The sequence below is a fragment of the Podarcis muralis genome, chromosome 4 (genome assembly GCF_964188315.1).
Source record: "Podarcis muralis chromosome 4, rPodMur119.hap1.1, whole genome shotgun sequence".
Classification (NCBI taxonomy): Eukaryota; Metazoa; Chordata; class Lepidosauria; order Squamata; family Lacertidae; genus Podarcis; species Podarcis muralis.
The window spans coordinates 47,565,199-47,669,139 of NC_135658.1; the positions used below are offsets into that span (position 1 = coordinate 47,565,199).

The 103,941-nt window shown below is 41.2% G+C and overlaps 4 protein-coding genes and 1 long non-coding RNA gene across 8 annotated transcripts; 3 read left to right on the top strand and 2 right to left on the bottom strand.

The window, feature by feature from the left end:
• Positions 1-19,808: 19,808 nt before the first annotated feature.
• Positions 19,809-39,458, bottom strand: LIPI (lipase I). The gene is given in 12 exon segments (XM_028726931.2): positions 19,809-21,209; positions 24,365-24,538; positions 25,194-25,305; positions 26,719-26,814; positions 27,540-27,707; positions 30,487-30,576; positions 31,620-31,721; positions 32,772-32,880; positions 34,123-34,499; positions 36,388-36,469; positions 36,472-36,819; positions 39,351-39,458. Coding segments are annotated over 11 exon segments (1,422 nt in total). The 5' UTR covers positions 36,508-36,819; positions 39,351-39,458; the 3' UTR covers positions 19,809-21,133.
• RBM11 (RNA binding motif protein 11) lies at positions 38,850-48,441 on the top strand. Its single transcript, XM_028726933.2, has 5 exons — positions 38,850-39,247; positions 42,853-43,015; positions 45,009-45,081; positions 46,114-46,207; positions 47,102-48,441. Exons 1-5 carry the CDS (start codon positions 39,146-39,148, stop codon positions 47,387-47,389), a joined length of 720 nt encoding a protein of 239 aa, XP_028582766.2. The 5' UTR covers positions 38,850-39,145; the 3' UTR covers positions 47,390-48,441.
• LOC144327502 (uncharacterized) lies at positions 39,369-40,933 on the top strand. Its single transcript, XR_013392569.1, has 2 exons — positions 39,369-39,507; positions 40,608-40,933. It is a non-coding gene; the product is annotated as an uncharacterized LOC144327502 (long non-coding RNA).
• Positions 48,442-49,921: 1,480 nt separating the features above from the next.
• On the top strand, positions 49,922-78,346 carry LOC114595992 (multidrug resistance-associated protein 1-like). 4 transcript variants are annotated; one of them, XM_077927280.1, is made up of 28 exons: positions 49,935-50,169; positions 51,712-51,773; positions 53,518-53,659; positions 54,281-54,435; positions 56,285-56,462; positions 57,682-57,936; positions 58,960-59,025; positions 60,207-60,344; positions 61,191-61,337; positions 63,214-63,298; positions 63,400-63,466; positions 64,755-64,881; positions 65,244-65,420; positions 65,891-66,058; positions 66,165-66,351; positions 68,001-68,061; positions 69,533-69,575; positions 69,829-70,048; positions 70,641-70,795; positions 71,613-71,768; positions 72,169-72,368; positions 72,927-73,053; positions 73,543-73,644; positions 74,501-74,644; positions 75,561-75,719; positions 76,468-76,634; positions 77,145-77,339; positions 78,083-78,346. In XM_077927280.1, exons 1-28 carry the CDS (start codon positions 49,999-50,001, stop codon positions 78,216-78,218), a joined length of 3,990 nt encoding a protein of 1,329 aa, XP_077783406.1. In that variant the 5' UTR covers positions 49,935-49,998; the 3' UTR covers positions 78,219-78,346. The 4 variants fall into 4 exon arrangements, 2 of the variants coding, with proteins under 2 accessions (XP_077783406.1, XP_077783408.1); XR_013392567.1 differs by lacking the exon at positions 78,083-78,346 and having other exon boundaries at positions 49,922-50,169; positions 76,454-76,634; positions 77,145-77,283; XR_013392568.1 differs by lacking the exon at positions 78,083-78,346 and having other exon boundaries at positions 49,922-50,169; positions 76,487-76,634; positions 77,145-77,283.
• Positions 78,347-79,754: 1,408 nt separating this feature from the next.
• Positions 79,755-88,445, bottom strand: HSPA13 (heat shock protein family A (Hsp70) member 13). The gene is made up of 5 exons (XM_028726935.2): positions 88,290-88,445; positions 86,044-86,384; positions 85,270-85,483; positions 84,749-84,916; positions 79,755-83,968 (listed from the first exon to the last, which is right to left on the bottom strand). Exons 1-5 carry the CDS (start codon positions 88,312-88,314, stop codon positions 83,301-83,303), a joined length of 1,416 nt encoding a protein of 471 aa, XP_028582768.2. The 5' UTR covers positions 88,315-88,445; the 3' UTR covers positions 79,755-83,300.
• Positions 88,446-103,941: the final 15,496 nt, after the last annotated feature.

Sequence of the window (103,941 nt, forward strand, 5' to 3'; positions counted from 1 at the left end):
CATTTCTTGAATGTATGCTGCAAATAAAATGTGTAGTGGGAGCTGATGGGTGCGTGCTATGTATTTTAAATGTTAAGCAGTCTAGTAAAAACTACTATATAGTTTTGACAGTTGTTTGTTTGCTTGCTTGCTATGCATTTGGGTACCTCTCAAGAGATGTCCAAATTTTGCATGATATTTCCTGAGATCAAAGAGCAGGTGTGACATTTTGAAACAGGATAACAGACTAAACCTTTCAAAACTGTGCTAATTTTAACCAAATTTTGCATGATGATTCTTGACATCAATTTTTGGTCTATGTTTAGATTTTCATCACAGATTTCAAAACTGCACTGATTGTTTTGGTTGCTTAAAATTCCCAAGCAGTGCAACTACAAGGCACCTAGTTTTAAATAAATAAATAAAAATACAATTTGCTTCTTGGGCATTTAGGCAGATTGTATTTAACCTCTCAATGTCCACTACCAGGCTGTGTACCTGACTGACAACTTTTACACCTAGCCCCACCCACTTGTGCAAATAAATGTCCCTATATTTATCCATGAAATGTTAGAGGGTATGTAACCAAGGAAGTACAGACCAGTCTCAGTCAGGAAAGCAGTCATTCTCTCAAGCTTCTTTGCTGTATCCTTCACATCACAATTAAGGTCACTTTCTTCTTGACCATAAAACGGACACTTCTCTGTTGCAATTAGTTAATGGGCACTTTTCTTTCTGCTGCTGTTCCCTCATTCTGCTTCTTCATCCTTGACCCTTGTGCATCTCTGAAGTGCTGCAATTAGATTAGACAGACTCACGTGACTCCGAGCTAAACAAAAGTCTGCAGTGTATTTTTGACATTTGATGCATACGTTAATTTTATTTCTCATGTAAAAAAGAAATCTGGGGTCTAATGAGATTGGATGGCCTTGTGTATGAAAGAAATATGCAACCAGCAACAATACTGTGTATGAAAAACACACCACTATATTATCCTATCCAACAGTCACATGTATAAGTTGAACAAAGAGGAAATCTCATTACAATTCACTAATAACTGGTATAACATAGTGGTTAAGCACTTGACTCATCAGTTGGGAAGGCCTTGGATCAAATCTCAGTTTTAGTTTGTTCTGTAGTGTTTCCACGTCCTTGTTTTCCAGAGTGGCTATAGCAAAACAAAGAAGGGCAAAAATAAACTGGAACATTTGTGGTTTAAAAGTTTATAGGATTTCAGTGGGCAGATATGCACTGATTGGAAACTAAGCAATGTGACGAGCCCAAAACTTCATGCAGTGCATAGTTAAACTACGGAACTTGCTTGCACAGGAGGCAGTGATGGTCATCAACTTCAATGGCTTTAAAAGAGAATTAGACAAATTCATGGAGGACATGGCTATCTATGGCTAGTAGCCACAATGGAGATGCTCTGCCTTCATGGTCAGACACAGAAATGCTTCTGAATACCCATTGCTGGAAACCACAAGAAGGGAAAATGCTCTTGTGTTTCAGTCCTGCTTTGCATCTGATTGGGCCAGGATGCTGGACTAGATGGGCCATCAGCCTGATCCAGCAGGTCTCCCTTACATTCTTCTGTTCTTAACTTTGCTGGTGCAAACAGCATGAACATCCCAATAGCATAATGAGCACAAATAATCATGAATGTGCAATAAAAAAGACATCTGGAGCGGTCCCAACTATGGGCGTAGCCCCCCCCCCCCCATCAAGTAAATAAATGAAAATACTTAACTGACCAATTACATCACAGATAACTCAGTTCTTTCCCCCACAACATAAAGCCTGCTCCTCCTAGAATAAATCCTTGCTATGCCCATGGTCCCAACCTATTTTTGTAATAAAGCCACACTTTCTGTCCTTACTGTTTCATGACTAAGGAGGGACTGGAGCTCAGTGAGAGAGAGAGTGCATGCTTTTAGTGCAGAAGGTCCAACGTTCAGTTCTTGGCATCTTCACTTCTTCTTTTTTAAGTATCTGGTAGCAGATGATGAAAAGACTTCTGCCGGAGACCCTGGAGAGCTGCTGCCTATCAGAGTGGATCACAACAGGTGAATTACTGGTATAAGGCAGCTTCCTGTGATTAATGTGTGGAATGAAACATAAATTTGCTTAAGAGAACTATAATCCAGTGCACAGAATTGTATGTGATGGAACTGACGACAGACGTCAGTGAGTGTGGTGTTCCATGATGGATGGACTAATGGCACAGTTTCTCCATGTGGTGCATGCTATGTTTGCAATTTTCTGCTACCTTTGGTGTGACATGGCATGTCTGAGCTGATTATCTGAAAGAAGAATGGTTGGCAGCTGGCTCTCATGGATGATACCCAAGAGAGAGAAGATATTATTTACATCCTGGGCACAGTATATCCTTGTCATCTGTCATGGAAGTGCTAGACCATAGAATGGATCATGCCCTGGGAAGCTTAACTCCCACCTGAATGCTTTGTTTTCTTCCAAAGCTATTTCAGGAATTTGAGAAGAGAAAGAGGTTATTGTTCAGGGTAGAAGGAAGACAGAATAGGATAGTGATGACAATTGGTTTTTTTTAAGGAAAACGTTCACTTTTCAGATGGTACAGATAGCAGGAAAATTGAAATATGAGGTTTTTCTGCTAAATCGGGAGTGGTAAACTCCCACACTGGATGTGAACTAGAGCCAGGTTTCATCTGGCCTTCTGGAGGCCCTCCCAACCATCAGCTGTTCAGTGGGACATGTGCAGTTGCAGATCCTTCCTCTGCAAAAAAAACAACAAAAAACTGTGCTAGGTGATAAAAGACAAGGGTGTTGGGAAATATTTAAGTGAATTTTTGTTCCTTGCAAATATATAAAAAGTAGTCCATGCATTTTGCAATTGTATGCATGCAATTTTTGGTATGCAATTGCCTTTTGAAATTTGAGGTTTTTAAATAGCTATAAGGCGGGTCTGCAGTTCAACTGTGCATTGACCTTATTTGTTTTCTTTTGCTGGAATTATTGTTATTATTATTATTTCAATTTATATACTGCCCTTTATCAAAAGAACTCAGGGCAATGCACAACATTAGAAACACATTACTAAACATCAGTGATGAAAACAAAATAAAAATATAGTAAAAGCTATACTGACAGACAGCCAAATTGTAAAATAATCACAATATTACAGTGGTACCTCGGATTAAGAACTTAATTCGTTCCGGAGGTCTGTTCTTAACCTGAAACTGTTCTTAACCTGAAGCACCACTTTAGCTAATGGGGCCTCCCGCTGCTGCCACGCTGCCGCTACATGATTTCTGTTCTTATCCTGAAGCAAAGTTCTTAACCCGAGGTACTATTTCTGGGTTAGCAGAGTCTGTAACCCGAAGCGTATGTAACCTGATACGTATGTAACCCGAGGTACCACTGTAATAACAGTCCTCCCCCCCCCTTCACAGGCCACAGATTACTTAATAGCCATAGGCCTGGGTAAAGAGGAGTGTTTTTGCCTGGTGTCTAAATATCTGTAACGATGCTGCCAGGCGAGCCTATCTGGGGAGAGCATTCCACAAAATATCCTATTGCCAGTAGGAAAGAAAATAAAAAGGCCTACCTTTAGTTCCCACACCATTAAAATTATAGTATTTCCCAGGTTAAAGGGCTTCACTATTCAGCAAATTTTAACCCCACCACTGCTGTCTTTTAGAAATTGTCTCTCAACCAGTCAATAATTGTATTAAATTATGTGGTAAGAACACTGAAACACTGAAGTTTATCAGTTTGTTCCAAAGCCTGTTGAAGCTATTGGAATTATTGCCACACTGAGTTCAATAAGCTTTGAAATAGGAAGATGTGACAAACTAAAATAAATCTTAGTAAATTCACAACAATGAAAATGACCTTGAAACAGGCTGCTTTTTTGCTTATACTGTACTTGTACAGTAGTTGTGCTGTAACAAAGCTCCAGGGAAATTTACATACCCATCTGGATAAAAAATATAATTCATTTACACCTCGCCACGTGGGTGAAACATGCAAATTAAAAACCCTTTTTTCTTGTGACAAATAGTGGTCGTCTTTCTATTTTTGCCTGTAGTGTGAATTATTGTTTCCCGTTCTTTGCTCTAATTGTTTAGGGGAAAACATACAATTTACACTTCAAAGAGTTGCTGTAAATGAGTTGGGCATTGTGCAATTGTGTGAAAGTTTTAATATTATATTGCTGAAACTCTGAAGACCTTCTGCTCATTAAAGTGCAAGATTTTGCCTAGTTTTAATTTGGAAACTGGCAAGTTTGTATTTGCTTCATCTAGTAGAAATGTGTCAAGTTTGACTGGAGAACTTCCCCTCACGATGGCCAATCTGATCAACCCCAGTGTACACAACTGGAGCATTGCAGTATCTGAGTGGGAAGATTGCCAATAGGTATCTTTAAAATTGCAGCTGTTATAGCCGTAAGACACCATACCACCTTGTCACTTACTGTTTTGTTCCTTAGCTACCTTCCTATTTACTATCAGCAGCTGATGATTTGTTAGCAGCAGCTTTCCATTTGCCGCTAAATACCTCCACAGGGTTAGCCTGCTTCGATGTTACCTGGTATCTGCAGGCTGTCTTTACCACAACAGGAATAGGCTATATAGCAGTGTCTTAGCTTTGAGGTGCTTGAGGATATGAATCAGGGTTGCCACAGGGACATTTTGTATAAGCAAATGTAGCCTTCTTATCAGGTGGTGTGAATGAAAAGAACCTGAAGATGCCAAGAACAGTTGTAGACCCATGATTGCACCCTAATAAGTGGGGTGGTGGTCCTATTTACAGCAGGGGTTTTTCCCATAGATCCCAGTCTGCTATGCATTGCAGTTAGCTTGGATAGCTCAGTTGGTTAGAGTGTGGTGCTGATAATTCAAGATGCAAGGGAGAAATGTGCTAAGAGGAAGGCACGCTTGGCAAATCCACACCTTGATCAACTCCTGCCCGGAAACCAATGTCCCCGCTGTGGTAGGATGTGTGGTTCCAGAATTGGCCTCCACAGTCACTTACAGACTCATTGTTAAAATGGTGTTTATGGAAGACAATCTTACTTGGCTACAAGTGATCGCCAAAGAAGAAGGAGGTGCTGATAATGCCAAGGTTGCAGGTTCAATCCCTGTATGGGACAGCTGCATATTCCTGCATTGCAGTGAGTTGGACTAGAATAGATGATCCTCAGGGTCCCTTCCAATGCTACAATTCTATGAAACGAGTATCTGGATTGGCCACCTATTAGCTTCCCACACCCAATTACGTTGGTTTTTATAAGCAGATATAGTTTCCCATCATATCTTCTATTTTTCCTGCAGCTTGTTGCATTTTTTCTGATTTTAACATCTGCCTGTATTGTATATTATTTATATTTATGCTATGTTGAAATTTTAAGTATTTATTGATTAATCGTATATGGAATTGATATCCACAATGCAGAGTGGCATAGAAATCTTTTAAACAAACAAGCAAACATTTTATATGCATCCTGTGCAAGTAGGAACACCCTATCACCCTCATACAATCTCTATAATTTTCACATTTTGCCAGATCAACTTCTGAAGAAAAGGACTGTGATGCTTTGAATCAACAAAGAAAGGACCAAAGAAGAAAAAACACATCTTTAATTAAAAGCAGTTCAAGTGCTAATGTTTCCTGCAAAAATAAATAAATAAATAAATCACACTGCAGCAGAATTGATTGTTTGTTTTCCAATATTTAAATCTTTGTCAGAGCTCAAAGGCAGGGGTGCTACTTGCAGTTAAACCTTGTGATAAACTACCCTTGGCAACACTGTGTTGATTCATTATGTTAACAGCTAAGCATTTCTTATAATTTATGGTTACGATGCATTAACTGAAGTTTATAGTGCTATGTACAGAACAACAGTAGTAATTGTTCAATTCCACTTCCAGTAGTTTCATGGAAAAGTTGCAGGAGCTAAAGAAACTTCCTCATGGGTGAACCTTCCAGTCTCGCAGCTGGATTGTCCCCATTCTCCACCTTGCTGCAGCCATTTCTGCCCTTTCTTGTCACCATTCCAGAGAGTTCTTCAACCCATTGGAGCACCTTGGGTGGGGGCAGAGAGATGGATTGGAGGGAGGAGCCAAGAGAACCCCACTGCGGAAGCAGATTATGCTCAGTTATCTTTGGATGTAACCATTTGCCTTTTCCACTTAAATGAAAGGGGATAGCAAAACCCTTCACAGAACCTTGAGGAAGAGACCACCCTGTCTACAACCCTATGCATGTTTACTCAAAATTAAGTCCATAGGATTGCCATTTCCCATTTACCTGGGGGTCAGCCCTTTGGACTTGCTGGAACTTATTCCTGTGAAGAATTGCACTGCTTGTTCTTGTTCAACTTGGGTCTTGAATGACCTTTTGTTTCAGGAAAAACTGAACCTATTAACATTAGAGTCAGATTTATTTTTAATCTGAATACTGTAGTTGTGTAAATAGGACCAGATTAGCCATGCAGTGATGATGTTTCTCTTCTGCTTGTGCACTGCGTACCAATAAGCTTCCAGCTCAATTTAAAATGATGGTTCTTACATTTATCCTCACTTTATGACCTGGGACCAATGTATCTTAAAGAGTATCTCCCCCAATATGGACCAAATTTAGGATCACTATTTAGGTTCTTTCCACCCAGAAAGTTAGATTGTGCTGCTTCTAATATGTGACATCCTTAGTGGTTGCCAAGTTGTGTGAAATGATCTCCTGCTTATGTCTTCTTTGGAATGTATGTAAGAGTCAATGTGTCATTAAATATATGACTTAATATCACATGTATACAGTGGTACCTCGGTTTAAGTACTTAATTCGTTCCGGAAGTCCGTTCTTAACCTGAAACTGTTCTTAACCTGAAGCACCACTTTAGCTAATGGGGCTTCCCGTTGCCGCTGCACCACCAGAGCACGATTTCTGTTCTCATCTTGAAGCAAAGTTCTTAACCCGAGGTACTATTTCTGGGTTAGCGGAGTCTGTAACCTGAAGCGTATGTAACCTGAGGTACCATTGTATTTTAAAAACTGCAGTTAACATAGCTAGAGACACTGATCAAGACCTGGACTACTGCACGTGTCAAGGGAGAATTTAACCAATCTTGCCAATGAGATCTTCATTCCTGATGCAAATAGCAGCTGGGGTGAGAATAATTTTCATCAAGACCATGAGGGGAGAGACCTTCAGCAAGACTGTGATGGGCTAAAGGGTTAAATTCCCCTTCTCTGCCCACTGCTGCCTTAATGCTGATCTGCCCCCTATCCCAGCTTCTATCTGCATTTTTTAAAATGCATGCACTGCAACATTAAATCATGTGTTTGAGAGCCAGTGTAGTGAATAGAACATTGGACTAGGACCTGGCAGACCAGAGTTCAAATCCCCACTAAGGCATGACTCACTGGGTGACCTTTAGCCATTTACCCTCTTTCAGCCTAACCTACTTCACAGCGTTGTTCTGTTAAAATGGTAAGGGGGAAATCATGTATGCCGCCTTGAATTCCTTGAAGGAAATTTGGGGTATAGATACAACAACAACAACAGCAGCAGCAGCAGCAGCAGCAACATGGCCCTTGTCTTATATTTTTATGAAACTAATAGACAGAAAATGATTAAATATGATTTAGATTTCTGGCTAGCTTAGCATGCTCCTGTATTTTTTTTTTTAAATAGCAGTGCTCCACCTGTCATAGGAATTTAGGAGTAACACCTTATAATCTCAAGCAGCAGGGTTTCTTTGTTCTTCAATTTGAGACCTATGCTTCTGATTTTCTCTCTCCTTCTGTTCTTTGATATAAACATTCTTTTGATTTTTCTATTAATTTTTTTTTACCTGGCTTAGAAAGACTAAAGAAACTAACCAAATCAGATGTAATTTACGATTTATTTGATATTGCCTATTTAATTCAGCCATGTTTATTAAAAAGGACTCCTTATGAATTCTTAATGGAAGTGTCTGCAATCACTTGCCCTGGCAATTTTAACACTTGAGTGCAAGGGGAAATGATTATAATGATTAGACTCCTGGCTCTTGCTTGATATTTTGTAAATCTTTCACTTTTTATAAGGCACCAACTTTTAATAACCAAATTTAATAACAATTCACTTCAAAGAGTAGAAGTAAAAAACCAAGCTTTTTTTAAAAAAAGAAACTTCAATGCACCATGAGCAAGTGATTAAAATTACTGTTTTAGCTTGAGAAATCTGAAAGATAAACGTGGCTGACTACTGTACTGATTGGTTTTCTATTAAGGCTTATTTTAACTGTAGCTGATTGCTAGTCAGGGAACTCTTATGCATGTCTACTCAGAAGTAAGCCTCATTAAGTCCTGTGGGACTTACTCCCAAGCAGGTGAGTGCAGGATTGCAGCCAGTTGCCCACCATCGGAAAGGACATACCTTACTGCAGCACACTTGAACTTTCCATTCTTTGGGAGGTTTCATTGAATAATATAGCCAGATAACAGGACTGGTCTTGATCACTGTTAGCTCTACCATGAAAATATATGAACTGGCCACTCCAGGCCACAGATTTTGAACAGAATAGAAGACAAAAGTGTGGAAGGACATGGAACTATGCCACCACCCCTCAACATAAGCATCTCTGACCTCTTCGACTCCTGAAGGGTTAGTCTGAAAGGGGATTTTTTTGTGAATTCAACAGAACACCCTTCAAATCTACAATCAGGAATTCTGATATTTCAAGGTTTCCAGCAATGGGGAGGTCTCTAACTCAATGTTCAAAGTATCACTTTTCATACCTTCCACCTCTGTATAAGATCAGGGTAGAGCTGGTTTGGGTAAGGAAGTTGGGTACAGGCAGCCCCTTGGCTTCTCCACAGCTTCCAAGTATACATGAACAGGGCTAAATAGATATCCCAGTGATGTACGATCAGTACAAGCCCCAGGAAATGAACAGGTGAAATAATGTGACGTTAAGAAAGCCAAGAAATAGGGCAGGTGCTGCAAGAGCTGTTACAGGTCAAAGAACTGAAACATCATTGGACCCATGTGAATATTTGTGACATCGCAAAGATCTCCAATTTGCTCAATTCTTCCCTGCCACTCACCGGTGAATGTCTACATAGGGAGGAGGAGAAATTCAATTCAGTTCACATTTAAAGTCAAACCCAACTAGTTTGCACTTTCCAAAATAATACACAGATTGAAACAACCACCCTTCAAAACTGATATTCCGCTGATTTTTGCAAAGCAGTTCTCCATCCAAGTAGTTAGCTCAAAAATGCAAATACTAGCGTAAACTGTGCATAAAATTCCTATATTTGTGAAAATAGCTTTAGAAATTAGTGGAAATTGCTTTGCATTAAAATGTGTATTTGGGGCCTAATTGCATACAGACATGCATGTTGTGAGAAGTTACTGATGAATTTTCATCAGGAATTTTTAAAAAACACAAACAAATGCAGAAATGTGAAGAACTGAACTTGTGACTGGGAAAGTTAAAAACTGAGGGAAACTGAAATTGATAGATTAGGCCATCCCTGTGTTTACCTAAAAGTATGTTCCATTGAATTCAGTAAGATTTACTCTTCGGTGAATATGTTTAGGATTGCAGCCTTAATATTATGCCATTTTTATTCCAAGTTGAAAATGTGTTTGGAAAAGTATGTTTTTGTGCCATTTTTTAAAAAAACTAAAAGATTCCATCAGTAATCTTAAGGAAAGTCTCCAGAGTGATTATTCGGTTAAAGCATATTGCAAAAATTAATGAAGAGCTGTAGAACAGACACATAGCAGACACTGGAAATATAAACTTGGCAATTATACAAGCATTTAAATTAGTAGGAAAGTATAGAACAAACACCAATTAAGTCATAACAATTACAGAGGGAATAGCAGAATGAACACTAGAAGGTGAAATGCTAAAGAAATGCTGAAACATTTACATTCTGAACATTTCATGAATTTATACTGATGTGCATAGCTACAGGGCTCAATGTTTATTTATGCCAAATTGAAAAACTAGAAGGATGGTTTGGCCGTAAAGAAATTCAATGTGGAAGTACTTTTTCATTTTTTTTAATTCCATTTCTATCCCATTTTCCTCCATGCAGCTCAAGGTGGTGTACATGGTTCTCCCCATTTTATCCCCTCAAGAACTCAGCCTAACCTACAAGAGGTAGGTTAGGGCGAGAGACCGTGACTGACTCATGGTCAACCAGAGAGCTTCATGGCTGAGGGGGTAATTGAACCCTGGTCTCCCAGATCCTTGTCTTACACTTTAACCACTATGCCACACTGACTTACAGTCAAAGCACACTAATGCTGCATCTCTATACTCACTTACCTATGAGTAAGTCCCATTAAGCTAAGATTCAGTGGAACTGACTTCTGAGTAGACAGGGATAGGTGTGTGCTGTTATTTGATAGCACACTGTATTGATTTCATAGTTGTTTCTGAGGAAACGTGCACAGCCTGTATCACAATACAGGCTGTGTCACAATATAGCACTTTTTCATCCCTTTCTTCACAAGAAAATAGTGGTGTAGGCAAAGTGACAATTTCCTATGAGATGTACCCTTTCTCACAGTGCACATTGAAGGGTTATATCATAAGCAATGATGTGCCTGTGTTCCAGTACACCTTCAATTTCTGCATGAGGAAGGGAAGGTGTGCAAGCAGATGAATATATGCAAGCTCAATGCCTCTGACAACAAACTATCACCATATCACAAACTTTAAAAAAAACAACACTTGAACATCATGAATGTTGTCACTGGATAGTCATATTAAATTCAGCTTCTTAAAATTCAGTGTGCTGAAGTGTCTTGCAGAAACTCAAAGGACTGTTGATCATCTATTTATCTAGAATTACTAGATCTAGACTATACAACTTGTCTGTAGAAGCGTTGGATTGAACAAAAGGAGAGTGTGGTTACAGATGGACGTCTGCTGAACCTTATTTGCATACCACTTAGTTATATTGTACTTCACACGAACCAGCTTTTTAGTAAGGCCACATGTGGTGTGCAACACAACTGTTTAAGATAGGGGTGTGAAACCTCTGGCCTGTGGACCAAACTTGGCTTGCCTGGCTTTCCCATTTGTACTTCAAGGACATTTTTGGAAGCCACACGCACCTGCCATACATCTGGCATAATACATGACATCAGGTGTGCTGCGGGGCTTCAAAGGAACAGTTTGGAGCTTCAAGGCTGATGGGTGGTAGCAACATGCCTTCCTCAAGGAGGTGGAAGCGGTTTCTATTCAACAGAAACTGCCTCTCCATCCTAGCACTGCAGAGCTGTTTGAAAGCCCATTCCCAAACAGCCCTCTCTGCAGTTTAAGGAGCAGCATGAGTCTGCCAGGAAAAGGGCTTACAATAAGCCCTTTGTTGCTCTTTAAGTCTTTAAGCCAGGTGCGAGGAGACTACAGGGCTGTGGAATCTACTCTGATTTTTACTTGAACTCCAAGGTCCGTTGACTGGTGCCAGATACAAAATGGTGGCTCAGATGATGAAGCCAATTACCTACTGTATCCTACACAGGCATGACTTGTATATCCAAGCACAAATCGACATCTGAGTTATTGTAGAGCAGAGAATATAATAGCCTAAGTTAGGGGGGAAGAGACTTTCTGTTGGTCAGAAACTCTTGCCCAACTGTTGCATATTATCCAGCATTCTACTAGTAGAGTTTGAGGGACCTTCTACCGCCCCACTGACAAATAAACATTCCCTGTTTAAATTACTGGTGATAATTTTGTGAAGACAGTTATATTCCAGTGCACAGAGTACACACGAGCCAAGGACAAACCCTTTAGATAATGTCTTTAGTATACATTATGCATATTTCTTTTATATATGTATAGAAGCTATTGTGAGAGGGACGCGGGTGGCACTGTGGGTAAAACCTCAGCGCCTAGGACTTGCCGATCGCATGGTCGGTGGTTCGAATCCCTGCGGCGGGGTGAGCTCCCGTCGTTCGGTCCCAGCTCCTGCCCACCTAGCAGTTTGAAAGCACCCTTAAGTGCAAGTAGATAAATAGGTACCGCTTTATAGCGGGAAGGTAAACGGCGTTTCCGTGTGCTGCGCTGGTGCTGGCTCGCCAGAGCAGCTTCGTCACGCTGGCCACCTGACCCGGAAGTGTCTTCGGACAGTGCTGGCTCCCGGCCTCTTAAGTGAGATGAGCGCACAACCCTAGAGTCTGTCAAGACTGGCCCGTACAGGCAGGGGTACCTTTACCTTTACCTTAGAAGCTATTGTTGTCTTACTGCTGTGGGAAATCCATGAATTATAGCATTAAGAGCCAACATTGTGAGGTTAAAAAATTGACATGCAAACCTGAATATGTGGGTTAATGAAATGTCTAATGAAAAAAGTCATATTAATTAGTGGATTCACAGAATTCATCACAGCTATATTTTAGAAATGCCAAAGTGTAATGCATTAGCATGGTGGGTGGGGGGATTGTGCCTTCATCTAGAGAGAATCACTCCAAGTGTCTTTGTCTTCAATCTCCTGTCCTTTTCTGTCATAATCTGTATGCTGAAAAGCACTGCCTCTTTTTGAAAATCTCTTGTGAAACAGAAATTGCAAGTAATGTTTATGGCCTTAGATATAATTAGGAGGGCTACAGACAGAGCTTTGTTTTTACTTTTATTTAAAAGATGGATTGAGTTTTCAAAGTTTCATTAGCATTGTCGTCTATGCTGGTAAGTGATTATGGATTTTTCCCCTTCATTGGTTTCGGATTGGTATTTGGTGTCAGCATAATCTCTCTCTGAATCTCCAGAAGCCAAACTTGTTGACTGCCACACTGCAACTTGAATACCAGCATGAGTGTAGGTATCTAATCTCTTATCACAACACTTATCAATACTAAACTATTAACAGTCTTCTTTTAGGAGATGGGCTAATTATCTGAACATTCACAATCTCTACACCCTTTGGAAACATCCTCTTGTTATCCAGCCTGGATATCAGAACATGTGTAGGGTCAGCTCCAGATACCAGATTTTGGGGGACCTAATCCTTTAAAGCCAGTCCTTCTGCCTGTTGCTAGATATGGGATTACCAGAATAGCACATGATACACAGTGTGCAAGAACCATTGCTATTTATTAGGTTGCAAGTTGTTAAAATGTTAAAAAGTTGTTAAAAATGTTCAGTAATATACTGGAAATGTAACAAGGCTGAAGGGAATTTTGCTCATATATTGTGGAATTGTACTCGAATTTAACAATATTTGTGGGGCTGTGTCAGATTATTAGAAAAATTACAGGATCCAGTTTACCAGTGAATCCTGTCACAATGCTTTCAGGTTATATTTAAAAGCCAGAGAAAGGATCAGACTGTTTTGGTAATGCAAATATTGAAAGTTGCTTGGGTCTTGGTCATAAAAAACCCCCTGAAGAACAAATATGGTTCCATCAAATGATCCATGGCTGAAGCAAAGTTATGATATCATGGTGATGAATAATTTTTTTACATACAATTATGGGAAGGAAGAATTCAGCATTGGTCAATCCCAGCTGTCAGCTGACAGCATATCAAGTAGCAGGCAGGCTGATTGATCAATGGATATATGCCCAATGTTTATGTCAAACCTATTCTTCTGTAATCAAAAAAGTTGTGGCTGAATTAAATTCAGCACTGGACTCCTTGTCTTTATTTGAAACTTGCTTCCCTACCCATGGCTTCACAGTGCCTGGGTCCTCAAGAGGATAACAAAATGCATGATCAAAACTTGTTTAAAGAAACCTGCAATTTTGACTCAGAACTCATCCTCCCTTTAACAAGTGTCTCCTAGTCTTGGCTATACCAAGGAAATTGGCTATTATTTTCTTAGTCTAAGGATTGGTGCCTGCTGTTAAAATGGAACACAAAGTTCACCTCAATTCCCTAAGTGTAAAGAATATACTGTGGAGATAAATCGGGCTCTTATATCCCTATAAAAATTACAATATAGAAGGGCATGGGCTTTCAGCTGAGCCACTTTTGCAAGGACAAACTCTCAAATGTCAAGGTAAATCGACCTTCTTTGATTGCCAATGGCAAAGCACTAAATGTAGCCATTGTAAATGGACACAACATTCAGCATGGACATGCTCTTGAGAATCCAGCCATTTAGGACTGACTCATGCTTAAAAATCAGGGTATGGTAAGGTCCTGACACAGAACTCCCTGCTGGTGGGAATAGGGCAGTTTCTATTTCCTGCACTGCTATATATGCATCATTGATGGATCATTACCTTTTCTAAGCCACAGCAATGTTTCTTCTTCTTCTTCTCCTCAACTTAAGGATGTTCAGCCAGCACAGAGGTAGTTTCTGAACATTCTGTGCTGACAGATGGGTCTTAACTGTCTCCTTACTGGTTAAACCTTATACATATGCTGCTGAGACATTTTCAAAACAAGTGGAAGAGAAATTCCTAAAACATACGGTACATTTCCTTTTCATTCTAATTTTAGTTTGCTGTTTTCTCTGTGAAGTAAATTAGTTGCTATAGAAACCACTAGGGCCTAAGGGTGGGTGTGGTTTTAAGTATGAAGGTCAATACCTGAGTAATGGATCCCAAATAATGGTGCAAAATTATTGTAAAATGTTTTTGTTTGATATGAAATACTATGGGTGATATCCAGTGTTGGGGAAATGGACCTCTGCTTGTACTATGAGAATTTCCTTTCCTTTCCCCTTTCCCCTTTCCCCTTTCCCCTTTCCCCTTTCCCCTTTCCCCTTTCCCCTTTCCCCTTTCCCCTTTCCCCTTTCCCCTTTCCCCTCCCTTCATGCTGCAGCCCTTGTCTCACCTCCCAAGTCTGATCCAGAGGGGAGGCCTTTGAAGCAGTCTTAGGAGGTGATGAGGGCTTCAGTAACTCCTTTTGTGTGAGCGGAAGTCTGTTCCTTTCACAGATGGATATAACTGGGTGATACGCTATATAACTGTATGCTGAAGCAAGCAAATAGGCAATAAACTGATGAATAAATAGACATGTGGACACACACAAATATACTCAGCCTAACCTACCTCAGAGACCAACTAAGTTTGTTCTTGGTATGAGCTTTTGTGTGCATGCACACTTCTTCAGATACACTGAAGCAGAAGTCACCAGACCTTTATATATAGTGAGAGGGTGGGGAGGGGTATTACTCAGAAGGGTGGTGGGAATGGGTGATTGACTGATAGGTGTGGTAAACCTGTTGACGACTGTTAATGACTGCAATTGGCCTTACAGGAAAAAGCAAGGGATGAGATGGCCAAAAATAGCTTTATCGTGTATAATGAGATAATAATCCAATGTCTCTAATCAGAACAGGTCTCTCCATGGTTTAAAGTTTGGTAATAAGTTGTAATTCAGCAACTTCTCTTTCCAGTCTATTTCTGAAATTCTTTTGTAATATGACAGCTACTTTGAGATCTTGTATAGAATGTCCTGGGAGACTGAAGTGTTCTCCTACTGGTTTCTCTGTCTTGTGATTCCTGATGTCAGATTTTTGTCTATTTATCCTTTGGTGTAGGGTTTGGTCTGTTTGTCCAATATAGAGACCTGAAGGGCACTGTTGGCATTTGATAGCATACCCATTCCCACCACCCTTCTGAGTAATACCCCTCCCCACCCTTTCACTATATATAAAGGTCTAGTGACTTCTGTTTCAGTGTATCTGAAGAAGTGTGCATGCACACGAAAGCTCATACCAAGAACAAACTTAGTTGGTCTCTAAGGTGCTACTGGACAGTTTATTTTATTTTTTTATATATTTATATTTATTTTATTTTTATATATATTTCTACTGTGTCAGACCTACCTGAATCTACCTCAGAGAGCTCTTGTGAAGCTAGAATGGGAGGGGCCATGCAAACTATTTTGAACTTATAAAGATGACATATAAATGTAATAAATAAGATAATAAAAAGTAAATTAAATAAATAAATTGTCACTCTTTCACACACACTCACCCTTATGTACATATTCCTGTAATGTTATGGTGGTGAGGCTTCTCTGATCTCCCACTTTTGGCTGTGTGACTAGGCTCATCTGCTTTGCCACACCAAGCCTTTGCTGCAATAAGATCATTCCTTCACGACATGTCAGCTTTTATTTATTTATACTTCTGATTTTTGAAAATGGCTTTGTCTCTTAAGTTTAGCTTTAGGGGGGAAGAAGTCTGTTATGACATGAACAAAGCAAAAAGATGCACTCACCTTGCCGAATAGTTATAATCATGTGTTCTGCTGAGAACAAAAAGAATTAACAAGAATGCAATCTGTTAACAATCAGGTAGATTGGGTTTAATGTTTCTAATCATCTCCTTTCCACAATTGTTTGTGGCATATTGAATCTGAATGAAGGGAATAATTTAAGGGGATGTTTTCTGTTTTGTTTTGTTTACAATATATGTGAAAAGGCTGCCCTCTTCTGACAGAAGAGCTTTAATTTGTTAAAAAGGAATCATTCTCTTTCATTGTATAATTTGTACTTTGGGGTCCATGTTTTATTATCCATATGATTTTGTATGGAATAAAACATTTTAAAATAAATGGGTATATTTTGGGGCAGGGACCTTCTCTCCCCTGTGCATTGTGAGAACTTTCTTATTGTCTTCTTTTAACTGTTCTCTGAGGCGTTTGGTACTAAATGCACAGAAAAAAACACATGTATATTTTGTTCCTAAGAATATCCTTCCCTGGGTTAAAAGACCAATGCCATATAAGCCGCTTTGGATCAGACCACAGGCCTCTCTAGCCCAGCATTCTGCTCTCACTGGCCATCTAAACACCCTTCAAATCCTACACACAATAGTACCTGCTATTCAGAGGTATAATATGACCATTATGACAAGTAGCTTCGATAGCCTTATCCTCCACGGATCTGTCCCCTCTCAAAGCCATTTAATCTGGTGGCCATTGCCACATCTCGTGGTAGTGAATCCCTTCACTGTGTGAAGAAATACTTCCTAAGAAGAGGAGGAGTCCTGCTGAAGTGGAGGTCAACAGGGTTTCAGGAAAAGGAGAGGCATAGGAAGGGGGGCAGGGGGCGGACTGCCCCTGGTGTCATCACTGAGGGGGGTGACATTTGGCATGCCACCCACCCACGACTCCCAAGCCTACCCCGAGCCGTTGGTGTGTGTGTGTGTGTGTGTGACAAAAAATTCTGCACCAGGTACCACCTGACCTTGCTACGCCTCTGAGGGAAAGAAGTCCTTTTGTGTGAGTGGAAGTCTATTTCCCTTGCAGACAGATGCAGTTGGATGTCACTTGATATAATCTTGTTCTCACAGTGGTCAACTAGATGTGAATGGGAAACCCACAGGTAGAATGTGAGGGTGACAGCACTGTCTCCACTTGTGCTTTTCAGCAACTGCTATACAAAGGTATCTTTCCTTCAACAGTGAATGTAGAACTCCCTCTTGCTTTTGCTGAATCTTCCATCATTCAGCTTCATTAGCTACTGGTACTAGTATTATGAGAGATGAAGAAGATCTTCTATTGAATTTTGCCACACCCTGCATAATTTTGTGGACCTTTATTATGTCCCCTCCCTCCTTTCATGTTCATTTTGATCATTATTCCTTCTGTTTCCAACGGTGGCAATCCAGAAGTGTCTGGGAGCTCATGAATATAGCACAGAGGCAGCGATCACCCCCCAGTTATCCATCTCCTTAAATATCAAATTCTATTTTTAAAGTATATTAAAAAGGTGCAATCATGTCTCAAATAAGTGAGGAGGCCATTGCTCCAACTTCTTGTAACCAAAGACAGAATAGATCAAACCACTCAGACATTAAGTGTTTTTTTTAAAGAACCCATTAAAGTTTACAAGTATTGCTTTAGAGCAGGCATAGGCAAACTCAGCCCTTCAGATGTTTTGAGATTACAATTCCCATCATCCATGACCACTGATCATGTTAGCTAGGGATGATGGGAGTTGTAGTCCCAAAACATCTGGAGGGCTGAGTTTGCCTTTGTCTTAGAGAATGCTCATAATGAAAGTCATGTTTGAGCAGAATTTCCAATGTTATATTTTAAACAGCTCTGTGACTGTTTTGAGTGGTATTACCTTATCAGGTAAGACTTCTCCCATGACTGTGAAGCTTACACAGGAATCTTTCTAAAGGGTTAAAAGGACAGTGACAGTCCTGAAAGGCACCAGCTACCTGCTCCCTGGCTCACATCCCCTATATATACTGAGGATTGAATCCAGAAGGTAGATCTCTATTAGTGGGAGTGGTGAAAATAAAGCAGCAGCCAGAGTCTAGTTGATAGTGATCCACCTATTAAGGTGCCTGATCATACTAACTGTTGATGTTAGGCATAGGGTGTGTGGGGTTTTTTTTTTTTTAATCCCCTAAAGCCTTTTTATGAACACAGACAGTGTGAATCCTAATTTCCCACATGGCTGTCTCACCTTCCTTTCTGGACTCAATGCTGGCACATGTTTTGACTCTTTGGGAAATAAATTCTGGTTCATGTGCTGTGTGCAGCAAAATGAGCTATGACCTGGTGTGATACAATCATGCCAGACAGTTTACTATGCACCACTCCTTGAAATGAAGAGCGTGGGAGCATAATTATCCTAATATATTTCATGTTATGCTTAATTCCCTTTCAATGCCAGTTAGAACTCATCAACCAAAGAATGAGCTTCATTCATAACTCTTGTGAAACTTTTTGTTCTCTTTTCGCTGTAACAAAACATAGATTTGTCTAAGACTATATTTTGACTCTTTATTAAAAATTGCGGGTGAGGGGGGAGATTTTGGCATAATAAATTTACTTGCAATAATATTGTCATATATGTCCCTTTCCACTTCCCTTGTAAAATGTTAAATATAAATCACTGCCACAATCTTCCCAAGCCCTTTAGCATATGGAAGCAGAACAGGTTTAAGTACTTTTCTGCAAATAAGTGCTAATGAGGTCTCTTTGTTATTGCTGCAACAAACTAGCTACAGATTCTACATTTACTCCTGGGATATACTGTCTTCAGATGAGCAAACACCTTCCATTATGGCTAAAATGGAACTAAACTTCATTTTTTGAAAAAATCAATTAAAAATTAGGGCTGCTGCCAAATTCCAGTTGTGCTACAGATAGGGTTGAGGTTTTTGCTCCTAAGCTTTGTGGTCTGGAATTTCAGCAAATATGGGACAAATTCTGAGTACTGGTCACACTTCCATTTGGCTCTGCTCCTGGGCTATGCATTGTGATTCTACCTGCCTCTGAAGAGATAAGAAAGCCAAATCTTCATCGTTCAAAACCCACACCATATTCTGTAGATGAGGGCTGCATACAATATTGCAACAGCAACAAAAGGTTGCCCATAGGAAGCCTGTTGCCACAGCAACACGCTAATATATAAGCACACTTCCCACATTATCATAGCTAAGTAGCATTAAGATGACACAAGACTAAAGTGAGCATATGTAAGACACAGCCCAACATTCAAATTTGTTGCTCATATCATTGCCCTCCTCCTGATCACACCCACCAACCATTACAGAGGCTCTGGTCACATCAACACCATATGTTTAATGGTCATATCAATGCCATGTCTTTAAAGCATTTTTCTACCACTTTAAACAGTCATGGCTTCCCCCAAACTGATTTGTTTAGGGTGCTGAGAGTTGTTTGGGATGCCTCTATTCCCCTTACAGAGCTACGATTTCCAGAGTTCCCTGTGAAGAGGAATTCATTATTAAACCACTCTGGGAATGGTAGCTTGGGGGGGGGGGGGCAGATGGACATACTTAACAACTTTCAACACCTTAAACAAACGACAACTCCCCAAATTCCACATTCCTGAAAAAATGTACTTCATGTGTGCTCCATTAAATGTATCACATTTTAAGTAGCAACTTGCACACCGCTTGAAATAAACAAATCTTTATTAAATGTACATTAAAATCATAATGTTCACATGCTGAAGAATATATGAGTACCTGTTAGATGCCTGTTTAGGAACTGCAGACATGGTGGGCTAACTGGAACATACAGGCTGGTCTAGGGGACAGAAACTTCAGGCCTCTCTCTCCCTGGCCATTAGGACTCCCTGCGGGACATATTCCCTCTTCCCAGACCACACTTTTTACTGGCCTTGTGCTGCACCCTCCTCATGCCTGTGGCCCTCAGGCTGGAAAAGGTTTCCTATCCTTGAACAGTGGACATCTCCTCCAGCTGGGTGAACAGCCAGAGTCTATGGCTGGCATATGCACTGGCACCTAGGGGAGAGGATTAGCTCATGCATTCCGCATAGCACCTTTATGCATTCCGCATCTATGGGTTTCAAACACCTGAAAGGGGCTAAACTTTTGCTTCTTTGTCTAGTTTTCATCATTTCTAATATCCCAAAGTAGCAACTTGATCCATTTTATAGTCTCAGTTTAGCTGGCTTTTGTGAGGCTGTGAGCTACAATGTGGTCTTCTCCACCAACAAGGCCTTTTCCAATAATGCACAGACCCAAAGAATGATTCCCATAATCCCTGACCACTGGTCTTGCTAGCTAGGGATGATGGGAGTTGTAGTCCAAAAACAGCTGGAGGCCCATGGTTGGGAAACACTGGTCTAACATACAGTCACAGAATCATAGAATTGTAGAGCTGGAAGTGAACACGAGGGGCATATAGTCCAACCCCTTGCAATGCAGGAATCTTTTGCTCAACGTGAGACTTGAACCCACAACCTGAGATTAAAAGTCTCATCCTCTACCGACATGAAATTTATTGTGGGGAAAAGGGGGAATCCATTCAATGTTAGCCATACTCAGAAAAGACCCACTGAAATTCCTGGAAAGGTACATTAATTTCAGTGGATCCACTCTGAGCAGAACTTAGCTGGATACAACCCAATATTTTCATGTGCTTTGCTAAGCACATAGGGATGAAATTATAATTTCAATGGGACATCAGCAGCATTGTGTGCAAGGCAGTAGTCTAAGTCTACACAGAATATGATTCACAGTATCGATTTTCCTCTTGTTAATTAGAAATTGATTGCTGGTAGCATACACATCTTTATGCATCAAAATTATTTGATTTTCTTGTAGCAGTTCGCTGATCCTTAATCTGAGCCATAATCTTTGAAAGTTCAACCTTCTTGAAGGGAGCAAGTTTAGCTCTATGCCACTTCTCGGTGCTGTCTGTGCTTTATGCACGCAGGCGGGTTTGAAAGATGCTATTGTTTCACACTTCAATATCAATGGCATGGAATAGGTCTGAAGGTCATTTCAATATTTTCCAGCAGAACAAAATCATACCTACATAGCTGAATCCTGTAGAGAGAAAAGTGAGGTAATATATTATCAATAGAAAGACTACCTAATCTATTTTGTTTTGAAGATGCTTTTGAAAAATGCACTGCTCTTCACCCATACAACCATAACTAAATTGGAAGATGTCTTCATTCCAGCCTCAGAAAGGCAAGAAAACTCCCTATTCCATATATTTGGGGATGACACATAACAGCTAGGCACTGTGTTTGACCTCTGAAAAAGTTTTTTTCTGCCATCTTCAGGTCTTCCTCTTTGTTCAGTCTCACACTTGGTACCACTGTACTCCATTTTGAACTGCACTACAGATTTCAACCTCTTTCTTAATTGCAACCTTCCCTCAGACTGCTTTCCTATCTTTAGCAGTTGTCCACCTTTTGCACCACAGGCCCCCTATTTGCAAAATTGCCACCTTCAAATCCTCTAATAGGATGCAGCTCCTATCCATTCCCCTTCTGCTTCCCCTTTCCATACTAGGGAACACACAGACCTGCCAGAGAAGATTATATAGTGCATGCTCACTTGCCTATTTAAAGCACTTTTACATATAATGTATGTGGTATTAGGAGGCTCTTAGTCCTGCAAACTACTTAGAAGCCATCTGGGCTTCGAAAATCTTCATCTGAGCCTTCTTTTATTCTTCTAATTAAAGGTGTCAGTTCTCAGGGATACCTGTTGGTTCAAAGTCTCAAATGATCCCCCCATGTGTTCAAACTGAGCTTCTGAGTGGTCACTGGAAGGTCAACCAGCATGCACAATGACAGTGCAATTCCATGTATCCAACCCCCCCCCCCCGGGTTCTATCATGATTTTTAAGATCACCTGGGAATGTTCTCCTAAATACACCACAAACGGGCCAAATCAATATGACAAGGATGTACAGGGAGGAGTCGTTTTATATATCATTTTTTCCCATAATGCTGCACCTGCACTGTACAATTGGAGAGCTGATCCACACTACTATTTTTTGAGGTGTTGATAGTCAGCTCAAACATTTCCCACCAATATTTGCATAGTGAAGTGTTCTTGGGGAAACGCCTCTTCCACAAAGCACACACAAGAAGGAGTCATGTGACCTGACGGTCCTTTCCTCAAGGCTATTTTTCCAAGTACATTGTGGTGAGAGAGGGAGGTTGTGTTAGCTCTTCCTCCAGTGCCTTTCCGCTTTGTACTTGATACTGTTGGCAGATCACAAATTAATATAATTTTTGGAGCATTATTCTTTCATGCCTGTGCAATTCCTTATCTATTTTTGTTCTAATTTAATTAACATTTAGAGCTTGGTTAAGTACTGTTGTTTTTAACATATCTCTGAGTGTTTATGCAATTACAGTAATGATGAATAACTACAGAAGCCATATGTGTGTGTTCACATCAATTTCACATATTTTACCCAACTGCAAGATGCAATTATGCAATTACAGCCTATGATTGTGTAATAAAGAACTTTGTGCAATGTAATAATTCAGTTGTCATTCCAGCCAGACTTGCATAATTGTATATGAGCAACAACAACAAAACACACACACAATACAAAGCACGTAATATACTGATAAATAAGTTCACCTGCTGTCCATATGAAGTATATATAGAACTAAAACCATAGTGGTCACAATCCAATGCATTGACTATGCACACTTAAGTGTCACTGAAATGAATGGCATTTAGGTATGTCTAATTCTCTGCTGGATTGTGGCCAATGAATTCATGCCTGAAGCAAGTAATAGTTAGGACTAAAGAAAGTCTAGTGGAGTATACAAAATGCTGCGCAGAATGCAAAGGTAATTGGCTAAGGAAGTTATTTTCCGAGCAGTCACAGCTCCCCCTACCATTACCTGAGCCTGGTTGTCAGGATTAGAACGAAATCCTGGCCCAAGACAGCATTAACAAATATATACAATCTTCCTTTTTTGTATTATTTATCCCATCATTCTGTAAAAGGATTTGTGGTTGGTTTGGATGTTGCCGGTAGGTCTCAAACAAGCCTGTTATGCAGTATCTGTGAGATGGGGGTCGCAGTAGACTGGGGACCTGCTGAACTGGTCAAACCAGACTCTTTGTAAGCTAATGACCCCAGCTAGGGCCAGCTAAGCACTCTGATTAGAATCTAAAAGAGCAGGCCATGTTGCTATGAAGACAACTGAGAGGTGATGTTCTTCAGGAGGGAGTAGGCATCTTTCCCCAACCCCCCACTTAGTCTTAGTTCTAGCGACATCATATTGTAAGTAGGAGAGCAATAGCAGAATTAGTGTGCAAGTTTGGCTGGAAACTGGAGAGAAGGACTTGATTTCCTTGCTGTGCTGAATGAGCCCTTCCATCCTGTATTCCACTCAAATATATGTGCAAATAAAACCAGATAGCCACTAACCTTCATTCAAAGGAAGTGGAACCCCAGGTGAGTGCTGGAACCTCTAGAGTCCCTCATTATTCAGAGATGGGGGTGCATGCAGCAATACTCTCACTGACCACTTGCACAGTCTTTAGCTTGGTGTTGCAGCTCAGCTGCCTGTTATGCATGTGCATGCATGTGCACATACTACTCTGGTGGCATGGGGGCTATTCATTTCAATACAATTCTCATACTACCTAACCACCCTCTACTGCAGGGCTTAAGAACCTGTGGCTCTCAGAGTACTGCTGGACTACAACTCCCATCATCCCTGACCATAGGCCATCCTGGCTGGGGCTCATGGGATTTGGAGTCCAATAACATCTGGATGATTGCAGGTTCCCTGCCATTGTTCTACAGCACCCCATGGTCCATGCTGTTATTGAGCAGAAGACCTTGATAGCTCAGCTATCTTTTTTGAAATTTCTGCTCCAGGTCCAATCAGGTTAAAGTCATGTTCTCCTATTGCCATTGTGCAACATGCTCCCAATAACTTGTTCCCTGGCCCATTTGTATATAATTTCTCCATCTTTCAGTCGTCTCCTGATCCTCGTAAGAACTATGTGCTAAAGAGCATTATAAAAGGAAGAATTCTGCAGCTGAAATCAAAGTTAGATCTCATACAAACTGCTATGGTCCTCTGCTTATAAGGTTGGCATTATTAATAGTCATTTTAAGGACTATACATAAAAAGATGTCCACACAGAGGCTTGCAAATAAGGCAATCAATGCAGGTTTTGTTAGGTTGCAAGAAAAACTATATGCTTACCTTTGGGGATCTGAAAGAGATTTTAATCTCATTTGGAGGACCCTAAGCTTGTACTTGGGGCCTATTGCATTCCTTGTAGAAAATGTCAAGGCTATTTTGGATACATTGTCGAAATCCACGTCAAATCCAGCAAGCAAATGGGCTTGTCTATATTGGTGAAATGCAGCTGCACCGCTAAGGAGATATCAGGACACATTATTAGTTCAACACCTATTCTACGTCTTTACAACTTGTGGCTCTGCAAACCAAACACAGCCTGCCACCCATGTCTGCCGGTTGATAACCCTTGCTTGTTCTTGCAATCCCAGGCAGGCAGCAAAAATAGCCAGTCTTCAAAACAGGAAGTGAGCCTGGCCTGAGTGGTGGTGAAGAAAGATATCTAAAATAGAGGGGCATCAGCAGAAGGGGAAAATGTCAAGCATCCTGTATATTCATTCTCAACTACGCATGCTTTCTCATCCACACATAATCAATAAGAGAAAAACACCAGTTATGTTCTTGGCGTTCCTTATATGCCTGGTATTATTTCCTAGCTTTGAACCTGCCATATTTATTGGAACAAAGCCAGGTTGCAAACTCATCAACACTGATGAGACATGCTTATTTTTCTTTAGGCCAGCACCTTTGCCATTGCATCACACTGATTAAAAGACAAAACAGACACAACTATTTGTATTTTGCAGTGTTTCTGTATATTTATCTTCAAACTGCCACTTCATTCCAAATGCAATTTACTGGGAAATAAGTATCACTTATCTCAATGGGACTTAGGTATACTTATGGCTGAAGTGACTTCTATAAAGAAAAGATTGACTAAAATAAGACCCACCTATTGATTTTGGATTCTGTTGTATTTCCAGCATTATCTGTTATTTTGATGTTTATGAAACCTCTCCTACTATTTCTGTTCCAGGTAATAATATCCACAGAGTAATGATACACTGAAGGGAGAGGAGGAAAGAATGGTAAATTAATGCAATAAAATATTGTGCTCAGCAAAAAATAACCTCAGCTGCCCTTCCCCAAGTGGTGCTATGGCCAGGGATTTCAGTTTGAGAGCACTCTTGAGACTTGTGATCTCTTTGCATACAGTGATAACTCGGGTTAAGTACTTAATTCGTTCTGGAGGTCCGGAAACTGTTCTTAACCTGAAGCACCACTTTAATGGGGCCTCCTGCTGCTGCCGTGCCACTGGAGCACGATTTCTGTTCTCATCCTGAAGCAAAGTTCTTAACCCGAGGTACTATTTCTGGGTTAGCGGAGTCTGTAACCTGAAGCGTATGTAACCCGAGGTACCACTGTATTTGTAAAGGAAACATACACTGCAAACATAGCATAGTAGAAGCAAATAGTGTCCGGTGGGAGGCATCAAAACCACTGATCTTGCCTTCAATTCCCAGAGAGCAACTTCTACAACCCCCAGGCTGCATCCAGTTCAGCCAGAATTCAAAACCATCTGTTCTGTACCTAGCTCCCCATCTCCAAACTGTCCCTCCCTCAGATTCTGCTGGGTGAAAAAAATTCAGACTATTAAGTGTCATTAAAATCCTTTTGTTGTGTAGACACCAATCATGTTTGCCAAGAGAAAAAAAAGATAACGATAGATCCATCTTAACTGAGAAAGCAAAACTAAATGTTTGAAGCATTGTATTGTTGTAATATTGTATTACAGAATGTAGGTCTAATATCTGTGAATTTAATACTATCAAAGGTACTTAATACTAAGTTAGATGGTTTTAAAATGCTAGTATTCATCTCATGATGTGGTGGTGCTTTATGCTTACTATGCATATTGTAAATGAGTGCCATTGCCATTCTAAGAGAACAAGGGAGAAGTTCGTGGTGAGCTTTGGCACCTCTTTTTCTAGAAAAATAGCACTGGTCATATGTACAAGTAAAACTGGTGATGATACTGTAATCCCCCTATTCCCATGCAGCATGCAAGGATTGGCTGACACACATCAAATTTTCAAACCCACAGAAATGTGAGCATCTGAAAATCACATTGACATACAAATCATGATGCAATGCATTGGAGCAAGCACCTAGTTAACTTGCTTCTCTTTCTTTGCAATTCTTAAATTAATATTTTTTTCTGATTATCCAATGCAAATCCAGCTGAATCTCATTTCCAGCTCATTTGTCATCTTTTACCAGGTGCCCAGATAATTTCCTGTTTTCAGCATTTTCCCCTTCCTACACATAGATCTTCTGAGCATAAACAATACAGCAACAGAGAACGAAGTTTAATCAAGAGTGTGCCATGCTATCTGTACAGCAAAAAGCAGTTTGTTCATAATGTTATTAGATAATGAAAACTGGAGAAAGGGTAGAGAGAATGGTTAATCACTTACTGCAGAATGGGTCTTTGTCTGAAGTATCAAAGTAAGCTCTTGTCACAGGAGGGTTCTTTTCAATTAAACGGTCCTTCCACTTATCAGCATAATAACCTGAAATTTAAATTGGAATGTGTTCAGCAGAAAATTAACAAACAAAGGAAAGATAAAAATCATGAAGATTGGTTTTTGTTATATAACGTTCTGGGAAATGAAAACTAACATCAGCTCATAAGAACTTAGACTCAAGTAATGCATGCTGAGTTCTATTAGTCAGTGGGTTTATGCACAGGAAAATGGATTACACTTTGGCTCCTTTGTCACTCCAGCTATAATATAATATATATGTTCATTCCTTTCTGTCTTATGTCACTATTAGTCATCTTGCTTTACTGATTTACTAAGCTTGTGGCCCCATGCAGACGATGGTGTGGTGAAGAAGAGATACTCAGAGAGTAGCCACAATTGCCCTCAGTTCAGTTGGATTAGTTGGCTTAACTGCTTTTCTTTTGTCTTGTGCAAACCATAAGGACAAGAACACCCCCAAAACAAGTCAGATTCAGAAGATAACTTAGAACCTATTTGGAAGACATCAACAGTAATTCCTGGTTCATGTGTAACAGGAAGTGCAGTTACTTCCTGGTTTGATTCCTTGGTTTGCACCAGCAGCAAAGCAGAAGCAAAGGGGTGATGTGCAGGTGTATGAAATACATGCATATAACTGGTCTATTAAGCTAATGTTTAATTATCTGTGCACAGCCAGTTTCTTCATTATTGCACAACCAAGAAATTATCCATAGCATGCTGTTTCCACTTGCAGGATAATTAATAGCTCTTACCCAAAACTGGACATGGGAGTGGCTGAAAAGCTTCACAGTGCACGCATTTTCCATTCCTATAATTTACGTACGAGTCACAAGGGTATCCAGTTACATTACAATTCTGTTTCAAGGATGCCATGTACAAGAAAACAGATCTCTGATGATCACATTTTAAATACTGAGTGCCTTAAAGTAGAGAAAGTGTTACAAAAGAAACAATGAAGCAATACAATGTTAGTTTTATAAAAGCAATACTAATATTATTAAGCAACAACATTTTAAGTCCAACCAATATTTTCCTTTTATAGATTATCAGCAGTGATTTTTCCCCTGGGGGGACACAGGGGTACACATACCCCTAAACATTTTGTGAATCTTTGTACTTTTGTCCATTTACTGTATTTATTTTCCCCAATTTGAACTATAAAATGGTGATGTTCTTGAGTCAAAATGAGAGTATCCCTAAACATTTTGTTAGGGGGGAAAGCATTGATTATCAGTGTAAGACTAGGTTGTCATCTAAGCATATATAAAAGCTTGCCAAATTAATGTGAATCTTACAAAAAAAAGGCTGCATGTCAAATAGTGGTGGCCCATGTGCTAAACAGTATTATGTTTTAAAGTGGCAAATTTGACTTTTGCATCATTTTATGTTTTCCTACAATCAGTTCTTGCACAGATTCCCATCATGGGACACAATAGCCAACTCACAAGAAGCTGTGTTTTCTATAGCAAGTCTCATCCCTAGTCTATATTCTGATCTATAGGGATAACCACCACTGAGAATATGTGATAGCTGATGCAAGGAGGAGGCCAGTGGTCCCAGGGTTCCATACAGAAAGGCAAGGATCAGCACCTTGGAGAGAGACCAAGGTTTGGGATTTCAAGACCACAAATAGTGACCTTGCTGCTGAGGCAAAACATACAAGTTGCCTCAGCAGTGTCCTGAAGAAAGTGGAGGATTCCTTAGGCTGCATATCCAGTAACTAGAGACTCAACTAGTTCATCAGAGCCAGAGAAGCCGCTGTCTTCACAAACAAGGCAGGTTTTGGGGCACAGGGAGAAGTGGGAGGTATGACTTTGGAGGCCGAGGCAGGCCAGGGACCACAGCCCAGGTGCGGCTCATTAGCTCTGGGAGGAGGTGTGTGATTCCTCAGCTGGAGTAGCCTCAGAACAGGTGAGGGTCACATGTCCTGACAAGCCCAGATGCTGCAACTAACATGCAAGGAATAAAAGGGAAGGCAAAGCTGACTGTGTCTGCTCAGCTGTCTATGTTGATGGAGCTTGCTTTGGGTGCTGCAGGACTTCTACAGGACTGCTTTGGGTTTGACTCTGGATTGTGTTTCTGGACTGATGGACTTTGCTTATGTGGATTGCCCTCCAGACCATGTTTCCTGACAGCTGAACTTTGGATTTGACATACTGCATATGCTGCCAGGTAGGCTGGGGATCCAGGACATCTAGGTCCTGTGGCTTCAGGCTGTAAGGACATCTCCTCAAGGCTCTCCTCTAAGGTATGTGTGGACCAGTCATTGGAGTCTGGTGGCAGAGGTGCCTTTTGGTGGTTCAGGGGTGATGTGAGCTATGGTGCCCATGGCTTCATATGGGCCCATGGCTCCTTCTTGGGACTGCCATCACTAGAAGACTCTTTCTCTGGAGATTCCTAGTTTGGTGCCATCCATCTCTATTCTTTCTCCCCTTCAGTTATGGACAGTTTTCATAGCAGATATCTGCACTTGTAAAAGAACATGCAATAATGTTGTGAACATGACATCCCACTCTCATGCTTTCAGCTATAAGCAGCTATTCCATCTGTATTGCTTGTGCAGGCGTTCTTATCATGTCTTTGCTGAAGCCCTGGCAGATGTTAAGGAAACTTCTGATTCCCTGTATAAGTGCAATGCAGGTATTTCTTCAGTTAGAACTGACTGCTGCTCTCTTGTAACTAGACTCATTGTGACTGAGCCTACTTCAGCCACACTGGCATTCTGGAATATAATTTTAGCAATGCACAATGTTGTAAACATATGGTGTTCATATGGTAATGTGACATTTCTGAGGTTGTATCAGATCCTTCTGCTTGAGAAAGGCATCTGCTTGTGCAATGGAACTTCGTCCTCCACTCCTCTCCACCCCCCCTGTGCACCCTCATAATCTGCTCCAGAGGCTTGGGGAGATTCTCTGTAACCAATTGGGGGGGAGGTATGCTGAAATGGGAGCAAAGGAAGGGGAACTGTCATTGTGTGAGTGGAATGCTCTTCACCCAAGCATTCCACAAACACACAACAACCCTGAGTGTTCAAAGCACTTCACATCCATTATCTCAGTAACCCTTGCAACAATAGTTAACTTGGAGAGGCAGTTATGCTACAAATTTATTTAGAACAGGATAACCCATGAAAGCTTTGAGATAAATTTAAGCAAAATCATTTGTAGAACCATAGAATTGGAAGGGACCCCAAGGGCCATCTAGTTCAAACCCTAGCAATGAAGGAATCCTGACCACAGCCATCCCTGGGTGGGCTCAAACCACCAGCTTTCTGGTTAACAGCCAGACGCACTGGCCCATTGCACCACAGAAATCACACGCTTTAACTCAGCTTCAAAACCCAACCAATTTCATTTCCTAGTATTGCACAGTACATAAAGTACAATGCATAGAAAAGACTGTAAAGTTTCTTTTCCTTCCATAGGAGAAAACCTTAATTAGAAGCAGCAGTCCCACCTCAAGGTGAAACCTATGTATTAAAATTGGTGCAGTCTTTTCGCTTCAAAAGGGAGAATGACACTATAAAGGGTGCATGTAAAGAATATCAGTCAGGAGGACCATTCCACCATCCTGCCAGGAAATATTTATTTAATGATGCTAATATATTTGCCAGTTGATTTGTGAAAACCCAGTTGATTCCAGAGCATAACCCTTCCTGATGTTTTTATCTATTAGAATTAATTTATCTGTATTTACCACTGAATATTGTTTTTGGGCATCCAGGTTGATCTGTTCCTCCATTTGGGTAGAAATCGATGTTTCCCAAAGGCTCCCTGTAGCCCAAAGCTAAGAAAAATAAAACACATAGTGAAGAAAAATGCAGATGTCATTTCACAATAAATGATAACACTTTTCTCATGCATTTGTCAGAATGTTCAAAATGACAAATAAAAACTATTATTCATATTTACAAAGATAACAACAACCAATGAGATTGTATTATGGAAATGTAACTAATGGATGCACAGAAGTTGAGGGTGAGGAGGGATGTTGCTGCAGGCTCAGAAAAACTGGAACCAAGACACTCCCCAGGCTCCAGGGACACATAACTAAGTGACAAGTGTGTGACAACTATGTGAACGATGCTTTGGCTAGAACATCCTACAGGTATCTTGCATGGGGTGAGTAGGCGGGTTATAAATTGGCCAAGGTTGGTCATGTTTTCCCTGGAATAGCAGATGGCATTTTCCTCAGGCAAACATAATGACCTGCCAGATGCCATTATTGGGCCAGCCCTGATAAATTCTAAGATTGTTCAGGGAACCAAACATAAAAAACGGAAGGCTCTCCTCATGGAGCCAAACTTGGCAGTGAGTCTGATTCCTTTTCAGCACCAGGTGAAGCCCTTTTTATTTCCCAGGCTTTTAAAAAGCTGTGTTTCATACAATTTTTTAGACTGTAATCCTGTGCAGACACACACTTGGAACTATCAGCCATTCTTGAGAGTTTTTATCTGAATAATCTAGCAAGATAAACATTACATTTTCCCCCTTTATTTAAGAAAAGGCACGACTTCCTGTGAATTCAAAGCAGTTGGTTTTTTCACCAAAACCCACTGGGGATACTTACAGAAACTGGTTAATTGCACTGGCCAGGAACAAATGAACAGTGCAAGTAATTCTGCCTGAATGAATTGAGTTTGAACTAGTGTGTATTCAAGACCAGCCAGTAGTATTGCTTCAAAAGAATAAAAAACTGTTTTTGTTTTTTGGTTATGTATAAGCCTTTCAGAACACTTGAAATAGTTATTTTTCTCCCAGCAAACCAGATTAGGGGTGTGGGGAATCATTCTCCATTAGGATAATGGAAATCCAAAATGGTATAATTACCATCAATATCAGTATGAATAACATCAACAAATTGAGCATCAGTGTGATCCAATCTTTCACTGGGCAGCTTTCCTGTAAATGATGGCCCTGCTGGGTCAAGACCTGGTATGAAAAATGAAAAAATTAGCTTATTATAATAAAAATTGTACACACACACATGTATGTACATACGAATCTGTAAATAGTATTTGAGTGGAAGCAGACCACAGCAGGATAAAACACACAAGTATATAGTCAACAAGGTTCCTCCCAACTGTTAAGCTTCATCAGCACAAAAGTAATTTAACAGTAATATAAAACACACCCGCTATTTAAATAAATGAGCTTTCTCTCCAATTTGCCCGTTCTCCTCCCTAAGGAAAGAAGGATGCAGGTCAGGATTATCAGAGAGAATGTAAGCCCACTGATTGCAGCAATCACTTTCACTGAACAGTTGAATTCAAGGTAACTAAAAAATACTTAATGCTTTGTAAATTCTGACCCAAGTATTTGGGATTAAAGTGGTAAACTCTTGTTTCATATTCCTGAACATCTTTGCATTCATGGTGTGTTTGCTGAAGGTCAGTGTTGACTGAGATTTCTTTAAACAACAGCTGACCTCCACTGGTTCTACTTTAAAAACTGAGGAAGGGCGTCACCAGAAGCTGCCTTTTCATTGTTTAAGTCAGAAGTTGCCAACTTGGTACATTAATAATAATAATAATAATAATAATCTGACTGTTTAGTTGCTTGTTAGCCAAAGATCTCCAAGCAGCTTTCACAAAACATTTATAAACACAAACATACATTATAAGTTTAGAAAATAATGCAGAACACCACAAGAGCCAATGTTGTAGATTATATGTCCACAACATCCCTGACCATTGGCTATGCTGGCTGGACCAGGTGGGAATTGCACTGCAAAACATATGAAGGGCACCATGTTGGCTGTCCCTGGTTTAAACTGTATCTTTTAGAAGGTGGTCAAATTTCAACTATGTGCATGACTATGGCCAACTCACTTAAACCCACCTCAGGCACTGTACCTTATGTTGGGTGACTAAGCCAGCTTGACTTTGTTTGCTTTCTATGACAAACTGAATCATTCAGCATAGGGAAACAAGAATGAGAATAGAGAATAAAACACCAGAATGTCCAGTTTTTAACACTTACCTGTAATTCTGCGAATTTTGCCATTGTATGCCTTCCCAACAAATCCAGCTATATGAGCCCCAAGGCTTACTCCGATCATATATACAGAGTCAAGAGACGCTCCATTTGCCTGTCAGTAAATATGTATGGATAGAAGGTTATAGGAATGTGAACCACAGAGGGCAAACCAGCTTTTATTCTTCTTTCTTAAATAGCCATGTTCCAGCTTTGGAAGTCCAAAGGCTTTTCAAGAGAAGATGAGACATGAAACAATTTCTTAGCAACTTCAAAAGGAAGTTCTTTGTAGCAGAAAATTAATGCCTTTGTTGCCTCTTTAACGGTACCAAAAATGCCATATATTTATTACTAGGCAATACATACCCACATTGACTATATTTCTGGTTATTTCTATGTAGCATGAGCAACCACTTTCTTCAGTGCAGTAAAGCAAGGGAAACAAGGAGACTATGACCACATTCACATCATATATTTAAAGCACTTTGATACCACTTTAAACAGCCATGGCTTCCGCCAATTCATTATGGGAACTGTAGCTTGTTAAGGAAGCTGAGAGTTGTTAGGAAACAGAGCAACAATTTTCAGAGTGATTTAACAATCAATCCCTTTTCCTGGGAACTAGCTCTGTACTGTTTACAATTTCCCTTAACAAGCAGTGGATTTCTGGGATTTTGGGCAGAAGTCTTTCCTTGCCCTAGCTGGACATGCTAAAGATTGAACCTGAGGCCCTTTGTATGTCAAGCTCTTCCAATGAGCTACAGGCTGTCCAGGTTTGATTATTTCTTGCCATTGTAGACCCATCAAAATGTGGGAGAGTACAAGACAGTTCAGTATTGCACACGGCAGCAAGTTCAGCAGCATGCTTCAGGAGGAGTTTGGAGCCAATGCATCATCAAACATGAAAGCAGCCGCTGCTAGTTTGCTGTGGCTGATGTGCCTCAGCTCCAAGGGCTACTTCACACATTTTTATTTTTCCTAGAGGGCAAGAAATTTCATGTTATAAAAAAGTGTGAGAGCTATGCAGATCATGTGCAGACCTTTTTTTTTTTTTTTTACTGTGTTTACAAATCCTGGGCAAGTATGATTCGCCATGGATCTGTGGCACATTTACAACCGTGCAATTATTGCAGTGTTAGTCTGCATGTGAGTTCACACATTTTTCTGCACAAAAATATTTTCCATATACGCAAAAGCATAATGTGAAGGGCAAAGCAAACAGTGAAAGGTCATACATCTCATTACACCCTTATACGAGGTACATTTACCAAGAACTAACCAAGGTCCTGTCACCCTTATAAGACAGTATACTGGATTAGAGAGAGGTAAGAAGGCTGTTGTGTCATGGCTTCCTTACCAGCATTTGGTCAATAAGATTGTTCAAAATTCCTACTACTGTCTTGGCATTTTTAACAGCACTAGGATAATACACAGTCGTGGCACCCCGATTCCAATCTACCATTATAACATTGCTGTCTTCCTTTTTAAGCAGAAGCGCTTGAATTTCATCAATCCATACTGGTGGGGAACCTGTAAATCTGTAACCATGAATAATAATAATAGTTTGCTTGGTCAGATTTAGATGTGTAGAAGCCGTTAGATTGTTTTCACTGAGAATCTCTGCACAGTTTTGGTTTCTCCTTGTGTGCAAAAGCAGTTGCACTTTTACATCTGTACCAATCACGGCATTGCCTATGTTAAGATCAGTAAATTTAGGGCATTCTTGTTCTGTATCTGAAAGATAAAATAAGTGAGAAATAAAACACTTTATCAGTTAAGACAATTCTTTTTAAAACCACAATTTACCTCACCGACCTACAAAGTATACAAGGAAGCTTACTTCATTACTATCCTGTTTTAGCTTCCCAACAAACCTGTAAAGGAGCTTGGCCTCATAAAATTGTAGAATTGGAAGAGGCCTTGAGGGTCATGTAGTCCAACCCCCTGCAATACGTGGTCTCCCATCCAATTTGAAACCACACTGGACCCTGCTTAGCTTTGCAAATGTGCTAGTGGTTTATTGCTGCATCAGAATCAGGAATTTACCCAAGGTCACCCAGCAAGCATCTTGGCTCACATGAGAAAGGATTTGAACCTGGGCTGGCTGGTCCAAGTCTGCTCTGTTTAATACAACACTGCATCTGATTAAACAGGCCATATTTTGCAAATGTTTCATTGAGTTTTACCATTATGACAAGCTTACATCTTGAAATGCATTCAAATTACTGTCATTCAAACAAGCTCTATCACAAAGAATGAAAATTCCACCGTCCCTAACCTGTGTTAGTCCTTTTAATATAATGTGTGCATTTTTATGGTTAGAATGGTTGCTTTTAATACCTTTCTGTCACAAAACGTTCCTGTTGTGTCAAAGATAATGCCTGCAGGCTGAAAATACCTACAATGTAACTGCTACAATACAAAAATGCATTGGACACATACAACTTGAATATGTTAAATGTAACACAGCAAACATAAACTGTTCCACAGTGTCAGTCAACATCAGTGCAAAACCTCACATTGATCTTCTGTCATTTTGTGTGTCTGAGACACCCATATCTTTGTACAGATATAATTTATGATCCGTCTGAATGTGAGAAGTAAATAACTTTTTAAAATAATGACATGCTTAGGCTTCTGTTCTAGGTTTGTTTGTTTGTTTCCAGCCTTTTCCCCAGACTCAAGGCAGATAAAAAAACACAGTTAAAATAGAAAAAGCTAAAAATATATTAAGATAATCATTAAAAAGCAATTAAATGCTAATCAAAATAAAACAATATTTTAAAATGTATTAAAAATACAAAAGCAACAATGATAAAAACAGCACTAATTATTTCCTTCAAAACAGTCAGATCCTAAGGGCCTATTTGAATAAAAAGGTCTTCATCTGCCAGTGGAAGGCAGCCAGTCTAACTTCTCTGGAAAGGAAAGGGCAGCCAGTCTAACTTCTCTGGAAAGGGAGTTCCAAATCAGGGAGCAACCACTGAGAAGGCCCTCTCCAGTCCCCATCAAGCATGCCTGTGAGAGTGGCAGGACCGAGAGAAGGACTTCCCCTGAAGATCTCAGGGCCTGGGCAGGTTCATATGAGAGAATAGTTTATTGAGAGTAATTTTTGAATAAGCATGCTCTGAAGAATCAAGGTCTTAGATGTTTAAATTGTATGAATCTGCTTTATACTGAGTCAGACCACTGGTCCATCCAGCCTAGTGGTGTCTTTTCTGACCACAGCTTTCTAGTTTTCTAACTGTAGGTGCCAGGGATTGATTCTGGAAACATTTGCATGCGACACACATACTCTATCACTGAGCCAGTCCTCTATACTATACACTATATTCAGCGGTAGAGCTACACTATTACATCTCAGCAGCAAGGGATTACTATTTTTTCCTGCTCTCTTTCGCCACACAAGGTCAATCTAGCTGCATTTTTTTGTCCAGAGGTCAAAGGCACCTTTATTTGTTTTACAACGAAGGAATAACCTTTGTACTGTTTGTGAAGGAGTCAAGTTAATCTGACAGGCACTGAGAATCATGACTCACACAATACCGTCTGAAAGTCTGAAATGTATGCTTCGTTTCCTTTTAGCAAAAATACATGAGGAACTTGTAATTGGTTATCTTACCTGCTCTCACACACCAAGCCACGAAACAGGTGAAGACACATAATCCCAACACTGGTGATCTTTGAAAAGCAGCGTGTAACCACCACATTTCAGGAGGGTGTTGCTTTCTCCTTTTAACATGCTGCCGTTTGCTTCAGTATTCAATTAAGAGTCACTGATAAAATGGGTGTGGTGTTTAGAAGGAAGTACCTGGCAGAGTGAAACCCGGCCTTTATGCTTTTGCAATCTGGTGACTCCTCCTTTCCAACTAACTTATGTAGGCAGTTTCTGTTCCTTTTAAACTCTCTTGGACTTCTTGGAACCTTGTTTTACAGGACTCTGTATCTTGATAGCAGATACTTGATGTAGAATGCAAGAGGCAACATTGCAGGTTCGGTGGGATGTAGAAGGGATTACTTCCAGGTTACTTGCTTAAAGAGTGTTCAGCCTAACCTGTTTGCAGAAAGATTAGACAACACTGGCGATTTAATGTGTATTTACCCTGATTTGTTTGTGGGGAGATTAGACTAATAATAATAATAATAATTTATTTATACCCCACCCATCTGGCTGGGCTTCCCCAGCCACTCTGGGCAGCTTTCAACAAAATATTAAAATACCGTAATGCATCAAACATTAAAAGCTTCCCTAAGCAGGGCTACCTTCAGATTTCTTCTAAAAGTCTGGTAGTTATTTTTCTCTTTGACATCTGGTGGGAGGGCGTTCCACAGGGCGGGCGCCACTACCGAGAAGGCCCTCTGCCTGGTTCCCTGTAACTCAGCTTCGCAGTGAGGGAACCGCCAGAAGGCCCTCAGCCCTGGACCTCAGTGTCCAGGTAGAACGATGGGGATGGAAATACTCCTTCAGGTATACTGGACCGAGGCTGTTTAGGGCTTTAAAGGTCAGCACCAACACTTTGAATTGTGCTCGGGTGTTTTGTGGTCTCGGCGGTCTGTGTTAAGCAACAGTTCTCCCATGCTTTCCAGTACATTTTCCCACCATCTTCCTCACTGGAAGAAGTCCAGTCTTTTGAGGATGCAGGTTTCCTGTCCAAGAGGTTCAAATCAGTTTGCACAGCATATATTTGCCAAATTTGTGACCAAGTCCTCGCTGTGCCATACATTGAAAGCATCATCATGCCACTTTAAACAGCCATGGCTTCCCCTAAAGATCCCTGGGAACTATAGTTTGTTAAGGATGTTGAGAGTTGTTAGGAGGACACCCCCCCCCCCCAGCTACAATTCATACAGTTCCCTGGGATTGTTAGAGCACTATGAGAATTGTAGCTCTGTGGGGGGAATAGTGGTCTCCTAATAGCTTTCAGAACCCTTAACAAACTGCAGTTCCTGGGATGGTTGGGGGGGGGGGAGTCATCTAGAACTTTATAAAGATCAAAATTAAAAAGATGACAAGGCGGTCATTTTTAGCTGAAAGTCATTGTGACAATGCGTTTTATTTCTTCTGAAAAACATCAGTTAATTTTCTAAAAGCAATTTGTGCTAAACCGATTTAAATGCGAATATATTTTATCTTAAATTATTTACACGCAGCTAAAAACAGCTTTGCTGATACTGTACTCAATTAATCCGAGAACTCCATCTCATTGAAATGCTAGTGCAATATCAAGATGTGCCACAAGATGGCAGACAATGTTTAGGAAGCCTCCAGTTATTTCAAACTCACCACCCGCGTCTCTATTAGTGAAATATGTTTAATAATAGTTGCATGCCCAGAAAAAAATAATGAACATTAAACGCACGTACCAACACATTATACACCAAGCAATAACATATAGCGGATCATAAGGATTGTGACCGCAGGACAGCTGGTGGGAGGGACAGCCCAGCTGTAAGAGGAGCAGGCTTGTTCAACAGCCTCCCTCCCTTTCTCGGGATTTTTTTCCCCATAAGGAAGGGTAACAGAAGGAAAGAGAAATTAGACTGCAGATAGGTGACGAGTTAGGAGGGCGGGGAAAAGAAGAGCGAGGCGACCAAGCATGGTGACGAGAGAGCATCCTGGGCAGTACTATGACGCCCTCCAGATGTTTTGGACTACAACTCCCATCATTCCGAGCGAGCACGGCCAATCGTCAAGGAGGATGGGAGTTGCAGTTCACAACGTCGGAGGGAGGGGCACCTCGGGGCGCTGAAATAAAACCGTAAAAAGTTAAGAGAGAGTGTTTGCAAAAATAAAATAAAAGCACCGAGTTAAAAATAACCCTCGGGATTGATTCGAGTTGTGTAGCGCCAGTTTGTAGTGCCACAACGTTAATGCACATAAGACACGCTTTTCTCAGAGAAATGCCAAGGAAAGGTGTTGTGAATCACACTGTGTGTGTGTGTGTCACTGCGCTACTCTGGACCACGCAATCGCCGCAGGAGGCAAAAGAGCGCAGGGGTGACTTTGCCAATTCCGACGGCGGAGAGGGCGGGGCGGTCGCTTTGCAGCTGGGGAAACCCCGCCCCTCTCCACAGCCCCGTCACTCAGTTACTAGGATACCCGGCAGGGAGGGTGGCGGCTCCTTAACCCCCGTCTGCTTAACAAGGGTTCGGTGTGCCGTAAAGCGCGCTGACCCTCGGCCCCCCCTCTTTTGCCTGCCGTGCGCGTCCGCTGCTTTACGGCCTCTCTCGCTTAGCTTCGGCTCCGCGGCAGCCCCGCCCCCTTCCCCCCACCTGCCCCACCCACTTTCCAGCTGCTATCCCAGCGCGCAGATGGAGCTGCCGCCTTGACTGGCTCTTCCCTGCGTCTCTCGTGCACAGCTGGGCTGCTGGCCGCTGTCATGACAAGCCCAGGGAAGGCAGACGAGCCGGACCGGACGCTTTTCGTGGGGAACTTGGAGAGCCGCGTGCAAGAGGAGATTCTCTACGAGCTTTTCCTGCAGGTGCAAGGGGCGGGGGGCGGGGCCACCTTGGCAGGTGGGCGGGGAGATCTGGAAGTGGGCGGGGCTGGCAAGCCGTCGGCAGCGGGGAAGGAGGAATGCTTACAAGGAGCAGCAGGTGGAAGATTTTTGTCAGGAGTTTTAAATTCGCAGTATGAAGCAAGGCTTCAGTCCTTTTCCATTCCATCGAGGATGTGTGAAATGTACCAAGAGGTGCCTTAAACAAAATAAAATGGAAAGATAAAATAGTCATCAGAAGCTAGGTTTGCCTGAAACAGGGCTTTATTTATTTATGTGTTTTTTTTCTTGTAAATATTCAGGAAGCTTGATATTCAGGGTGGCTGGTCAGTTCTCAAGGTGACTGAAAATAAAGGCAATACAAAATGAAAACTATGACCATGTTCTTAAAACCCAAAAGGGTTGTCACCTTTTTCTCCATGTTAGGACTGTGGTGCTAACTGCCTTTTTTTGGTACACCAGGCAAAAATTTAAAAAGTGAAGTTTTTTGAAGTACAGACGTAAAATTAGGTGAAATGCTACATTAATTTCCATGTGGCCTGCAAGCCCTGTGGGGGTTGGACTAGATGACCCTTGGGATCCCTTCCAACTCGTAAGATTCTATTATTCTATGTTCTCCCCATCTTCTCAAAAATTCTCAGACAACCACTGAAAGCAATGGGAATGGAAGTAAAGGAAGGAAATGTGATTGATAAACATATTAAATGTTGGGAACTTCCCAGAGAATGGTTGCAATCTTAGGTGGAAAGGGCCTCTTTCTTTGTTTCCCAGGTGTCAGATAATTCATACATACTTGCTATCAATCATTGCCTTCCAGTTTTAACCACAATTTAATCATGGTTCTTGTTGTGTTTTGGCATGCCAAGCAACTGATAATAGCTTACCACACCCTTAACAATAAACACAAAATAAATGGGGGAAGGTTCGTGGTTTCCTTATGTTTCTTCGTCAGGCTAACTGCTAGCATCTTGTTTCGACTTATCCCCTCTTTCTACAGTGATATTGCTGGAAGACTTTTCCTTCATTCTCTGTGCTTCATAACCTTCCCATTTTGGTTTTCTTGCTTCGACATGGATACTTACATTTTATAAAGCAGAAATGCTTTCATCTCCAGTAGCACAGCACAAATAATCAATGACGGGAAAGTTCTGCTTGTTCCCACCTTCACTAAATTGGCACCTAATAGCTTTCTGATAACTTTGTTACATGCATATGATTCACCCATTCTCTGTACCTTAGAGCTGGTAAAACAGAAATAATGGTAAATTAGATGTTTTAAACCTTTAAAAACCTAGCTGTGCCCTGTAGCTTGCTTGAGCAGGTATTTTTATTTATTTATGAACAGGGAGATCTACACGTTAAAAAGAACAAGCACCAGAATACTTGATTTGCTACTTCCACTCCTTGAAGAACTCCATCATCTGCAGTAGGCAACCTTGAACACCAGACTGGAAAAATGTTGCTTCAGGGAAACTTGTCTTTTCTGGGGTGGGGCGGTGGGATAAAACAAACATTGATTCTCCTTGGAAAAGCTGAAGGCTTCAGTTATGACTCTGTCAGATGTGATGTTTATTTTTAAAACATTGGAAAATGTATAGAGCCATTATGTTGAGCAGCAACTGATATTTGACACTATTGAATACTGGCAAAATACAAAGACATCTAGCTTGTTTTCTGTGAGTTGTCACACATTCTTATCACATGTCCCCTTTCAGTTTCTTCATCAAGACAGAAGTGGGTTTTATTGATTAATTCAGCAAATCTCTGTTTTTACAAATTACTGCCTGAATCTGTTACAATGAAGAGATGCTGAAGATCCATATAATTTCATTTTTACTAGTTTTTAATATATACCGATCCCTCAATCATATTTCACCAGTATACACAGCAGTTAAAAGAAGGAACACTGTCTGTTTATAGTAATAACATAAGAACAGTCAGCTGTATCACACCAATGGCCAGTCGAGTCAAACATCCTGTTCTCACAGTGGCCAACCAGATGCTTGTGGGAAACCTGTTTTCACATGGGCATTCTGCTGGATTTCATATAAAGCCTGAGGAGTAAATGTGAACAGGATTACACATACACACACAAAGCCTGATTAATCATTCTGCTCTTTGGGCTGTAGACTCACCTCTGCCTGACAAGAGCTTCTGCTCATTTGAAGAGTGTCAGAATTTCTTCATCTTATTTCCCTTGCTAATCTAGCACAGAAAAAAAGATCAAGATACATACAGTCTATTAACCAACAATTGGTTCAATCTCTTCTTAGATAGCTCTTATATTTACCTGTAGATCCTTCTACAGTTTTACACTTCCTTGTTGTTTGTACTGTATAACTCATGTATAGCAATCAAATTTCAACTGCTCCAAAATGAACAGCCAGATGTGTAGAGTTCATGTAACTCCTGTTCTAAACCACATGTACTGGTTTCCAGTTCATTTCTGGGCCCGGTTCATTGTGCTCACATTAGTGTTTAAATCCCTGAATGATTTAATCCCCAGATATTTGAAAGACTGCTTCTTTCTCTACAGGTCTTCTTGGGTATTAAGATCAGCAGAGGGAGACCTCTTGGTATTTTCACCAGCCTCAGAAGTTAACGGAATGGCAGCCTTGAACAGGGCAGTCCCTGCGGCAGTCCCTATGCTGTGGGAATCCCGCCCCCCCCCCCCAAAGGAAAGGCACCTTCATTATGTAGTTATGCTGAAGACACACCTCTTTACCCTGGTCTTTCACACCTGAGATTTATATATAGAGGACCCACCTTATTCTCTTGACTGTAACAGGTTTAAAAGTAAAGGGACCCCTGACCATTAAAAGTCCACTTGTGGACAACTCTGGGGTTGCGGCGCTCATCTCGCTTTACTGGCCGAGGGAGCCGGTGTTTGTCCGCAGACAGCTTCCAGGTCATGAGGCCAGCATGACTAAGCCGCTTCTGGTGAACCAGAGTAGCGCATGGAAACGCCGTTTACCTTCCCGCTGGAGTGTTACCTATTTATCTACTTGCACTTTGACATGCTTTCGAACTGCTAGGTTGGCAGGAGCAGAGACTGAGCAACGGGAGCTCACCCCGTCGCGGGGATTCGAACTGCTGACCTTCCAATCGGCAAGCCCTAGGCTCTGTGGTTTAGACCACAGCGCCACCTGCGTCCCTGGTAACAGGTTTACAATAGTGTTAATATTGTATTTTAAAATTGCTGTAGGGCTCAGAGACCTTATGGTGAAAGGTGGGTAAGAAATAACACCAACAATTTATTATATTTTGGACTGCCTACATATATCCCCAAAAAATCCTTAAGTGCTTTGCTGGTTGCCACAGTCCATGTAAATTGGATTGATAAGCTAAATAGAATAAAATGTATGAATAAAATGTGAGGTATGCAGACTTTGAATATGTCATGAAAATCTTTGTAGATTAAAGTAAAATTACAGCATAATGGCATGTGTTTGTTGCAATGCTGAAATAGCTGGTACCCAATATTATATACCTTTTCCCCCACTTCTGGTCCAGCAAGCCTTAGAATCGGCAAACAAACAGCTCTTTCCTTCCTGGGATTTATGAGAAAGTAATGCTTAAGTTTCTTGCAGGCTGGACCGGTAACCAAAGTGACCATATGCAAGGACAAAGATGGAAAACCCAAGACTTTTGGATTTGTCTGCTTTAAACACACAGAGTCAGTGCCTTATGCCATAGCTTTGCTGAATGGGATTCGTTTATACGGAAGACCAATTAAAGTGCAATATCGGTTTGGTAGGTTTAGCTACCTGCCAACAATTTTTTTTTACAAAACCTGGGCATATAATGCACAATCCTGACGTGAAAAGTGATTGTTACTATGTTAGTGGATCCATATTTAATGCATTAAAAAAAAAACAATTCTGAGAGTATAAAAATTCTCAAACTAATTGGTATATTGCATTTTTAGCCTTTAAGGCATCCCACTTTCGCAAGAAGGTAGGAAAAAAATCCTGATATCACAGTAAAAATGTGATCAGGTAATAGATATATTCTTTTGGGAATCAATAATAAATGAGAGCTGAATATTACAATCTTATATTATATCTTATATAATATATACAATCTTATATTATTATTTTACAGTCTGTACTTTGTTACCCTCCTAGCAGAGCGCAACATTGTAAAATGTACACTTGAAACTGCTGGTCTTTTTCAAATTCCTTTAGTTCAGACTTTCAAAATGTCTTTATACAAAACTCCCCCCTCCCTCTATTATGTCCATGTAGCAGGTTGGATGCAGCATTGTTCTGTAATCTTTCTATCAAAACTATGCTGTATTTTTTCCATTTTTATCATTAGAAAACTTGAAATATGTAGTGGCTACCAATATTATAAATTAGTAATCTAGTTTTTCCTTGAAGAGTTGTCAGCCTGTTATGTTATAATCTGCAAATCCTTTTTTATCACTGCTAATCTCTAGTGAATCTTCATGACCACTTGCAAGTTGAAATATATCAATGAATCACAGTTATTCAGAAACTTACCTTGGCCAGGATCCATATAATGTCTTGGTTTCACACAAGGACCTTGTGCTTTAGCCTGGGAAAACTTGTAATATTTGTTCTTTGAACGTATCTGGGCAACATGATAAATCATTAACTGTTTTTGAACCTTTCAGTCATTTCAATAGCAGTCTGCCATATGCTATTAAAGACTGCCATTTGAGAAAAAAACTAGTCTAGAACCCACTTTTTAATTGTTTAGGGAAGTTTTTAATATTTGATATTTTATTCTGTTTTTAATCTTTTGGGAGCAGCCCAGAGTGGCTGGGGAAACCTAGCAGGATGGGTGGGGTATAGATAATAAATTATTATTATTATTATTATTATTATTATTATTATTATTATTATTATTACTATTACTATTACTATTACTATTAATTAATTAATTTATTTATTTCATGGGGATCCAACTAAAGCTGCAGTCCTAACCATGACTAAAAAGCAAGTCCCATCAAATTCAATGGGGCTTATTCCCCAGTAAGTGGAATTGGGTTTGCAGTCTCAGTCATAATCAGAGAACCACTGGAAGCAACAGAGATTTGTATACAGTGGTACCTCGGGTTGCAGATGCTTCAGGTTACAGACTCTGCTAACCCAGAAATAGTACCTTAGGTTAAGAACTTTGTTTCAGGATGAGAACAGAAATCGTGCGGCGACAGTAGGAGGCCCCATTAGCTAAAGTGGTACCTCAGTTTAAGAACAGTTTCAGGTTAAGAACAGACCTCCGGAATGAATTAAGTTCTTAACCCAAGGTACCACTGTATTCAGTGAGTCTGCTCTTGAGTATAGCCTGAATATTACCCCAATTCTTGGAGACCAGTAAAGAAATTACCATTAGGGCTTGCTATGATAAAAACGTTTCCCATATTAACTGCTGAACAATGTGCCCCTAAATGAAATCATTTTCCATTTAAAAAGTTTGCCCAAAAGTAGATTCGACTTTGTGAATGGAAGACTCCAGGAGAAGTTTGGCAGGATTGACTGGGTTTTTGGAGATGGGTGGAAATTGTAGCTTGGTATTGGATAGGTTATGCACTTGGTTTTAATTTTAATAGGTGTTTACAGTAAACTAATTATAGTAGTATGATTGCTGAATTTTGTTTCTATATTGGACTTCATTTCTATATTGTAAAGTATGTTAAGCATTCAGAAAAAAATGAAATCAACCCTTTTGACTAGACCAATTTTAATCATTTTAAAAATTATTATTATTCCATTCATAGGGAGTTCCCACTGTGTAGAGTTAATCAGTCATTGCCAGAATGTGGAACATGATATACAGTCATCAACATACAGGTAATGGCTTTTTTCCAGTATAAAAATATCATGGAGTTTAGTTTAGACAACCTCTGTTCTGATACCCAATATTATGTGGTATATGTGCGCTGAAAGTATAGACTAACTTTCCAAAATGTTCAGTTTCCCACCTCCTTCTAATGCCATATCAATTTTAGCTCCCCAAGAGCAATAATCCAATCACATTTGCATTCTGAATTAGTTCCTAAATTATGTATAATGTTCAGCCACAAAGTTTAAGCTGGGAGGGGCAAGAAAGAGTGGGAGCGTATGGGCAAGACAAAATGTTCCCAGGCTGTCACAGTGAAGAGGTCCATATCCCATTATGGCAGTGGGGTCCACACAGGATCCAGCAAATTCTGTGCTGGCCTGGCCCTGCCCTCATTGTAGCAGTTGCCATTTGGGCAGGTGCATTTGACCACTCCTTGCTGATGGGTAGAACTCCCTGACAGTGGAGACTGGCAGAGATGGGCAGGGCTGGGTTGCTCTGCTGGCTTCAAATCTGTACAAATTTATCTGGGAGTAAATCCTGCTGGGTGGGACGCAGGTGGTGCTGTGGGTAAAAGCCTCAGCACCTAGGGCTTGCCGATCGAAAGGTCGGCGGTTCAAATCCCCACGGCGGGGTGCACTCCCGTCGTTCGGTCCCAGCGCCTGCCAACCTAGCAGTTCGAAAGCACAATTAAGTGCAAGTAGATAAATAGGGACCGCTTACTAGCGGGAAGGTAAACGGCGTTTCCGTGTGCGGCTCTGGCTTGCCAGATGCAGCTTGTCACGCTGGCCACGTGACCCGGAAGTGTCTCCGGACAGCGCTGGCCCCCGGCCTCTTGAGTGAGATGAGCGCACAACCCTAGAGTCTGGCAAGACTGGCCCGTACGGGCAGGGGTACCTTTACCTTTACCTTTAAATCCTGCTGGACATGCAAAGGATTGTGTTGTAAAGAGCCCCAAATCACATCTATATATGTATGTACTGAAAAATGAGTAAATCTATTAGCATTCACTCACCATATCCTCCTACTTTCTCTTTTTATAGGAATTTAGAGCCTTATGGTGGTACTCCATTACCTCTAAGTCCTTTTCAGGTGAATAATAGCCCACCACAGGATTATTCTGCCTTTCAGAACATGGTAAGATTGAAATAGTGATCACAAATCTATCACAACAATAGATAGTGTAGAGACACTTTATAGGATGTGTAATGGAAGGGGGAACTGCCAAACACACAACTTGTGGAAACTCTTTCCCCCTTTCCCATGCTATGGCTTTAGTTATGAACCTGCACCCATATCTGAGCAGCCGCTTAGTGAAGCCAGATTATAGCTTGCAATCTGCCCCTCTGTGCCAGCTGTGCCAACATCCTTCCGGAAACAGAAATTGACTGGACTCTGCAACAAAACTCATTGTGCTAGGCTGTCTTTAGTATTGCCTAGCCATGTCTGGTAGATCCAGGCCAATGAGTTTGTAATCACTTTGCTGGTCATGCTGAGCTACAGCAAAATTTGCCTTTCTTCAAAACAAACGAACAAAACACCCCCCCCCCACACACACATTTATGTCCTCAGCACTTCCAATATGAAGCATTTTAGGCTAGGACAGTACTGTGACAAATTCCAACAATCTATCAGCCCATAGTTGTGAACATCAATGATATAAATGGGATGGAGGCATTCTTTCATTGCTTACATTGGCATGTCTGCCTCACATAATTTCTGTGTCTATTTCATGTTAAGACCCCCTTTAAAAACCTTATACATTAGTGTATCGTGCTTCAACTGGAAATGGTTTTAGGAGCAGACCACAGTCATGCCAAACTTCATATCTATAACCAACGTGTGTGTGTGTGTGTGTGTGTGTGTGTGTGTGTAAGAATTACTTGATTTTTACAGTCTACCTGATAAAGGACTAGTGTAAATCAAAGCTTGGATACTGACAGAAACATGTCCAGTACCTTTCATTCTCTAGAACTAATGCGGCAATTCTCTTCCAAACTTTAAAATATTAATTTACCTTCTATTTTCTAGATGACGTGTTTCTTAGCGCACCAATATACCCCTTATAATCCAATGGGACAGCAATTTCCTTGCTATCAGATGGCATCACCACCGTCGTTTCCAAGTTTTCCTGTTCCAGCCTATCTGAATCCAGGACAAACCTCTTTTGGATGTGTGTACCCAGAGCCAAAGAACCACACACAGTATCTGGTTAAGGAAGGTTCATCTAAAAGGAAAAGGTCTCAGGAAACTAGTGACAGTGATAGTAGTGTGGGAAATGATAGGAAAAAAACAAAAAGAAAGTCAACAAAACTATAAGGACATAAATATGTGTACAATGGGGTTGACTACATAGTGCCTATTTGCACCCTACTAAGAAATATGACATGGCTATTGTGGTATATAAGATTATTTATAATGGTTTAAGCTAAAGTATTATAGAAGTTACACTCTGATTAAAAGGGAGAAATAGCATTTTTTGATTTTTTTAAAATGACCTTACTACTTCACAGAAAAGAATATACAAAACATTTTAATCTCATCTAGTAACTTTGTCCACAGTAAAGAGTCTTTGGCCTAGCTTGCAGTTCTTCAAAACTGTTTATATAGTTTTTGGTCCTTGTGATTCCTTACATAGCTGCAGGAGTTTAGCCAACTGGAAATGCATAAATAGCATGTGGAGTTACCCTTTTCAGCTTTCCCACATCATGGTGGAGAGTGGGGCATTCAAACATGTAAATGAAACAAAATACCTGTGTACATGGAAATCTAACATGTTAGGCTTAGGCTTAAATTAAGCACTCCTCTCAACTATGCTAGCTTTCCTTGTGGAAGTTGTTTGTTTGTTATTAATGTGGAGAAACATGCATATATGTAACTGCTCAAAAGGGTCATATCACTTGTTATTTCTGCATGTTTGAGTTGGCTTTAAGGCTGCAGTTTGATTCAGCTTGAGGATCTAGTGCCACAAAATTCTGTGGGATTTACTCCCAAATAAGTGCAATATGATTGCAGTCTCACTTGGAAATCCAAGAACTGTATTGGAACCAGAAGGATTTCATTCTGAGTAAATATATTTATGAAAAGAATGCCAAATCCATATATACAAGGGACACAAATACTGTAAGAATATTACTGGCTGCTATTGAAGGAAACATGAGAATGAAGTAAATTTTCTCTGAAGATATGTTTTGCTTGCAAAGTTGTTTGTGAATTCAAGGGACTAGCCTTGCAATTCTGGATTGCAGAGTATATATAGGCACACATTATTGGTTAAGTTCTTTCCCACATGCAAATGTTGAAAGGCTTGAATTTTCATACGATGTCACAATGTGATGAAGGTAAACAATAAAGCTTATTGCTAAAACCTGCTTTTGATACTTGGCAATATATTTCTATTTCATGACCTATGCAGATATGTCTTATTCCTGTAAAACTGACAAGAGAGAACAATTGGTTACTTTTCTATTACTGACAGAAACTCAGTTATTCAGTTATTTTTAATATTTCAGTTACAATCTGGAGTCAGTCACCCATTTACATTCATACTTCTATCACGCTGCATACAGTGTTTTTCTATGATGTCAGTTCATACACCTGCTGGTTCCATGCAGTTATGTGTAGAAATCAAGTTGTGTACAGTACATGCAGCTTTCTGTGAATCACATCACAGGTTGTATTCAATTGCACTGTTACAAGGAAATGCCTTCTCTTGTAGAAATGACATACTGTATATTGGAAGTCCTGACCTTCCAAGTGCCATATACATATATCCAACAGAGCTTCATTACAGACGATGGGCAGAAACACTACAACTTTGGGAGAGCAACCCCTCCCACTTTATCCCCATGTGCCTGTTAAGTATTACTTGTGAGGGGAGGGGGGAACAATCCTTACCTGCCTCCTGGCTGATCAGTGCATTTCTAGTCATCGATAATATTTTTGATAGGAAGAATCCTGAAGTTCCTACACACCAATTCATAGAAACGTTAAAAATGTTGCTGCATTTAATATGCACAAGTTCAGTTTTTTTAAATGGTGATAAGTACCATTAAGGCCAAGCAGGATTGGAACTGTGGTGGGTGTAGGGGGAATTTAACCCTCCCACAATCCGAATTAAAATCTCACCTTCCTCCGTGCTTTTTGCATTGGGAGGGACTATTCCACTGACCAATGATGGTGATGTGCAACCACGTATTCATAAACAGGTTGTGCTGGTTTCTTGGCATCTGCCTGGGAAACTATGAAAAAGAAAAGCTAGATGAACTTACTTATTGCAGTAAGCTAGCCTGAAGGGAAGGATCCAGAAGCTTGCTGGCTATCTTTTGGAAGCATAGGTTCTAACATGTCCAGTTCTGTGGGAAACAGGGCAAGGCATGCATAGGTTCCTATGATGATTCTATTTGATTTCCATATTAAAATTTGGATTGCGGATACTCTTTAGGAAAATCAGCCCAGTCTTAAGCAAGGTAGTATAATTTCTGAGTCCTGGGCAAATCACAAATAATTACTAAACTCTGAAAGTGCTGGGGGATGAATAACCCCAGGTGGCAAAAGCAGATCTTAGTCTAGTCCGGTGTGAGGAACTCGTGGACCTCCTGGTGTTTGGTGACCTCGAACTTCCAGCAGCCACAGGTTTCTTTATCTCTGATCGCCGTCTCTCGCCCTTACTTCACTTCACGGCTGTGTCCTAACGCGTCGGAATCAAGGGAAAAGGCGTGTGCTGCTCCCCCGCCATCAGAAGCAAGTCACTACTAACGCGCGCGGGCGTCAGGACTTTTGCTTTGGAGATAAATCGCGCAGCTCCCCATTCACCTTTCTATTGAACGCTGTCTCCGGGCGGCTGAGTTCGGGAGCTCCGCCCCCGATTTGCCGGCGGCGGCTGGATTGGTTCCTTTCGCTTCCGATCGGAGGAGCCGAGCCTGTTGATGCAGTCGTCGTCCGGGGGGGCTGCTGCTGCTAAGCGGAAAACATCTGTTGCTGAAGCTGCGCTAGGGACGACGGGCGTTGAGCCTCCGGGATCAGCTGGAGATATGCCGGGGGACTCGTGGGCCAACAAGCGGGGCTCCTACGAGCGCCTTCGGCCCTTCAGCCAAAAGGTAATTGCAAGGCGACTCGCCCATAGATGGGTTTTGCATGGTGTTCGGGGGGAGCGCGCACGCGTAAAATCCGACTAGGTGATTCCAGGCGGTGTGGCTGTTTCAGGAAATCATTGCCCTCTAGCCTCCAAAAGCACTCTCCCCGCTCCAACACACACACACGCACGCACGCGGAAGGTTGGGCTGGGAAATCCTAAGAGACCCCCAGAATAATAATAAAAAAAAAGGTGGATGTGGTTTTTCTCCAGAAAGACATCCTGTGTCCTCCAGCTAGTTATGCTGAGTATGCTTTGTGTTCAGATAGGTGCTGGGAAGGACCCCTAGGGTGCTCTGGTTAAAATGCTAAGAGGCTCAAGGGGACAGGTTAGGATACATGCTGCGTCTGGGCAAACCATAAAGGGTGGGCGGGGGGGGGGGGTCAATGGCATTGGAAGAAAATGAGTGGCTCCTCTCAGCACTGGCTGGGCCTGGAGGCAGAAGCTTACACCTGTATGAATCAAGGTCTCAAGCGGCTTCCTAGCTTGATCGGGTCAGCCCTTTGCATTCTGAAAGTTTTGTTTTTCTGCTGACAGCTTGTAAGCATAAAGACCCAGAAGAGTTTATCAACAGATAACTTCTTATTTTGGAAGTGGTCTCACAAGTACATACCTGGAAGTTGTACGCACCCTCAGATCTGGAAGACCCCCTGTTCTCTCATGTTTGCTATCTGGGCAGTGAGAGTACTGGATGGAAAGGATAACGCGCTCTGAATGCCCTTAAATGAGTCACTTTGACTCTTGACACAAAGGGCTGAAATAGAAGTGAAGCAGATTAGTTGTGATCAGATTTCCTATCTGGAAAGCCACCTGAAAGGAGGAAGGGTTGGCATTGAATTGGGGTCGAGGTGCTGCTTCTGCTGCTGGGGATGCTTAATTAATCCTTTTGCCCCATTCCATTGTCCTGATCAAAACCACACACATCTGTACACACATCCCAAACTGTTACTAACTCTGCTGATTCAAGTAATGGGGCTCTGAGAAGCTGAGATTTAAGGAAAGAATGTGCAAAGGAGGCAGGTTTCCAAATAGAAACAGAAGCAGAGAGTTTGAAAAAAAGGAAGAATTGAGAATAAGTCTTACCCATTTTTTGGCAAAAAAAAAAAAAATGTATGTCATAGACAGACTGGATTTCCCCTAAGCCCTTTAACTTTTGCCTGCCCTAAACCTCTTTACAGAACCAGCCATTGTGATTTTGGTTGGAACTACAATACTTGATTCAGCCATAGTTCCTTCAGTCCCTATTGTTTAAGTATGTCTATATGTATGTCTTTTGGCATGCATACGAAAAATAAAAGATGTAGAAATGTATCTTCTGTGAAGTGCCCCACAGTTTGATGACATTACAGATATAATAATATGCATATTAGAATCATGGGTGTAATTCTCATTTCATATAAATCTGATAGCAAAGTTGTAGACTTCTTCTGAATTTCACTTTTTTATATATAGACTGGACACAGAGAGAAGGCTTTAGCCTAGTTTTTTCTTGTTTGCTTTTTTACAGAAATGCAGTCCTGAAGAAAGTGCTTCCTTTTTAAGCAAGATAACATATTCCTGGTATAGCAGGTACGAAAGTTATATATGTTGTTTTAAATTTACAATAGAGGTCCTTGTGCTTAACCAGAAACTGGAAAGATAGGAAAGCTTTTAAAGCCTTGTCTTATAAATGATTAAAGGTTCATTTATTTGTTTGAAGCCACACCCACCCCAGAACAAATACATGCTTCCATGTAGGTCTGGAGCTTTGGTAATAATAAACTGGAGGAACATGTCCCACATTGGCTTATCACCCTTTCACAGAGGCCTTATGCCTCTGAATACCTAGGTTGCAGGGAACAATAGGTGTGCAGAGTGCTGTTGTGCACAGGCTTCTTGCATACTCACTTCCCTGTCAACAGAACTCATACTAAGACTTTTTTTAAAAAAAAATGTTCTTTTTGAACTCCTCTTGGAGAAGTTGAAACATCTAATGTTGCTAGGTGAGTCAGTCATCACTAAGTATTATGTTAATTACCCGTGGTGGTTTTGCACTCTTTACATCTTTTAAATCATGGACTTGTTTTGAAAAAAGTCTAGATTGAAAAGAACGGTTAAGCACATAAATGATACTGGCTGCAAATGAGATATTAATATAAGCTGCAACTCTCTGTGTAGCTGTGTGTGCTTGTGTCTCGTATATGTATATGCACGCATAGGACTGCAGGCCATTGTACAAGACTTGGGATGGCCATCAGCTGACCAGACAATGATTTCATGATCAGCAGGCTGTCACTCCTGTTTAAGATACTTCTTCTTTATATAGGCCGCAGTGCTGCTTTCCCCCAGCTCTGCCTCTTTCAAACTTCCTGTTCTTCCTGATACTGGCAATTTTCTCTGTTGGGAGATGCATAGTAATGTTGGCTACAATATTGAACCTTTGACATATTCTTTAAGGATGTTGCCTCTGAGGAATTTTCCTCAGGCCGCGCTTCTTGATGTGTTCTGCTTTGGAGCCATCTTGTCACCTGTCTCCCTGCTGTTGTCAGAATGGCCATATTTTCTTGTCACAATATTGTGGTTTACAGTGAATGAGCAGCATGCTGCTACATGTAGCCTGAACTCTCCCATTTTGCCTCTCCCTTGGCGTCTGCGGGAGAAACCAATTGTGGAGCTGCAATCTAGGTTGGCTCCCCATGATAAACCAACCAGGGATCCTGGTCAGTTGCTCACAAGAAAAGCCAGGATTCATCAGCCAACAACAAATTATGGTCTTATTTCTTCTGCTTGTGCCAGGAAAGTAGCAAAGGGGGAGCAATTGGGCTGCGTAAAGCAGCACACTGTTGGTTCACAGTAAACCATGATAAGACAGTAACTTCTGTCTTGCGTGCTGTGCTTCCCTCACGTTTGAACGCTCCTTTGGCTTTATTTTCATAAGCTGAAATGTAAAATGCAGTTGTAATTACCCATAGTGTAGAACCTCTGACCTTTTTTGGATTGTGTGAGCAAGTTTGGCCCCTGTTCCTATTTTCCTGCATACTTCTAAAGCATGCCATGGAGGTTTCATAACTGTTCACAGGACAGATGAGGGGAGTGAGTAACCAACACTATTTCCTTTTATTATTATGGAAGCAAATCACATGGAACATTTCCCCTGCGGTCACTTTGTTGATTTGACAATGTTTTATAGGAGATGTTGGATGAAATAGGGAACTAGATTTTAACTATAGAAATAAGCACTTTCTCAATTCTCTTCTCACTCCTTTATGTTTTACTATCTTGTTGGTTGTTACTTATCTTTGAACTGTTTTGTGATTAACTTGTCTTTTAACAGATTTATAACTTTAGGCTATAAGAAACCATTGGAAAGGGAAGACCTGTCTGAGCTCATTGAAAGTGTTTCATCCTACATTGTGTGTCCAGAGTTTGAAAAGCATTGGAGAAAGGAAGTATTTAAGAAATCCAAGGACATAAAGGTAATTCTGATGGCAATAAAAAAGATGTTCCTGAAAGAAGCCATGGGCTTCCAGAGGCAATATTTATAACCTGGCCTTGAAGAACTGGAATGACTTTTCATCTCTTAAAGAACTCCTGTGTGACACATGCATAAGCTGCTGCTGCTGCTGTTGCTTCTCCTTTTACCTGTTTTCTCCACCCAGTCTGTCTCTTTAGATCGCAATACCTGTGTGGTGCTTGCTCAAGATGTTTCCCTGGAATGAACACCTGATCTCCTCAATAGATACATGATTTAATGCCTAAGATGAGTAATCCCTTAGGTGAATCACACCATTTATACCCTCCATGTACAGCGAGAACTGACCAGCTGAAGGAGGAGGATGACTCTTAGAGTTTATGCATGTTGCTCCAGGCAACTACTGGAAATCTGGTAACAACCGATTTAAGCATGTTGCTAGGAATGAACATTGATGTTCCTTTGGAAGCTTGATGCTCGCCACCACACATACAAATTGCGTCGCAGTAAACAGGAGCCATTTTTTAAATGTTACTGTACATTTATTTGTTTTAGAAGGGTTTTCTTTTGTTGTAGGCAAACAGCATTTCCATATTTTCAGATCTCATATCTGTTCCATCCACAGGCTCCTGCTTACGAAGATGTGACAAAAAAGCCAATTTCCCAAAAGCCATCTCTCCTTTCACCACTATGGCAAACATTTAAATTTTTATTGATCAAGGTGGCTATTCTGAAAGTTGCAACTGATTTTTTAGCTTTCCTGAGCCCACAGATTATGAAGTAAGTTTGCAAATATGCCTTAATATCAAGCTGGCAGATCCAGGTGCCTTGGGCTTTTCCAGATCATCCTGTTGCATGGTTGAAATTTCTTGCAAAAATCTCACAAATGTATCTCTATGTTGAGAGATAAATTAATACAAATTGTATGTAATATTAATTAGCTGGAAACTAGCTATTGGCTTGCAGGACTACTTTTCCTAGTAATTGGTCTGGAAAATCTGGACCATTGACAGTAAAATCTGACCTCCTCCAGCTGTTTAATTACATACATTTGTCATACCGCTTTGTTTATTTTTAAATAATATGCTTTTTAAAATCACAAGTATTATTTGGCTTGAAGGAGATGATTTACCAATTGTGCTTCTTGCATGTTGATAGATTTTCAACTTGAATGAAATACAGGGAGAATTTGCATAGTTTATTGAAGTCAGAGATATGTAGTCTGTGTTTAAGACATTGGATTAACCTGATGTTATCAGTTTGGGTACCACTGCCATCACATGCATATGTCTGTCAGATAATGTTTGTGGGTTAATTGTTAGCAGCTCACAGGTGGTTAACTGTGGGCTGTATCCAGTGGTTAGTTTGTGCTAGCAATGAGGTTCTTCTGTTTATGAAAGGTGGAGCCCCTGGCTCTCACTTATTTCCCTCGCTTGCTGCATCTTTCTCTATCATATATGATAATGTTCCAGAGCATCCTTCGGTAATCAAGAGCAGATCAGTAGATAGGGAGGCTTGTTGACATCAGGTGTCTTTCCTTGTGAAAGCAGAAGTGCTTTATGCTAACGTAAGGACTCCAAGGCTACTATAGCAGTTGTATTGCACACATGGAAGTGGCATACAGTGCCGGTAAGAGCTATATGCCCTACTACTACTATAGTTGCAACCTGATTTAAAAAATAATTGTTATTGATTAAGGAACTTTGTTAAATTAGCATATGGATAACAATATTTCTGGCACATAAATAATAATTCATTTTTTAGATGACTACATGTAGTTCAACTGCCATCAGTTTAGGAAAATCTGCTTCCTTCTGCAGTTAAAGGAGGAATACCTCTTTTAGGATGGTGGGTGCCATTTTCAGTTTTTAAAAGGACTTGTATTTAAAAAATATGCTGCCCAGTTCATCATTGATGCCTGTTTATCGATTAAAGGCTTTCAGTTAATTAAACTTTGCAGCCCTCTTATCAGAGTTAACTCTGTTATTAGTGCTTCTCAGTTTAGGCATTATCCTGCCCCTGTCAGTGACATATGGAGACTGGGCTGCCTGTGCAAATGCATCAGAGGCCAAGTAGTTTCTGGAATCTGCTGCCAGATTGTTGCAGTGAGAGGCATATTTCTATGCTTTCAACATGATGGTTCCCTCTGCCGCCGTATGCAAAGGCCACACTCATCCACTGTATATGCTATGCATTCTTGGAACACATAGCATTTCCTACACTTAGGATGCTGCCTTTGAAGGGGTTCTGTGTTCAGGGTGGGATGCTGCAGATCATATGGATTGTGTCCCAGGAGCTGAGAGGATATTGGCTGAGAGGATGGTGGCCACCCTTCAGCCAGCCTACCCATTGCCTTCATCTGCTCTCAGTCACAGGGGATGTCCTGGCACAGTGAAGCCTACCCAGGCATGACGTCCAGCTGGTCAGGACCTGGGTGAAACTTGGCATCTTTGTTCAGTGTCCTCCACATTCTAGGAACAAGATAAACATCACCCAGGTGTTCCTAGTTTTTCAACTAAGTGGATCTAATGAAAGTTGGAAGCTTATTCACTGTGTTGTATGAATAGGAATAAGATCATAATTTGCTTTAAGAATAAAATAAAACAAACTTCGCTGTCTTGCATTGCAGGGAAATGATTCTGTTGTGTGAGCATTCCTCTGCTCCACTCTGGAATGGCTATGGGTATGCAGTGGCTCTTCTGCTTGTGGTTGTTATGCAGACACTAATCCAACAGGCCTACCAGCGCCTTAACTTGCTTACTGTTGGGAAAATTCGAACTGCCGTCACTGGCCTTGTATACAAAAAGGTAATCTCTCCGGTCTGTCCATATTGGGGGCGGGGGCAATGATGCCTGCAGAAGGGAAATCCCCACTAACCCTTCCACAGTTCATTCCTCCCAATCCTTGGGATGTGGGCAGGGGGCCGTAGTAGTAGGCTGTTATCAGGGGGAAATTGGACAGAGGCAGCCTGCACAAGTGAATCCAGCTTGTTCATACTGCCTTCCCAGTTTCCCCTGCCCTGCATTTGAGGTCTTCCGTTCAGGTTCCAGGGTCCTCAGGACAGACCTTTCCAAGGGGGCACTTAGATCTGCCTTAGGGAACAGAAGGTGAGGAATTTCCTTTATAGAAAGTTCAGATATTGACAACAAGTAAATTCTTGCAGAGTGGATAATATAAATCAGAGGTTGGGAACCTTTGGCGCATGGGGCAGTCTTGACCTGCCAGGGCTTCCAGTTTGGCCTTCCAGGCTGTTATTCTAAAACCATGTCCACTTGTCAATCAGGTGATGTTAACCAATGGGTGGGGGTCCAGTCCTGTTTGGTTCAGCTGCACACACTAGTTCCCCAGATGAAGTTGATCCCTGCAGAAAACAAAACTGAACGCTGACCCATCCGTTGATGCATGGGGAATTCCATCCTGCTTGGTTAGGGTGTGCTGGCCACTTCCCAAAGGGAAGCAGCTGATACACCCATACCCTGTAGAAAGTAAGCTTGAACTTCCCACACATTAGCTGATGTGTGGGGAGTTCAGTTCTGCTTTGTCACTATCTCCTTCACTCCTATGGGTCAGCTTTGACAAGTAGGTTGGACTATGCATATGCCAGCCATCTGTCATCATTATGATGTCAAGTGATTGAGAAATGGGTGGTCCCATCCACCTGTCAGAGCTGGCCCATGGGAGTTGAGGGGAGATAAAGATCTGCCCCCTGGTCAGAAAAGTTTTGTCACCCCTGAACTGCTAGTGGAAACAAGAAATTCTAGCAAATATTTCAAAGGTTCTTGTCTTTTTCCAATGTGCACATGGAACTTCCTTGTATATAAGTTTCCTCATTCATTTTAATAGTGAATGCAAAGTTCTGCTGGACTGGATTGATGGAGGTATACTTAAGTTTTAAAAGCATTCCCATAAATCCATCCAGATAATTTAAAGTGGCCATCTTTTATGGTTTTGTATCACAATGGTAGGACTATTACAAAACGTGTTTCCAGAATATTCATTATACCACCTGTCTGTCCTTGGCTGCAGGCTTTAAATTTATCTAGCTCTTCAAGAAAGAAGTATACAACTGGGGAAACTGTCAACTTGATGACAGCAGATATCCAGCAACTCACAGAACTGGCAGTCAACCTCAACCTCTTATGGTCAGCCCCCTTTCAGATCCTCCTGGCCATTACCTTCCTTTGGCAAGAACTGGGCCCCTCGGTGCTAGCAGGTGTTAGTGTGCTGCTTTTGGTGTTACCAGCCAATGCTTTTTTTGCTGTCAAAGTCAAGCAGCTACAGGTAAGGAATTTCAGTCGGACGTACCATTGAAAGTTGTTGTTTTATAGGGAGATGATCATTTTTATTTGAATGGGTTGCATCCTGAGTTAGGTAAGTAAGTAGAAGCACTCAGGCTTTCCCAGCCCCTGATCCCATTGTTGCCCCCTCATGCCCACCCAAGAGCATCATTGACTTCAGGGCATGATGGCACTCGACAGTGAGCCGGTGGTCTCCCAAATGCAACAGCTCTGGCACATGCCTGGCATGCTCTGGTCCATGGGGTCACGAAAAGTTGGACATGACTAAACGACTAAACAACAACTGGCACATTACATGTTGAAGCTAAGTGTGAAGCTACCTGAGGAAAGGTTGGGTTTCTAAGAGAGGCTGGGGTGTTTTATGTGTAGCGTAAGATAGTAGTCATCCTAGAAATAATTTATCTGTCCAGTGACAGGTTTGAAGTGTGAAGTTGAGAAAGATCTTAAATATTTCAGTAAGAAGTGTCTGTTTGAAACAAAGTGCAGTGCCTTTCAAAAGTACCAACTAAGCTATCTTTGAGTGCAAACACATAAAGTTTTAGTTTTGCTCAAAAGATGCCCTATCCTTACTTAGATCCTCTGGGTTCCCCTTCATCTAATTATAATAACTTACTGCTGTTAAACATAAACCCTACTACAAACACTTAATTGAAGACCTCTACTATGGGAATAAAGGGAAAGATTTATCTAATGACACATCTAGCATATTACCCAGCACCCATCTTAAGTGAGGGTGTCTGCCACACAGGTCCAATGTCCCAATTGCTAAATGAGATTTATCAAATCTTCTGTCTTTATAATGCTTATTTTTTTAAAAAAAATAACAAAAAAGTCCAGTCATCTACCAGTGTAAGTAAACAGTACAGTTATTCTGCCTGAAACATTATTGATTTGCATTCTCATTGGCTGTATCAGTTGTGGGATATTAAACATATATGTGCTATGCAGCATAAAAAGGGAACCTTTAATCCTATAACCTTTATTAATAAACTTTATTGTTTTTCAGAAAAGTCAAATGAAGAGTAAGGATAAACAAATTAAACTCCTAAGTGAAATCTTGCATGGAATAAAGGTAAGACAGATAGTGAATCTGTATACTTGTTTAGTCTGATTATGGAGGGCAATATATGTCTCAATTCATAACCACATGTAGATTATTTTGAGCTAACTTGATAATAGATTGTGTACTTTGCCATTTCTGAAGAATTATTGTTATTATGATTCATTCCCTTTTTCCACTATCAAAAATGTGAAAGTTTTCAGGAAGAGTGCACTATATTTCTTTCAAGATGACTCTCATTCAGAGTCTGGACTGGGCAAGCTTCTGCCAGGAAATTTCAATGGCCTAATTGATAAAACTAAGCCCAAGTGCATGCAACTGAACAGCCACATAGAGGTAAAGGATAAAGGGACCCCTGACCATTAGGTCTAGTCATGACCGACTCTGGGGTTGTGGCACTCATCTCGCTTTACTGGCCGAGGGAGCCGGCGTACAGCTTCCGGGTCATGTGGCCAGCATGACTAAGCTGCTTCTGGTGAACCAGAGCAGCACACGGAAACACCGTTTACCTTCCCGCCGCAGCGGTACCTATTTATCTACTTGCATTTTGACATGCTTTCGAACTGCTAGTTTGGCAGGAGCAGGGACCGAGCAACGGGAGCTCACTCCATTGCGAGGATTCGAACCACCGACCTTCTGATCGGCAAGTCCTAGGCTCTGTGGTTTAACCCACAGCGCCACCCGCGTCCATAAACAGCCACATATTACCTGTTTAGGCCTGCCTCCCTTCCCCTTCCCCTTCCTTTCCTCTGCTTTTTCTCTTGTGTTACATCTTAGATTGCAAGCTCCTCAGGGCAGTAACTTGTCCTCTTGTATGCCATAAAGTGTCACGCACGCTGATGGCACTAGAGAAAAAACTAACTGCATCAAGCAGAGGTCCTTCCATTCACCACATAGAATGTCCCTGCCTGAAAAAGAATGGACTACCTGATCACTTTGTGTCTCTTAGGGAAGAGTCTCTGTTTGAGGTAAATGTCAAATTGTGATGGTGTCCTCCGATATAGAATGGAAAAGTTGTCTTCATGGGTTTTATGAGGAACTGCTCCACAGCCTAGTTTTCACATCAATATGAGGGGTGTGTGTGCATGTTTTGCACTTTAAATGTACTATAATAACACATGTTTGAGCATAAATTTGTATTACACAATATTGCTAACTGGTGCCAGTGTTTCAAAATGTACATTTCTGTTTAGATTCTCAAGCTATACGCATGGGAGCCATCATATCAGAAAAAGATTGTGGACATTCGGGAACGTGAAATCGATGTTTTGAAATCCTCTGGCTACCTGACAACATTCTCCATGTTGACGTTGACTTGTATCCCTTTCTTGGTGTGTTTTAATGAAATAGCACTCATTTATACAGTTGGGTAATTATATATCCTACATCTTGCTGGGTGCAAGACAACCCTGCTGATAAAGAACCATTTTGCCACCATTAAGAATGTGCAGTACATATCCAAGTTTTATCACATGCTGGTTCAAAAGCCACCAGTGTGTGAAGTAATCTTTCTGCATTGGGCAACAAATAGAGCAATTTATTTAAAATAAATTTCCTGATTACAAAGTAGGGTTTTGTTTTCATGCTCAGATTTTAATTTGATGTAACAAGAAAGTAAAGAGTTTGAGTGGGGAAATTCTGAAGAAAACATGGTGGAAGCAAAATAAAATTTTAAGGAAAGTCTGGCAAATTATATGAATGGAAGAACAATTTAGGATCCAAGCCAATGGGTCTAGTTTAAGCTTAGTTTGGAATATAATACTAGTTATTAGGTAAGACTTGTGCATTTATGCTGCTATAACTTTGCAGTTCCTTTTGAATGTATAAGTTCCATTTTAGCATTGCAGCCTAATGCTGTTTTGGCTTTAGCTGTAGGAGAAATTGATACTATCTGCATAGCAAATAGTCCAAAGTGTGCATTACTTATATGCTTGCTTTCTCTATGAATATGAAGGTCTTCAACTTTCAGTTGGAAGTAAGCTAAGCTAAGTGAAATGGTACTTAAGAAAGCTTGGTTTTTGCTAGTGGTTTCTGCCAAGGAAACATGTGTTGAATTGAGTTGTTTCCTGTCAGTCATGCTGTTTATTAGCAATAAACTAAAGCACTGTTCAGTCAGTACTACTGAAAATTGAGCTCTTAACCTATGGGGGGAACCCCATTACTTCTTTCTCTTAAAGGTCTCTTTGACTACATTTGGAGTATATTTTCTGTTGGATGAAGAAAATGTTTTAACCGCTGCTAAAGTGTTTACTTCTATCTCTTTGTTTAATATTTTACGACTGCCTTTGTTCGACTTGCCTACAGCGATTTCTGGAATAGCTCAGGTAAATATACTGTTTGAGCATATCCTAGAAAGGATATTTGTGGTACTTAAATAACATTTAATAATGTGCACGTTTTTCATCTTTTAGTTAACATTTAAAATGTATTGGTTCATTCTGCTAGATAAAATTATAAGGGACTTTGCTAAAGTGATGTGCATACTTTAAAACACATACCATTCCCTTTTCAAAGTTTATCTTGGGGGAGGGGGAGTTTGATGAATCTCTTAGCACATCTTGAAAGTCGGGGCCAGACCTATTTGTTTTAACAATTGCATATAGAGCAGGAAGGGAACGACCCTGGATTTTAGAGAAAATTTGATGCATGAGTGTGGAAAGCCAAACTCATATGGCATCTAACACTTTCTTCCCTGTTGCTATTCTCCCTATACAAGTGCATCTGCCCTCAGTTCAGTTGCCATAGGAAATAAGCATCAAGGGTGGGGCAGAGGTACAGATTGCCTAAAAATTGAATCACAAACGGAAGGGCCAAGAATGCCCCCTCCCCCGCTTGTTGCTCTTTTTGCTCTAAACATTGCACAAACATACTTTAAGAATAGTTGGAGGTAGATTTGAATTTAAACAAGTGACTTCCACTATTAGAATAATTTTGGCTTTAAGATCTCAATTTCCTGAAAACTAGCCATTACCAGCCAACTATCTTGTAAGGCTCGGTCCAGTATACCTGAAGGAGGATCTCCACCTCCATCGTTCTGCCCGGACACTGAGGTCCAACTCCGAGGGCCTTCTGGCGGTTCCCTCGCTGCGAGAAGCCAAGTTACAGAGAACCAGGCAGAGGGCCTTCTTGGTAGTGGCACCTGCCCTGTGGAACGCCCTCCCACCAGATGTCAAAGAGAAAAATAACTACCAAACTTTTAGAAGACATCTAAAGGCAGTCCTGTTTAGGGAAGCTATTAATGTTTAATAGGTTATTGTATTTTAGTGTTTTGCTGGAAGCCGCCCAAAGTGGCTGGGGAAACCCAGCTAGATGGGCGGGGTATAAATAATAAATTATTTTTATTGTTGTTGTTGTTATTATTGTTATTGTTATGGCTTAAGCATGAGAGTCCAGTGATAACGAGTGTGACACCCTGACTCATAGGGTTGCCATATGTACTCCTTTTCCAGGACATGTCCTCTTTTTCATGGGTAGAGTCATCATTGCAATCCATACTTAAAAATAGAATTTGGCAAATGTGTCCTCTTTTTTGCTCTTCAAAATATGGCAACCCAAATTAGGCTGGCCCCCTTCAGTAATGCTTTTTATCTGAGCAGTAAAGACTTTCTAACGTTTAGACATCTTTTGATTCCTACCTGTTTCTGAATTTGTTTTATTGCCTTGTTTTAATGCTCTTTTTATCATTTAACTGTTGTAAGTCACTTTGAGAGCCCAAAGGTGATGTATAAAGAATGTTGCAAATGGGGTACCTTCTGTGATCATGATGCTTTACCTTTCATTGCCCGTAATGCTGCAAGCTACCTTCAGCAATGAATTACTAAATCAAAATCAGAGCGAAAACAGATGAATACTTGATGCAGCCTTCCTTAGTCTGGTGTTCTCTAGGTGCTTTGGGCTAGAACTCCTCTCATCCCCATCTAGTCCACCCAGAAGGCACTATAGGATTGCTGTTTTATTGTAAGGAAGTAGAGTGTACTCTGTTTACTAGACCCTACAGAGAACTAGCTCCCCACATGGCTAAAGAAAAGCATATAGGACACTTTTGCAAAGAAACAGTGTGTTTTCAGTCTCAGGCTAACTGTAAGCAGTACAGCGTTACTTTGCTTTTGGAAATAGCAAAAAATCTCTGCATGGGTTTGTAACATCCTCAAAATCATTTTGTAAAACCTAAATTGACTCAGCGTTCACCTCTTTTTGCAGACAAAGGTTTCTATAATTCGTTTAGATGATTTTCTGTCTTCTGAAGACCTCAACCCTCAAAACATCCACACAGATTACAGTGGGGGTAAGCTTTTCATCTGTTTCCAGTATATGACTGATGCTTGAGAACTTGGGCTGAAGAGTCTGTGTCTGTTAACTTGAGTTGTTTTGTTTCTGAACTTCAAGATCATGCATTTAGATTTGTTAACGCCTCTTTCCGCTGGGAGAAGATTGGAGCTCCAACCTTAAATAAGTAAGAAACAAACAAACTATATTTACAGTCCAATGCAAAAATCTGTAATCATGTGCTAAGGTCAATGTCCTGAATACTGGAGTTGAGTGATCAAATGAAAAGGAGAACTCATACATCTTATAGTGAGGGGGAACTGAGGGGAAAAACCTTATTGGGAAGGGAAGGAATCTTTGAAAGGGCAAATAGTTGGAAGATCAGATTTGCAAGCAACATTAGTACAGGCAGCTCTGCATTTTTCATATGCACTACATCTGACAGCAGCTATGAGAATGGTCCTGGCATCCTCTTCTGCCTAAAGCAAATCATCATGTGTTGCACAAAGAGGATATCCAGCCACCGCCTTAATTTGGAGTCTGCTGGTTATTAAACAAGGTGAAAGCTCAGTTCCTATATAAGGTCATCTAATTCAAACCCCTGTTGATTCAGACAACTCACTAGTAAAGTATCTCTCATCTAATCTCTGATTAAATACCTCTACTGAAGGAGAAGAGTTCACCACCATTTGAGGCAGTCTGCTCCACTATCAAACAGCTCATACTGTCAGGAGGTTCTTAAATATTTACTTGAAATTCTTTTTCTTGTAATTCAAACCTATTCATTTGAGTCCCAACAAATTTACTCCATCATCTATGTGATAGCCCTTTTAATAATTGATATACAGCCATGATCCCTCACCCTTAAGTTTTCCCACATCACCAGCAGGAGTTATGTGTGTATATATATAATAGGCATGTGCCTGTTGTACATCCACAACAAAATAAAGGAACTACCACGATCTGTACGGATGGCATGTTAAAACATTAACTTGGGTCCACCGGTAAACAGTAAAACATTTGCCAGGTTCACCAGAGACTTGCTGCTACAAAATGAATTTGTGCACTCTGTAGATGTGCCAAAAGCATTTGAAGATGTGGGTACCCACTCTCCATGGATACCTCCCTGCCCCATGTTCCACACATGAGCTAATAAAAGGGGTCATATGAAACAAACTTTAAGTAGATGAAGATGGGAATGGTAAAATGTTGATGGCTGCGAGTGTAATTTGACAGGAATAGATGGTGGTTTCTAGCTATGATGTGTATAAAGCCTATGGAAGGCTCTGGAGCAGAGACAACCCTTATTGTGACAGCACGCAGTGGTGACTGAAACACTAGGACCCTGCAGGAAGCTTTGCAACCCAGGTGACCCAAAAGTACAAGGAGGGCAGGATATAGCTTACTGTTGAGTAAGGAGTCTTATTCTTCAGAACAACCATTAAATAAATTCATCTTTCCTTCAACATTTCTAGATTGAACCTAGAGATCCCAGAAGGTTCACTGGTTGCTGTTGTGGGTCAAGTAGGAGCTGGAAAATCATCTCTCCTTTCTGCAGTTCTGGGAGAAATGGAAAAAACAGGAGGAACTGCTCAGAGAAAAGTAAAATGAGACTGTTTTGGCTTCAGATTATTTTCATTTTGAAAATGTTTATTGTTTGAAAGTGTATTTTTTTCTGTGTATTTGAGTCTTTGAAAAATTGCAGTATTTTTTTCATATTACCTTTTAACAGGGTGTTTTTTTAAAAAAGAAAACAAATCCTGTGGCTCTTCTTGAACTCTCAAGAATTAATTGTTTCTCTACACAGATAAGGGTTTGAGCCAGTCCTATTGTAGGCTTATTCTAGTAGTGTGGCCTGAAGAGAGCCAGAATTGTAGTGTCTGCAGGAAGATGAATATTCATTCATGGAGTTCAGCCCTTCTCAGAGCATTGCACACTTCAGTGTGTTTTCTTCTTTCTTTCAGGGTTCAGTTGCTTATGTGTCCCAGCAAGCCTGGATTCAGAATACCACTTTACGGGAAAATATTCTTTTTGGCCTGGAACTGAACAAGCTCTACTATGAAAAGGTTTTGGAAGCCTGTGCTTTGTTGCCAGACTTGGAGCAATTACCAGCTGGGGATCAAACAGAAATTGGAGAAAGGGTAAGTGAAAATGCCCATGTGCGTGGAAAGTTTATTCAGGGTAGGGATTAAATTTAAAAGTACTAAGAAAGACAGTTGGGTTTCATTAGGGATCTGTCTGAGCCGTTTTCAAATTGTACTCTTTTGGTTGTGGTGATAGTTCATCGCTGAAATGAAACTGCTCCCTTAATAAAATCGGAAAAGCAGACTAAGAGTGTTTGGGGTAATACTGTGTACTTAACATAACATCTGGAGGGCCCCATGTTCTCCACCCAATATAAAACACACCAGCAGGTAAAAGAGTGAAACTTGGCCAAAGCACAGGTCATTTTCTACTTTATAATCTTGCTTTTATACTCTACTGATAAGAGTATTTCTTTTTTAATATTATCAATATTAATGTGTTATATTAAGGATTTTGGGGTGGGGGCAGGAAGTACATTATTGTTTTTTAAAAAGTTTTGAATAGTATTGGCTTTATTTTTTCCTAGGGAGTGAATATAAGTGGTGGCCAGAAACAGAGAGTCAGCCTAGCTAGAGCTGTCTACAGCAGTGCTGATCTCTATTTATTAGATGATCCCTTATCTGCAGTAGATGTCCATGTTGGGAAGCATCTTTTTGAGAAGGTGATTGGGCCCTCAGGCTTATTGAAAAACAAGGTACATAATGATTCTTCTTTTCAGTCTTTTGAATCAATACTTTTAACATGTTTCTACTATTTAACAGTGCAAAATATAAACATGGTTGTGTTTTCTTTCTCCCAAGACTCGTATTTTAGTGACGCACAACCTTGCAATCCTCTCTCAGACCGATATAGTTGTCATGATGGAAGATGGTAGAATTACTGAAATGGGAAGTTACAAAGACCTACTCTCTCAAAGAGCAAACTTTGCTGAGCTTATTCAAACCTTTGGTGGAGGAAAGGAAGATGAAGAGATGCCCTCAGTGTCAAGTAGGCAACAAAACAGATTTGTACAAGCCAACTTGCATTCTTTTGTTTTGTGACATTTGAACCCTGTGCTCCAAATAGCTCAGTTGGTTAGACCATGGTGCTGATAACACTCAAGGTTGCAGGTTCAATCCCTGTATGGACCAGCTGCATATTCCTGCATTGCAGGGGGTTGGACTAGATGATCCTCAGGGTCCCTTCCAACTCTACAGTACTATGATTCTGTGACTATGAAATGATAAAAGCCAATGCATGTATATTGTGCCCGCCTCCCTTCAGACATACCTGTTATAACCCTGGTTTCCATAGATTTGGCTTATTGCCTCCATGACATGTAGGACTTCCCTAGTTTTGAACAGTACCGATGACACCTTATCTGCCATATATGTGCATGTAGGAATCAATTACTTTTTGTCTCTCCTCCTCCTCCCCCCAAGGAGCTCAGGCAGAATATAGTGTCTCCCTGTGGGTTGCCTATAAACTTATAAAGTAGGTTAAACTGAGTGGGAGTGCCTAGGCCAGGGACACCAGATTCCTTCATGGGTGAGTTGTAGGAAATTGAACCCAGATATCTTCATTCTAAGTCCATTACCCATGACACCATACCCTGTCATGAAACTCACCATTTAGATATTATAGCAAATAGCATGTAAAGTGCAGTGGGATGGTACTCAAGTGTGATCTTGCTGCCCCATCATGCATTGAATGTTCAGTGCATTTCTGCTGTGTGTGTGTGTGTTTAATAATTCCATCTTCTGCCACTTTGGGCTTCTTGAACCTTTAAGATTTCAAGATCTGCTAGAATCTGATGCATGAAAAAACAAGATAATCCAGTTTATTTTAGCCAGAACTTCTTTCTGACTAGCCTAGATCATTCACAACTGACTGTATTTGTCTATGGGATTCACTGTCTGGAAATAACAGTCCAACTATTCTTTGTGAGTCCCTCCCATGCAGTGAAGGAGAGGTGGGCCCCAACCCTGATCTTGTCAGAGGTTGTTGGCTCTGATGAGCCTTTTGATGGAAAAGGAAAGAAAAAAGTGAACAGATAATCACTTGTATAAACAAGTCATTTGCAACAGTCAAATTAACCCTTTTGCTTAAATTCAGCTAGCTTTAGATGCTGGAATATCATATTATAATGTTTCAGTACTTCTTTTGTGCCCAGTAGAATGGATGACTGCAGTAATTTTGTTGGGGCAGCGGGAGGGTGGGGATCAGTGACCAACTAATGAATGAACATAGAAATTAAGTTCACACCATCTGTATATGTTTTGTATCAGCAGTTAAATGATCTGTTTCTATCCTGATGAATGTTCATTTGACTACACTTTATTGTGTTGAATCCAAAAATGTTGTGTTTGCACAAAAACACAAGGTCTCTTTTTATGACTTCGCAGAAGCTCCTTGCCTGAGCAGAGAGGAGTATTCAGAGATGTGGTGCTGTTTGTACAAGTCATTGCATAAGCTGTTGTTTGATGTTGCACAAAGTGCCTTCTGCTAGATCTTGCACAACAGCTAATGGTGCTGTTCAGCTCACAGCACCATTGCCAGAATTTCTGGTGTCTCTGGATTCAACCCAATATATCGTAGGTATTTCAGTAGGTAATTATTATTATTTATTATAAATCCTGTTTAACCTTATTCTTAAGGTAAAATCAAAACAAGAGACCACATTGTACCAAAGAAAAGACAGCTGGGGGAAAAAGACAGGTGAGTACTCAGAAACAGCTGCTAGAGCCACTTTCCATGAGGTAATTTTAAACTTTGGTTTGTTTTAAAGTAGGGTTGCAATTTTTTCTTTATTTTACTGGTTTATCTTTTGTAAGCTGCTTTGAAGTTGTTGTTTTTACAGTGCAAGTGGTGTATGAATTTTATGAAATAAAGTATACATGATAGCTCAAAAGGGAGAAAAGTAGAGCTGCAAATGCATTCAGAGAGGGACCAGCAGATCTCCCTTATATATACATTGGCTGTCATTTGGATCTTGTGGATCCAGTGGTGGCTGGTGCCCCCAAAGCTGAAGGCATACACAAAGAAACTCTAGCCTTACTCAAACCAAGATAATAGGATATGTGGTAGTTATGAAATTGGAGGATTCTTGCAGAGTAGGTAGCCGGCTTGACAGAATCATTTTGAAGCAGAGACCAGGATAGTGTAGCTGTAACTAACCATAAAAAGGTAAAGGGACCCCTGACCATTAGGTCCAGTCGTGTCCGACTCTGGGATTGCGGCATTCATCTCGCTTTATTGGCCGAGGGAGCCGGCGTACAGCTTCCAGGTCATGTGGCCAGCATGACTAAGCCACTTCTGGCCAACCAGAGCAGCACATGGAAACGCCGTTTACCTTCCCGCCGGAGCGGTACCTATTTATCTACTTGCACTTTGCTTTCGTCCCACCCGCGTAACTAACCATCCGCCCTGCAAATACCCAGATGTCTTTCTCCTTTTCTGCAGCCCCAGTCTTGGGGATGGGGGAGTTCTAAAATTGAGTTTTCAGTTCAGTACTCTATGAAAACCACTCTTAATAGCTTTCACTCCTAGAGTGGAGGCATCCAAAGAGTTCAGTGCCATGAGTGAGTGTTTGCTAAATTTCTGTCTTGCCCTTCCTTCCAAAGGCAGCAAACAACAAAGTAGTAAAAACAATGCAATAGTGCGTCCTCCGTCCCCTTGAATCATCTGCTTTTCATTTAGATTTGTGGTGCAGCCCTCTTGTGGGCATATTATAGAAACACAGGGCAAAATCCTAATGCCCATGAGTGGAATTGGGCTCTTTGCCCATTTCCCACTGGAGCACACTGTGCCAATGGAAAAGCTTTTCTCATGCAACCCACCCACCTCTCCCCCACCCCTAATGGTGTGGAATGTGATATGGGGAGCTGGAACAGGAAGGAGGAATTGGTGAAGGAAATGCAAGTGGCAATCTCCATTGTTTGTGCTCCAATTCCTTATTGTGCAATTACACACAACTGTGAGTTTGTCTTCTTCAACCCTCCCTTGATGTAAGTGGCCTGAGGCTGGGGCACACCTGTATTCCTGTCCATCGGAGAAGGCACAGTTTCTGCCTGTTCTGTAGAGGACCTGAAGGTTTTAACACTCACAACTTGTTTTTAGATGGGTTCTATGTTTCGTTTTTTATTTTAATGTAAAAGAGCTTTTATTGCAATTCTTCTTTTGATCAAAGGAATGCATTCTTAATGAAGAAAGAAAAAGTTGCCACTGGTTCTGTAAGTATTTTTTTAAAATTTTATTTACATGTTTCTAAAATGCAACAGGCAGTTAAATAAACGGTAGATGCAAATGTGAAATCAGTTGCTTGAAGGGGGGAATGTATTTTTGAAGACTCATTATGCGAAATTGAGTTTTATAATTTTATATTGGGTTTGAAGAAGTATAAATCACTTATTCTACCTACTTAATTTACCAAGACTATCCTGTCTGCATATTCTAATAACTCTCATGAACATCTTTTATATTTAGATGAGAATGTCAATTGTTTTGAAGTACCTACAAGCATTTGGCTGGTCATGGGTGTGGCTAACCGTAGCAGCTTACATAGGCCAAAATGTTGTAGCCATAGGGCAAAATCTGTGGCTCAGCACATGGACAACAGAAGCAAAAGAAATCAACGACTACACAGAATGGAAACAATTAAGAAACTACAAACTTAGTATCTATGGGCTCTTGGGATTCCTACAGGGTAAGCCTACACATATGAGGCATTTGACTACTTTCTTTGCTTTTCCAAGTTTAGCTTCCTTGATAGTCCTACACTAAGATTCATGTAATTCGTGGTCAATTCTTGCAGGCATTCTGCAAGGTTGGCCCTTTCTTTCTGCTCACCTGCAGATGGCAAAAGAGGCATTTAATTGTTCATCAAGATGACAAACACTGCTTTAGTGTGATGCCACTTAACACATGCAAGGGAGATCTGTGGAGGTGGTATGCCAAAGGCATGCTTTGTAGGAAACAAGCAGTTCAGGGAACCTCTTTGCTGCATGCATAATACAATCTGAACAAGGGCAGGGAACTCCTTACTGTGATTTTGCATGCTCTGGTACCTCAGGCTTCCCAGCAGCGTTGAGTTGCTGCTTGGGGTTTCCTGGAAGTTTGAAGGGCCCACTGAGTTAAACTCTCTACTTCATCATCTCTCTCCATATTTGGGAGACCAGCAGAGAGGATGGATTAAGGTTCACACAAAGCTATCTTGAATGGAGAAGCTGCTGTGGTGAACTCTTTGAAACTAAGTTAGATGAAATTCTTAATGTTGCCTTTAATACTGTTCATCCAAGGTCTTTTGGTTTGCTGTGGTGCATATGTGCTCACCAGAGGATCTCTCTCTGCATCGCGGTCTTTGCATCATCAGTTGCTAGACAGTGTGCTCCACCTTCCACTCCAGTATTTTGAAACTAACCCCGTAGGTCAAATCATCAACAGGTTCACAAAGGTAAGGAGCAAATACTCTCTGTCTGTTTTGTGTGTCACCTTTGGGAGGGTGGTCAGAACCTGCTGCCTCTCATCCTTGGGTCATGGGAAAGTTACTCACTCTTTCCTGCCCCCCCCCCGGTGTGAATGCGTCTTGTACTGTCATCACTTTACGAAGTCACTGGTCCATTTTCCTTTCCATGTTGACAGTGACGACAATTTCCAGTTGGAAGGATGCTTACGCAGAGCTAGATCACCTGAGTTTTTCCATCTAGAAATGTCAGTCCGTACTCAGAAGAAGGGCATTCTGGAAAGTTTTTTTATATCCCATTTCTTTAGTAAATGTATGCCCCACCCTTCCAATCAGTTTGCATTGCTCAGGCCAGCTTACAACAATTTAAATAAAAACAATCAGTTAAAATCAGTATCTGTTTGAAAGATTGCCATAGCAGCTTGTCATTACCTCTGTCATTACCTTGATATATCTCTTTTTCTTTAAATGAAACAGTTTCATGTAAAAGCTACTTCTGGAAATCTAGCAGGATCCAGTGGCAGTTTTGTGCTCATTTCCATGTTGATTGCTTCTAGGAAAATTGTGTGAATAAAGTCTGTTCCTGGAAGGCAAGTGAGGGATGAGTGCACTGTCATGGTTTACTTAGATGTTGGGCTTTGACCCTGTAGACTTCACTACTGCTTCTGTTTCTTAAAGGTATACAGCCTAGGGGCAACAGCTGCAAATGTAGTTCTATGAACATGGTAGTAGAGAAACAAGCAAGTGTTTTCAAATATATAAGAAGGATTTTTTTTAAAAAAATGTCTGTTCTTTCCAATTACCCTAGGATATGTTTATAGTTGATATACGTTTCCATTATTATCTACGGACTTGGTTGAACTGTACACTAGATGTGGTTGGAACGATCCTTGTGATTGTGTATACATCACCCCTGTTCTTACTGGGGGTTATTCCACTTGGATACTTATATTTCACTGTGCAAGTAAGTTGAATAAGTGCCAGGCTGAGCATTTAGAAAAATAATAATAAAACATATCCTTGTTTTACTCCCATTTATTTTATTTTAATTATATTATCTAACTGAAAGGGAAGAGGAATGCGTTCCTTTTGAGCAGTTGATTTGCATTGCACAATTCAGGGGAAAGTTGCTGTTCTGCAATCCGAGGCCTATATTTATTCTAAGATGTAGGGGACATAGGAGGTTTTCTGGTCTAAGGCAATATTATATATTTAAGAGTTTTGTATGCCGCCCTTTGCCAGTAGGCCACAGAGAGGCTTACAACAATACCATATAAAACAATACAATTGAATCAAAATAAAACAATGCCTTGGTGACCAATACACACTTCTTACCTGTCCCTCCCTTTGTCTGTTTTCATTAGCGATACTATATTGCTAGTTCCAGACAAATCCGACGGTTATCTGGAGCTACGCAAACACCAATAATTTCACACTTCAGTGAAACGCTTGTAGGTGTATCCACAATCAGAGCATTTGGACATCAGGAAAGATTTCTTAATCAGAACAAAGATGTCGTCAATGAGAACATGGTTTGCTTCTACAACAACGTGATCTCAAACAGGTACTGTATTAATGATCCTAGGATATCATGGGAAAGGATTTATACATTAGGAACATAGGAAGATTCCTTATACAGAGTCTATCTAGTTCATTTAAAGCAACTCTCAACTTATGTGGGGGTTATGTTCTGGGGCTAGCTTGTAAACCCAAAATCGAGTATAGTCAAAACACATTGGGTTCAATGGCGGGTGGGATTGCCAAAGTTCTTTTTCCAGAAGTAGCTTTTTCCCTGGACGCCCGCCCCACTTCTCCCCCCTTTTACTTTCCAAGCGCACAAAGCTGAATGCACACAAGTTAAATGTCTGTAAGTTACCTGCACTGACAGGCAGAGGCTCTCGAGGGTTTCAGGTGGGGGGGGGGAGGGGGCAAGGACCAGGGATTGAAGCTGGGACTTTGAGCACATGCTAGGCAGGTGCACTACCACTGAGCCACAGCCCTTCCCCAAAGCAGGAAGCTATATTCTTATTTTAATTGACAGGACTGAAAATGCAAATATTTCTAACCAATTTGCTAACTGTGTAATTGAATCCCAATTAATCTGGGCATGCATTTATGACAGGTGGCTGGCTGTCAGACTTGAATTTCTGGGAAACTTGATGGTCTTCCTTGCTGCATTGCTTGCAGTGTTCGCTGGGAGCAAGGTGGACTCGGCTACAGTAGGATTATCAATAACATATGCACTGAATGTAAGTAAGCATTTTTTTTAATGCAGTTGCAGTACTTGGAAAATGGATTGCAAATTCAGTAGGAGTGGAATCATTGATATTACAGTAAGCCAAACTCTGCGGTAATCCAGCAGTTCTAAGAAGTCTCAAAGTGCTGCCAACACATTGGGTTGGCTCCAGATAAGGGCAAGTGGCTCTCCAATTTGCATATCAGGTCTCCTAGCTCATTCAGTTTATATTCCCCTTTCCCATCTCAAGGGACCCTCTGGAACGGCATGGAGGGGGACAGGAAAATTAACAAGTGTCTTTCTGCTCACACAAGATGCCTTTGGATCTAAGCCATTCAGTATGCCTGGCAGCATAACATTGGTTTTAAGTCTTTCTTAAAACAGGGTAAAACTACCCTCTCCTTTATATTTATTCGATGCAGTGACTGTCTAGAACCACACAGATTTTACCTGGTTAAACCCACCGCAACAAGTTCTATAAACAAGTATTTATTTATTTCAGATAACTCAAAGTTTGAATTTTTGGGTCCGAAAAGCATGTGAAATTGAAACCAATGCAGTCGCCATTGAAAGGGTTTGTGAATATGAAAAGACAGACAAAGAGGTAAATAGTTTTTGTGAAATGACGATAAGCATACAACTTGAAATTAAGTAATGAAGATTTTTTTTAAAAAATTAATTGGCATAGAACTGGAAGGCTCAAACCTTTCCCAAGTTTAGGTTGTGATTGCTGCTGAAGCAGCCTTTAAAAGGGTGGGATAAACTGCTGCAAAGAGCACCTGCTTTCAGTTAGTCCCTGCTCTCCTGTGTAAGCAAAGAGGAGCAGGGACTGAGCAGGGAACCCTATGCTTTTTACCTCATTGCTGCTCAATGGAGCAGTCTCAGTGAGAGCCAGTTACATCAACTCTGGCAGAGACTGCTTTGCCACACAGCGATGAAGGGGACAAAAATTGGGGGAAACCAAAGGCAAGGAGACCCTTTATTCTGGAATATGATGGTCCTTTTCAAAGGTTGAAAGGATCAGCATGCAGTGGGGTTTCCAAGAAGTTCCCATGTATCTGATGGTATCAGTTATGTCAGCTGATGGGCAGGTAGCCATGGGCCAGAGATTCTCCAGACTTTTGCAGCACAAGGATTTGTGCTTGTGCAACAGAATTTTCTCCCCTCTCCTTTTCCCTTGCCCACCCCAAATTTGCTTGGGGGTGGGGGGAACACAGAACAGATTTAGGAGGTGCACAGGGGAGGAGATGGGGCAAAGTTCCATTGTGCAAGCACAAATCCTTGTGCTCATGGAAAAAGTAGCTTAGTGCTTCCTTGGATAGAAGCCTGGGCAGGCAGCTTCAGCTTGCAGTGGTCAGGGGCTAATTTTATATATTGTGAAATACTTTCAAGTACACATTTTGATGCTCACTAATTTGTGGCTTGTTTTATCGGCTTCAAAGTTTGTTTATCCATTTTAGGCCCCCTGGATATTATCCAATCGTCCACCTGCGGGATGGCCCAAGGAAGGAATAATACAGTTTGTAAATTTCCAAGCTCGGTACAGGCCAGATCTGGACTTGGCTCTGCGGGATGTAACTTTTCAAAGCTGCAAAGAAGAGAAGGTAACATGCCAAAATTAAGTACTCTGTCATACCTGTTTCCCTTTTAAAAATATAATATCTGTTTAAATATATGTTTTCAAAGTCTGTTGTGTAATTTGTGGCTGCTGTTCTTGAAACTGAGTGCCCCTGGTTGAAGTGATTTCCTGTGGACAAAAGGGAGTTGGATGGGGCCCATCAAGCTTCTCCGTCTTAAAATGCTGCCCATCTAACATCAATAGAGGGCTGTAACATGTCTGTATTCAATTGTGCTATCAGGCTGTCCCTTCAGTTTGGAAATGTAGCATTTTTCAGGCATCACAGCTCCAAGTGCACACCAGAACAAGCATAGGGCCTTGGTTTGGAGCAAACTTGCTTCTGGACTGGATTGTCAGCCAGTGTCCTTGACCAGTTGAAAACATGCTCCATTCTTTATTACTTTATTTTGAAAGATGTATAAACTGCTCGCATAATAAAATATTAGAGTGGTATGCAGAAAACAAAAAAATAAGCATAAAATATGTACCAAAACCAATAACAATTAAAGTAGCAATAGCAGCAGAAGGTAATCAGTGGACAATCAATTTTAAAAATCATTCAGAAAAGGTTTGTGTAAAAAAGAAGGCATTTAGGTTTTTGTTAGTGATCTCAGGACACAATCTATATTTGTGTGGGTGGGTCCACTCTGTTGAGCTCTGTGGCTATTCCTTCATGGCACAAGCACTGTGGTTTATGTGTGAACCAGGAAAAAAAAATATCTGCTAATGTTGGCCACTAACCTTTGCTAGTAGAGATTTCTTGTTGAAGGCTTTTATTTTTCAAGACAGTTTTGCTTTTTTAATATGGAACTAAACAGTTTTCTTTGCATGTGTTAAGTAACATAGTGAAACTGCTGCCGTTTTAAAATGCTTATATATTTTGAAAAGTACTCTTGTTACAGATTGGAATAATAGGAAGAACAGGAGCTGGCAAATCGACTCTCACAAATAGTTTGTTTAGGATAATAGAAAGAGCTGGAGGCAAAATAATCATTGATGGCATTGACATATCAACTATTGGTTTGCATGACCTACGTGGCAACCTGAACATTATTCCACAGGTTAGCATTGTGTGTGTGTGTGTTCCACACAATTCTTTTATAAGCTTTATTCTGTCATTATTCTTTTGACAATAGTTTTAATGAACTTGTCAAAAATATTGTAATCCATTAGGTCCACTTGTTGATTTTGCATTGCATTTAACCGCCTGCTGTCTTAGAAGAAACCAGTCCTTTACTGACTATTGTAGGGGAGAGGAAAATAGGGGATAACATATGAAACATGTATCAGGAATGCCTGCCCAGGGATTCAAGAATTTATGCCTAGTTAGTGGCATATTTCAGAGTTCTTTCCACCCCTTTCCCACTTCCTATTGCATGGGCTTCTTATTGCCCATTGATCTCCTGCCTTTTTCCCAACTGCCCTTCTGATGAAAGCTTACTCTAAGATAACTGGCATGACAACAGCCTTTGGCTTTGGCCAAGTTTATTGTGCTCTGAAAGGTAGTGTGCCATCCATTTGCCACAAGGGAATAACAGCCCATGGTCTGTCCCTCCTGGTCTTCAGATTCAGCTATCTTTACAAATAAATTTGCCATTTATTCTGTTTGCATTCAAGGAGGTTGATGCCAATCTATTGCTTCTTTACAAATATATCTAAAACCAGTCAGGATTTAATAGCTTGATGATGGGGAGGGGAGGCGGAGGAACAGCAGCTCTTCCTGACCCCATCCCAAAGTAATATCAATCTGAAACCTAAACTCGCTAATATTATACCACATGGAAATACTGTCTAGACATTATTCCATAGGACCCGGTCTTATTCTCAGGGACACTGCAGTCAAACTTGGATCCACTTGGAAGATACTCTGATCTTGAACTGTGGGATGCACTGGAATTGTGTGACTTGAAGAACTTTGTACAGTCACTCCCAAAGAAACTTCTCCATGAGATCTCCGAGGGTGGTGAAAACCTGAGGTATGTCTTAAACTATGTTAAGAGGTGAGCTACGTAACCTGAAGAATAGTGATCTCCACTAGCAGAGGAGTACTAGTATTCCAAAGTGGTGTTCTACTGATGAAGCTACCCACAGTTACTTGGCAGGTCAAAGTAAGGGACAAAGGATGGAGAAACATTACCATTCTCTACTTGGATGTCTGTTCACCTTAGACCTATCCAAAGATTTGCAGGGGGGGGGGGCTGTTCTTGCACATATTAAACGGCCCTAGACAGAGTCTGTCCACATATCCCCATATTTGCTTCTCAGACTGGCAGTGGTTTTCTAATGGGATATCCAAAACAGGCCATTTTCTAGCACTGTTGCCACCTTCAATCCTTTTGTAGTCATCCTTTTTGTGTACATACACAAACATAAAACTTGCATGCCTATTCACAAGCTGGTGCAGCAGCCACCAGCTGCCCAATCAGAAATTGAGGCCTAGCGCCATTCGAGAGCACATACTAAAACTGTATTTCTGTTTTTGTCAGCATGGGGCAGAGACAGCTTGTCTGCCTGGCTCGTGCTTTGCTACGAAAGACGAAAGTATTAATCTTGGATGAAGCAACAGCCTCTGTTGACATGGAAACAGACAATCAAGTGCAATCCACAATCCGGTCAGAATTCCACAACTGCACAGTACTAACCATTGCCCACAGGCTGCATTCCATACTGGATTCTGATAGGTATGTTGCTGTAAGTGCCATGTGGTTTCCCCACCCCTCTAAGCAGCTCCTGAAAGTAAACTGGTTTCTGCTTGGGCCTGGTGCAAACAAAATCACCATCCCACCTCAGTTTCCGAGGACTGTCTCCTTATAAAAAAGAACTGCCATCTACTACCTATTGAATGCTAGGTGGGTAGCACTACTGGATTCAGTAGAATTTGCCCATTGTAATACACACAAAGCTCAATGGCAAAATGTGTTTGGAGCCACAGATTTGTAGAATCAAATTTGTTTGATGAAAAGGTAATTGTATTCAGGAATTTAGAGGTCAGCATTTTATTTTTTTTAAGAAAGTTCTTTGGAAGATAGGAAGCTACTTTGTATCATGTCAGATTTATTCATCTACCTCATTACGGTTGACTCTGGGTTATTTCGTCTTTCACATCACTTGCTACCTTCTCTTTAAATAGAAATTTAACCTTCAATCTTCAATAAGCAGAGCTTGTGCTCTTATACTGAGCTGTTCCTTGTTCCTTGTGGAGGTCAGGAACCTTTTGCCTTCCAGAAGTTGAGACTCCAACTCCTGTCCAGCAACAGCTGGAGAACCGCAGGTTCCCCTCTCCTGCCTTAAAGTAGTCAACCTTCATCCCAGAAATCTTTAATTAACAAATGAACTGCTTAATGTAAAATTTATTTTGCAAGTTGATCAGCTCTAACTCTTCCTAGATTAAAGGTTTCCCCATTACATTGTTTTGCTCTTTCAGGGTGCTTGTTCTGAACTCTGGAAGGATTGCTGAATTTGATACTCCAGCCAGGTTGCTACAACAGAAAGGCATATTTTATGAAATGGTATCAGAAGCTGGAATACCACAGGACGCAGACACCCAATCTTTAATATGAACAGTGCTTATTATTTTCCTGAATTCTTCTACAAGAATTATAGCAATAATTACTTCATTTTATAGGGATTTTTTAAAAAGAAAATTAAAAATGAACTGTGTTGCCAATATTAAATGTTTTTAATACAAGGTATGTGTGTCTGTATACATTATCGAAGTTAGCAAACTTGTAGTAAAGGTAAAGGTACCCCTGCCCGTACGGGCCAGTCTTGACAGACTCTAGGGTTGTGCGCCCATCTCACTCAAGAGGCCGGGGGCCAGCGCTGTCCGGAGACACTTCCGGGTCACGTGGCCAGCGTGACATCGCTGCTCTGGCGAGCCAGAGCCGCACACGGAAACACCGTTTACCTTCCCGCTAGTAAGCGGTCCCTATTTATCTACTTGCACCCGGGAGTGCTTTCGAACTGCTAGGTTGGCAGGCGCTGGGACCGAACAACGGGAGCGCACCCCGCCGCGGGGATTCGAACCGCCGACCTTTCGATCGGCAAGCCCTAGGCGCTGAGGCTTTTACCCACAGCAGCTTATTAATTACAAGGAGCATGATGAGAATCAGTTTAGCCCCTCTGGCTCTGGAGCAGCCTTTGCTAACCCAGTGCTATTTGTCCATTTCGGACTGCAACTCCCATCAGCCTTGGCTATTGGCTGGGACTGATGAGTTGCAGTCTGGACATCTGACTGGGGAAAGGGAAGGCAGGCCTGCGAACACAGTCCTGATCATCACCAAGTATGGGGGGGCGGGGGCTTGTTACAATTTTGAAAAAGCTTGGCATAAAAATCTGAAATGAAGCAATATTTTGATTTCAGTTCCTAAACACATACCCTGTTTCACTTTCTTCCTGCCAGTTTGTCATTATGGTTCAGGGTAGACAGTATTGCCTAATGGCCAGATAACTTGCTACTACGAAACTCAAAGTACTCCCAACAAAAATATCACCTCTGAGGTCCCAGAAAATGCAAGTGAAGTAGGACAGAACTGCACAATTGGACATTCCCCACCATAAAATCTAGCAAATTCATTAGCCGGTGACACCAAGCCCTTCATTTTCCATAGCCCAGTTCAATTAAACGATAAACCAAGGTTTGTTACTGCCCCAAGGTACAGTTAGCCTTAAGAAATGCGAAGCTTCTGTTCCAGCGTTTGCAATAAGCTGCTGTTTTCCATTCTGTAGGAATGAAACTGGGAAGTTGCAATTTGTTCTGAACTGTGAATATAAGCTTCTCTCTTTCTCTCACTCTGAGAAGGCAAGGAGAAGAGACACTGTCAGCCTCAGAACAAACCATGGCTTGCCGTTGTCTGAAGTGGGCTGGATGCTCTCTAGAAAATCCTCAAGCTGCAGAGCAAATACTCTTAATATTTCAGAAAACTGTGTGCATGCGTTGATTATGGAAATCCTTCCAAGCCTTGACATACTTCTGCAGTAGCATTATTAAACTGCTATGTGGCGGTGAGATTCCCCTCCATCTTATAAACACCCTAGTTTAATGGCCATGTCCTCATTTACATTCAATAGGGCAGTCTCAAAATAAGCACAACAGACAGTATAAAAGGTCTTTTATTTTGATAATACAAAAAGACAATTTTGTAAATGCAGTCTCCAAACAAAATTATCCTTTTTCCACACAGAAAATCCGCTTCACAGTAGCCTGCAACCCAGCTTGATTGTTTTGTAGTTCCAGCAAGAGATGCTGATACAAATGTTACTTAGCTAACCCATCAGGATTCCAACTGATGAAATACGCCTGTCCAAGTCTTATTTTTCTCATATGTCTATTTTTTTTATAGAAACCTGTGAGAACAATTTGTGTGTGTGTGTGTGTGTGTGTGTGTGTGTTTTAAAGCCAATGGCTTCAGTAAGAAAAATATTTTACTATAATTATTTGTCTAAAAATAGGGGCCATGTTATGGTTTACAAGTTTGCCATAATAAGTTAAAGTCCAAAATACATTTACTTCTTTGCAAAAGAACTCTAAATCTTCAAGTAAACCTTAAAACTAATTGGGTTCTGCAAGCAACTCATAGGGGGCACAGTTAAGGATGCCAGTAAGCTGGCTCCAGCATAATCAAATCAGTATGGGTGGGGGGAAAAATCAAGTCTGCTTCATTTGCCATAAACAGAGGCATGCCTTAACAGCACCTGAGTAAGCTGCTTTTAAAACAGTTCTTTAGAGCTAGGTCCACCAGAGATGGCTGCCTTTCTGCTCTTTAGAAACTTCTAGAAGCTATCCTGATCGATGAGATACCCAACTTATCAGCGTCTGGAAGTCTGTAACAGTTTGACTTCCATGAAGCTTAATTTTACCTATATTTGACCCAAACTTGTATGGTTTTCACTTGTAACTTTGCCTTGCCATGTAAAATCATCATTTGGCAGCATAAAACTTCAATAAAAATGGATTACAGAAAGCTGTGAGGCAAAGCTTTCTCTTCTTGCCAAGCCAAGCAAGAAGGGTAACCCCTTTAATATATGGAAGGGCTATAACCAATTTTTAAAGGCAACAGGAGTTGGCTTTGTGTTGGAAAGTTTAGAAAAAAATGTGAGATGTACGTTCCTCTCATTACGAGAAAAATGCAATTTATGGTTGCATTCCAACATTGTGCAAGTGGATTTCCTCTCGCATAATAGGACTTCACCTTCCTCTCCCCCCAAATCTGCTACAAATGGTCTGTACCTCCCCAACCCCCCAGAGGAGATTGAGAGAGTATGCCAGGGCCGTATGAGGAGAGGGGGAAGGAGAATTCCCATAGTGCAAGAGGAAGTTCATTTCTCACATAGCCATCTGCTGATAAAATGCTGTATTCTATCTACCGATACTGTAAGGACAGCCTGAGAATAAGTTTGACGTTTTCTTCAATTCCATCAACAATCTCTGATTCACATTCTCAATTTATTTGGTTCACCTCTTGTTGCTGTACACCTAAAAAATTCAAGTCTCTTTAAAAGTAAAGACTGGTCTGCTTCTTTATATCCGAAGTAAGAAACAATGGGCCCGTGTTCCCATGAGCTACTGAGGCTCACAAGTGGATTTCTTTGTATTTGCTTCTTTCAGCAGCTGATAACCATGAATTCAGAACACCTATGACTTATGACAATCTACTTTCAAAATCCAGATTTTAAAAGCAGTTTGCTTTGCAGGATGGGTTAGGAGTCAGAAGATCCTTAGGTTCCTAGAACTAGATGTCCAGCTCTTTGAATCCCGATCAAGTAGTTGGTGGTCCTACCAATAGCAATATAATATTCAGTATCTACACAAAGACTACAGGGCAGTTCACACACAGCATCCTGCTCTTTACACAATTGGTTCTGCTCCTTGAAAACATTCCCCGTGCCCTTTGTCCACCACCACAAAAAACAACCACTCAGACCTAGGTTTCAGCAATGTTCTTTGAGCCACATTGTACAGTACATTTCGCTCTACACACATGATTATGACGATCTTTGACAAAGTGCCTATGTAGACAAACACAGAGTAACCTGGGCAATGAGATATAATGTTTGTTAACTACCTCAACAATGGCACATTTTTAATCACCATAATTAGGAAAATTTCTGACCATTGTATCTCAGGTTTGCACATATTTGAGGGTGAGACCCCAAAGAACACTCAGTATTGTTTGCATTAACATTGCAACACTCGGTGAGCGTTTTGACACATTAGGATTACACATTAATCCCTATGTCATTAATTGCAAATTTAGAAGCAAATCTAAATCTAAAATAAGTAAACAATGAGATGTTTACTTCAATGCTGCTGACTAACATCAGCAGCCAGAAAATACCAGTTTTCTTATTAACAAGAATGGAGTGTTTTCAAGAGTCCTGGAATATTTAGTTTCAATACTTTCTACAAAAGCATAGACTGAAATTGCTACTTCAATTTTTTTTATGGAATGGTTAAAAAGACTGTTCTCTGAATTGCACAAACTGTAACTAAAGCAAAGGTAGAGTTATCTGCATTATTGAATTTTTCAGTAGTAATAACTGATCAAAACCGAAAAATCCAAGTTTTACACTAGCCTTGCTTGGGGCACAACATTAGACTATAGTTTAGTGTTACATGAATAAGTCTCAGGTGCAAGCACTCCCTCAAGTAAAATTTGAACAGGCTAGTCTTAATTTTGGATTCTTGCAACAAGCCAGCTTCAAAATAGTGGCTTATGAAGCTGGCTTCTTTCAGTAAACCATAGTTAAGACTAGCCACAGTTTAGGTTCTGGATGTAAAGCTAAACTGCAGTTAACCAAAAAAGGAAGAAAGCTGCTAATCTACTCACAACTGCCTGAGGACAAGGAAAGTGGGAGCACACAAACCAGAGCCTCATTCACATAGCACTAAACTAAACCATAGTTTTAGAATTATGCTTGAACAAAGACAACATACCATACGATCATGGAGTTTCCAGTGATAACACATACAATTGCAAACTTCCTTCAGCACATGAGTAGAAACCATAATGTTTGCCTCTTACTACCTTATACTAGAAATACTAAGAGGTGTCCAATAGTGATGATTCCCCATGGCTAATGTTAAGGAATGCATTAGATTTTTGGTAGGATCTGCAGAACAGCTCTTGGTAAAGTGCTACTATCTAAAGCACATTCAAGCTTCAATGCAACATTTAGAAAAGTGCTTTTAAATGCCATTTAAGATGAACTTCAGCTGTGCTATCTGCATTAATACTGCTACTGCCAGGCCAGTTCACAGTCAATACATATTCCTGGGAAGTGCCAGGAAACAATGCCAACACTATCTCCCTCATTACTTAAGAATGGTTTAATTCCATTTTCAAGTAAAGAAGTCTTGAGGTTCTGTTGATTATTAAATTAATAAAATAAAATAAAATCATGCTTCAGAAACAATGTTTCTGATCATTGGCTTTCCTTAACAAATGAGCTCATGTTTTCCTGTAGCTCAAGTATTAACAATAGATTTTCTTCTTTCTATATCTAATCCCTTACAAGGGACACAGGGAAGGAACTAATGTACACTGAACAGTCCAACATGCTAATGGATTTAGGTTAGGACATATAGAGCCCTGCTTAGTTATGGAACTGAAGAAAATAAAATGGGATCAGAACACTGAAGCTTAGATGAAATTTGTCTTTCGTAAATGCCTGTTTGGAATTTCTACAGCACTAACTTGGAGGGGCCAAGACCCCCCCACAATTCCAGCCTGAATGGCCACCCCGATTACCACAGCTAGATCTGGGTCAACAGAAGTGTTGGGTTTCTTCCCAAAGAATTCTGTAATAACTTTACGTATTCTTGGAATTCGGGTGGAGCCTCCAACTAATACAATCTCATCTACTTCAGTCTTGTGTAGATGTCCTTCTTTCAATACCTGCTTAATGGGAACAAGAATCTTCTCAAAAAGGTCTTCATTTAATGTCTCAAAGAGTTTCCGGGAAATCTCTGTTTCAAAGAGAACTTTTTTCCAAGGGACGTTAAGGCTGCCCTTCAGGTCCTCATTCATCCCTGTTTCGATTTCTGAAGGGACATTTTCATGTTTGCTGTATACCTTGTTCTCTTCCTTCAAGGGTTCATGTTGGTCCTTCCGCTGTGGCATAGTAAGAGAAATTCTGATTGTGGAAGAGTTGTGAACTGTCAAGTTCAATTTGACAGCTTCTACAGCCTGTCTGAGTCTATGTATCTCTTCCTTTTTAGAAGGCAGAGAGCCATATGTGTGATGCATCTCATCATATAGGTATTGCATCAGTCGCTGATTGAAGTCCTGCCCTCCAAGTTTGTTGTTACCTAAAATACAAAGCCGACATACAGACAACTCACAGCAATTGAAGACAATGATATGTATAGCTTAGAAGCATAGAACTGAGGAGTTGGAAGAGACCATGAGGGTCATCTAGTCCAACCCCCTACATGACCCCATGACTCCAAAATTAAGAGTCTCTTGCTCCACTGAATGAGCTATCTCATAAAACAGATGGTTTCACTGAGCCCTTGAAAAGCTGCCACCGACAGCTGGTTGGCTGTACTGAGCTTGGTGCATCATAACCTGGCTTAAGCTAGTCACAAGTATAGGTTTATTTGGAAGCAAGTTCCACAAAAAAAAATCATTGGTGCTCACTGTCCAGAAAATATATTAGGAATAAATGGGACACACAAAAATTAAGGCCAATAACTCGCCTCTCTGACCTCTATGTCCACCTCATCATAGGGAAGACTCACAGATTTATTTATTTTCTTTATATCCCGCCTTTCTTCCAGTACAGGACCCAAGGCATTCATTCACGACCCGTTTACTGCAACATCAAGTGTTAATTTGCATGCTTGGGCAGGCCATCACAAATGCAGCACCTCGGACAGGACTTCTACATCTTTCCACGTAATCTTAACTACAGCATTTTTCAATGAAGTCAGTTCACATATTCAGCTACCAGTGAGAAGCATGAGTGTATCCAATGGTATACAAGCAGGGAGGAAAGATGTAGAACCAACCTACAGCTTGCCGTATTAGACCTGCCAAGTAAAATTATTTTAGTGACTCAAACCCTAGCATTAAAGACTCTTCTTTACCTGCCATGGCTCGGGTCAGAAACATCCCTCCTTGCTTGTTCAGCAGAGAAACATCCAACGTTCCTCCACCCAAGTCTACGACCAGAACGTTAGAGACATCAACTTTGTGAAGACCATATGCCATGGCTGCTGCAGTGGGTTCATTAATTACCCGCAAGATTTCCAGTCCTTCAAAAGATAAAATAAGTTATCAATATTTATATTTTTGCCTCCTATTCCATCTAGTAAAATAATGATTCTAAACCAAATATGACGACTGAGTGGAAATTTAAGTATAAAATGATTAAAGCTTGTAGACTTGTGCCTAACTCTCCTTCAGACAACAAATGGTTGCGTATTTGTAAGTGATTTTGTTTCCAACCCTGCTTGTCATTCTGGAGCAATTTCATTCACAATTTCTAACGCTGCACAAGTCAAAGCAAAAGACAAGTCAATGTTGACCTACTATTATATATGCTCCAAGTATGGCATTATGAAAATAAACTGAGTTTAGCAAGAATACAAGGGGAAATGTGAATCACCTGCAAGTCTTGCTGCTTTAATAGTGTAGTTTCGTTGTCTTTCATCAAACTCTGCTGGCACTGAAATAACTGCTCTGGAAACAGGCATTCCAAGGTAGTCCTCCGACATCCTCTTCAATTTCAAAAGGAGTTGAGAACCAATATATTCTGGTGTTACATTATAAGTCTCATTGGTTGCAATGGAAAATTCAGCAGCTCCCTTGTTATTAATAATCTGAAAAACAAGAGAAAAGCAGAATCTTTAAGTGCTATCACGTACATATGAGTGAGTGGACCCGCCTGTACACAGAATTACTCACTTAATTCTGAGTGAACATGCATAGGAGTGTGCTGTTAAGAAGTAAAATTCCTTATTTATTCATTATATTTATATAGCCACCTCATGACAGTTCTTTGGGTGGCTCACACAGCAAAAAAGTATACTCTAAAACAAAATTAAAACTCCATATGTATAGGAACCACAGAAACATGCCAGAATTCATCATAGAGGCTTTATTTTTCATTTAAAAGGATTTGTCTGAACTAGACATTACCTGGAATCACATGATTTAATTAATATTTAAGAGTGGTGTAAATTTAACCAGTTCCCAGCAGCACAAAATATAAAACATACTCCTCATTTGTACGAAGCACTTCTAACCACAAGGCCTCAGCTTCACCTATTCCTAGAACAAATGAATCATCTCAGGTCTTGTAACTTGTTACACAGCAGTGAGAATTGTGGGTATCAAACACTCATTGGCAGTTAGCTGGCAAACAAAACATTAAGCTCACCTTAAATGGGTATCTGCGGCTCTCACTTATCAATTCTTTTGGCGTGAAGAGCTTCCCTATAAATCGCTTAGCGTCATACACAGTGTTCTGTGGGTTTGAATCTGCCAGCTCTAGCCCATCATATCCCACATAAATATCTCCCTCCATGAAGGACACCATGCTTGGAATGCTGTTGTGCCCACTTTCATCAGGAATCACTTTCACCTGCCCTGTGCCAGGAAGGAAAACGCCAACTGAACAATATGTGGTGCCAAGGTCAACCCCTATTACTTTTGGTGTGGGCATAGGTAAATACTGTTGGGCCAGGTATCCAGCTAATAAAAGTGTCAAAATAGCAGAACCTGAAAGGAAAGAAAGGAAAATTAAAAGTCAGAAAATTAATCCCAGAAGAAGTTAACAAGACTATCCATTTTTTCCCATAGAATTATAGAGTTGAAAGGGACCCAAGGGTCAACCAGTCCAACTCCCTGCAATGCAGGAATCTCAACTAGATCATACACAGCAGGTACAATTTTTAGAACAGCTATTGTGTCACTCATAAATTATATTTTTTAAAAAAGCTAAAGATCCCCAAACCATTTAGATTTTAATACACTCCATGGTCATTTTAGCTGCATCTACTCTAGCTCTATAATATCATTTTTGAACTGTACATAATATTCCAAAAGGGGTGCATTATGGATTTGAATCAGAACATTTTGATACTGACAGTTTTATTTTTAATTCCTTTTCTAATAATCCTAGCACATTGTGTATTTTTCACAGCTGCCTCACACTGTTGGCATTTTCACTGTGCTATCCACTCAAATAAAATCTTTCTGATGAGTCATGGGCACTGCCAGTTCTTTGAAACAGGTCCATCAAGCCTTTTTCCAGTATTGGCAGATGGCAAACACATTGCCTGTGTAACAAACTCCAAACCAGAAAGACAATGAAAGGCACCCTCCTATAGAAAACCAATAACTTTCATCCTCTCCTTCTTCAACTGCTTCACTAAACACCCCTCTTCCTGTGATCAGTTTCCCAGAATCACTGGGAAATCACTGATCAGTTTCCCAGAAGCAAAATTACAGATACTGAAGTCTGCAAAGGAAGTGCTTTAACACTCTCATCCCCTAAGTCCAGGACCATCCTGAGGCAAAGCAGCAAATGAATAGCAGGGACGCTGGTCAAATTATTTTGGTACCGGAAGCAGAAAATCCCACAAGTGCCTCTCCCCCTCCTGGGCAGTGAAGATACTATATACATGCAAAACCATTTGTAACTTTTCATGATACCAAAGATCAGACGCCTGAGGTGATCACTTTTTTTCCTGGTTGGCAGCAGCTCCACCCCTCCCCCTCAACATCATCATAATTTATTATTTATACCCCACCCATCTGGCTGGGTTTCCCCAGCCACTCTGGGTGGCTTCCAACCGAATATTAAAAACAATACAGCGTCAGACATTAAAAACTTCCCTAAACAGGGCCGCCTTCAGTTGTCTTTTAAAAGTAAAATAGTTGTTTATTGCCTTGACATCTGGTGGGAGGGTGTTCCACAGGGCGGATGCCACTACCAAGAAGGCCCTCTGCCTGGTTCCCTGTAACCTCACTTCTTGCAGCAAGGGAACCGCCAGAAGGCCCTCGGAACTGGACCTCAGTGTCCGGGCCAGTATATACCACAACACAAAAGCCTAAAAACCAGTAGAGCTGTCCTACTGGGTCAGACCAAAAACTCATCTGGTCCAGCGTCTTGAGCCCAAAGGGTCCCACCAGATGCCTCCAGGATTCATAGAATTGTAGAGTTGGGAGGGACTCGAGGGTCATCTAGTCCAACCCGACACGTGTAACCAGAGACAGAAGAACACAGATCTCCTGCACTTTCAGTAGTTGTGCAGCATTCCCTTTCCTACACAGCGAATTAGTGGGGGAGGGGAGTTCTGTCCTCTTTTGCCTATAAGCATGAAGGCGACGTCCCTCCCCGCGGCTGGCATTCAAACGCACAGGTAGACTGCCTCTGGAACTGGAGGCTCCCTTCAGACACCTCCAATGCCCTGCGTGTACTCAAAAGCTTTCATTTTAGCTTCGAGTATTCCGGCGTAGAGCCCTGGGTTTCAGCGGCGGATCTAGGCCGAGGTCCCGTCCCCGCCCCCCCAAAAAAGCAGCGGGAGGCAGACAGGCAGGCGAGAATTTAGGGGGGATCTTAACGAGGCGCAGAGGCTGACACAACCACCGACCCGCCTTCAGCCGGCCCCTCTTACTCACCCAGCACCGTCATCTCCCCGGCCATTTTCGAAACTTCTCGCTGCCCTGGCCCGGTGCTATAAGGCCCCGTCTGTTGTTATGCGTGACACTCGCCGGCTTCCTGGGCCGTTTACCCGTGTGATGACTGTACCTTCGCCGCTTGGAGGGGAGGGGGGGGAAAAAAAAAACCTCGCGCGGCGCGGTGCATGCTGGGAAATGTAGTTCCTCTCGTCATAAAACCCCAGCGCAGTCCGTAGGAAGAAACTACAATGCCCGCCAGCCAAGCATCTCGCCGGCGCGCACTCTTACGTGCCGCGCTGACCCCTCCCCTCAATACACGTCACCCAATCCGTGCGAAGGGGCTGATGGGACTTGGGGGAACTTTCTGGTGACGTGCAGAGGAAGAAGGGTCTGTTATGACAGCCCTTCCTGCGCTTTGCCTGTCGGGAATGGTAGTTTGTTGTCTTAGCTGCTGCGTAGTTTTCCTGATGCTTATCGTTAAAGTTTTTGTTTACTTTGCTTCTGGTAAGTTGTATCAGCCAGTCTCCACTCCCTCGTCCCCCTTTGTAATAGTTAAGGACTCAAAGCCCACCATATGCCACGGGGTCCCCCTTCCTTCCCGCCTAAAGGCATTTTGGATTTTCCAGAGGATGCTTAGAAGCATTTACAGGGAATGCCATTTTCAGAGCTGTGGGCTGAGCCAGTAGAGGGCGAGAGTGGAAGTGCTTGGAAGCAGCTCAATGCTACAGCCTGTTCCTGTGAGTAGGTAGCTTCTTCCATGTGATTTGGAGCCCTGGTCGCCCCAGGATTCCCAGACACGTTGAAAAGCCTAGCTCTGTGTTTTTGTTTATTTATTGCATTTATATACCACCTTTATATCCAAGCTGCTAAAGGTGCCACTCTTTAGCCATGAGTTTCATGACTGAGTGGGAATTCAAATCCTGGTCTCCCAAATTCTAGCCCGATGTTCTAATAATCACTGTTTTTAAGGCTGCCCAGACGAAATATATTAAAGTATTAATATAATATAAGCATTAATATAAGTATTAAATTGAGTTTTACATCACAGCAGTCTTTACATGTCAATGAAATGCTTTATGTTGACAAAAACATATTGACAAGCACATCTTTTTAGATACAAAACCACCCTCCGGGACCTTCCATAGGAGAAATTGTGATGAAAATTACTCTCTGGGAGTAGCCATCTTGCATTTTCAGCCACACAACTTTTCCCTCACCTTTTTGGAGAGGGTAACCCCAGCCCAGTTAATTTTTTTCTTCCTTTTAACTCAAAAAATCAGCTGTCAAACAATAGACAAAGTCATACTATTCTGACTGTCTTAGGAACCAGAAGCAACAGAATTTTGTGGCTCCTTAAAGACTTACATATTTATTGTATCACATATTTTTTGTGGACTAGAATTCACTTCTTTGGATGTGTGACATTGGTGGGCATACATTAAGTACAGAGAAAAAACTATAAGGCAGGAAAGCTGTATTGTATAAGCAGTTATACTCATTTCCCACTAGGTGTCAGAATATTGCTGGAGATGCGGATTTGATAGGACAGTTTTGAAGTGTTTCAGATTCATAGAGAGCATATTAACCTTTGGTAATCTTTATCCAAATTTTTGCAGATGCATAAATCATAAAGAAGCCTCATCATTTTCTGCCTATTATATTTAATTCTCTAGGTCTAACAAATTCACTGAACCTTCCTATGAAATCATTCTGGAAGCTGACAATGAAATCCATTCTTTCATTTTCACATTTACAGTCACGACGTTAACGTCATGTTAGCCACAGTGGTTATTTTCTGGGTGAATATTCCATGAAGACAGTAGGTCCTTCACAAGTGCAGTCAAAACCATATGTTACAAATCTTGTGTCTAAATTCAATTTATGCAATGGTGGATGCTTTCAGGTTTCTTTTTTTAAACAATCCTGATGCATTCAGCAACCACTGTTATAATAGTATTTCAACTTGGCAGGAATGTTGCATGCATATGGCGAGGGTTGGGTTGCTCTTAAGGAAGAGACGGAGTTAAATATTCTCCTTTTCACTTAAAGGGAAGACCCCCCCCTACCCACTTTCAAAACTCATTTTTCTTCCTGCTCCACTGTTTGGAAAGGGTTGGGGTGAGGCTAAATTGCATCTTCAGGGTTCAGATGGCTGATTTGAAAGGTGGTTGTGGCAGCTTGTTATGCCAGAGGCCCCAAGCAGAGAGCAGTCAAGATCTCATGAGAGAGACAAAGGCAGGGAATAGGCACTGTTTCACTGTGACAACTGGTTCTTCAAGGAAAGTTATGGGCAACCTGTGGTCCTCCAAATGTTGGTGGACTCCCAAATCCCATCATTCCTAGCCATTGTGATCATTGTCAGGAATGATGGGAATTGTAGTCCAACAATTTGGAGGTCCATAGGTTCCCCAAACCTGCTCAAGGGAGAGACAAGTGGTGGTGGTCAACTATTCCTCCAGCAACCCAGCAGTTGCTCCCTTCCTCCTCCTTCCCTGCTCTTCCACACAGTAGGTACTTTGGATGTAGAGAGATGTCCATCCTCAATGTGCTTTTGCCTGGGTGTGAATTTCTGTTATGATGTCCAGGAAGAGAGGCACCAGCTACAGAGCTCACCTCTAGTTTCCTTTAAGTTTCTCTCCCCATCATCAACGACCTCTCCCCCCGCCAAAGTAAAGTGGGCAGCTTCAAGGCTCATATGTAGCGACCAGTTTCCCTGCTCTCTCTATAGTGTATTAATATTAACCTTGAGTTGTGTTGGCATGTACAGCTTAAAAGCAAGGAGATGGGAAGTTGATTGGTGTCTTATGATGAGCTCTAAATGATAGATGCTCTGACCTACTTAATAGATGCTGAATATTTTAGGATATTTCCAGACATGGCTTCTAGCTGCAGAGTGGAATGCAATCTTTCTTGAGCATCTAAAGATACACAGACAATAGCCACAGCCTGCCTACTGCATCAGAAGATTTTTGTGTAAGAAATCTTTTTATGTTTCCATTGTAATAAGAAGCAGGACTATTTATTAGTGATGAAATTCATTATCTGTGAATTTCATAGAGATCTTAAGCACAGAATTACCAGTTTAACAGCAAAATCATATGAGCCAGTGCTAGGTAGACCAATGGCCTGACTGGTATAAGGCAGCTTATATAAGAGTAAAAGATAAAGGGATCCCTGACCTTTAGGTCCAGTCACGGATGACTCTGGGGTTACGGCGCTCATCTCACTTTATTGGCTGAGGGAGCCGGCGTACAGCTTCCAGGTCATGTGGCCAGCATGACTAAGCCACTTCTGGCGAACCAGAGCAGCGCACGGAAATGCCGTTTACCTTCCTGCCAGAGTGGTACCTATTTATCTACTTGCACTGGTGTGCTTTTGAACTGCTAGGTGGGCAGGAGGTGGGACCGAACAACGGGAGCTCACCCCGTCGCGGGGATTCGTAAGCCCTAGGCTCTGTGGTTTAACCCACAGCACCACCTGCATCTCTCTCTCATATAAGCGTAAGATACCATTAAAAGACAACAACTTAGAAGTCTTTTGACAGTCATGGCAATAGCTCTATGTGCACACATGTCTCTTTAAACTGAGTGGGGAACTTCAGGCCTAGGGACTAAATATGGTCCTCCAGGCCCCTCTCTTGGGACTCTGCCCAGGCCATGTGCCCATGCCCTCTGTGACTGCTTTTACCTGGCTGCTTTTACCTAAAAACTGTTACTGCATCTTTGGTTGAGAGGATGGAGGTGGATGGTGATGTGTAGAAACTTCTTTTTGCATGGTTGGAACTTTGACTGCTATACAAAGTTAAGAGTTGTGTTCATTGTTCTATACACTTTTACCTCTTGCCCAACCCACTACTGACATGTGACAACTACGTACCACTTCATTTCCCAAAAACTGCCCTGTGAACCGGTTGTGAATCGCCCTGAGATCTATGGATGAAGGGAGGTATAATAATAATAATAATAATAATAATAATAATAATAATAATAATATACTATACAAGTCAATGTCCCTCCCTTGTTGGTTCATACGGAATCTTCTTCTTGGCAGATACAGTGGTACCTCAGGTTAAGTACTTAATTTGTTCCGGAGGTCCGTACTTAACCTGAAACTGTTCTTAACCTGAAGCACCACTTTAGCTAATGGGGCCTCCTGCTGCTGCTGCGCCGCCAGAGCACGATTTCTGTTCTCATCCTGAAGCAAAGTTCTTAACCTGAAGCACTCTTTCTGGGTTAGCGGAGTCTGTAACCTGAAGCGTATGTAACCCGAGGTACCATTGTACTAGGTTCCAGGCAAGGAACCAGAGTTGTTGTAGCTGTATTCCCACTTAACAAAAAACAGGTACAAAGCCAGAAGGGCTATGGGCATAAACGTAGTGGGTTACTTACAAATAGCCATATTTATGTTCAAATCCTGTGAGCATTAATGGGGTGGGATTGTCATTGTTCTCTAAAGTAGGCAACTAGCACCACACCAGGTGGCGGGGAGAAGTTAGGCATGTGAAACCATCTCTGGATTGTGTTCATAAGCTTTCAGGTGGTTAATATTGTGCCTAATGTTGGTGGAAATAGAATTCGGCTATTTTTAATGCTAGGACAGAGCTACTATTGAACAGCAAACTATCCTGTCTATTAGAAGTTGCAGCTACTCTTAACAAACATCATAATATACAGGAATAGTTGTGCCTTTGGCATAGTTTAGAGACAACATGTTTCATTATGTTCAGCCTTCATTTTATTTATTGTTTGCTGCTTAATGTTTATTCTACAGAGTTTAAGCAACAGAAAAGTTCTTTGCCTGTGGCTCACAATCACAACCTCTGTGACTTTCAGGCAGAGGTGAGAGGTGTCATTAGTATGTGAACATCCATCATTATTTTACAGTAGGATATAGTTAATCAATGCATAGTGAGATAATGATTAATAAGGGATAATGCCCCGTTGGAATTGTTAAAAACCCAATCAATTTTTTATCATTCTCTAGGTATGGTCACGTAGAAACTATTAGACACTATGTAAGACAATTTGTGAAGGTGCAGAAAGTCCAGCTCCAGTAGACCTCATTGTAATTAGTAAAGTGAAAACTTCCAACTCATCAGCATAAGTCAAGGTCCTTAGTGCTATTGCTTTATATCTTTCCAGAAATCTCTAGTCATTTGGCATCCAGTTTGCTTTAGCTGTAGCCTCTGCTAAGACTTTCAACATACCTGGAGGGTTCTTAGAGCTATTTCTGACAATACTGATGGAATCATTCCGACATTAGTCAGATTATTCTTACAAGAAAAGCAAAAATGTTACCCACAACTTGTCTCATTTTCTCAGCATCACTCCCCCGTATGCTGTCATGTGAGTAGCAAGTGTCTGTTTTGCCTGGAGAAAAAGTTTGTTGAAAGCAGATACTGTAAACCTGCATTCCTTGCAGAGAGGCTGTACACCTCTCTTGAACATGATCTAGCTGTAAAAATAGAAGCAACTCTTTACTGCACAAACCGCAGAACAATAAAAATATCCAGCAAGGCTCTCTACCTTTGTTCTGCCTGGCTGGAGTTTATAGGCCCATTGGGTTGCATCTTAGCTCTTTATGTAACTTGCCATTACTATGCTCTCTGTACCAATTCTTGGTTTATTGTATATGCCATTTAGTGTATGTCTGTGTGTTAGAGAGATCCTCCGCTATGCCTCTGAATATTAAGGGAACTTACACTTACTCAAATTTTTACAGCCATCTTGTCCTCTGTCGTCCCCTTCTCCTTGTGCCCTCAATCTTTCCCAACATCAGGGTCTTTTCCAGGGAGTCTTCTCTTCTCATGAGGTGGCCAAAGTACTAGAGCCTCAGCTTCAGGATCTGTCCTTCCAGTGAGCACTCAAGGCTGATTTCCTTCAGAATGGAGAGGTTTGATCTTCTTGCAGTCCATGGGACTCTCAAGAGTCTCCTCCAGCACCATAATTCAAAAGCATCAATTCTTCAGTGTTCTTTATGGTCTAGCTCTCACTTCCATACATCACTATTGGAAACACTAAAGCTTTAACTATAGGCATGGATAGGAAACCTAGTTCTATAATGTAAAGCTCCCTTACTGCCCTGTCCTATAGTCCTCCTGTCTCTGAAGCTCTTTTACACCTGGACTTTTACTCTTCAAGCTGCCTTCCCAATAAATGCCAGGACAAACATGTGATTGGCCAAATTTTGGCCAGTCTATCATTTCTACTATACAGTGGTACCTCCGGTTGCGAACAGGATCCGTTCCAGAGTCCTATTCGCAACGTGAAAAGCCTGCAACCTGAAGTGCCATATCTGCGCGTGTGCGTGGCGTGATTTAGCGCTACTGTCCATGCGCAAGCGGCAAAACCCAGAAGTAACCCTTTCTGGTACTTCTGGGTCACCGTGGGATGCAACCTGAAAAAACATAACATGAAGCAGACGTAACATGAGGTATGACTGTATTTTGATTGTTGCCATCCAACTGCTACAGCTTATCAGCAAAGCATACAGTTTCCCTAAATGAGTCACATTTGTCCTGTTTCTTGACACCACACTCCGTTTGCATTTTCCCAGTGGGTCTGTTCCCACCCTCAGACATTTTCTGCCCTCATCAACAGCTACTTTCTCCCACTGCAGTCAACTTCATTTATAGCTCACCCTTTGCCTCGTGGGTTACACACAGCTCAATATAATTAAACCACGTACTACATAAATATTAAATGGCAGGGATAGTCTCATCTCATCTTCCACTGCTAAGGTAAAGGGACCCCTGACCGTTAGGTCCAGTCATGACCGACTGGGGTCACGGCGCTCATCTCGCTTTACTGACCGAGGGAGCCGGCGTACAGCTTCCAGGTCATGTTGCCAGCATGACTAAGCCGCTTATGGAGAACCAGAGCAGCGCAAGGAAACGCCATTTACCTTCCCACTGGAGCGGTACCTATTTATCTACTTGTACTTCATGCTTTCGAACTGCTAGGTGGGCAGGAGCAGGGACCGAGCAACGGGCACTCACCCCATCGCAGGGATTCAAACTGCAGACCTTCTGACCGGCAAGCCCAAGAGGCTCAGTGGTTTAACCCACAGTGCCACCCGCGCTTGATCTGGCAATGAAATGTATAAAATAAAATTATATGGCCAGGTGCACCTCAGAGGAGAGGGCATTTCACAACCGAGGAGCCACCACAGGTAAGACCCTTTCATGCACTGCTGCCCCATGAACAGAGGACAACAGAACTGTCAACAGGACGTCCCATGCAGATGTCAGCAGTTGGGCATTTCTATATGGGAAGAGGTGCTCCTTCAGATATTTGGGACCCAAGCTGACTGGGCTTTTTATATCAATGTATGCACTAGAACTGGTCGTGATGCTGACATAAATCCATGGATTTTATTGTATCATTATTTTTTTTATCTTTTTAAATAAAATACTTAATTTTAAAAAAACATTTAAATTTAGCACACACTGTTTCTTTAAGATAAAAGCAGTCACCAAGTGGTGAGTCCAAATCAGATTGAGCTATGTAGCTGGTAGATGAGTGGAAATCTTTCCTGTCCTCACATTTCCCTGTTCAAAATTATCCCTCTCCTTCCACTGCTACTAGCTCATGTGCTATTAGGAGAAAACGCAGACACAGCCCAGGTACCTGTGTGTCCGTCCACACTCTACTGTGGTTTAGGGACAAAGTATCTGTAGATGGAGAACAAGTTGATTTCCCCTTTGCCCCCTTCCATTTCTCCACTCTCCTGAAGTGGCTTTTCATTCTTAAAAATGGTGTTGGGGTTCAGTCACATGTATTTGCATGCAGTGTGTACTTAACTCCTTTCCCTATTTCTTTTTGAGATGAGTCCACTTTGGATCTCACTGTTTCTTCCTGTTCTTTGACCGCCATGGAGTCCTCTTTCAGTGTGACATGTACAGCTATACCTAGCAGGTTCATTCCAGTCTAAATACCCACAACATAAAGATGGTCAAAGATATTGCAATTGATTTGTATGCTGTCTGTGCAAAAGATTAGGCTTTCTGGATGATGTATTCGTCACAAATGAATCAGCTTTTCCATATGTGTTTTCCCTCTGTTATTATTGCAATTTAAAACAAATGCTTTTAAACTGCTGTTAAATTTAAATTATTCCATCTAAGTATTGCTTTCTAGTTTTCCATCTCAGCAGACACTGTTCCATTTGAATAGCAAAATGGACACTGAATCAGGGTAGTTAGAGACAGAAAAGCCCTATTAGGCTAGAGTCCATCACCCAGTAAGTGCAGGATGTAATACCTTGACAGAGGCCATATCAGATATTAAATTGATATAGTACATAAGCGCTCCACATTAACTGCAATTATAAAGAAAGAGGACAGCCAGGGAGTGAAATGTTCATTGGAATAATAGTTTAGTAATCCTGAAAGCAAGAAGCAATATCCAGCAGATTAGTACATGAAAGAGTCTATAAAATATAGTAGAGATGGGCAACTCATATATATATATATATATATATATATATATATATATATATATATAAAAGCACTTATGCATTTCCAGTATAAACTCCAATATATGTCACCTTATTTAAGCATCATTTCTATAAAAATGGTAGATGACTCCCAGGTTGTTGTCTTGCCACCTTACCAAGCAGGTCTGAGCTTGGTTAATGACTGCCTGGCTACCACATGTACACTGCCTTGGGCTCCATAATGGAAGAAAGGTGGTGGTGGTGGTGTGTGTAGCCATTCTCACTGCTACATACACTGTGTAGTCAAATATATAGCAAATATATAAGTTGTTTTGTCTAGAGTGCTCTTTGTTCTCAATTTTTTAACTGATGGTTTTAAGGAGGGAGCATTCAGTGAATATGCTGCAGGGGTAGCCAGTATGGTGTCATCCAGATATTTGTGGGACTACCAGCTCCCATCATCCATACCTAATAGGTATGCTAGCTGGGGCTGATGGGAGTTTCAGTCCAACCACAGCTGGAGGGGAACCACATTGGCTATGCTGGGTTAAAGGTTGAGAATGGCTGGTCTAGCCATTGGACGTGAATTTTGTGTTGATAGTGCTGCAGGGTACAAAAAAAAAAAAATATAGTAAAGAGTGTTGTCAAAAATATTTCAGTAATGCAGGGGAGTTGTCAGTTTTCCCAAGAAACCGCGGTGACTTCCTTGCTGAAAGGTTTTGAATTTCAGCATTCTGTAGCTGCAGTGGCTATCATAAATTTGGATATTGAGCTGGGGAGCTGCAGCTACCTTGGAGATAATTGATTTCCTCCCTGAAGTAATTTAGTAGTGTTCACTTCAGAGAACATCTTTCTGATTATTGACTCTGTATTATTAGTCGTTTGCAAAATTATTGCTATAGCTACGAAAGAACGTCACAGTTCTCTCCAACTTTGGCACCTTTCCTTGGGGTTTGCTTTTTCTGCCAAGCTGGCTTTAATAATCTTGTGCTTGCAAAGAGAAGCTGGTCTCTCTCTCTCTCCACACTCCCCACCTCAGAGAAATAGGAATTCTGGCATCTTGGTTCTTTTGTGAGCCCATGCATTGATCTTAGAACTACTACCATCTCATGTAAAAAGTGCTTTGAGAGAGTCAATGCCAGTTATCTTTTTGGAGTAATCACCTTCCAGCAAAGCAAGGAATATTTACCATTGACTCCAATATGTAAAAGGTTGCTTGCGCCCTTGTGGACAAGTCACTTACTCTATGCAGTGTGTATGCATTTCCACCTGTGAATAAATTATCAAGACCTCAATTAAAAAAAATATCTTATAGGCAGAAAGTCTGGGACAGGTACATAATCCTGCCAGCAACAATACCCAACATGGAGCCATTCCCCCTGCCTTGCAAGCTTAGCACCCTATGTTAGGAGGCCACTGCTTGACAAGGGCAAGCTCTCCTTCCCAGTCTTTAGCAACCTAGACCACCTCTGTGCACAGCTTACTCCTCACCATCAGCAGGCAGCTGGGCCTGATACAGAAGACAAGCTGAGACCTAGTAAGTCACATTAATTCCAGTGCTAATCTAGTACAGTACATAAATCTAGCAGTCCTAAGGGCTTGATTGACATCCTGCATTTGACTGAAAGTCTGAAACAAAAACCAAGGATTGTCAGGCATAGGGGGACTGTTTTCAACTTAATAGGTCCCAAGTTGGGTTGGCCCAGTGACAGATGCTGGAAGTATCCCATCTCTGCTTAGGGCTGGCTGAAGACATTTTACCACCTGAGGCAACTGTTGGTTGCAAAATGAGTGCTGCATGTAAATCAGGTTCCATGGAAGGTCACAAAGAATACTGGGTGCACTAATGGGAGTGCTGTATTAGCTGTACTGGTGTGCCTGCACAGCTCTTACCTTGCCCATTCCAGGAAGTGACAGTGATGTCACTGCTAGAAGGTTATTGCTGCAACTTCACCCCACCAGCTGAGGGCTTGAGGAAAGAACAGAGCAGGGTTGGTGAGGGGTGTGGCCTGGAGAAAATTCTGAGGGTTGGATGGAGATGCCTGGAGGGCTTTATTAGACCCGTGGGGTGGAGGTTTCCCACCCCGTCTTATAGAATCAGAATTGTAGAGCTGGAAGGACCACAAAGGTTATCTAGTTCAACCTCCTGCAATGCAGGAATCTTGTCCTATGTGGGACCCGAACCCACAACCCTGAGATTAAGAGACTCATGTTCTACCAACTGAGCTATATAAACAACTCCTTGGGTGCCATTTTACCTCCTTCCCATCTTGAAACTTAGCCACTGATCTTTCTGAGCTTTGCAGACCTTTCTTGTGACTTACCAGATCAAGCACAGCTCCTTATCTACATCTGCCAACCTCAGAGGCACAATGAATTTCCTGGGTTTGAAAGAGGGAAACAAAAGGACTGTCAAGCAACTGTCAGGCATAATGCTTTGAGGGTCCTTAATTGTGCTGGCCCAGCCTCACAGATAAGATATTGTGAGTTCTGGGTTCTCTTCGAAGATTTGTGCCAAAAAGAGTGGGAAAGACTACCCTGTTCCAAACTGAGATGAGCCCATCACAGCATGGAAGGAAACTGAAGTTGAAATCAAACTTCTAGCATTTTTATTGAACAGTCACCCTCTGTTCTAAAGCTACATATTTGGGTGTGACCTGTACAGCCTTCTCATTCTGTATCTCCAGTAGAAGAGAGTTGGGTGCTGAACGGCTTCAGTACTTCCTGTTTCTGACAGTTCTCAAATTTTTCTCCTAATAAAATTAAACATTTTCCTTGTTGCATCTTAAGGCCATTACAACTTGCTTAGTGCTTGTGCACTAATGAGAATAATTGGCCCATGTCTTTGGTGTAGCAGCACTTTGCATATTTGAAGACGATAATGCCTCCCCTCTGTCTTCTTTCCCCTTCGAATGATGAGGCTCCAGTCCCTTAAGCTTCCTTCAGAGCTGTTATTTACTGACTCCATCATCATTTCTGTTGCTCTCATCTGAACTCGCTTCAGCTTTTCTCTCTCTCCTCTAAAATGTGGTGCCCCACATGGCATGCAGCTCTCCAAATGAGGCCTGCTGGTGCCAAGTCAAATAGAAAAAGCCAAAGTCCATTCCAAGCTGTACAGGCTCAGTGCCAAATGTAGCAGAATAATTACCTCCCTTGTTTGTTTGTTTTTAACATGTGATATTACTATTAAGGCAAACCACCGTCATATTGTACTGTTGGCCCTTATTCATTTTATCTATTTTTTCTCTTCATCAGTGGATATAATCATTCCAACTTACTTTAAGAAAAAAGCAACCATCTAACCATTGATTCTATCTGCTCTTGGAATGTCCAGTGGGTTACTAGGTAGTATGAGGTTGTGCATATGAGGTTATTAGTCACCAGGCTGATTGTGTGGTGATGATTTTATTTTATATATTGATAGTTCACCTTGACAGAACCTTCACAATGTGGCTTAAAACACATACAGTCACCCAGAGTGGCTGGGGAAACTCAACCAGATGGACGGGGTATAAATAATAATAATAATAATAATAATAATAATAATAATACAGAACACCAATTAAAAACAATTAAGTTGAAAACAATTCTTAAAAACCAAGTAGCAGGAACTACAATCTATCAAACCTTTAAAAAAGAAAAGAACAACAGCTATCATCAGCATTTGCTTTATTCACAGAAGTGGCTCAGAGCAATGCAAAAATAAAGACTAAAATCCCAAATAAAAGCATGAATAAAAGAAGAACCACCAATCCTCATCCATAAAATGTATATAAAAGGGCAGACCCAACTCAACTCTCCTCACTAAAAGGAGAAGAGCAGAAGGACAGGCCAGAAACATACCTAAATGCCTTTAAATTCCACTTGAAAGAAACCAATCCAGATTAGCAGGTTTTTCCAGTCTAATCTATTTGCCCTCATTTATCCCAGAACTGCCTCAAGACACTAGCTCAGGATTTCAGCTGCCTCCCTGAGATTAGTAGATGGAACATAGAGTTGTGTGTCATCCACATACTGGTGACACCTCAGTCCAAACCTCTAGCTGACCTCACTTAGTGGTTCCATGTAGATACTAAAGCAGTTCAAGATGTTAACCATCTCCCAACTGCTATCTCATTTAGCATACATAATTGAGACCTTAGTTCCAGATTGATATTCCCAGAGCCAATCTCCTGTTAGCCAGTCTCTGACTTGGCTTTCATCACTTGGGAACGTCTAATCACTTTGTCTAATCACTAAGAGTTTAAATCTTAAACTGGAGGAGGGCTTGGAACCAGAGGGCTCTTGCTTTCTGATTGTTTGCTTCTATGCTGCTTGGAAGACACACACTGAGCTGCAGCTGTTAAGTGCAATGAGGAAGGAAGTTAAACGAATCCGCAGGACAGGGAGAATAATAGAGAATTTGTGGAACTGAATTGCATGTTATGTAAAAGCACTGTAAATAAAGAACATTTGTTATATTCATAAATTGATGTCTTGCTTATATAGGTTCATCCTCAGCACAGAAACCTTGCATTGGTGGTAAAGCCCTTGTAAGCAATCAACATGCCTAGGATTGAACTCTAAGGCATTTTTAAAACACCTAAACTATTATGGAAGATTTTCCCTCCCCAGTACGGACTTCTGGCTCAATTTCCAGAGTCTTGTGTGTGCTGCTACATTGTTTCATTGTCTTCCTTATATCTCTTACAACAAGCAGAGCAAAAGATTTCTCTGAAGATTGATGCCTGCAATTAACTGAATTACTTCAACAGGGTGTAGCTACAACAGATTGAAAATGGGGCCAGCCACTGTGCCAGTGGCTGGCTGATGATCCTGCTGTGCCAATAGTGGGAGAGAGAGAAAATATTTGCCAGCTCTCAGTGAAGGAGTTCCTGCTGTGACAGCAGATCTCGCTTGTGTGCTTGATTTAATGTCCCCAATTACCATATCTTTGTAATTATGATCCGTGTCTGATGAGGATGGTGGAACCTTTAAGGCCTTGAGCAGAGGATCTCAGAGTCTTATAAGGATATAATGTCTTCCATTGATCTTCCTGCTTTAATGTTTCATCAACTCTGCAACCAATTGATCATTCCTTGAATAAAAACTGTAGCATTACTGTATGCCAACACTTGTGATTCATTTTCACTTAGCTAATCAAAATGTTGTTCCACAAGACCCTGATGATGTTCAAGATGCTTTGTAGGAGGTATTGCCTGAATCCAAACTGGCTGCCTCAGATGGCATATTTCTTGAAGCCTTATCAAAATATAAGACATGAGTTATTAATCATACTTTCTTCTCTGAAAAGGCTCTCAGGTGGTCCACTGAGCTGTCTCACTGCTGTTTTTGCCAGTTAATAAGAAATCTTATTTAATGCTTTTTGTAGGAAAAGATAGCTAACACATAAGGATCTCTATCACATACAAATATACAGTGCTAGTAATCTTTGTGAAATCAAGAAAAGGTTCTGAGCAAATCCCATTGCAACCATTTTACATTGTTACCCCGATTCAGCAAAAGTTACTCTTAAGCTGACATGAGCTTTAACCAAGGTTCATCCTTGGCTCTACAGCTCTTGCTTTGTCTGGAGGAGACAGACCATGAGCTTGGGTTCAGACAACATGTTAAGCTGAACCATAGCTTAGCTCACAGCAGCAGGACTGAAACCAAACCAGCAGCCACAATCTTCTCTCCAGAATCTGCCATGCTTGTCCATATGCACGAAGTCATGGTTTGGCTTAACAGTGCATGCAGACCACCTCTGTGTGCAGAAGTTGATGCAAATACACATCTGGGTCTACATTTGATATTGCTGTAGACTAATGAGGTTGGGACAGGAGAGGGTTGACGGAGCCAAAGGACTATTTGAAGTTTTTGTCAAACCTGCTGACCAGGCTCTGAGAGCTTAAGGTTAGACAATTGCCGTTTGAGACAAGACCATCTTGGATGGACCGTCTTGGAAAGTTCTGAATAAGAAAAAGCTGATCCGAGAAGAGAACAACCTTTCCCCCACCCCTAGCCAAGGTTGTTTTAATATAGGTGTGGCTCTTTTCACATACACATCACTAGATTAAAACGCATTTAGCTGGAGGATTGTGGTTTTACTTGGAGACTGACAGAGACACAGTCAGTACAACATGAGGCTCTTCATCTCAGGGTCATGGGTTGATACCTCATGCTGGGGGGAAAAGATACCTCCATTGCCAGAGGTAGACTAGATGACCCTTATGTTCCATGCCAACTCTACACTTCTATGATTCTACTACAGAGGAATTTAGAAAATAATTGCCTATCTTGTTCAGCCATATTATTTGCTTATTTATTTAGCAAGTTGTTTAGATCACTTAATCAAAAAATAAATCTAGAATTCGATACTATTACACTGGCTGTAGCAAAATTCCTCTCAGAGGCAGTGAAAATCAGAAATTCGTATGTACAAGCGAAAGCTCCTCTGTTGGCTAGCATGGCCAATTTTACACCTTAATAACTGTTGATATGGGACGCGGGTGGCGCTGTGGGTAAAAGCCTCAACGCCTAGGGCTTGCCGATCGAAAGGTTGGCGGTTCGAATCCCCGCAGCAGGGTGCGCTCCCGCTGCTCGGTCCCAGCGCCTGCCAACCTAGCAGTTCGAAAGCACCCCTGGGTGCAAGTAGATAAATAGGGACCGCTTACCAGCGGGAAGGTAAACAGCGTTCCGTGTGCTGCGCTGGCTCGCCAGATGCAGCTTGTCACGCTGGCCACATGACCCGGAAGTGTCTCCGGACAGCGCTGGCCCCCGGCCTCTTGAGTGAGATGGGCGCACAACCCTAGAGTCTGGCAAGACTGGCCCGTACGGGCAGGGGTACCTTTACCTTTTTAACTGTTGATATTTATTGTTGTATGTATATTTTGGGACTGTGGACCGCAACAAAGCTGTGTGTGGGTTTACAGAAAATAAACAAAATGTCCATGATACAATATTGTTTAAAACCCACAGACTTTGAAAAATCACTTGAGGTTTCAGTAGATGAGATGACCAGCTGACTTATGATTACATTCCTCTGTTGAATTTCTTGAGAGGTAAACTGGCAAAAGTCTGAATATTGGTGGTTTGATAAAACAAGGACCACATTGTTAAAAAGAATGCAGTCAACCCAGCCATTGCTTTTGGGGGGATAGTCCTTGGTTTAAATAGTTAGGCACAGCAAATAGTATTTAAAACACAAATACATAGTGATTAATAAAAATGAAGG

What these genes read in the sequence shown, in the direction of transcription:
- RBM11 (XM_028726933.2), top strand. Translation starts at nt 39,146, where the DNA reads ATGACAAGCCCAGGGAAGGCAGACGAGCCGGACCGGACGCTTTTCGTG. An exon ending in TCTACGAGCTTTTCCTGCAG is followed by an intron (nt 39,248 to 42,852) that starts GTGCAAGGGGCG and finishes AGTTTCTTGCAG; the next exon opens with GCTGGACCGGTAACCAAAGT. An exon ending in TAAAGTGCAATATCGGTTTG is followed by an intron (nt 43,016 to 45,008) that starts GTAGGTTTAGCT and finishes TTCCATTCATAG; the next exon opens with GGAGTTCCCACTGTGTAGAG.
- HSPA13 (XM_028726935.2), bottom strand. Translation starts at nt 88,314, where the DNA reads ATGGCCGGGGAGATGACGGTGCTGG. An exon ending in CGGGGAGATGACGGTGCTGG is followed by an intron (nt 86,385 to 88,289) that starts GTGAGTAAGAGG and finishes CTTTCCTTTCAG; the next exon opens with GTTCTGCTATTTTGACACTT. An exon ending in TAAAGCAGCAAGACTTGCAG is followed by an intron (nt 84,917 to 85,269) that starts GTGATTCACATT and finishes TATCTTTTGAAG; the next exon opens with GACTGGAAATCTTGCGGGTA.
- LOC114595992 (XM_077927280.1), top strand. Translation starts at nt 49,999, where the DNA reads ATGCAGTCGTCGTCCGGGGGGGCTGCTGCTGCTAAGCGGAAAACATCT. An exon ending in CAGCTGGGGGAAAAAGACAG is followed by an intron (nt 68,062 to 69,532) that starts GTGAGTACTCAG and finishes TTTTGATCAAAG; the next exon opens with GAATGCATTCTTAATGAAGA. An exon ending in ACTTATATTTCACTGTGCAA is followed by an intron (nt 71,769 to 72,168) that starts GTAAGTTGAATA and finishes TGTTTTCATTAG; the next exon opens with CGATACTATATTGCTAGTTC.